The 141,663-nt window shown below is 46.0% G+C and overlaps 5 protein-coding genes and 1 long non-coding RNA gene across 24 annotated transcripts; 5 read left to right on the top strand and 1 right to left on the bottom strand.

Annotated features, from left to right (window-relative positions):
• The first annotated feature begins 23,810 nt into the window (after positions 1-23,810).
• On the top strand, positions 23,811-67,823 carry BCORL1 (BCL6 corepressor like 1). 13 transcript variants are annotated; one of them, XM_081847859.1, is made up of 15 exons: positions 23,811-24,224; positions 31,240-31,291; positions 47,306-47,438; positions 49,782-49,872; positions 51,366-53,777; positions 55,083-55,221; positions 56,103-56,183; positions 56,623-57,033; positions 58,868-59,088; positions 59,927-60,133; positions 60,238-60,404; positions 61,571-61,716; positions 62,789-62,866; positions 64,621-64,774; positions 66,189-67,823. In XM_081847859.1, the coding sequence occupies exons 3-15, from the start codon at positions 47,353-47,355 to the stop codon at positions 66,469-66,471; spliced, it is 4,476 nt and encodes a 1,491-aa protein (XP_081703985.1). In that variant the 5' UTR covers positions 23,811-24,224; positions 31,240-31,291; positions 47,306-47,352; the 3' UTR covers positions 66,472-67,823. The 13 variants fall into 13 exon arrangements, with proteins under 13 accessions (XP_081703985.1, XP_081703978.1, XP_081703976.1 ...); XM_081847854.1 differs by lacking the exons at positions 23,811-24,224; positions 31,240-31,291 and adding exons at positions 36,971-37,027; positions 41,000-41,084; XM_081847855.1 differs by lacking the exons at positions 23,811-24,224; positions 31,240-31,291 and adding exons at positions 38,562-38,764; positions 41,000-41,064.
• A 5,659-nt stretch (positions 67,824-73,482) lies between these two features.
• Positions 73,483-97,773, bottom strand: AIFM1 (apoptosis inducing factor mitochondria associated 1). 6 transcript variants are annotated; one of them, XM_081848054.1, is made up of 17 exons: positions 97,597-97,773; positions 94,665-94,807; positions 90,376-90,469; positions 89,901-89,930; positions 88,935-89,059; positions 88,708-88,838; positions 87,015-87,105; positions 85,858-85,942; positions 85,649-85,725; positions 84,066-84,174; positions 81,818-81,925; positions 79,954-80,042; positions 79,141-79,281; positions 77,283-77,425; positions 75,646-75,770; positions 75,074-75,270; positions 73,483-73,759 (listed from the first exon to the last, which is right to left on the bottom strand). In XM_081848054.1, the coding sequence occupies exons 1-17, from the start codon at positions 97,667-97,669 to the stop codon at positions 73,688-73,690; spliced, it is 1,833 nt and encodes a 610-aa protein (XP_081704180.1). In that variant the 5' UTR covers positions 97,670-97,773; the 3' UTR covers positions 73,483-73,687. The 6 variants fall into 6 exon arrangements, with proteins under 6 accessions (XP_081704180.1, XP_081704181.1, XP_081704182.1 ...); XM_081848055.1 differs by lacking the exon at positions 94,665-94,807 and adding an exon at positions 91,689-91,816; XM_081848056.1 differs by lacking the exon at positions 89,901-89,930.
• Positions 97,774-97,870: 97 nt separating this feature from the next.
• On the top strand, positions 97,871-104,716 carry MARS2 (methionyl-tRNA synthetase 2, mitochondrial). The gene is made up of 3 exons (XM_081848067.1): positions 97,871-98,136; positions 98,902-99,236; positions 103,422-104,716. Exons 1-3 carry the CDS (start codon positions 97,890-97,892, stop codon positions 104,565-104,567), a joined length of 1,728 nt encoding a protein of 575 aa, XP_081704193.1. The 5' UTR covers positions 97,871-97,889; the 3' UTR covers positions 104,568-104,716.
• Positions 104,717-106,915: 2,199 nt separating this feature from the next.
• Positions 106,916-112,120, top strand: LOC309334066. The gene is made up of 2 exons (XR_014152826.1): positions 106,916-108,716; positions 111,923-112,120. It is a non-coding gene; the product is annotated as an uncharacterized lncRNA (long non-coding RNA).
• Positions 112,121-114,803: 2,683 nt separating this feature from the next.
• On the top strand, positions 114,804-123,317 carry RAB33A (RAB33A, member RAS oncogene family). Its single transcript, XM_081848199.1, has 2 exons — positions 114,804-115,358; positions 122,707-123,317. The coding sequence occupies exons 1-2, from the start codon at positions 115,164-115,166 to the stop codon at positions 123,160-123,162; spliced, it is 651 nt and encodes a 216-aa protein (XP_081704325.1). The 5' UTR covers positions 114,804-115,163; the 3' UTR covers positions 123,163-123,317.
• Positions 123,318-131,536: 8,219 nt separating this feature from the next.
• RBMX2 (RNA binding motif protein X-linked 2) lies at positions 131,537-137,822 on the top strand. Of its 2 annotated transcripts, none has more exons than XM_081848331.1 (6): positions 131,537-131,619; positions 132,164-132,279; positions 132,394-132,445; positions 134,390-134,519; positions 136,492-136,680; positions 137,257-137,822. In XM_081848331.1, the coding sequence occupies exons 1-6, from the start codon at positions 131,615-131,617 to the stop codon at positions 137,599-137,601; spliced, it is 837 nt and encodes a 278-aa protein (XP_081704457.1). In that variant the 5' UTR covers positions 131,537-131,614; the 3' UTR covers positions 137,602-137,822. The 2 variants fall into 2 exon arrangements, with proteins under 2 accessions (XP_081704457.1, XP_081704456.1); XM_081848330.1 differs by having other exon boundaries at positions 131,540-131,619; positions 136,492-136,669; positions 137,243-137,822.
• Positions 137,823-141,663: the final 3,841 nt, after the last annotated feature.

Raw genomic sequence — 141,663 nt, 5'->3', positions numbered from 1 at the left:
TCTCCATTGCCCCAACAATGGCAAACAAAAACAACCAAATGCAGCATAAAAGCAAAGTCTATGCTGGGAATCATTAGGAAAGGAGCCACCAATATCCATTTATTGATACAAATCTACAGTGTGATTGCACTTGGGATACTATGCAGAGTTCTGGTCACGGCACCTCAAGAAGGATATCACAGAGCTGGAAAAGTGCAAGCAAAATGATTAAGGAGCTAGAGCAAAGGCAAGGGGCAAATGGGATAAAAGGTATATAAAATTAAGCATGGGATGGAGATAGTGGACAGAAAGGAACTTGCCTCCCTCTTGTAATACTAGGGCCCACCCAATGAAGCTGAATGTTGGGAGATTCAGCACAGAGAACAAAGAAGGATTTCTTGACAGAGCACATACCAAGAAAGAAGGATTTCTTGACAGACTCACTTTTTCCCTCCTAAAAGGTAAGGGGAAATGTGTGTGCGTCTTATGGAGCGAATGCAGGCTGCGCAGCTATCCCAGAAGCCAGAACAGCAAGAGGGATTGCTGCTTTCACTGTGCAGCGATCCCTCTTGCTGTTATGGCTTCTGAGATTCAGAATATTTTTTTTCTTGTTTTCCTCCTCCAAAAACTAGGTGCGTCTTGTGGTCTGGTGCGTCTTATAGAGCGAAAAATACGGTAATTAATATAGGGCATTTGCTACCACAATATGCAGTAGTGGCCCAACTTGGACAGCTTTGGACATTTTCATGAAGGATAAGGCTAACAATGAGCACTACTAGTTAGGATGGCTGGATACTACCTCTAGGCTTGGCGATAGTATACATGTGATTACAGATTTCTGGAGACTGCAGGACGTGACAATGATTTAATGATACTATATCTGCAGTTTTATTCTCCTTTCCCAAATGATCTGTAGGGTTGAATTTGCCTTTTTCACAGCTGCTGAAAACTGGGTCGACATATTCGGCAAGCTATCTACTGCAACCTCAAAGACTTGCTCCTCCTGGTCAATCACCACCAGTTTCGTATCGACTAACATGGATAAGTCACAAAACCAAAATGTTTCAAAAGACGGCAGACTACCAAAGACCTTTTTTGAAATGACAGACAATATGGACTGGATTGACATTTGGAGAACTAAGAACCCCCTGGGAAGAGAGGGAACATTCTTCTCTGAAGCCCAGCTGACTTGGACAAGAATCGACCAAATATGGATAACTAGAGGTCTGGCACCCAAGGTAAGAAAAGTGGAAATCTGCCCAAAGACCTGCTCCGACCATAATGCGCTGAAGATGGATATGACACTTTTGCCAACCGGCTCCTTTAGATGGAAGATGAATGACAACTTGTTTAGAGATCAGGAGATTATTAAGAAGGCCCAAAAAACTTTGAAGGATTACTTTGAGATAAATATGAACACTACGGTGGAAAAAAAGAACTATCTGGGATGCAAGCAAAGCTGTGATGAGGGGGTTCTTGATACAACAGAACGCCATAAAGAAAAGGACACAAAATGAAAGGAAAGATAAGATCTTGCAGAAAATTAAAGAATTGGAGAAGAAATTAAGATCAAATCCGAAGTCACAGCCGATTCTGAGAGAAATTAAATTATACCAAGCACAATATTCCAAATTGATAAACCAGGAAATAGAATGGAAGATTAAATTAATGAAACAAAAAACTTTTGAATCGGCGAATAAATGTGGGAAACTGCTTGCTTGGCAGTTGAAGAAGAGACAGAAATTAAACACAGTTACAAATCTAGAAATTGAAGGAAGAAACATTCAGAACCCCATGGAAATTAGAAAGTGCTTCCAGAGATACTTCAAAAAATTATACACTCAAGGGCCGCAAGACGAGGCTGAGATTAAACAATTTTTGGAAAGAAATGGACTAACAAAGTTGTCACAAAAAAACAGATTAATCCTGAACAACAAAATAACACAACAAAAGATTGAACAAGCCATTCAGAACATGCAACTGGGCAAATCTCCAGGGCCAGATGGCCTGACTTCCAAGTATTACAAGACATTAAAAGACTATCTGATCCAACCAATGATGGAGGTCTGTAATGAAATTATGGAGGGGAAGAGGGCGCCGGAATCGTGGAAGGAAGCTTTTATCACATTGATACCAAAATCTGAAACTGAAAAGACACAACTTAAAAACTATCGTCCCATCTCCCTTCTGAATGTGGATTACAAAATATTTGCAGACATTTTGGCAAGTAGACTTAAAAGAGTTCTTAATGAAGTAATCCATAAAGACCAGGCAGGCTTTCTCCCAGGTAGACATATGTTTGCCAATACTAGGAACATTATTGACATTTTGGAACTTTTGCAAACAGATATAAATACAAAAGCAGTGTTAATTTTTATAGATGCGGAGAAGGCCTTTGATAATATTTCTTGGAAATTTATGAAGGGAAATTTAAAAGAAATGGGAGTGGGACGGGGGTTTGAGAATGGGATTGATGCAATATATTCAGAACAAAAGGCCAAATTGATAGTTAACAATGTGGTTACAGAAGAGTTCAAAATTGAAAAAGGAACACGACAAGGCTGCCCGATCTCCCCCCTGTTATTTATCTCGGTTCTGGAGGTGCTCTTGAACATGATCAGAGGGGACCGGCTGGTGGAAGGGATTCAGGTCGGAGCGAAACAATATAAACTTAAAGCTTTTGCAGATGACCTAGTTTTGACCCTGCAGGAGCCAGAATCTAGTACGAAAAGAGTATTACAACTGATTCAGGATTTTGGTCGGGTGGCGGGATTTAAATTAAATAAACAGAAAACCAAGGTGCTGGGAAAAAATTTGACAGATACAGAGTCAGAACGGTTTCAGAGAGAAACAGAACTAACTATGGTTAAAAAGGTAAAGTACCTAGGGGTAAACATAACAGCAAAAAATCTGAGTCTATTCAAGGATAATTATGAAAAATGTTGGTCTGAAATTAAGAGAGACTTGGATAGTTGGACAAAATTGAAGCTTTCTTTGTTAGGCCGAATTGCTGCTATTAAGATGAATGTATTGCCAAAAATGTTATTTTTGTTTCAAACACTACAGATTGTGGACAAAACGGAGTGCTTCCGGAAGTGGCAGAAAGATATATCTAAATTTGTCTGGCAGGGCAAAAAGCCCAGAATTAAGTTTAAGATATTAACAGATGCGAAAGAAAGAGGGGGCTTTGCCCTGCCAGACCTAAAGTTGTACTATGAAGCCGCAGCTTTCTGCTGGCTAAAAGACCGGCTACTTCTCGAAGACCCTGACGTACTGGAGCTGGAAGGTTTTAACAATGCTTTTGGTTGGCATGCATACTTATGGTATGACAAAGTTAAGATCAATAAGGCCTTTAAGAACCATATTGTCAGGAAAGCAGTGTTTAATGTTTGGACAAAATATAAAGACTTATTGGAAAATAAAACTCCAAGGTGGCTTTCACCTCTGGAGGCTAAGGCCCGAAAAAGACCCAATATGGAGGCCAAATGGCCAAAATATTGGGAAATATTAGAAAAAGATGGAGACAATTGGAAATTGCAGAGTTTGGAGAAAATGAAGGATAAGGTGCGAGACTGGTTACATTATGCTCAGATTAAAGAAATTTTTAAAAATGACAAAAAGTTAGGGTTCCAGGTGGAGAAATCGAAGCTAGAAACAGAATTGTTAGAACCAAAGACCAAGGTACTATCTAGAATGTATAACTTGCTGTTAAAATGGAACACACAAGACGAAATGGTTAAATCGGCTATGATAAAATGGGCACAGGACATTGGGCATAACATTATGTTTGAGGACTGGGAAAGGTTGTGGACCACTGGGCTGAACTTCACCGCATGTAATGCTCTGAAGGAAAATGTAATGAAAATGATATATAGATGGTACATGACCCCAGTTAAACTTGCCAAAATATACCATTCGTCTGATAATAAATGTTGGAAATGTAAAGAAAATGAAGGAACATTCTTTCACCTCTGGTGGACATGCCCTAAGGTGAAGGTCTTCTGGGAAATGATATATAATGAGCTGAAAAAGGTATTTAAGTATACCTTCACTAAGAAACCAGAGGCCTTCCTTCTGGGTATTGTCGGCCAGAAGGTGTTAAAGAAGGACCGAACATTCTTTATGTATGCAACAACGGCAGCAAGGATACTCATCGCAAAAAACTGGAAAACTCAAGATCTACCCACACTGGAAGAGTGGCAGATGCAACTGATGGACTATATGCAACTGGCCGAGATGACTGGCAGAATCCGTGACCTGGGAGAAGAGAAGATGGAGGAAGACTGGGAGAAATTCAAGAAGTATCTACAAAAACATTGTAATTTGGTTGAATGTTAAGAAGGATGCTAGATTATAAAAAATTGGCCACCACTAAATTAGATTTGAATTTGATGATAAGTGAGACTAAAGAAAATATAAAAAAATTTTGGAAGAAGTGCTAGATTATATTTGAATGAGTGGACATGAGATTGTAAACAAGTTGATAATTTGTTTGGAAAAAACTTTTAACGATGTAAATGGGAGCGGGAGACGCGAGGGAGTCCAAAGAAGTGATGAAATTATGTCTGTGATAGAAGTAAGATTGTTTATTATTTGTGCATTTATATTTAAAAACTTTAATAAATATTTATTAAAAAAAAAAATCACCACCAGTTTAGACCCCATGAGCATATTCATATGTGAAATTAAGATTATTTGTCCTGATTTGAAGCACTTTACACTTGTTTACCCTGAACTACATTAGCCATTTCTGTGGGTTAACCAGCCTCATATAACCAACCTGTTTAATTGCATGAAGGGGTTAATACCATACTGCAAGATATCCTGCCCAGCTTAGCTCACCTTGGGAGGAACGAGGTCAGGCATAAGCAAACTCGGCCCTCCAGATCTTTTGAGACTACAACTCCCATCATCCCTAGCTAACAGGACTGGTGGTTAGGGATGATGGGAGTTGTAGTCCCAAAACATCTGGAAGGCCAAGTCTGCCTATGACATAGCTGTCAAATTTTCCCTTTTCTTGCGAGGAATCCTATTCAGAATAAGGGAATTTCCCTTTAAAAAAGGGAAACGTTGACAGCTATGGCCTATGCCTTAACTAGGTAGACAACCATTGTTCCCATTGAGTCTACCAGAGAAGCTCAATGTGTGAGGAAGTCTGAGCTCGCTGCTGAAGCTCAGATCACATGGCTATTACAAGCCTCTGTTGAGCTCCTATACCAATAATTTAGGGACTTTCACTGCTTTGCAACTAAACTTTTACTGCCTGTGTAACCTTTTCTGAATGCAATACGGTAAAGCACATGAACCTGACCTTTGGAGAGTGTGTAAGTAAACCATTTTTAGCTTACAAAATGAGTAGTCCTTTTCTATGCTAGGGGAAGTGGAAAGCTTTGGAAGGAACTTGGAAGGGCTTATTTTAAAGGTCTAACAGCCCATATCTCCATGCTTTACTTTGGTGCATTTTTTGTGATTTTAAATCTCTGCTGGGGTTCTCTCATCAAAGAGTACTTGCCTCCAACTTAGATCTTGGTATCCAAGGAATTATGCTTTCTATATACCTATTTTTTAACTTGAACCAACAATTTTAACTGTAAGTTTGCTCAATTTGGAGATACATTTTAGGAGATCTTCACAATCCCTTATTAATGACCCTGAACAGCTCCGTATCATAAGCAAACTTGGCTACCTCACTGTTCATCCCTAACTCTATATCATTTATTAACAAGTTAAAAAGCACAGGTCCTCTCCAGAAAACCAAAGACTAGTCCCAAAGGTTTCTACTAACTTGTGGACCACTTAATAAGAATGTGTTTCACAGATGTATACGGTTAAAAGTTGAGGTGCATGTATGAGAGTACTGCTTTTCATAATGTATTTGGGTGGAGTTTCCAGGGATGTTGTCTTTGTCCATGGAGTTTTCTTGGCAGGGATACTGGAGTGGCTTGCTGGTTCTTGCTCCAGGTGGATCATGTTTGGTCAAAACTCTCCACTATGACCTGTCCATCTTGGGTGGCCCTACACGGCATAGCTCATAGCTTCACTGAGTTATTCAAGCCCCTTCGCCACGGCAATGCCAAAGAAGTGATGCTTTTGAATGATGGTGCAGGAGGAGACTCTTGAGAGTCCCATGGACTGCAAGAAGATCAAACCTATCCATTCTTAAGGAAATCAGCCCTGAGTGCTCACTGGAAGGACAGATCCTGAAGCTGAGGCTCCAATTCTTTGGCCACCTCATGAGAAGAGAAGACTCTCTGGAAAAGACCCTGATGTTGGGAAAGATGGAGGGCACAAGGAGAAGAGGACGACAGAGGACGAGATGGTTGGACAGTGTTCTCGAAGCTACGAGCATGAGTTTGACCAAACTGCGGGAGGCAGTGGAAGACAGGAGTGCCTGGTGTGCTCTGGTCCATGGGGTCATGAAGAGTCGGACACGACTAAACAAATAAACAACAACATCCAGGGAAGTAAAAAGTAAAATAAAATAAGCACAGGTCCCTGTATAAATCCTTGGTGGGCTCCATTTTCTACATCCTGCCATCATCATCATTTGCTCCTATGCTCTACTTTCTGTTACTTAACCAGTTCCTGATCAATACCTCACCTCTCATTCCATGATTGTTAAGTTTACTCAGTTTTTTGTAAGGTACTTCCCTGAAAGCTTTTTAGAAGTCCAGCACACTGCATCAACCACATCACCTCTATCAGTATGCTTGCTGACACTCTCTGTAGGTTATGAGACAGGACTTCCCCTAGCAGCAGGCATGCTTGTTCTGCTTCAACAAGGTTCCTTCTTCCATACACAGTGGTATTTTATCTTTAACAACACAAATACATCAGCAAAATACATTAACTAACCTATAATTTCCAGAACTCCTCCTGGATCCCTTTTTCAAAAAATGGTATTACATTGGCTACTTTCTGGTCCTCAGATATGAAAGCTGACATTAGGGATAAGTCACATATTCTTTTTGAAAGACCAGTAATTTCACCTTTGAGTTCTTTGAGAACTCTCAGGTGGATACCATCTGGACCTGGCGATTTGTTGGTTTTTATTTTGCCTATTAGGTGTAAAACCTATTACCTACCACCACTGTTTGCCTCAGTTCCTCAAACTGTCTTTCTGCAAAAGTTACTTCAGGCAGAAAGGTTTGTCTTATATCTTCTTCTCAGAAGACAGATGCAAGAAGACAAGATTCAGCTTCTCTGCAATAAGTTCCAGGACACCCCAAATGACATGCATATTGTCTCCTACAAGGGCTGTTAAATTTAGAAACCTTTATTACAGCAGAACATGAGCTTTTAATAACTAACACAGGCTTTCAGACAGAAGTTTATGTTTTATTTTGATGCTGACTTAAATTTCAGTGAGTTATGCAGGCGTGCAGTTGCGGCATTCTGGAAAGCGTAAGGAAGGTGATCATGTTTAAAAAGGACCGAGGTTTTGAACCAAACATCTGGATTGATCTGCTTAGAAGAGTGAAGAAGTTGTGGCTCTCCAAGTGTTGCTGAACTCCCAGTTCCCACCCCACCCCCAGCAAGCATGGCCCATGGCCAGGAATGATGCAGGATGCAATCTAGCAACATGAAGGGTCACATCCCAGGTCTAGTATCTAATGACATGTACACATTAGCAGCTTAAAATACAGGAAGGTAATTTCCCACACACATACACACACTGTGTTTCAAGCTGCGTTTTATGTTGCTGTACACACCATTACCTGCTCCCCCCCCCCAACACACATATAACCTGATTTGTTATCCCAAACCTCCAAAGTCCTATTCAATGAAGCTGTCAACTGCACATGCACTGCCATTTGTGCATGTATAATGGCTTTTTGAAATGTATCAAATAGCAATATTTCTCAAGAAGATACAGGATGCAGATGGATTGTGGCAAACATCATGTGCGCTTGGTTTCAGAAACCAGTGGTGGGAGCCAGAGTAAACGGCAATGTGTACATAGCCTAAGAGTGCTGCTGCAACTCAAGCCTGTGCGGATGACGCTGTTTCTCAATTGGAAACCCACCTCTTCTCAAACCTCCTGATTTGGAAGGAGGTGGAACCGTGGTTACGAAATGGAGAGAGGGAAATGCATTTTGCAAACACTCAGAAGTAGGATTTCCCTCCCTCATTTCTTCTTCTATTTCTACTGTGGCCAAGCCTTAAAAAAATATTATAGGGCTGCATTTCCTCCCCAGTTCAGCTCAAGACCAGGTCAAGCACAGATTATGAGCCCCTCTCCACCGGGGACAGATAATTGCAGCAGGCACAAAATGAATGTTAAATGAACTAGCGGGCTCAGGGTTCACACCTTCCCCCACACAATTGGACTGACAGCTATCATATGCAAATATTTTTAATTGAGAGAACTATAACACCGGGAGGGATCTCCAAGGTTTAGTCCAGCCACCTGCTAGGGGCAAGATCTGCAATGCAAAGTATTAGCAATTGAACTGGGGCCTTCTGCATGCAAAGCATATACCTGCCAGTGAGCTACGACTTTTCCCAAATGGCAAGTGAAGTGTTTGCACACCTATGTGTGAAACTGCCCTTTCCCAATGTTTGGAGGCATTATACCTCTGAACACCAGGTGCTGGGATCTGTAAGCATGGAAGACTGCTGTGGAGCACAGTTCCTTCTGGCTGGTTTCCCATTAGGCATCTTGTTGGCCACTGTGAGAACAGGGTGCTGGACCAAAATGGGCCTTTCATGTACTTCCCATGTGATCCAATTCACACCAAATGCACCATATTTTATACAAAGAAGTATGTTCCAGGTAGGTAAGAGAGAACATGTGAAGCAGCTCCCCTCAGCTCCCCCAGTCTTAAATTGCCTGGTTTCTAGAATGAGAGGTCTCAGAACTTGCTATTGGAGACAAATAACCAGAGCTGAGCCTTGGTAAAAAATAATAATAAAAGCCCTGAACCTCTGTGTTTATTTAGCATCATGTGATGAACTGGAATGTGGCTTTGGATGTAAAGAACCGAGTGCCCTGCATGAAGGTGGGTTGGTGTTTAATGCCACGTGTAAGGACTCAATTCCACATCTAGTGGAGGTGGCCAGATTGGAACTAGCACAACGTTGGGGATTACACTCTTACTTCACCCTGAAAGGCTGCTGGAACATGACCTGGAATCTAGTTGTTATAGAGAAAGTAACAAAATTAAATAGGCAAGTTATATGGCGCTGTGAGTTAAACCACAAAGCCCAGGACTTGCCGATCAGAAGGTCAGCGGTTCGAATCCCCACAATGGGGTGAGCTCCCATTGCTCGGTCCCTGTTCCTGCCAAGCTAGCAGTTCAAAAGCACGTCAAAGTGCAAGTAGATAAATAGGTACCGCTCCGGCAGGAAGGTAAACGGCATTTCTTTGCGCTGCCCTGGTTCGCCAGAAGCAGCTTAGTCATGCTGGCCACAACCCAGAAGCTGTACGCCAGCTCCCTTGGCCAGTAAAGCAAGAGGAGCGCCACAACCCCAGAGTCAGTCACGACTGGACCTAACGGTCAGGGGTCCCTTTACCTTTAGCTAAACACTATTTATTAACCACCTGGCATCCATTTACTGAACATGTAATCTAACAGCAGGGTGTTTCTCAAGCCTGTGACACACATCATCCTTTAAGTCAGGGGTCCTCAAACTATGATCCGTGGGCCAGATCCAGCCCGCCAGGGTCCTGAACTTGGCCCACCTGGGGTCAGGGAGATAAAGATGAGTTGTCATGTCTTTGGAAGAGGAGGCAGTTAGGGAGGGAGGGGATTGCGGAGGAGAGAGGCGTGTTGCGCACCTCAGACCCCATGCGCCCTGTCTCCCACTCATGGCCTCCTCACCTGCCTGCAAGTATGCTGCCTGGGCAGCCCGGGCCTCTCCCTGCCCGCCCACCTGCCTCCCCGCCCCAGAGGACGGTGGTGCATAGTCGGCGGCCGCTCCTGCCTGCCTGCCTGGGACATTGCCTAGGACTTGCCGATCAGAAGGTCAGCAGTTCAAATCCCCGTAATGGGGTGAGCTCCTGTCGCTCAGTCCCTGTTCCTGTCAACCCAGCAGTTCAAAAGCATGTCAAAGTGCCAGCAGATAAATAGGTACCGCTCCGGCGGGAAGGTAAATAGCGTTTCCGTGTGCTGCTGTGGTTTGCCAGAAGCGGCTTAGTCATGCTGGCCACATGACCTGGAAGCTGTACGCCGGCTCCCTTGGCCAATAAAGCGAGATGAGCGCCACAACCCCAGAGTTGGTCACGACTGGGTCTAATGGTCAGGGGTCCTTTTACCTTTTTATGACTATATATATATATATATATATATATATATATATATGAAAAGATATGCAAAAACTAACTTAGTTAGGATTGCAGCCAACCAAATTTCACTTGAGCAGAGACCCATTAAACTTAATAGGCATAAGTTAGTCTGTTCATAAACATGAATTTACTCTTCCTAACCAGTTTTTACTGATGCTTTCCCTGTAATTTGTAAGTTGTGTTGTTGTAAATTTGTAAACTGTCCTGCTGTGTTTTTATAAAAAACACAGCTTATAACTTTATTTATAAATGTCCATTCAAGGAGTATGACTATTGCTGCCAATAACCCATCAAAAGTTTTTTTTCCAAAATTAAAACCAATCAAACAAATGCATAAAAGTGGAGAGAGAGAGAGAGAGAGAGAGAGAGAGCAAAGAATTTGAAGCTTTTAAAGAACATATATAAAAGATACCTAAAGGATATGTATAAGATCTGCCTGATTTGTGTCATTTAAAAAATACAAAATCAGAATCACATTCTAAATAGCTTATTCAAGCCAGACAATCAGCGCACAGCAAATAGCTGGGACATTTTCTTGCACTTTTTACGTCACCTGCAAGGAGAGATATTCTACCTGATGCACATCACTGGCCTGCTGTCCATCATTATTGCAATACAACAGTGGATATTCCGGGCAGGCGAAAGGCAGAGAGTGAGTGGGAAATGAGATTCTCTGCTCTTGCATTCACTGGAAAGTACCGTGGCATCCTTAGCGGAGGGTGAAACTGCACTTGTAGGCAGAGGCTTCATGAATTAAGTCTGTGCTTGTCAGACTGCAGGTGGGCGTATTGCATCCACTTCTGGTCAACACATTTTAAGGATGGGAGCATTTGTCAACAGGAAGGCAGCTAGGATGGTGAGGTGGTCTGGAAGCCAAGCCCTATAAGGAATGGTTGAAAGAGGTATGTCATGTGGAAAATGGAGGAGGATTTGGTTTCAATTGCAGCAGAGGATGGGACTAGAAACAATGGGTGGAAACTCATAGGGATTCATAGAATCATAGTGCTGGAAGAGACCACGAGGGTCATCTAATCCAAAGCCCTGCAATGCAGGAATACTGCCTACAGCTGCCTTGTTGGCTCAAACCAACAAACGTCTGGCCAAAAGCCAGATGCACTGACCCTTCGCACCAAAGACTCCTTTAGAAAGCCTACAGCACCCAGTATTCCAAAGCAGTCTCCCATCCAAGTACTAACCAGGCCTGACGCTGCTTAGCTTCTTGCACATTTTAGTTCAACATCAGCATGGCACTGAGAGTTGCATTCCCTTCTGGGTAACCCTCCAAGGACCACATGACAGTGGTGGGTGGGACCATAGGAAAAAGCAGGCAGAGCACGCATACAAAATTTTGCCTTTCTGCAGTAGTCCTTCATCCAGGCACATATATTATCAGGGTTCAAAGACACATTCCAGCCCTTGCAAAACTACCTAAGGTATAAAATGGAGTGCACTAATGGGTGTCACTGGAGAGAGTGTGTGGCCTTGGGAGAGTCCCAAGGGCCAGAAAGACCAGGAACAGACACATCTGGCCCATGGGCCTGAGCTTCCCCATCCCTGCATTAGGAGGCTGTGGAACAACTTGCCTTGGAAGGCGATGGGGCCCCTTGGTGAAGGCTGGGTGGCCATTTGTCAGGAATGTTACTATGCTAGAGTTCAGGTGTTATTGGACCCAACTTCCATCACACCAAGTCAACAGAGTCAACGATCAGGGGTGAAGGGGAGCTGGAGTCCATCCACATCTGGAGGGCGAAACCAGTAGCCAACACCACCTCCTACAGACAATTCCACAAATTATATGTGTGAAGGCACAGCAACCAATGTGCAATGGGCATACATGCGTGAATCAGAAGTGTTCCCCAAATGCTCCAATGGTATTGGTTCCCCATCTCCCCTTTCCATGAACCACTTGAAAATCGCTGAGAAGTCTTGATGGGGTTTTTTTTCTGCCTGTTGTCACAATTGTAATGTGCTGTGCTAACATGCTGCATGGTTTACGATTGTGTTTTTATTGTTTCGTGTGTGTGTTTTTGCTTTTTTGCATTATGATCTGCATTCCATAGAATTCAAATTCAAAAAGAAAAAAAATACAATATAAGAAATAAAAAAGCCACAAAGATGCAATTAGAAATCAATATGAGCATTTAATATGGAAATGCCACGGACCACCTGAATGCAGCTTGTGGACCAATGGTGGTCCTTAGACCACAGTTTAGGAACCCCTCCTCTAATGTGCACACAACCTATTTAGAATGGTATATTTTCCTGGTAGGTGTAGGACCCCAGACCATTCTCTCTCTTTTTTTTTACAATTTTATTCTCTTTATAATTACATTTACATCCCACCTTTCCTCCGTTTACCCTCACAACAACCCTGTGAAGTAGGCTTAGGTTGAAAGACGGATGGTACCTAGTGAGCTTCACGGCTGAGTGGAGAAGCTGAGCTTTGGTCTCCTAGGTCCTATTCTGTTCCTCTAACCATCATACATGCTGCACGGGAGAACACCAGCGATAGGGATCGTTGTTTTACCGCGCATTTAAATGTTTCTGCCTTCTTCTTTTAAATGTACTCCAGCGCCCTGCCCCTGGCAAGCACTGATCAGATAAATAAATAACCAAGTGAGAAGCACGGCCACGCGGTTCTTAGCGTCACGTGTGGAAAGAAAAGCCTCCGCTTTCTCTGGTCTGGCGTGCTACACAATGATTCCGAGGGGCGCAGAGAGGAATGCAGATTCTGGCGGAGAAAAAGAAAAGTGAAATAAACACGCAGCTTTTGCAAGCAGACCCGGAGGATGGAGTAGTTAGTTGCGGAACCTCCCTCCTTCCCTGCGACCGCTCGATCTGCTAATGCCAGCCCCTCGCTGTGTGTTTCTCCGGATCCGACACACTCACAAGGCCCGCCGCCTCCCCACCTTGCAGGGCGGGTGGTGCCGGGGGAGGGTTCACTTGCGGCAAAGGCGAGCGGAGCGGCCGCAGCAGAGCCTGCCTGGCCTACTTTGCAGAAGCAAAGCGCGCGTCCCCTACCAGCTTCGCGGAGCAGATTGGAGGCGGCGGCGGCGGCGGCGTTTAGAGGGAGAAAGCAGCCACAGCCAAAAAAAAAATTGCAAGGAAAAGAAAGGGAGTCGCTTCCCGTTCTTTGGTTTGCCGCCCTCCCTCGCTGCGTGCTCACCCGGATACCCTCCACCCTCTTCCCCGACTACACGTCGGGCAGATTCGCAACCAAGACGGCCTTTACTCAAGGGGAGAAACGCGTGTGCCGGAGCCGCTCCGGAGTCCGGTTTCCACCAGGGTCAGAAGCGGCCGTTTAGAAAAACACAAACAAACGCCGCGCTCATGCCCTTAGGCGGCGGGCTCCTCCTCGCCGTTTCCTGGAGAGAAATGCAAGCCAAATCAGCCCCCAATCCTTCCCTCTAGGCCATGCACAGCCGCTTCACACATTACACACGTGTCGTTTACCTGGAAAGGAAAGCGCTTCCTTGCAGACAGTAGCGTGCGAGCAACTCGCATGTATAAATCGTCAGTGATTTGGTGCCGTCGAGGATAAGTTTTTTTGTTTTTTTTTTGGTAGGATGCCCCCTTCGTCACCCCTGTTCGTCCAGCCTCTCTGAATGTCTGGAGTGGGGACGCAGTAATGTTCGAGCCGCGGCTTCTTTCACAGTTAGGACCCACAAGAAAAATGAATGCGTTCCCTAGCCACGGAACTAGGTACTGTACACCTATCTCTATTTTCTGTGTCCCCACTTTATGTCATAACGCCGCGCACGTCTGTAAAGCTCTTGCCGGAGCATAGTTAAAGGCGACTTTGCCCGCTGTGGTAACGAATGTTTGGCGGGGTGGGGGCGGTTGACAGTCACGAGTGCAATTTGCTGTAGTCGCGTATCTCTCGTTTGGCTGAGGCTTCCATTGCAGGTATGCCAATTGCACGTGTGTGCTGTCATACCATGTGACGTTCGACACGTGGGTAGCCGTCCCTTTCCCACAACCTGTTTCCCACAACCTACTTTCTGCGTTGGAAATGCAAAACATGGGAAAGGAGCCTTGGGCTTCTCAGGGGTCAGTAGCCTTCAGCCTTCTCAGACCCAGGAGCCACTTCTAACTCAAACATTTCTTAATCTTTTTTTGGTTTAGGCAAATCACTAGTTCATTAGGTAATTTCAGCCTTGCCTAAAAATGCCACCTCCAGACTTGGAAGCCATGAAAGTGAGGGTTGCTCCCATGAGAGCCCTTTTGTTGGTGTTGGTAGAGAAAGAGGATAGGAGTAGGAATTGAGTAGCAAGAGAGAGAATAGTTACAGATAGGTAGCCGTGTTGGTCTGCCATACTCAAAACAAAATAAAAAAATTCCTTCCAGTAGCACCTTAAAGACCAACTAAGTTAGTTCTTGGTATGAGCTTTCGTGTGCATGCACACTTCTTCAGATACACTGTGTATCTGAAGAAGTGTGCATGCACACGAAAGCTCATACCAAGAACTAACTTAGTTGGTCTTTAAGGTGCTACTGGAAGGAATTTTTTTATTTTGTTTTGAAGAGAGAGAACACTTTGCTTATAGGAGGTGTTCTGCTGTTCCACATTTCTCAAGGAAGAGTCCAGGACTCCTGGCTTTACAAAAACGCTTGCTCCTTCCTACTTCACCCGGAACTGAGGTTGGGCCACCAAAGCTGATTCAAGGTTTAAGTAAAAAAGTGTGATAAAATGATGGCTGCTCTGCAAGGTTGCTCAACCTTTTCTGACCACCCGAGTCTATGCAGCAGCTTGAAACCACAGACAGTGCCACTGAAATTCAGCAGGATGGGTCAGGAAATATGGCAAGAAGGAAGGAAAAACAGGTTGTGTGGAGGAGGCTTGGCCAGGGCAGCCAGACAGGTGGAGACAGAACAAAGCAGGGAAGAACCATTTCTGGCTTTGTCATAGGAAGCTGTCTTATACCAGATGAGCCCATTGGTGCATCAGCACCGCCTGGCAGTGGCTGTCAGGTGGAGGACATTCCCAGCCCTACTTGCAGATGCTGGTGATTGAACCTGTGGCCTTCTGCATGCATAGCAGATGCTCTACCGCTGAGCTACAGCCCTTCCCCAACATTCTGTGGTGCCACCATGTGCTCCCATCCATACCAATGAGGCTTGCACAGGAGAAGTTCCCTTAGTGAATTGTGGCCTCTTACCTTCTCTTTGACTTCTTTGCTGTATGCTAGGGAAGCTTTTTGTGACCCTTGGTCCTGGATTCCTGAAATGCAGCCTCCGAAAAAAGGGGGGTTGTGTGTGTGTTTTATGGCCACATTACCGCACGGGGAGGATGTTCTGCTTGTTACGGCTGGTTATAGCTGAAGGTGGTGGTGGTGGGGAGCTGTTTGCAACATATTTGGAGGGTACTCCAGATTTAGCTGCAAGAAAATCCTTGTTGCTGTAAAACTCTGGACCAGGAAACTTTGAATTATTGGAGAGTTTGACGTTCCTGCTGGAGTAGTTTAGCAAGATCCGTTTTCTCTTTTACGAAAGCCATCCTGTGTGTGCTTTGGAACAAAGCAGCAATCTGGCAAGTTGAGGGAACTGTGTTAAAAAAAGGGGGGGGGGTTGTCTCCTTCATTCCTAAGGTCCCCACCCTCTTGTGCCACAGCCCCTGTGTCTGAAGTCTGAAAATTCCTAAGAACTTAAAATGTGCTTACTGTTATAACAGTAAATAATAAGATTGCTTACACCAGTGACTTCCCATCTATTTCTTAACAGACTGCTTGAAAATAGCTGAGGGTCTTGGACCACTTCAGGGAGTTTTCTGCCTGTAGTAGCTGTGCTAAATGCTGTATAGTTTTAAACAATACTTTTATTGCTTCTTTTGTTTCTTATCTTGTATTCCATTGTAGTACAATTTGCATTCCATAGATTTCAAACTACAATACAATAAGATAAAAAAAAATTAAAGCAGTTATAGTACAGTTAAAAACCAATATGTATATTTAATATAGACATGCCACAGCCACCTGATTGAAGCTAGCAGACCACTGGCAGTCCAGAGACCACAGTTTGGGAACTCCTGATTCGTATCAACTGGGGAAGTTTACTCATGGCACCACACTCTATATAATCCAGTGTTTCCCAAACTTGGGGCTCCAGCTGTTTTTGGACTACAACTCCCATCATCCCTAGCTGGTAGGACCAGTGGTCAGGGATTATGGGAATTGTAGTTGAAAGCAGCTGGAGACCCAAGCTAGGGAAACACTGATATAATATTACAGGCAGTAACCCCAAAGCACACACTTTTTGCTCCTCCTCTGCACTGTGGAAAGCCCTTCCTTCTGCCATATGCTCCCTCTGCCAAAGTGATTTATCAGTCAGTCCCCCTTCCCAGGGAACTCTGGGAATTGCAGCTCTGTGAGGGGAAAAGAGGTCTCCCTATCTATTTTTAGCACCCTTAACAAAATACAGTACAGTTCTATGATTCTTTGGGGAAAATCACAAGTGTTTACAGTGGTGTGATACTGCATTAAATGCATCTTCTTCTTCTTCTTCGGCGATCACTCGTAGCCGAGTAAGATTGTCTTCCATAAACACGGTTTTAACAATGAGTCCTTAAGTGATTGTGGAGGCCAATTCTGGATCCACATGTCCTTCCACAGTGGGGACATTGGTTTCTGGGTGGGAGTTGATCACGGTGTGGATTTGCCAAGCGTGCCTTCCTCTTAGCACATTTCTCCCTTGCGTCCTGAGTTCGAGTGTCTTCAAAGCCCATGACACCTTTGGTAAAGGCTGTTCTCCAACTGGAGCGCTCGCAGGACAGTGTTTCCCAGTTGTTGGTGTTTATACTACATTTTTAAAGATTTGCCTTGAGACAGTCTTTAAACCTCTTTTGTTGACCACCAGCATTATGCTTTCCATTATTAGGTTCGGAATAGAGTAGTTGCTTTGGAAGATGATAACCAGGCATCCACACATGACCAGTCCAATGAAGTTGATGTTGAAGAATCTGCATAGTGCAGATGTGGCCATTCTTGCACAGGGATAGGGAGCCTATGGCTGTCCAGATGTTGTCTGAATGCAGCTACAGCTCTGATCACCCCTGACCAATGGCCATGCTGGCTAGGACTGATGGGAGTTGAAATCCAGCAGCATTAAACATCTGGAGGATCACAGGTGCCCCATACCTGCTCTAACCACCATACCCCATGGGTTCTAATACAGGAAGCATAAGAAACTGCATTATCAAGCTCAGTAGCTCAGTCCACACTGACTGGCAGCAGCTGTCAAGGGTCTCAGTCAAAGGTGTTTCTCACCCAGACTATTTAGAACTGAAAATGCCACAGGTTCTCCCAAAATTTTGATATCACCAACCCCAGCATGTCTGAGTTTAAATCTGATCTAATCAGACAATTTATGTTATCTTTGGCAGTTTATATGGAATGTACCACCAAGTCATCAATTTTGTATAATTCTCTACAACTGAAATTTTGACAGTGGAGGAGTCAACAGAGGGAAGGCAGAAATGGGAGATGCAAAGAGAAGAAATAATGAATATATGCAAACATAGGATGTACTGTTCTTACATGTTACCTGGGAGATCCATGTGACTGGCTGCTTCCAGACTATTGCTACTTTATGAGTAGAATTCAGTTGTGCATGGTCAGATTCAGGTTGCATAATTAAAGTGGATTTTGTACCCTTGTACAATCAATCCACTTTTTTTAAAGGATTTTTTTTTTCCAGTAAGGAAAGTGATGTGAAAATGCACTGAGAAGTTTGAGATTATAACTGCTTGACCCAACTTCATGGTGCAAACAACTAAGCCACCATAGGGCTGGTGAGCAGCAACTTTTTCTGGTATTTTGAATTACTATAACATTATTAGTTTACAAAGTTTTGATTAATTTGTTGCTATTGTTTGCTTTATTTATAAGCTGCTTCGTTTGATCACAGTGTTAGTCGTTGTTTTTTAACGCTATCGTTAACTATTGTGAGCTGCTTTGAGCTCAACATTTGTTGTTGGAAAAGTGGGATACAAATATTAAGCCAAGTAAAATCAAATAAAAAACAGCATGAATGTTCAACTCTAGTCTTCTAATATATTGATCTACTTGTAAAGGAAGTTATGCAGAGCCCAGTTGGGATCAGGCCCATATTGGGGGAGCACAAGATTAAGCAGCTGGCATGTGTGTGTTGGGAGGATGCAATTCCATTCCATACCCTGCACCAATTACCCTTCCCCAATGCAAATTGCACCTGCAATAATTTGTTGCCCACCTCTTGCTCTGTCTTTTATGTTTCCTGCAATACAGCTAATATCATGTGGCAGGGGCTAGGATTTGAATTTTAGTATTGGTATAGGGAGGGCAGTCCTGATCAAATCACCTCCCATTCTACCCATGATGCTTTTAGGAAATCTAAACAGAAATCTCCTGCTTTACATGCAGTCTGAGGCTTTCTGGCAGAGTGGTTTGTTTCACTACTGTACCGAGTAATCACACACCTGGGATGGGAGACAAAAGTGTAGGCTTTGTTTTGTTCCATTTGGCAGGGGCGAAACTTGACTTCATCTCATACAGGTGTAAGACCCAGTTTGACACCTCCCATCGTGCATTTGTGTGGGTGCACACGCGCACGCACACACACACACACACACAAACACAAACACAGAGGCTGAGAGCCTCACTGACACTCCTCTGGAAGCTTAACCCGGGGCAAAAAAACTGGCTAGACCCCTGTAGCCATGGCCCTGCATTTGGTGAAAGTGCTGCAGCTCACCTGTGTGCAAGAAGTCCCTGGTTCTATCCCCAGAATCTCCAGGTAGATCTGGGGCAGACTCCTGTCTGAAACCCTGGAGAACCACAACTAAGAGAGTGCTGAGCTACATCAGCCAATGGTCTGACGCAAGGCAGCTTCCAATGTTCCATCTGCACTACTCAGATCTCATTTGTAGTATTGTGTTCAGGTCTGTGGGTCACACTATTAAGATGGTGATGTAGTGATGGCCACCAGTATACTGTATATATAACTAAATATATCTCAGTAGGATTAGACCGTAGTGCTGATAACACCAAGGTTGCAGGTTAAATCCCCTTATGCAACAGCTGCATATTCACAGTACAGTAGTAGGGGGTTCAACTAAATCAGTGTTTTTCAAACTTGAGTCTCCAGTTGTGGTTGGACTACAACTCCCAGCATCCCTGCCCACTGGGATGATGGGAGTTGTAGTCCAACCACAGCTGGAGACCCAAGTTTGCTAAACACTGGACTACATGATCCTCAGGGTCCCTTCCAACTATGATCCTGATTCTAATTTGGATAGAAGAAGAGTAGAAGAGTTTGGATTTGATATCCCACTTTATCACTACCCGAAGGAGTCTCAAAGCGGCTAACATTCTCCTTTCCCTTCCTCCCCCACAATAAACACTCTGTGAGGTAGGTGGGGCTGAGAGACTTCAAAGACTAGCCCAAGGTCACCCAGCAGCTGCATGTGGAGGAGCGGAGACGCAAACCCGGTTCACCAGATTACGAGACTACCACTCTTAACCACTACACCACACTGGCTCCCCAGGTCAAGAATTAGGCAAATTCATGGAGGATGGGGTTGTCACTAGCCACTGTGGCTTGGCTCTGCCTCCACAATTGGAGGCAGCAATGCTTCTGAATATGCCACTTGCTGGGAACTTCAGGAAGGGAGAGTGCTATTACACTCAGGTCCTTCTGACAGCCTTTCCACTTTAGTTTCTGGTTAGCCACGGTAAAAATAGGATGCCTGATTAGCTGGGGATATTGGTCTGCTCCAGCAGAGCTGCTGTTATGTACTTCTGAAAGCATTTTCATTTGTATTGATCAAGTGACTAGCAACAAGGTTATTAACCCAGGTGCTCAATGAGGTAAGTGGGCAAGCTTGAGACCTGCTGTGTTACCAAATGGTTCGCTTGCTCTAGAGATGAGAGGTCTGGTATGCCTCTGAATATGCATTGCTGGGAATCACAAGTGGTGGGGACAGGGGACAATTGCACTCAGGTCCTGCCAATCCAGCAGGGCTCTTCTTCCATTCTTATAAACAGATTGGAATAGGTTAAGAGGGAAGCAATGTAGATGGTCAACAGTATGGAAAGCAAGTTATTTCAGAAAAGATGAACAGAGTTTGGTATGATTAGCCTAGAGAAGAGAAGACTGGGAAGTCAGGGGGCAATGATTACCACAGCAACATGACAGCAGTCTTCAAGTATCAAGTTGTTGTTGTTTAGTCATTTAGTCGTGTCCGACTCTTCGTGACCCCATGGACCAGAGCATGCCAGGCACTCCTGTCTTCCACTGCCTCCCGCAGTTTGGTCAAACTCATGCTCGTAGCTTCGAGAACACTGTCCAACCATCTCGTCCTCTGTCGTCCTCTTCTCCTTGTGCCCTCCATCTTTCCCAACATCAGGGTCTTTTCCAGGGAGTCTTCTCTTATCAAGTATCTGAAGATAATTACTCTCTGCTGCCCAAGAGGGCAGGGCAAGAAATTGAATAGATTTAAGTAAGAGGAGGGTGAATTTTGGTTGAATATTAGGAGACGCTCCTTTATGGTCGGAGCAATTTGACATTGGAGCAGTTACTGGCAGGGTTTGGGTGGCACTAGAGGACTTCAAGGAGAGGCTAAGAGAGACTGGCCACCCAGACAGCTTTACGGCTTACTGGAAACTCGAACCCTGGCTTCTCAAGGTTCTTACCCAATAGTCTAATTCAGGGATGTGGAACCTATGGCTCTGCAGATATTGCTGGACTACAGCTGCTGTCATCCCTGACCATTGGATGTACTGGGAGTCCAGAAACATATGGAGGGCCACAATTCCCCCATCCTACTCTAACTATAGAAACATAGAATTGGAGAGCCAGTGTGGTGTAGTGCTTAAGAGTGGTGGACTCGTAATCTGGTGAACTGGGTTCGCGTCTCCACTCCTCCACATGCAGCTGCTGGGTGACCTTCTTTGAAGTCTCTCAGCCCCACTCATCTCAAAGAGTGTTTGTTGTGGAGGAGGAAGGGAAAGAAGAATGTTAGCTGCTTTTGAGACTCCTTAGGGTAGCGATAAAGTAAGATATCAAATCCAAACTCTTCTTCTTCTTCTTCTAGAGTTGGAAGGAACCCTGAGGCTCCTCTGGTTCAACCCCCCCCCCCCCGGCAATCCAGGAATCTCAACTAAAGCATCCATGTCAGGTGGCCATCCAAATTCTGCTTAAAAGCCTCCAAGGGAAAAGCGCCCACTATCTCTTGTGGGAGTCTGTTCCACTGCCAAACTGCTTTTACCGTCAGAAACTTCCTCCTGATGTTAAGTCAGAATCTCCTTTTTTTGTAACTTGAAGCCATTGGTTCAGGTCCTAACCTCTGGAGCAGGAGAAAACAAGGTTGCTCCATCCTCCAAGGGACACCACTTTAAATGTTGAGTCTCTTATAGTAGCAGTTTTAAGAATGTAAGAAGAGCCCTGTTGTATCAGACCAAGGCTCTTTTAGTCTAACAACCTGTTTCCAAGAGTAGCCAGCCATTTTTTTTCAAGGAAGGCTTTGTACCTATCCATTTGCCCCCAGGATCTCAGATATAGAGGTACACTGCAACTGCAATGGAGGCTCAGTTTTCAGTCATGCCTAACAACTATTAGCGATTATAGTTATAATATTGTGCTTTAAATTGCACTGGGAATCACTCTGGGGTAAGAGTTTGTGAAGGGAAGTGTGTGATTGTACTAAATAAATACACAAACCTTCCATGGATCCATCTATCAGAACTTGCCACTGTCTTATAACCCACCACACATGCTAATGCTGATACAGTAGAAAAAAATATTTCAGCATGGTACTGTTGGGTTTGTGGACCTTTTTCTCTCTCTCTCTCTCTCTCTCCCCCCCCCCCCGCATTCTTTTTCTCATGGCTGTCCTCTCAAGAGCCCTGTAAGGCAGGTCGCTTTCGTTCCCTTTTTGCAGAAGGGGGAGCAAAGGTCGAGAGATAAGTGACTTGCCTAAACAAAGACATGGGTCTGAGGTAGAGGTTGACACTCCCTTTCCTGACAGAGGCTTCTGTGCCTCTATAAAGCCAAAATCCAAAAGGCTGTGCTTCTCATGGCAGTAGTTCCAAGACACATAAAACACTCCTGGTTGAGTTTCCAGCTGTCATATTACTGCTGCAGCCTCTGTCAGGAAAGGAGTTGAAAGTACAGCAGCAAAAAGTCTCCCTTTTATTGTTTCCCAGCAATCTGGGCTGCTTTAAACTCTGATCAACGAGATGATAACTCACCTCCTCTGTGGGAATGAAAAATGCACCTTTGATATTGGCAAATGTATTAATAGGGGGAAGTAGTCATTAACAGAAACTCCAGTATGAAGGTGTGTGCTCTGCATTCCCATGGAGAAAGATGAGTTGTCATCTATAGAGACAGGCAGCCAGGAATTGAGCACAGGACTGTTTCTCCATCAATGCACATTTATGCTGAAGAAAAGCTTCCCCTGTGGAATATCCACCTGTTGTGTAGCTGCTGAAAGCGAAAGGGCCCTTGCCAGGAAGAAGAAGGAAGAAGTTGCCAGCTATGCCTATCTCAGTTCACTGGCAAATAAAAGGCAACTTTATATTCTGCTCTGAGAGCATCACCTGTTCTTGCGCGACCCCTGAGAAACACAGTTCTATTCCGTTAGGGAACTTCTCCAGGTAAATGTTGCTGCACACTCAGCTTACCAGGAAGGAAACAAGGGTCCCCTGGCAGGGGAGGGTCTGCTTGCCCTAGGGCAACCTTGGTCTGCTCTCATTGGCTGTGGCTGGAACCAGTCACCACGGCCAAGGGGGAGACCACCCTGGGCTCCTAAGAAGCAGAAGTTGCAAGAAGCTTGCGTCCCTCTCCCTGCACCGCCCCCCTCCCTGCCCTTCCCAAATAGCACTCAGCTCCAACTGACAGTTGCTCCAGGATTGCAGAGCGGAAGCACTTCTGGTCCCATTTATCAGTCAGGGGACTAAAGACCGCTGGGTTGGGTGGGTTTGAGGCTTGTGTATATAACTCTCTCTGTGTGTGCAATATTGCAGTCTATTGCAAGTTGTGCTGGGGACCATTGGGGTTTTGAAAGGCAAGGTAAAAACATATTAATTAAATAATAATAATTAACACATAAGGCAGAGGCCACCCACTTTCCCTTTAACTGTGCTCTGCGCTGACCAAATCGAATGCCGGCTCGGGTATGTTTGTCTGAATCCCTTAAAAAAGAAACAATTCTCTCTTTGCTCCCTTCGTGTAGACGTCCTACTGGACGAAGAACTCTGGACCGCTCGAAACCTCGCCACTGTTTTTGTGACATTTTGGCTGGGTCCTAATACAAGCACCGCCCTGCTGTGGATTTTAGGGTTCATCGGAGCGCGATTCGTATTCTTCTACTCCTCCCACCAAACCCCTCAAATTTTCAGATTCGTGCAATCTGAGAACTAGCCCCTGGCTAGGTACTCCCAATTCAATCACCATCCTTTTGTTCTCTTTGCCTCCCCAAGAAGCGATCGACACAAACAGAGCCTAACCCGGCCGTTCAAGAACTTTTGATAATTTAGGGGCTTGAGCGACCCGCGTAAGGAAAGGGGAGAGAGAGGCTCGTTGCGAATCCGAAAGCTTGCCGCACTTTAAGAGAAGCAGCCAGAACCGATCTCCACATTCCGAGACTCCCTTTTGCGCGTGCGGGCGTGTTGAAGCCCCGATCGGTTCACTCCCCGCTTCCTCCTCGCCATCCCTCCCTTTCACACGTTGCTTCGGCCCCGCAGACCCCTCCCTGGCCATCTTCCCCTAAACTCCCACAATCCTTTCTCCGAAAGCCAATCGCACGGTGGTTGCTTGCGTACATTCTGCCACAAACTCCGCCCTCTTCCCTCTTCACGCGACCAGCCTTTTTCGCGGAGGATGCGGTGGCGCCGAGGCGATCGTGCCCCACGGACGCGTTCCGAAGCCGCTGGAGGGCGAAGGTGGGAACACGTGTTTGTCTGCCATTGTGCCGCATGAGGTAATCCTTGCACACGACCCGGGAAGTAACACATTCCGCCGCTTAGCTTGCACGCACCGCACTCGGCTCTGTGTGTGTGTGTGTGTGTGTGTATGTTTGTATGCATGCATGCATGTATGTATGTATGTATGTATGTGTGTTTCTTCTTCTAATGTGGAAGATCGTGCAACTTTGCAGAAAAGTTTCTTGTTATTGGTCGGAATAAGACGCATAGGAATAAAATGTGGGGCGAGGAAAGGGAGCACTGGAATACCTGTGAATACAGGCTGGGTTTTCGAAGGGGTGTGCAATCTTACGTATGTACAGTGCAATCTCGTGTATGCCTAGCCGGAGGTTATCCCCACTGAATTTAATGGGATTTGCTCTCAGGAAAGAGTGCATATTTATATATATATGTAAAGGTGGCATTAAAAATGCAATTTATATATATATATATATATATATATATATAATTGCATTGCATTTTTAATGCCACCTTTTCTACGAGGAGCTCAAGCTGGCACACTTAATTCACTTGTGCCCCCCTTCCGTTTATCCTCACAAGAATCCTGTGAGGTAGATTAGGCTGAAAGAGAGATCCCACATGATCATGAAGCTCACTGGGTGACCTTGGGTCAGTCACTGCATCTCAGTTTAAGGTACCTCACAGGGTTGTTTGGGGGATTAACTGAGGAGGAGGAGAACCATTAACCATTAACCGCCTTGAGCTCCTTGGAGGAAGTGCTGGGATATAAGTTCGACAAATGCATAAATAAGTAGATGAGTTGCGATTTGAACCCTGGTCTCCCTGGTCCTAGTCTTGACATTATGACAACTGCCTTACACTGTCGTACTTACCTGTGCCCACTTACCTGAGAGCAAGTTTGCATGGAACTCAGTGGGGTTATGAGTAGACATGCATGGGATTGTTCTGTCACTTTATTTATTTTAACATTTATATTATGTCTTTCTATGACAAGTATGCTCAAGGTGGCTTGCAGAATTTGAGCATGTGTGTGTGTGTGTGTGTGTGTGTGTGTGATGAAGCGAGTGAAAACCCAATTGTTGTATTCAATATGCAGCGATAACAGCATCGTAAGAGACGCTAGGGGAGGGAGGGAAAATAAAACTGCCAATAACATAACACAGTTATACAAATCTATGGTGCAGCTGCACATACAGTGTTGAGTTCTGGTTGCTGCCACCTCAGTTGTAGAAACTGCAGAGAAAGGATCAGTAAAAAGCAAGTAAAACAGTCACGGGGCTGCAGCAATCCCACGTGAAGTAAAGTTTACAGTATTTTGGGCTTTTTAGAAAAAGGCAAGTTACAGGGGACATGACAGAGTTGAATTATGTATGGGGTGAAGAAAGTGGGTAGAGTAGATACTTTTCTCCCTCTCTCATATTGTTAGAACTTGGGACCATCCAGGGAAGCAGAACGTTGGAAGATTCAGGACACACAAAGTAATAGACTTCTTCATAAAGTGCATAGTGAAACACAATGGAATTTGCTGCCAAAGGATGTGGTAATTGCCACTAATGTGGCTTTAAGGTGTTTACACAAATTCATGGATAAGGTTTTCAGTGGCTAACTAGCCTCGATTCCTATATTCTGCCTCCACTGTAGGGGACAGTCGTACACGGACAAATAGCTGTTGCAGGAGAGCGAGCACAAGAGTGCTTGTGCGGTTCACTTCCTGCTTGCAGGCTTCCTGTAGTCATCATTCTGGATAGGATGGGCCTATCCAGAACACATTGCTATATATAAGCTGTAGTTAAAACAAATGAAAATAAAACCCTGCCAGAATAACATTTGGGAGCTTGTTCAAAAGCAGGCAAAAACAGAACCCTTGACAAGGTACTTTCCTGTTTCAGTGCCACAGCTGAAAAGGCCATGCTATGTTGTCCCTGCCAATTGCGCTGTTTCCTCAGAGGGGACAAAGAGGAGTACCTCAGAAACTGAACATAGACCTGAGAGAGGTCCAGAAGTTTCTCTTTGCTGCTCACCATGGACTGCTTCAGGTCTGAGGTGGCCCTGAGCAAAGTGTGGAACTTCTGTCACTAGGCCCTGGTGAGATTACTTGGTTGTGCCCGCAGCAAACTTTACTCAGAACACAGCCAGACAGTTGATTTTAGCCGCCATTTTGATTTGCTGCAGGATGCTACATTGTTGGCATGGGTTGAGCGATGGAAATGTGAGCTAAAGTCAGCTATGTGGTCTTTCTGTAATTCTCAAGTCAGTATGGATTGGTAAAATAGGAACTGGTCCATCTATCTATATCAATAAGTCTTCTCCAGGGTTTCAAACAGGAATCTCTCCCAACCCATGCTGGGGTTTGAACTCAGGACTGTTTGCATGCAAAGCAGATGCTCTGCCGCTGAGGCACAGCCCATTTCCCTGCAAATCAATATCTCCCTTATCTTAAGCTCTTTCCCAACATGATAACTGAAGCAAACAGTTGAAACTGGAAGTATACTTGGGGCTAGATTGAGGGGCATGTGTCACAGCTGACTGCCAAACCTGAAGGGGCAGGAGTGAGGGGATCAACACATAGTAGAAACAGCCCGTTGAAAAGCTGTTACCAGTGATGTTCCCAGCCAGCACTGCATTCATGTTGCTGTTGTCATTTTGGTCACATCCGCACCACACCATTAAAGCACTATGATACCATTTCAACCATCATGGCTTCCTCTAAATCATTCTGGGGACTGTAATTTGTTAAGAGTGCTGAGAGTTGTTTAAGGGGCCTCTGATTTCCCTCACAGAGCTACAATTTCCCTCCGATTTCCCTCACAGAGCTACAGTTCTCAGAGTTCCTTGGGAAGAGTGAATTTTAGTTCTTTGAGGGGAAGAGGGATCTCCTAATGCAGTGATGGCAAAACTCGGCCCTCCAGCTGTTTTGGAACTACAATTCCCATCATCCCTGACCACTGGTCCTCTTAGTTAAGGAAGATGGGAGTTGTAGTCCAAAAAACAGCTGGAGGGCCAAGTTTGGCCATCACTGTCCTAATGGCTCTCAGCATCCCTAACAAATGACAGCTCTTGGGATTCTTTGAGGGGAGGGAAGCCATGACTGTTACAGTGGTATAACAATGTTTTAAAGGTGTGCTGCTGATGTAGCCTTAGAATCACAGAGCTGGCCCGGACTTTCTGCAGTGGGGCTATGTACATAATATTCCTTCAGAGCAAAATAATTTCCTCAAAGAATTCTGGGCACTTTAGTTTGATAAGGATTCTGGGGAATTGTAGTTTACCCCTCACCAAGTTACAATCCCCAGCAATCCTTAAAAAACAAAAGTGTCTAGAATTTTATGAGGAATCCCCAGCAAAACTTAACAAATGATAGTGCCCAAAAGTCTTTGAGAAAGAGAATGTGTTTTGAATGTGCTTTAAAGGTATAGTGTAGACACAGCCTGAATCTCTTAAGGTGTCACTGCATGCACACCATACATTTAAACCACATGGATTTCCCCAAAGAATTATGGGCACTATCATTTGTTAAGTGTTGCTGGGGATTGTAGTTCCCTGAAAGGGTAAACTACAGTTGCCCATAAATCTTTGAGGGAAAGAATGTGCTTTGAATGTGTTTTAAAGCTATAGTGTGTACATAGCCCGGGGCAGTGGAGAACAAGCCCTTTTCTTCTTCTGTGCGACAGCCCTTTGAGTAGTTGAATCGTAGAACCATAGAACTGCAGAGTTGGAAGGGACCCCGAGGGTCATCTAGTCCAACCCCCTGCAATACAGCAATCTCAGCTAAAGCATCTATGGCAGATGGCCATCCAACCTCTGCTTTAAAAACCTCCAATGAAGGAGAGTCCACCACATCCTGAGGGAGACCATTCCACTGTCAAACAGCTCCTACTATCAGAAGTTCTTCCTGATGTTGAGTTGGAATCCCCTTTCTTGTAACTTGAAGCCACTGGTTCCAGTCTTACTCTCCAGAGCATGAGAAAACAAGCTTGTTCCCTCTTCCATGTGACAACCCTTGAGATATTTGGAGATGGCTGTCATATCTCCTCTCAGCCTCCTCTTTTCCAAGTTAAACATACACAGCTCCTTCAACCGCTCCTCATAAGACTTGGGTTCCAGATCATTGGTTGCCCTCCTCTGCACACGTTTCAGCTTGTCAACATCCTTCTTAAATTGTGGTGCCCACAACTGGACACGGTATTCCAGATGTGGTCTGACCAAGGCAGAACAGAGTGCTACTATTACTTCCCTTGATTTTGACACTGTACTTCTGTTGATGCAGCCTACAATAGCATTAGCTATTTTTGGTGCTGCAGCACAATGTTGACTCATGTTAAACTTGTGGTGCACTAAGACCCCAAGATCCTTTTCACATGTACTGCTAGTAAACCAGGTGTACCCCATCTTATATTTGTGCATCTGGTTTTTCCTGCCTAAGTGCAGAATTTCACATTTGCCCCTGTTTAAATTCATAATGTTAGGTTTGGCCCAGTTCTCCAATCCGTTAAGGTCATTTTGAATTCTGATTCTGTCTTCTGTGGCATTAGCTAACCCTCCCAGTTTGGGATCGTCTGCAAATTTGATGAGCATCCCCTCAATTTCTTTATCCAAGTTGTTTATAAATATGTTAAACAACAGTGGGCCCAAGACAGAACCCTGTGGTACCCCACTTGTCACTTTTTTCCACAATGACAAGGCACCATTAATGAATACTACAGTGGTACCTCAGGTTACATATGCTTCAGGTTACATATGCTTCAGGTTACAGACTCTGCTAACCCAGAAATAGTACCTTGGGTTAAGAGCTTTGCTTCAGGATGAGAACAGAAATCGTGCTCTGGCGGCGCAGTGGCAGCAGGAGGCCCCATTAGCTAAAGTGGTGTTTCAGGTTAAGAACAGTTTCAGGTTAAGAACGGACCTCTGGAACGAATTAAGTACTTAACCTGAGGTACCACTGTATTTGGGTTTGGTCAGTCAATCAGCTACAAATCCACCTAACAGTTACCTTGTTCAACCTAGCTTCATCACAAGAATATCATGGGGAACTTAGTCAAAAGCCTTACTGAAGTCAATATACACTATGTCCACAGCATTCTCCTTATCCACCAAGCTTGTAATTCCATCAAAAAGAGAGATAGAGAGAGATTCGTCTTGCATGACTTATTTTTGAGAAACCCATGCTGGGTCTTAGTAATCACAGCATATCACGTCCCTCCTCAGTCTGCTTTGCATACAGAAGGTCCCAGATTCGATTTCTGGCATCTCCAGGTAGGTCTGAGAGAAACCCTTCCCTGGAGCCTTGCAGAGCTGCTGCCAATCAGTGTGAACGATTCAAACATCAATGTAATGAAGTGATTGAAATGCAATAAAAACGAAGATATTTGGAAACTGAGCAAATGGAGAAGGAGTGCTGAAAACTAGGGCTTTTGGCCTGGGGTGCAAAAGATTCACTTTTGAATTGTGTAGGAAGGAAGAATGATGTGCCATCAAGAGGATCCCACTTCAGGAGGCATGACTGACACAGTATTATGGATAGATCAGCGGTTCTCAAAAAGGGATGTGGGTGGCGCTGTGGGTTAAACCACAGAGCCTAGGACTTATTGATCAGAGGGTCAGCAGTTCGAATCCCCGCGACGGGGTGAGCTCCCGTTGTTCAGTCCCTGCTCCTGCCAACCTAGCAGTTCAAAAGCACGTCAAAGTGCAAGGAGATAAATAGGTACCGCTCCGGCGGGAAGGTAAACGGCGTTTCCGTGCGCTGCTCTGGTTCACCAGAAGCGGCTTAGTCATGCTGGCCACATGACCCGGAAGCTGTACACCGGCTCCCTCGGCCAATAAAGCTAGATGAGCGCCACAACCCCAGAGTCAGCCACGACTGGACCTAACGGTCAGGGGTCCCTTTACCCTTTACCTTTACAGCAGTTCTCAACCTATGAGTCCCCAGATGTTGTTGGACTACAACTCCCATCATCCCTGAGCTCTGGCCTTGCTAGCTAGGGGTGATGGGAATTGTAGTCCAACAACATCTGGGGACTCACAGGTTGAAAAAGGCTGGGATAGATGCAGTGGAGAGGTCTGCTGCAAGCAGCTGGTATCCTGTTACTCCAGCAGAGCCCAGCAGTACTGCCATGTGCCCTAGTCTGTGTTTATGGGTAGCTGCATCCATGAGCCCCTTCATTTTAAATTTCCCATAATGCCCTGGAATGATACTCTGGAAGTGGTGTTGCCGCTATTACCAGGTAAGCTGTGAGGGAGAGCGAGATAGTGGGAAACTTAATGGGGGGGGGGAGAGAGAGAGTCTTTGCTAAGAGATCAGGTTGACTCTGGCCCTGGCAATGGGGATCTTCTTTGCAGGTCATTCTGCATCATTAGAGCAGATTAAATGCTTCAGTTGCATCCAGCCAGAGATGGGCAGAATTCTCCCCCACATTGGATGCTGACTGGAAGGAAGCAAGACCAGACCACCAAATTGTGCAGATTTTGGATTTCAAAAACCATCACTGGATGTATAAAAGCTTTTCAGTTAGGGCACTGCCAAGAAGCACCCCACTTAAACAGCTCCTTTAGGAAACAAGTTGACCATAAGAACATAAAAAGAGCCCCACTGGTTCAGGTCAAAAGCCTATCTAGTCCAGCATCCTGTTCTCTCAGTGGCCAGCCAGATCCCTGCAGGAGACATGCAAGCAGGACCTGAACACAGCACTGCTTTCCCCTCCTGCAGTTTGCAGCAACTGGCATTCAGAAGCACACAGCCACTGACAGTGGAGGTAGCACACTCCTGCACTGAAAGGCATTTGATCAGGGAGCTCATCAAAGCAATTGGAAACGGTTCTGGTTTTTGTTCTGACTTCTGTCAATATGATATTGCAAGCTATTTTAAAATGTGTGCTATTAGTGGTTCAGTCTTGTGCTGCTTTATTGGACTGTTTATGTCTTTGAAGATGGTTTTTCACCACCTGGAGAGTTCTATTAAGAATGGAAAGACAGGAAAGAGATGTGCTAGTAATGAAATGGTGTTTGATAATTTATCCAGTTTTCAGAGGTTAATTTTTGCATTGTGTCACTCAGGGCTTCTTTCCCCAGCCGGAACTCACTGGAACTCAGTTCTGGCACATCTCAGGTGAGCATCACTGCTGTTCTAAGAGAATTAGGGAGGCATTCATGGTGAGTTCCAACACCTCTTTTTCTGGAAAAATAGCACTGATGTTACTAGGTTTGAATAATATGCATATGTTTATGATGCTTATATTCCATTGATGCTTATATTCCATTCTTCTTCTGAGGGATTGGGGCAGTGTACATGGTTTCCTCCCCACTTCTTTATATTCGTAACAACCCTGTGAGGTAGGTTATTCAGAGAGAGAGAGAGAGAGAGAGAGAGAGAGAGAGAGCGCAAAAGACAGACAGAAACAAGGCCAATATTACCTAGGGAGCTTCCTGACAAAGTTGAGATTTTAAACCCATTCCTAGCAGAACGCTTTAAACTAACTTTCCCCAGTCTGGTGGTCTCCAGATGTTTACCTCTGCAACATAATATAACTTAACTTAACTTGCCTCAAGACTTAAAAGTCAGAATTGCTTGTCCAGATCTAAAGAAATCCACTTGCCTGAGAAGTATTCTCCTCCCTTAAATTCTTGTTGCATGAACCCCTTTTCATCTTCCCTAATGAAAGCACATTCTCTGGAAAGGTTCCTATCCATCTCAGAACAAAACCCAAGGCCACTGCAGTTAATTCAGCTGATTAAAGCATCACCAATAGCTTGAAAAGATATCGGGCAAAAATAGACGAGCAGTTTTGGCTTTGCTTTAAAATTCAAACGGCTTAAATGTTGGGCTTTGGGAAAGAATGGAAGCATTATAGGGCCTGTTCCTTAATGTACCGTTCTCATTTTTCCCTGTTGAGTGGGGAAAACAGTAAAAAAAAACCTGCTAGAACTTTGGAGGCCCTCAGTAGGTCTCCCTTAAGCGATGGCTGGGGGGCGGGGGGTGGGAAGGCAGGCATGAAAGCAGAAGAAATTCGCCAGAGTCCTCTGGGGCACGCTGTCAGTTTGCGCAGCGGACTACTTCTCCCCTCCCCCAGCATACAACTGGCCTCTGGCCTTCCAAACACGCACACTCCCCCAACCCAGTTTTCTGGGCATTGCAGAAAACTCTGGGTGTGGGTGTGCGTGCAGGGGGGAGATTTGAGACAGAAGAACCGTAACTGAACATCCTGTGCAGTCTAGCTATGTATTCTCTCCCCTCCCCATCTCAAGAGGTGCCTTGTCATCCTCTTCTCCTCTTCCTCTTCCTCAAATAAAAGTTAAAAATGCCTGCAACAGAATGCAAGGCACATGGAAACACAACAAGATGACTAAAGGAATAAAGAAACCCACTGATTGCAATCCTTAATATATGTCATGCTTGTGGGACAATTACTTCAAAAAAGAAAGAAAAGAAAATGAGAATGGATATTTGATACATATGTTATATTTGATGATATAGACATCATATAGTCATCCGCACTTGATTGGCAGTTAATCAGAAGCTTGAAGGCTTTCCATATAGTAAATAAAACTGAAAGCCACACTGAATTATTATTAAAAATGGGGATTCCTTGCTTCCTATGTTAAGCTGAATTAAATTTGTTCCTAAACCTAATGTCCCAAATCTTATTAATCAACAACTGTTGAGAGGGTTGTGTTGGAGACTTCCAGCTACATGCTGTACACAACTTTGTCATGGCATACACATAGTCTAAGAAGGTCTTTATGCAGGAATCCTGGGACATTAGGTTCAAATTGATGAGGAAGCATTGCTTTGGGAGCGATCTGTAGTCTAAGATTGTGACATTTCTGGCAATAAATGTTCCAAAACTCTCATACCCATCAAAGGAGAAAGAAACAATCTGAGCACACCTCTTCTAGCAAGACTGATTATAATTTGGACGTAGTAAATGAAGCCTTCTCCTTTTTTTCTCTTCAGCAGAGAGCCTACTTTCTTGGGTTTGGACCCATATGCTCAGATGATTGTTCATGTTGAGTGGAACTCAGGAAGCTGCCTTAGATGGAGTCAGAACATTGGTCAGTGTAACTCAGTATTGTCTACACTGACTGACAATTGCTCTCAAGGAATTCAGGCAGGAGTCTTTCCCAACCCTACATAGAGATGCTGTGGATTGAACCTGGGACCTTCTACATGCAAGGCAGATGACCTGCTACTGAGCATCATATAAAAGCTTGAAATCCCGGCTTCAGTCAGCAAGTTCATTCTCCTAAACTTAGGGTTTTTTATGTCTTGATGATGCACAGTGCCGCAGGGAAGTACTTTGTGCATGCTCAAAGGCACCCTTGAATTTCTGTGTAGTCCAGGCTAACCTTGGCTGAACAATTCTGCTAAGGCTGTCATCGAGACCTATGATCTGACGTATCAGAAGAGGTTTGCATGCCACCAATTTAGCACTGGTGGATTACTGGTGTACGCACCCCACTGGTGGGTTTCTGCATTTTGGATTTCTCTGTTACCCTGCTGTTATTTCAGAATAAATCATCCCAGAGTCAAAGCAGCACCACACGACTACTCCCTCCAGGGAGTATGGGCACAATACATTAATTACTACTGCCCTTCCCCTCTGGAAAACTAAGGTCAATTTCAGAACCAAAATGCTTTTTTTGTGCTGCCTGAGGTGGAGCAGTCAACAACATTATAGTTAATGGTTGTCGCTTGTCTTCACATACCCCACTCCACTTCCCTGCTCCCAGTTGTGAATAATATTCCCACGTTATGAATGATCCGTGTCACCATTAAGAAAAAGAGGTCAGAATAGGCCAGTATATATGTGGACTGTCCCTGGATAAAGTGGCTTTTCTTCTTTAATTTCTCAAAATTCTTAACCTAGCTCAAGGTTGTCCTCTGAACTAGCTAGATGTTTAACTGAGAATCATAGCCATTTGAAAAGTAAGTCTTGCCCCAAATAGCAACTAGACATTCCATTTTGGTGACCTGTAACCTTGGTTTTAGGAGCCATTTTGCACCTGGCTTATATATCGTGAGTTTCTAACACTGCCTCCACTTAAATCACTGAAGTCTGTACTGCAGCCTTCACAAACCTGGCGTTCTTCAGAGGTTTTGTGCTACAAAATCTCAGCTGCGCTGGCTGCTGTTGATAGCAGTTGCAGTCTATGATGTCTGGAGAACATCCAGTTAGCAAAATTTTGCATGGCCTTTCTTTGTCACCACTGTAACAGCATAGGAGAAGTTTTGTTCTTTCTCCTTCTATTCTTTCCCTTCAGTCTCTATCAGGATCTCACCGCTCTTGTATTGTTCTCATTCAAGCCATCAGTTCAGCTGCCTAAGGATTTATCAGTCATCTGGTGTTTGCAAATATGTGTGCCTGCCTGCCTGGTCAACTCCCATAGATGAAGGTCTGATTCATACTTGCATGCTTCTTCACTTGATTACTGCACCACAAGACGTGCAGTTTGCATGTGTGAATGGTAGGCAGAACACCAAAGATAGAACTTTCAAGAGGAAACCTAGCTTAGCGGTAGAGTATCAGCTTTGAATGCAGAAGGTCGTAAGTTGAATCCCTGACATCTCCAGGACCTAACATAGCATCCCTAGTGAAGGCTGTGCCCCTACAGTCACTTTCCACCGCAAATATTGTGTTTGAGGTAATATGAGATGATGCCAATGTTCTGTTGGTGTTATAAGAGCTCTTTTCACCCATTCAGACATGCATGCTATCATTTGATGTTAAGCCATCCAGTGGAAAAATCAAGCCATTTACATGTACGTACAAGAACCATCTCAAAGCTGCTCTCCAGCCGGGGTGTGATTTCCCCCAGCAAGGTCAGACTAAAAAAGGTGGTGGTGGAACCTTTGAAGATGTTGGGACTCCAACTCCCATCAGCCTCAGCCATCATGACCAATAGCCAAGGATGCTGGGGGGTGTAGTCGAGTAACAGGTGTAAAGGGCATGGTCTCCTTTCCCAGACCCATCTGGTCTCTGCTAACATTCACCTACAGAAAATGCTCACATGACCCACATCTTCTCCTTCTCTGGTGTTGATCTCATTTTGCCCTGACCCCACCCCCTGCAGAGGGTTCTCATTGGCCCCTATACTGGCTGGGGTACCATTAACTCTTACCTTGCTTTCAATTTGTGGGAAATGTATGTGACTGTTCTTTCGCTGCTTTATGCCAGGGGAACAGCAAGCATGTTCTGAACTGCAGGAACCTTAGAGAAACGTTTTTTGGGGGAGCACAGTGGAAACACTGAGAGTCTGTGAGTGCTACTCCATAGTTAGTGCAAATCATGGTTTGGTCAGCACTAAGCCCAAACCACTATGCTTTACTAGCTGTAAAACCAGTATTTAAAGTGACGTAGATCAGCAGAGCAGGTATACTTCAGCTATGCCCATTACATCTAGAAAGAAAGGAGTTATTTTATTAGGCTAGAAAGAAAGAAGTTATTTTATTAGGCCCATTATCCATGTTAGGGAAATCCACCACTGAGCAGTTAAAGGGCAATATGTTCCTTGAGGGTAAATTGTTCCTCTCCCCAATTTCTAAGCAGGTTCATCCTATTCTGGTCTACATCTTACACAAAATCACCTGGATGTCTTCTTAATATGCAAGAAACTTCACCTGGAGCTTGGTGTTGCTTTGGTTGCTGAATTACAGGTTTAGCTGTATATTTGTTAAATTTCTTCCCCTCACTTCTGAAACATACCACTTTTGAATTCACAGGTACACTGGTGGAAGCGTTTGAGGCGTTGTATCTGAGCAACTTTGTCCAATAGTGACACCCAGGAGGTCATCTTCATGGACCCGTCACATCCTGTGTAATTTTGGCCACTGGCAGAAACATAAAATACAGGTGGCCTTTCAGCAGGTATTTAGTAAGGAAGATGAGGCAGAAGCACAGAGATATTGTACTGCTAGAAGAACAACACGTTGTGCACATAAACCAGGGAAGTCATACAAGAAGTAAACTTCCCCTGAGCACAGGAGGTAATGGAAATTTAATTTTAGCCCCCAATCCACAATGCTCTCTAGATTGGGGCACATACAGTTTAAGGTAGTGTAGTGGAATTGCCTCTTACGACTTTATGCTCTGAGCACCTGGTCAGGAATCTTAAATGGGCCTTCCTAGAGAAGTTTGAGTAAAAGCAAGAAACAAGAGGGGGGGGAGGTAGGAGCAGAAATAATAAATGGAGAGAGGGAGCTATCCTGATGGGAAGTCAATCCTCTTCAAGGCACTTATTTGTCTCCAGGAGTAGTAAGGGTTGTTGATTGGGGTTTGTTGGGTGGGTTTTGCCTGATCACAGTTCCCTCCATCTCTGTAAAAAGTTTTTTGCAAAATGCAAAGCTGCAAAATGCAATGCAATACAATACATTCCTTCTGATTTTAGGATCCTTTAGAAGAATTCCCGCTTAAAGAATTCTTGGGGGCTGTTCAGGAAGCTTACTCGAGAGTAAGTCCCCACTAGCTTACTTCCCTGTCGCACAGTTTTAATAGCCCCAGATTGCATAGTTGCTGCTTGCTGGCGGTGGGGGGTGGGCTTCCCTGTGCCGGCCAACCAGGTTGTGGTAGAAAGAACTCCTAGCCCTGAGGCGGAATACAAAAAGCAGGAAGAACGGCTAGGGCAGACGATGTAAGGCGCTGGGTCCATACAGAGGGGAGTCGGTTTAAAGCTCGGGAAAGCGGAGGTGTGGCAAAGAGATCGAGTCGCTCGGACGGCACACTGGTAAGGAGAGGTGTGTGTGCACACGCGGGTGTAAAGACGTGCGGGGCTGCCAGAAAAAAGGTGGGGGAGAAACTAGAGGGGAAACGGGATCAACGCCACTCGTCCTAGATGGACTGCGATCCTGGTAAGGGAGGGCGCTGGGCTAGGGTAGGGGGCAAGACGGCGCGGGTGGGAAGGCACTGGGGTGCGAGAGGAGGGTCCCGGCCGAGCAGAGGGGGAGGGCCTTGGGCAGTGGCGAAGACGACGGGCCCAGGGGAAGGGAAGCCGGGCTCGATCGTCGCCGAGACGGCCCACAGGGGGGCCGGACTGAGCAGGGCGGCGCGGCGTGGGCTTTCTGCTTGTGCTGCCGACGCGAGGTGGGACTCGCGCGGGCCTGGCCGGCGATCGCGGCCTTCGAAGCTCGAGCAACTTCTAGGGCAGGCGCTGCGAGCCCGGACAGACGGGCGGTGAAGGAGAGCGTGGCCGCCAAGCAGGCAGGCGACGGACGCTGCCGGCCGGCTGGGGGTCAAAGCCAGCAACCGATCCTCCGGCCGAGCTGGGGCGCCTCCCTCCGGCCGCATCCCCGAGAGGAGCCGAGCAGGCGACGGAAGGAGGTAGGCAGGCCAGCCGCTCCCCGGGGCGCGCCGGTGCTGATCACGGCTTGCGCCGCCCAGGGAGCGAGCGAGCGAGCGAGTGGGAGACAGAGAGACTCGGACGCCGCGTTGCGCTGCGACCCCGAGGGGGCGCCCACCCAGCGCAGGTGCGGAGCCTGGAACGCGCGCAGTATCAGCTCGGGCTGATCCAGGTACCCCCGGCACGGGCACCCTGCTTCTTCCCATCCGCGTGCTGCAGCCCTCCCGAGTCGCTTGCGGGCTGTCTCCGTCGGTGCAGCCACCGGACAGCACCGCTCCGGTCTTCGCCTCTCTTTCCCCGCTGCGCAGAGAGGCGCGCTCGCCAATCTAGGCACCGCGGAGCCCTCGGCTGATCCGCCGCTTGACCCTCTTGGGCTCCGTGCGCACTCGGGGCTTCCACTTCCCCCTCCCTTAACGCCACGCGGGTTCCTTGCGCCCCCTTTATCTTTTCAGGCCCCCGCTTGATTACCCAAAATTGTAGATCTCTCCCCAGAAAACACCTAACTCCCCCCCCCACCGCAATGTTTGATGTACCCCGACCCCTCCTCTTTTCTCTCTCCAGTCCCGTGACCTCATCGGTGTGGACAGCTAACAGTGCATATTTTTGGGATGGGTGCCCAGTACCACCCGAGGACTTGGTTTTGTGCGTGTGAATGGGTAACCCCGGGGGGGTGGAAAGAGGGGAGGCGAGCAAGAGCCTAGGCGCAGCAGCAGCTGCCGCCTCCTCCCCTTCGCCCCTTCTTATCTCTCCCTCCCCTCGGGTGGAGGACGGTCCCCGCCCTCGCCCCCCGCCCTCGCCCAGCCTCTCCCCCTCCCCGGGCAGGGCGCGAGGCCCCTCCCCCTCTCAACCCCCCCAACACTCCACCCCCCCTTCTTTCCCTCTCCGGACTCGGCTGGCTCGGAGCAAACCGCCCCTCCCGCACGGGCAGGGCTCGCCGCGGTGCAGCCTGGGAGGCGTAGTCCGCAGGGCAGGGCCCGGCTCGGGGTGGGCGTGGGGGCGGCCGGACGACCGTACTACACTTCCCGGCAGGCCCCGCAGCAAGCAGCAGTCGGCGGCGGCTCGCTCTCGTCCTCACACTCGGGCTGCCGCTGCCAGTGCCGCCACCGCCGCTGTTCCTTGCGCTGCGCTGCTGATCGGTGGAGCCGCGCTGGCCGGCCCTTGTGCTCCTCCGGCTCCGCTTGGCTGGATTCCCTCGGGAATCGGGATCGAATGTCCCTTGTACCCCGGCGGGGGCCCGCCTTGGGAGCAGGTGCGTGTGGACGGTCCCCGGCGGTTCCCTTTCCCGGGCCCGCTTCTCTTCTCCCCCCCCCCCTCCCCGCCGCCTCCGTCGCCATCGGGGAGGGAAGGGGGGGCGGCGTGTGAGTGAGGTTTCCATGGAAACGGGGAGCGGGCCTTGGACCGCGGCCCTTTTCTCTCCCTTCCTGACCCCCCCTCCCGTCCTCCCTTCGCGGTAAGGTCCCGTCCAGGACAGGATGGTGACAGCAGGGCCGCTTCTGCTCCGGCCCCGACGGCGAGGGAGGAAGCGACCGTCGCTTCAGGCTAGCAGGCAGATTATTTCACTTTCTGTTCTCAGCAAGGGGTGCTTGGGCTTACCCCCACTACTTCGACCACCGCCACCCTCCTCTTCCTCACTCTCTCTTTCCATTTCTCCTCTGCTTCCATCGACGGAGCGGACAGAGGGGGTCGACACCCTTTTCGCCCTGGCGAATTCGGTGGCGGATACGGTGGTCTGCGCGAGTCTCTGCGCATCCCGAGCGTGCGGTGAGCTTTCGGCATGGGGAGCCTGAGCTGCACCACCCCGTCTAAATTCTGGGCTTAATTTTTTGAGCGAGGAGGGGGAATAATTCAGCGGCCACCCACTCCGGGCGCACGTTGCGGGGCGATCCGCCGATAGAAGAGACCTGATAATGGCATACACACTTCTGAATGGCAGAGACTCAAGCTTGGTTGGTCCCTCCCGTCTGCTTCCTTCCAGGCGTCTTGGGTTGCTGTTTTCCGCCGCCGCCGCCTCCCTCTTTCTTTCCCCTACCCCGCTCCCTCCCTCCAACAAGAGACAAGGGCGATGCCCGTGACGGTCCCGAAGGGACGGGCAGCCTAGATCGTGGTGCGCTGGGGAAAAGGAGAGGAGGAACGCGGCGCGGCGGCGAGCTAAACTCGGAAGGAGTAACCAAATGTTAGACGGTCGGGAGGCAGAGATGGGCTGCTGAAGGCAGAACGGAGGCGACCCGTTCTCCCGGAGGTTGATTTCTCTGAGTCTCGGTAGAGAGTGTGTCCGCAGGAAGGGAAGAGAGCATAAGCTTGTTTTCAGAAAGAGGGGGACAACTTTTGCCCTATTTGGAAGAGTGGGAAGTATTGGTTGGCATCTTTGCAGTGTAACTGGCCAGCCCGTTTGGAATGGGCCTGCCCTTTAAAATCCAATGTCTCGGTGGGAGGGTAGCTTGAAAATGCTTGCAAAGCACAAGAGATGTCCGTGTGTCTGTGTTGGCGAGGAGGATAGAGTTAGGGCTTTGCATGCTATCCCAGTTTGCCTTGCCTTGCCTTGTCCAGGTAACACATAAGCAACACCCCCCCCCATCCAATTTGTTGTAATCAGGGCTCTGCCTCCAGGTTGGCCCCACAAATGGCAGCCCCCGGAGCTAGTCGTTGTGCATGTTTACTGTCGTGTAGTTCTCAGCCTGCCAAGAAAATCGGAGCCTGGCAGTGGCAGCGGGGAAGAGTGAAGGGATGGGACGTTTTTTGAAGCTGAAATGGGGATGGAGGGTGGTTTGCGGGGTGGGGGTGGGAAGATGTGCTGCAGGCATCGCGTCATCGGCTGGACAATGTGTGTGTGCTTGGGGTCTGGAGGAGGCTTTTCCCAGTCTTGGTAGCCTGACTTGTGTTTTTTAGAAACGTGATGTTAATCTGCAGCTGCGACAGGTTTCCACGGTGAGGCTTCCCTTGCCAGGCTGCAGTGAGCAAGCGAGTGATGGTTCGTTCTCTCTGTGCCATTGCACAGTGTGAGTAAGAGAGAGGCTTTACCTGGAGACGGTTGGAAAGTTTGCAAGTGCCTGGCTTCGGTGGAGATGCATTATTGTCTTTGCATGCTTAGGAGTGCATTGTCCTGGCCGCGCACGCTTAAGAAAAGGGAATGAGCAGGTGTGCAGGCAAAGATTGCTTTGGTAGTTATTCTGTATACATACTCGCAAGCAGAGTGTGAGGGAGAGGAGCTGGTTTTAAATGGGGACTTCCACTCTGATCCTGCGCTCCAAATGCATGCCTTCTATTGAAGCCAGTTGGAAGTGGTTGCTGACACTACTGTGATAAGGCCTTCCACTGGGTATAGTGGTGGTTTGTTTCTAAAAGTAGTACCATACTTCAAGCCACTGTAGGCCTAGAAACTTTGTTCCTTCAACCTGGATGTGTAGAATGGGAGCTGTGTTCTCTCTCACTTCATAAGAAAGAGGCACTCTGTACACTCTCAGAAGTCTTGTGTGCTTAATTGCAGGTTGCCAGTGCGGACTCCTTGCTTCGCTTAAGTTCTCAACGTCAAGATTTCCAGGTCGTTATAAGGTACAGCAAAAGTAAATAGAGTAACTTTATCTTTTCCATATTGCTAAAGGTTTGGCAACTTTTGCAAGCTGAATTTATTTCCTACATAATGGTTGCTGTTTTTCATGGGGTGGGGGCTGGAAAGTATGTTTAAAAAGAAAAATGTCATATATGGAATTTGATTCAGGAGCATACTTGTTTATGTACTATGTGTCCGTCAAAGACTAATTTAAATACATTGCAGGTTGGGAATAAACCTCTTTCTTCATCTGGAGGGCTGACCTGAAAACACAAGAGCTATAAGAAATGTTGTTAATCCGTCTGGCCTTTAACTGTTGACGGAGCTCATTTCCTTTTGGCCTTTGTCTCTGCAAGCACCAGCAGAGATGTCAATTTTGACTTTTTGTGGTAGCCACTGAAGCTCTCAAAGCTGTACAAGCCCTTGGCTTTATAACATACAGTATATATGTATGTTGTAAATTTTACCCTGATTCTTAGTAAATATGTTTCAACATCATCTAAAGCTTTATTCAGACATTGGTTTTTCCTCTGTGGCAGAGGTTGGAAGCCTGCGGCCCACCAGAACATACTGGACTACAACTCCCATCATCCCTGACCATTGCCCGTGTTGGCTGGGGCTGATGGGAGCTAGAGTTCAACAACTTCTGGCGAGCCATAGGTTCTCCAGTTTCTGCTCTGTAGTCTTTTGGGATGGAGGAGGAATTCAATCAGTCCATTTTTTCGTTTTTTGTTTTGCAGTGTATTGACCCAGTTCAACAGTCCTAAACTTGTCTGTGGATTGGAACACAAGTCCTCATTAGAGAATGCTCTTAACTGGATTTTGCAATGAAGTTTTAGTGCGCAAAAAGAGCACAGACAAGTGTTGTTGATGGTTAAAGCACATGTAAAATGTATCTTTTGTGGAAAATACATTGGAAAGCATTGAAAAATACATATTTTGGGGCAGTGCATATAATTTAAGTACAAGTTTTTCACTATCTTTAAAAAAGAATTGCACAAAATAGGACAGAACAGACCTATGATTGGGTGCCAGTGGAAAGGAAAGGGACAGACTTGGGCAGATCTGTCCATTACTAATGGTCATTTTTCTGAGGCAAGTTTAATATAAGGGCTTTGAGACTGAATTTAGGAAATCTCCAGTTCAAATTCTGTTCTTTCGTGAACGAAGTTCTGTCCCTTAGGAAAACTGCTGTTTGCTTTTCTACCCATCCTGGATCATAAAATTGACCTAACTTACAGGATTGTTGTATGAGTTATTGAAATAATGTATCTTAAGTGCTTTGAGCCTCTTAAAGCACAAACCTGAATTATTATTAGTGTTCCTATCCTGTCCATTGCCACCTATGGCAACCAGCGATTTGAGCTTTCTGGATCATTCAGTGTAAAATTCAAACGGCCCACTTGGAAGTGAAGGGAGAGACATTAAAAAAAAAAAAAGGCTAGAATATCTCCAAGGGACAGCAGGAAAGCTGACTCTTGTCTTTTGTTGTGTCAAATGGAAGCCAAATGTTGTCCAAAACCAGAGCTGGTGTTGATAATCTGTGAATGGTGTGTTATGGCTAGAAAAGCTTGTGTTGTCATTGTCCAGATAAAATAGTGTTTGATCATTTGGAGTATGGTGTAGGAGGAGAAGAAACAAGGGAAACAATAAATTTAGCTATTTTCTAAAGTAAGATAAGTTAAGGCAACATGCGGTTTGAAACTTTACTGCTGGAGTTTTTGTGTCCTGCTTTTGGGGGATTTTATTTTGCAAAAATCAACCCTCCTTTTACAAATGCATAAACTGTAAAACAATTTCTCTGGACACTTCTTTTTGTCCGTCTCCTTTAGATTTTCATCCTTTTTGGTATTTTATTCCTTCTTTCTTTTCCATCTGTCCCTAGGACAGAGTTTCAGGGCATCTTAGGCAAGAACACACAGGTTTTTTTCCTTGTCCCAATTTTGCCCTTTCCTCTGTGCTAGGACTAAGCTAATCACTTCTATTGAAGAGACCTCCTTGCTGTTCCAGCCAGTAGCATTGTGAGGCCCCTTCACCTGTTTGGCACCCTTCAGAGTATGTCTGGACCCTTCAGCAGAAAATTCAGACCATGATATCCAGGATGAAATACATGTTCTGCAGAAAACAGATCTGGGCAGGAACAGATCTATGCAAAGTTAGGGATATCAGACATCATTTCTACTGAGGACAAAGCAAAAAGCAATGGGTTTGAATCCAGACTTTGGAAAATACATAAAATTTCCAGGCACCAGCATTTATATAACATTGGTGTCCTGTGCACCCTATTTTGTATAATTATGTGCTGGAATCCAACTTCTGCCATTTCCCTAGCTTTGTAGTGAACTTCCATGACAGATGTAGACTAAAAATGATTTAAGGAGTTTGGAGAGCAGTTATGCAATGGAGTTAACTTCCTGTCTTTCCTGGATGTCATCTAAGAGATCTTGTCTCCTAGGGTAGGAGGTAATTTATTGTTACCATCAATCATGTTTGTATCCTGCTCTTGCTAGGAAGAGTTATGGGCAATATGCATGAGGGTTATCATAGTTTATTCTCACAACAGCCCTGCAAGGTAGCACAGGCTGAGGATGAGTGACTAAGCCAAGGTCCTGCAGTGAGCTTCATGACTTAACATGGACTCAGACATGGGTTTTCCAGGTCCAGGTTGACACTTGTACCAACTACATTTGACTGAGATTACACTGAGATTGTATTAGATGACCCACTGAGTTCCATCTGGGGTTGGAATTCCTTTTCACATGTTTATTTTGAAGACCCAGAAATGTGCTGCTGTGGCTCATCTCTTGCACAGGATCAGGGCATTTTCCCTTGAGGAACTGCTTCTTTTCTGAAAGGGTATTGCAGTCACCATCACCCCCATCCCTCCTGAAAAACACTGATGGAACCATATTGTTGTTGGGAAATTTTAAATTCTTTGCTCAGCTGGGTAAGGGATTGCTATTTAGAGTGCTGTCTGGAATGTGGTTGTGTGAGTGCAATGGCTGGCGCTCATGACTTCACTGATGAGGTACGTTGTGGAAATTGTTTAGTTCAGTTGTGTACTTTCAGACTTTTTTTATTGTTTATAGCTACTTTTGCTATGTTTGTAATTATGTAATATTTTTCATGTTGTAAGCTGCCTTGAGTATGGTTTTAACTATGGAAAGCCTAGTGGTCCTTAATTCTAATGCCACAGCCTGTAAGAGGCCCCCTGAAATTGACCAGGTTGAAGAGGACAAAAATCTGGAGAAGTCCTTTTGTTTGTTTGAGCAATTCTCCTCCCACCTGTGCAGATGGATGACCAAGGTGTTCCTCCAGACTATCTTGAGACTAGTTTCTCTTGGTTCCAGCACAAGCTCCCTCTTGCATCTTTCCTGACCATTAGGAAGGGGTGTGTGAGCACAGTTGCACCTCTCTGCAGCAAGGCGGACCTCACCTCCCATCCATTAGGTTTTGACTAGCTATTACTCTATTGCCGTTGCACCAGGACTTTGGAACATAGGAAGCTGCCTTATACAGTAAAAGGAAGCATGGCAGCCCCCTGTTTATGCAATTCTCTCCTGAGTATCGTCGGATCATCCACCACTTTGGTCACATCCAGGCAAAATTTAAAACTCACTAATCTGTCCTGGCGTTTGGGGTAGGGTGGGGACCAAAGGGTGTTGGGTCTATATGGTGCTGTTTATTGTAGTGATAGGCAGTTGTGTGATATAGTTATTTTCATGTTATGTTGTTAGTCATCCTGTGCTGCTCTTTGGGATGAAGGGCAGGTTACAAGAACTATTGATGAATGAGTAGCAGGCCATTTCCTGACTGGTAGCAGCTCTCCAGGATTTGGGGCTGGGCTCTTTCCAAGCCCTACCTGGGGATGCCAGAGATTGGACCTGGGAGCTTTCACGTGCAAAGCATGGTGCTCCTCTGCTGATCCACAGCCCCTCCCTGACTTGCAGGACTAACCCCTGCAAAAGCTTAAATGGCATATGCAGTTGTGCTTTGAATTGGTTCTATGGGTAAGCTACCAAAATCCCTTCTATGCTTCCAGCAGCCCTCAGCATCCTGGACCAAGTGTAGCACTCCCAGGCGATGATCTTTCCTGTATTGAATAACTTTGGAATGAAACAGGAAAACAGCAAGCATTTCTGCATGGGTTCCGAATTGGATTCATCTCTGGCAATTGGAACAGGCTTCTGAAAAAGGCAGCTGAGGCAGGGGAATGGAGAAAACAGGCAAAGTGGGAGGCAGCTTTCCCCTTTCTCATGAGAGCTATATTCAAAACTCCATTGCTAAGGTGTTTACTAAATTTGGAAGACCCTACAGATTGCAGCATCCTCTTCACAGTTAGCCTCAGCTGTGCCGAAAGCAGGGCAACTTCTGAGTAAACATTTGTAGGCTCGAGCTGCTTTCCTGGTGCCTCTGTTTTGTTGTAATGGTTCACTGTAGATGGGCAGAGAGGGAGCTTTGGGTCATGCTAATTTGCCAGGCTACACAAGATGACATTATAGGACCCCAAGAGGTGTACATGGCTAGCTTCCTGCTGAGGGAGTGGCATACTGAGGATTGGGAAAGAAGGTGCTTGCTGCTTCTCAAGGCTCCTGACTCCAAGAAGGGGTGCTTGCCATCAGGGTGGCTTCTCAGTGGGCTTGGTCGAGGGCACTTCTGCAAATTCCTTTGTGGAATTCTCTCTGCACTTGGCACCTCTCTACGTGCTGCCTGCCCAGAAGGGAACTCCTCGTAGTTCCTTGGGAACTTGCGCTTGTACTGCCTAGTTTGGAGTGTGTGTTTCTATGCCCCCCCCCCTCTTTCTCTCTCTTTTTCCCCCCTCTACCCAATTTTCAATCCCTGGGTTTTTTTCTCCTGGTTGCGAGGGATTCCTGCTCTCCCCTTTTCTCTGTTCCCTGGGAATGGTTCTGCCTGGCTCACGTCCCACATCCTCCCTGGGAACAACAAAAAAAGAATGCACTCAACAATGTCCGTTTCTGTTGCTGCATCCTTCAAGGGGCCTTCGTGCCTCTGCTGTTGACCCCCATCCTTCCTTGCGCTTTCGGCAAACGCACGGCTGCCCGTGTAGCCTTGGCCTCTGCTTTTGGCATCTTTCGTCCGTGGAGATCCTGTCCCATCTGTGCTCTCTGCTTCTCCCCCAGCGCCGCCTCCCATTTTGTATGGTACTTTGCTTTCTTCTCGCCCTCTGAATTTGCACGTTAAGTCCCCCACACATCTGCAAGCTCTTTGATAACTATATAAAGCACTGATACGGTCGGTACATGAAACAACATGGGCAAAGGAGTTCACACTTGCTTCCCTCATCTCTCTCTCTCTCCCCCCCCCCCTTTATTTCATATACTGCATTCATCCTCCATCTTTCCTCCAAGGAGATCTTGGTGGCATAGATGATGCTCCTTCCTACCCAATTTTTGTCCTCACAACAACCCTGTAAAGTAGGTTAGGTTAATACATGACGATGGGCCCAAGGTTCATGGGTAATTGGGATTTGGACTTGGGACTCCTTCGTCTCAAGCTCTAACCACTACACCACACAGCTTCCTAGTGACTTTGAATTTCCCCTTGGTGTTGTGTTTTGTTCTAACTTCTCCTCATTGTGAGAAGTTACAGTACTCCCCTCTTTGGGTTTCCCACAATCCCTGTATGGTCTTCCCACTCTGGCCCCAGTCTGGAAATTCAACAGCTCATGTCTTGCATAGCTATACTGAGAATTGCTTTGCTAATTAATTGCCTGGCAGTGCTTCAGTGCGGAGAGGAAATGACTCTTTATCTGAACAGAACTCCGCTCAAGGAATTTCAAGCTGACATGTGTGCCTTTGCCTTGTGCACTTCTTCTCCTGCAGTGCTCCATGCTTCCTCCAGCCATAGACATCCACAAAGGAGACAACCCTGCACCCCATGAACCATAACTCCCAGATTCCCCACTTTTCATTTTAAACAAGCTAAGTTTCAAGCCTGAGATACCAGGCAAAAAAGTACAAGAACTAATTATTCTCATTTTGTGCGGCAGAGAGGTTAGCTTGCTTTCCCCTTTTTGGTGTTTTAACTCCACCTTCCCAAAAAAAATTCTGCAGATGCCCTTGCCTACAGCCTAACTTTGTGTATGGCAGCACCCCACCTTAGCCAAGGGTCAGTGTGATTGCCCCCCGCTCTTCATCTGTCTGAGCTGCCCCTTGGAAGCTGAAAACAGCAACTGTCAAATCTGGCCCTAATGCTTTGTGTTTCGTTGGTTTTTTTCAATAGGCAGAGCCTGTGACAGGATTGAGACTGGCTGGCACTGAGCGGCTGTCATGATCTCTGCAGCGCCTCTCTACAGCGGGGTGCACAACTGGACTGGCGCTGAACGGATTCGCATGTGTGGCCTCAGCGAAGAGAGGTGAGGTGCGTGTGGCCTCCACAGGCCGGGAGGGAAGAGGTTGGGCAGCTGGTGTGTGTGAGGTGGTCGGGTTCCTTGTTAGAGGATGCTGGGAAAAGGGGTGTCCTCCAGTTTGCAGAAATGCAGTTCAGCTGACTTAATTTGTAGGGTGTGATTTAGGCAAAGAGACTCTGGAGTGGGGCTGGGGAACCTGTGGCCCTCCAGACTTTGCTGGGCTACAACTCCCCCCATTCCTGATTGTGGCCTGGGGGCTTATGGGAATTGCAGTCCAGCAACATCTGCAGGGACACAAGTTCCAACAAGCTCCCTGCACCAGACTTCAGCCTTCAACTGTTGCACCAGGTACCCACTACTTATCTACAGTGGGTCAAAACAGTAGCTCTGCAACCATACAAATATATGATAAGAAAAATAATAAATGGGTCAGCATATGTATGATTGAGCTAAAGGAAGTTCCTGGGTCTGAAAAAGCTGGAAGACTACTGCTTTAAAGTAGCTATCTTGGTACGCACCAGATGTGCTGACTGCGGCTCAGATCAGCACCAGCCAGCACATTTTACGATCTCTGTTAATTATTTTAACTCTCTCTTTTTTGCTGGATGTGTGTGGCTTTGTTGTTTAATAATAATGAAGGTTTTATCCTTTCCTCCAAGTAACTTGTGGTTCTTCTCTCCCCCCGTTGCTTATTCTCACAACAACCCTGTGAGGTAGGCTACTTTGAAAGAGAGTGATCAGCCCAAAGTCACCCAGGGAGCCTCATGGCTGAGCAGAGGTTTTAACCTGGGTCTCTCTTCTTTCCTAGTCTGCTCTAACCACTGCATCACATGGTATCGAGCTTTTTTGTCATTAAGTGGTACATTGAATAATAATAATAATAATAATAATAATAATAATAATATGTTCTTGTTATCATTATCATCATTAGTTTAAAGTATGAATTTGGCCAAGTAGTACTCAATATTGCGAGATCTATATTAGGATGGTAGTTTTTAAGCTAAAATCAGAAACTTTCAATGCATCAGGTTTGAATGGAGAAGCTTTGCTGAATCCTTTGAATTTGTGCAAGTTGTATGAAATTTCACCTGTAGCCGTATGCATCACCAGCAGAGGCAAAGGGGGACAAATCACTCCTACATGATCACAGTCACCTCTCTGAGTCTCTCGTATGCAGTGGTGCTGTCAGGGTAGGGTTTGGAGATGCATGTTCAGAGCCCCACTCCTTAGCAAAAGGAGCAGGAGGGGTCCCAAATGCAGCAGGACTGGCTTTCCACATTTTTGAAGTGATGTAATGCACATAATAACTAGCAAAAGTTCCCCGCTGCCCCCAGCAAGACAGTGTTTCATGATGTGTATATACCATAAATCTGAAGCTCATTTGAAGCATATGCTTTCTCCCAAAGGATCCTGGGAACTGTAGGTCGTTTTTAGTTGCCAAGAATTGCAGCTTTGTGAGGAGTAGACTACAGCTCCCAGGATTCTTAGAAGAAAGTCACTTGCTTTAAATTTATAGCGTGTATGCAGCCTGAAATTACCTGACAGCACCACCACTAACCACATGTTTTCGAAGAGATAGTGCTGCTCTACCTCTCCCAAAAATGTTGGGGTGGAAGGGAAAGCAAGATTACTTTCTAAAAACGTGGCCAGGCTCCACTCAGAACTCTTTAAGTAGAGAAGGGGATTGAGGTCAGGCCAAGTGGATAATGTGGGGTATTTGATGCTGGTTTTCTCCATGGTTGAGATATGAGAGAATTTGTGGAAAGTCTGGGAAGCTTGAGGTGAGGGATCTCAGGGGGGAAGGTGGATGGAAGGGGGATCCCTTGGCCTCTTCTCCCCCCCCCCACTAACTTTGGCCACAATCTCACCTGCTACTTCACAAGTTTACTTCCATCATCCTCGGTGATAAAGTTTGGGAAGCTGCAGCCCTGGACCCAAAACAGCATAGATTTGGGGGTGGGTGCCACACGAATCGAGGTGAACAGGTAGAAAAAGGTCTTGGAAGGGAGCTGTTGTCTGTCCCTTGTTATGGCTTTGTTAGTGTTCTTCAACCTTGGCTTCCCTGAAATTGCAGGACTACAGCTCCCATCATCCCTGTCTCTTGGCTAAACTGGTTTTGCATGATGGGAGTTTTAGTCCAGCAACACCTAGAGACCAAGATTGAAGCATTCAGTGATTCTGAATTTCTCTTAAGTTATACAGGCCTACTGCTGAAGGTTGGGAAGCCAATCTTGCCTTGCTTGCACATCCTTTAGGACAAGCATGAGCTGTGTATGACTCATGAACTGCATCTGTCTGACGAAGCCCCCTGCTTCAGCTTCACAATTCTTTCCCTTCTTCCTGCAACAGGAGAGCCCCACTTTCTGATGAAGAAACCAACACCAGCAACTCCCAGCATCTGGGCTCCCCTGACTTCTGCACTGGCAGCAGCTTTTCCAAGGTAAGGGCAGCTTAGTGGCTGTACCTAGGGGAGGAAGCTTTGGCTCTTGTCGAGATACAGAGGGCCTAAGTGGCTAATTATCTGGCCAGCTCAAATGCAATGGGCTGCCACAGGGTGGACTGACGGCCATGGACTTGGGTGACTTTTTTATATAAAGGGTGTTGGCACATTCATGAAGGAGGAGGAGAGATTTGTTGATGGCTGTTTACCCCCTGACCAAGAGGTAGAGCAGCTGCTTTGCATGTGTATAGACCCAGACTCAATCCACATCAACTCCAGAGGATCAGGTTGCAGGTTCTAGGAAGGACTCTTGCCTGAGACCCTGAGAAACTGCTGCCAGTCAAAGAAGACAGTACTGGGCTAGATGGGCCAGTCATCTGAACCTGGTACAAAAAGGATATTGCTGCTTCTTAAGCCAGGATAGCTAAATGGAACCTCCATGTGCTGAGACAGTCTGTCCCCGAGCACCAGATATTGGGAACAAATAGGGACCTTTGATCTGATGAAGCAGGAAAGGGATTCTTATGTTGCTTTCTTCGAACAAATGTTGCATAGTGGCTATTAAAACAAACAAACCAGAATATGAACTGGACAGTTCTCAGTTCAACTTTTGCCTTTGCCATGAAATTGCTAAGTGGTGGTAATAATAATAATAATAATAATAATAATAATAATAATAATAATAATAGTTATACCCTGCACATCTTACTGGATTTTCCCAGCCACTCTGGACGGCTTACAGCATATATCAGAACATACTAAAACATCAAAATTAAAAACATCCCTAAGCAGGGCTGCCTCCAGATGTCTTCTAAAAGTCAAATAGTTGTTTATTTCCTTGACATCTGCTGGGAGAGCGTTCCACAGGGTGGGCCCGACTACAGAGAAGGCTCTTTGCCTGGTTCCCTGTAACTTCGCTTCTTGCAGTGAGGGAACCACCAGAAGACCCTTGGAGGAGGACCTCAGTGTCTGGGCTGAATGATGGAGGTGGAGACGCTCCTTCAGGTATACTGGACCAAGGCCGTTTAGGGCTTTAAAGCCAACACCAATACTTTGAATTGTGCTCAGATATGGACTGGGAGCCAATGAAGATCCTTTAGGACTGGTGTTATATGGTCCTGGCAGCTACTCACAATCACCAGTCTAGCTGCTGCATTCTGGACTAGTTGTAGTTTCTGAATCACCTTCAAAGGTAGCCCCAATGTAGAGCGCATTGCAGTAGTCCAAGCGGGAGATAACCAGGGCACACACTACTTTTGTGAGACAGTCTGAAGGGAGATAGGGTCTCACCCGGCGTACCAGCTGGAGGTGTGGGTCACCCTTGTTGATTCCAGGTAGCCTTAGACGAGTCACTCTGCCTTGGTTCCCTACCAAGACAATAAAACTGATTTCTAACCTGTTTTAGGATTCCTGATATAATTTGCATGTGAAACACCAGCAACGTGCTTATACAGTAATGTTATTGACGCAGTTGCCTTCCCTCGTTGCTGCAGGTGGAGCTCACGGCAGTTTCGAGTAGCGGCGGCAGTGCCCAAGGGTTTGAGGCAGAGGGCATCGTGGAGGAGGAACTCGGACCTACACTTAAGGAGCAGCCCTGTGAGCCAGACTGTGCTGAGAAGGCCTTGAAGGGCGGCGATGCCAACCCAGGCAAAGTTAGGGAGGGCGGACTCACAAGCCCAGAGAGCAGCGGCAGCCCGGACTGTGCACGGCCGTCTGCTAAGGAGGCGGCAGAGGTCTCCCCTGCTTGCCCAAAGGCTCTGGAGAGCGAGCATTCAGCAAAGGAGAAGAGCACCCCAGCTGCTGGCACAACCCTGACAGCTACCACCACAGCTGCCGCCGCCACGGCCACCAACAGCTGCAGCACTTTGACCTCTGCCCCAGCCACCTTCACCTTGAAAAGCGTCTGTTTCTCCACTTCTCAGGCCCCTGCTATGCAAAAAATGGCCCTCTCCTTCCCACCTGGAGCAGTCCTCGCCCCCAGCCAGCCCCTGGTTTACCTCCCACCTCTTCCGAGCCCGCTCGGGGTCCCGTCGGCCCTTGCCCTGCCTGTCATACCCTCCTTCCCACAAGACCCCTGCCTGCCTAGTCTTCTCGCCCCCTCTGAGCTGCGCTCTTACCCGTATGCCTTCTCCGTGGCCAGGGCTTTGGCTGCAGATCCCAAAGTGGCGCCTGTGGAGACAAGCCAGCTGAACTGCCCTGCCCCGTCAGGGGAGAGCAGCACCCTTGCGGTCACTGGACCCTCCTCTGCTGTCGATGGCTCGGACCTCTCGCCCAGCACGCCTGCCTCGGCGGCAGCAGGTGCCAGCACTGTCCCGCTGTCAATCACCGCCAGCGTGCTCGCCAGGGCCCCGGCAGTCCCGGAACAGCTGCCCTCGGGTGTCCTGGCCTCCATCTCCCCGCTGAAATCCCCCCCACAGCTGGAGCGTGAGATGGTCTCCCCGGAATGCAGCGAGATGCCCCTTGACCTTTCCGCCAAGTCAAACCGCCAGAAGCTGCCTCCTCCGAGCCAGCGCAAGACGCCCCCGATGCCTGTGTTGACCCCGGTGCACACCAGTGGCAAAGCACTGCTCACCACAGTCTTCTCAAAACCTCAGCGGGTGGCTCAGGCCATTGGCGGCCCAGGCACCGCTTCACCCTTTGTCATCTTCCCGGAGTTCCTCCGCAATGGGGAGCAGGGCTCCTGGGTGAAGAACTCGACTGCTCTCATCAGCACCATCCCAGGCACCTACGTTGGGGTGGCCAACCCAGTCCCAGCTTCCGTGCTGCTGGGCAAGGATTCTGGCTCCGGCCTTGGCAGGGACTCCCGCCATCTCGCCAAGCAGGAGCTCATTTCCATTGTTGACCAGGGAGAGCCTCGCAGTGGTGGGCTGCCTCCTGGGAAGAAGAGTGGTGGAGAGGAGCCGCCTGACCCCGCAAGGCAGCTCCTTCGTGGCCGGGGTGTCCCAGGGACCCAGTTGCACCCTTCAAAGGAGCTGGCCATTTGGAGCCCCAGCCAGGGAAGCGTTTACCCTCGGTGCTCAGTCAACGGGAAGCCTGCCAGCCCCCAGCTGCTGCCCGTGGGGTGGTCGCCTTATCATCAGGGCCCTCTGCTTTCCATCGGCATCTCGGCAGCCGGGCAGCTGTGCCCGAGTCAAGTTGCCCCCTGCAAGCCAGCTGGCGCAGGCGAGCTGGCCACGTTCCCTGGTGTGCAGCTGATAGAGTCCTCCGCTGTGGTCCAGAAGCCCCCCGAAGCCCCCTCTCAGGGCAAGGGTTGTAAGGCAGCCTTGCCAAACACAGCCAGCCCTTTGTGCATCTCACCAGCTCTTCAGACCAGCCTCCCAGACGCAAGGGGCTCCGAGGGTCTCATCCCAAAATACGACTCCGACAGACTCGAGGCTGACTTAGCAGCAGAGGCCACCCCGCAGCCCAAAGCTCCCCCAGAGGGCTGCAGCCGCAAGCGCCCCGGGGATGCCAAGCCTAAAAACCAGGTCTTGACTGCCTACCTATCTCACGGCCTTTCCTTAGCTAGCCAGCCAAGCGTGCGGACGACGTCTGAGACGCCTCTCCCAGGGAGCAAGCGCAAGGACCGGAAGTGCAGCAACGCATCTCGGGATCAGCCGGCGGCAGAAGTCCCTCTCCGCAGCGTGCACCAGGTTGATCTCAGCCGCGTGAAGAAGGAACAGGTGGAGCCAGAGGTGCTGATCACCTCCACCACTTGTCTGCATGCTGGGGCTGCCTCAAGAAGCCCTCCGAAAGCCAAGCTCAAGGGGGTGGCCCACATCAAGGTTGAGGAGGGCTTCCCCTGCAAGTCCAAGCGGCAGCATGATGGGCCAGAGCGCCTGACCCACAAGAAGCAGAAGTGCAGGGGCAGTGAGGAATCTCAGGCCCCCTGCAAATCGGACAGCCAGAACCTGCACACCCGCAAGGTGAGTGACTTGCCCTGATGTGAAAACAGGGCTCACACCCAGTGTTTCCTGGAGCAGCATCTGAGGGGTGGCAAGGGTGAGATTGGGCTGAGGGTTAGGGAGTCCTCAGGGAGGACTAATCTCTTGCTGAGGACAAGGAAAAAGATGAACTAGGAAAGTTGAACTTGAAAGATGTTGGAAGTCCTGCAGAGCTGCTTCCAATACTACAGGAAGAAGAGAATCTTGCCTGGACAGCAGACAGAACCAGTAATTTCATGTGATAACACTGTGCATCTTAAATTATTTTGTGACTCTCCCTCGTAAGAGGTGCTTGCTTGATGCACGAGAGCACTATTAGGATCAGTGTCCATTGTTAACACAAACGTCCTGGTTGGTTATTTTTTATTCAGTTTCTTATTTTCGCTGTATCTTAGCTAACAGACAGAACGGATCCAGGGAAAATAATTACATGACAAAATGCCTCTGATGTTACATTTTAAAATGTAGTTTGTCCTCTAAAAAACTGTAGCCAGGTTGAATCTCTGTGTAACACACTAGTTGGAGGTGAGGCTGATGTGTGAATCCCAGATGTGGTCTTGAAAGCGTTTCTAGTTTTGTCTGGTGGTTCCAGCCTTATCAGAATGCCTTGGGCTTTTTCCTGGGTTTGACTTTATTTGCGTCAGAGGTTTCTTCGTGCAGCTAGATGGAGCATGTGACGTCAGAAGAGGCTCAGAGGCACTTGGCTGTGTCATATGGCTTAGGGCAAGTCTGTTTTAATTGCCCCAAGTGCATGTTCTGTTGCCAGCAGCTGCTTGATTGAGACGCAGCCATTAAGAAGCCACGGCCTGGCTGCTGATTCCTTTCAGAGTTCAGTTCAAAGTGGCCCGTGCTTATCATTTTAAAGCTCTTGCATGGCTTGGAACCCAGATTATCTCTTAGACTGTCTTCCTCCCTACCACTGTGACTGAAGTTCACTTCTGTAGCCTTTCTGAGGTGACCTGCCCTTCAAAGGCTAAGTGAATGGCAATAAGGGCAGTGAGAGACCTTTTCAGGTATTCCTACACACACACACACACACACACACACACACACACACACTTCCCCCAGGTGGCACCTGATTTGATGTCATTTCATCACCAGCTAAGACCTTTTCCATTTTCCCAGGTTTTAATTTTATTTATTTATTTTTTTACCTACTAAGCAGATTGGGGACATGGGAGCGCTGGAGGTGTGGGGTACAAATGTGGGGAAAAAATAACGTGGAACAAACCTGGCAAAGACCTCTCACTTCCTCTCACCGCCAGTGTGTCTCTTCTGTGTCCACAGTGGCGGAAGTACCACAGCTCCCACGAGGTCAGCAAGCAAGAGAGCCGGTCGGGCTCCACGAAGGAGCATGGCAGCCCCCGCGCCAAGCGCAAGCGCCGGAAGGCGTCTCCAGGGCATCATGGGCACAGCTGCGAAGAAGGTACAGGAGCCAGGTCTGGGCTCTGGCAATTACCTTTCCTAAAAGTGTCCAACATCCATGGAAGACTCTCCTACGCTGGGTCTCTCTCTGCTGGGCACGGCCCATCTTTGCCTATCTCTTGAGAGAGGGATCGAAATGGGAGTGAGCCCCCCCTTAAAGGGCAGAGCAGCTACCTGCAGTGTGAGGGGTTTCTGTCCATCCTCACTGGGGTATATGAGGCCCGTTCTCTGAATTTCTGGCTTGTTTCCTTAAAATACAGTAGCGTGCCTAGCATTTTCCTTTCTTGTGAGGAAGCAAAATATGTGTAAGCAAAGGTTTAACAAACATCAAGCCTATTAGACAATTTGGATGCAGGTTTTTATTTTGTTTTATTGCAATTTCCTCTACCTCAGTTTTTGTTTGTGCAACCACGGCAGGACCACGTGCCTGTTGAGCTGGGCATGGGGGTACAAGCTGATGATAATGCAAATCAGAACACAACTGTCCTTTGGGTTTTGCACCTGGGGGGGGGTACTAAAATACGTTTTAAATGTGTATTTTATGTGGGCGGGAAGGGCGGGATAGAAATGAAAAATTTAAAGTATATTTTCCAATTAATGTGGAAGTGGGACAGAGCAGACTGAACGACTGAACCCATGCACAGTTTGATCTGTTGTTCCCTAATCTCGAGTTGTGTGTCTGAAAACCCCCTTTTGGGTTTGTGGGCTCACTTTCCCAGCTTCACACCTGCTTGTGGCTAAGATCTCCTCTGGGGATGGGGGCAGGACAGAGGATGCACAGCTTCCCTGGACCAATAGTTGTATTTTTCCAGATGGCAGTTTAGTTTTCAGAGCTCTCTTCTTTTTCCTTTTCTTTCTCCCCAACCAAACAATCCTCCTCAGCTTTCGTTGAGAAGAAATCAAAGAACAGTTTCCGGGACTTCATTCCTGTGGTGCTGAGCAGCCGGACACGCAGCCAGACAGGTGAGTGGCTGATTCATTCGACCTGGGGGAGGGGAACCTGGCTTTTTTTCAGGGGGTTGTGGTCTGTCTGAAACATATGCTTGTGTGTTGTGTGAAATCTTCTTAGCTTAGCTGCCTCGGTCCCCCAGTCCCTAAACAACCATGCAGAAAGAGACAAGCAATATCTGTACTTTGGGTCAATTTAATTTTGAAACCAAGTGTGCAGGTTTTTGAGTTGCACTGGTCTCTTCCTCAGAGTGAATTTTGAAGGAAAATCAGCATCTGGATTTGCTAATTGTTTTGTTGTTGTTACTTGTGAAATGAATTATATATTAGGGGATTCCGAGAGGGAAAATAGGGGCACGAAAGAGGGAGCTGTTGCTAAAGCTGAGATCCCGAGGTGTAGTGCTTAATTCTGATTGAAGAGCGAGGGGGTCCTTTCCTTTCCTTCTTCCTGTAGGAAGCATGGGAGGCTCTTCTGTTAACATGTTGGAGGAGTGTGGCCAGGAGATTCTACCGCTGGTGGAAGAGGAAGAAGAGAATGTCGAGGGAGAGGATGAGCTTGCCCTGAGGCATCGCAGGCTGAGAAAATCCCACCGCCTCTCCCCCCACTCCGGCTGCAAAGACGGAGAGCGGTCGCGGTCAGAGAAGAGCAGTTTCCACTCGCGCAAGAGTCAGGGGATGCCGTGGCAAGTGGACGCCACTCGGCAGCTGTGGAGCCGTAAGGAGGCAGAGGAGGAGAGCGGCCACATCAAGAGGAAGAAGAGGAGGAGGCAGAAAAGCTGGAAGTACCAGACTGGAGAGTACTTGATAGAGCGGGAGAAAGAGGAGCACACGAGCTGTTGCCATAAGCGGCGGAAAATGAAAGCAGGTAGCGAAGGGGAGCCACCGGGAACGGGCACAGGGCATGGCTGCAGGGCAGGGATCCTCAAGGCGGCAGCCCTTGGTGCAACTTCTGCACTGTCAGGCTAGTGTTACTTGGCCCTGTGGCAGCTTCGCATTTAACAATTCACTTAGTCGCCATGGGCAACCAGGAATCCCATGCAGGCGAGTGAGTAGGCTCGCAAAGGAGGCATGGACCTTTCTGCCTCTCCTCTGCCAACCTGCTTGGCAGAATGCAATTCTTAAAGAAAGCGTAGCCCATGTTTCTTGCTGGCCGTGGGGCAGGCTGGTAAATAAAAAACACAAATTCGTGGGCTGAGCCAGTCCATGCCAATACCTGTGAGTGAGAGGGTTGTAAGGGGCAGAGAGGGAAACATCGTTCATCCTGTGTGCCCCCGCTGCTCACAGTGGTTACCAGCACTCTCAGTTTGCCCACCATGTTTCTGTGCATGTGCAGTAGTAATAGCCCATGGAAACAGTGTGAACTTGGGACTGGCGGTCTCCCTTCCTCGGGTCTTCTGAGGTTTTGCCAAGCATTGACCATGCATTTTGAACCATGTGCTGCAGTCTAAAGTTTGTCATCCTGCACTAAGTGCTGCACAAACTGCGCACAGCTCTGCCTGTGCCTGAAACACCCCTGGTGGATACCCATCCAACTTCACTTCCCTAGAGGTTGTCAAAATAGACCTCACCAGCGTCTTAGCCTGCTTATTTGTTGCTGAACGGCTGTTAAGTCTGTGGAGTGCCCTTTGAACAACTTATGCTGCAGCCGTCTCCTCCCTAGAATTTAAAAGGCAGTGCTTTACCAGAGAGGAAATAACAAGCAATTGTCCCTCTCCTTTCTGGCATCTTTTTTTAAGAAACAAAAACAAAAACAAAACCCTTTTAGGCCATTGGAAAGAAGAGGGACAATTGCTCTTGCAGGCTTGCCAAATTAATCCTGCTGTCGGCTGCAGGAAGGCGTCCCTCTTCAGCCTGAGTGAGGACAAGTCTTCCGTAGTGGCACGGAGCAAGGCACAACTGTCCAGTTTGTCAGCTGCGGTAGCCACCAGGGGGCGGCTGCTTTGGCTTTGGCTTTGCTAGCAGGGGTGGGAAAAGCTGCGGAGTGCTTTGCGAAGAGCTTAAAGGCCTGGAAGCCTTAAGGGAGGACAGGGCCGCATGTATTGTGGGAAAACTCATTAAGCAGGAGGAAACTACGTAGAACTTCAAGCACAGCTTCCCTTTGGGGCGATTGTGGACGTCTGCAGTGTATCTAACGGCGTGTGCTGCCAATGGTGGGTCCGTCCACCAGTCTCTCTTCGTCCTCGTTTGTATGCTAATTCTTTGCTTCTGGTCAAAGGTGTCAGTTTCCCAGAATCCTTTGCTTTTGCAGTTCTCTGGCCCACTGAACCATCTTCCTTTCAAGTTGTTAGCAAAGGATCATGTACGTCGGTGGCATAATAATAAATGCAATAAAGCTACGGAACTCGCTGCCACGGTAATGTGGCAGCGGCTCAGAATAGAAGGGGGCTAGGGAAATAGGTGTGGAAGTTGTGACGTTAGTTCCATTTCAGTTGGCTAAAATGGAGCAGTTGCTTAGCAGCACTCCATAGACTGAGGATACTGGACAGCTACTCTGACGTACCCACGGCTGGCTGATGGTATGCAAGGGGAGCAACCAAGAAGCTTGCTCTGAAACCTCTGCCATTCCTTTCTTTTTCTACTCCCCACTTCTGTTTGCATGTTTGGGAGCTGATTCTGAGCCCTCCCGGAAGGGCTTCACAGGGATGTGTGCATTTGAGCCTCCTTTGTTCTGTTTAATCCTCCTCTGGCTTGCCTTGCAGACTTCAGGTACCGAAAGCACAAGGATGCTGTGCCGAGCAAAGGCTCAGACCTGTGTTTGAGGAGCAGGCTTTCTCCAACCCTCCAAGGACGCCTGGACTTCCACAACGGATTCCTCTTGGATCACCCCGACTCGGCTCCCATCCAGGATGTGCTAGAGAAACCTTCCGGGAAACGCAAATGCAAAACCAAACACCTCTCAGGCATCTGTGAAGAGGGGAAGGTACAGTATTGCTTAGGAGGTGCTGGAGTTGATTTCAGGATAGGGTTAGACGGGTGCTGCACCCAGGGCTCTGTGGGAGTCTGAGCTACAAAACCAGGCTCAATTGCCAGTTAAAAGGTTTAGCTAGCAGTTGCTGGGAAATAACTTATCTCGGTTGCCTGGGGAAGTTGCCACTTGGTATTGCATACCAAGGATGTGCAACCCATAACCCTCCTGGCTGGGGTGGGAGGGAGCTGAAGTGCCACAGGCAGCGCACCCCTGTTGTCAGCAGTATTAATTTAAGCATAACAAAGAGTCTCATCCTGGTGTACAGCTGCTCCCTCACTTCATAGGATCTGCCAGCATTTTTCATTTTATTTTAAAGGGCTCTCAATATGATCAGAGCAGAAGCCAGGTGTGTATGTGTTCAGAACCCAGATTGGCAATCTGATCTGCCCTCCTGTGCACAATGCAAAGGCAGAATGGATTACTGGGAGCCGAATCCAGCGTTTGGGAGTCTCAGTTTTCTTTTCTTTTTTTAAGATTTAACAAAATGTGAGTGGTGCCTGTGAGATCCCAGTAAACTGGGCTAGTGTGGTGTTGGAGAGTGTGACTTAACACTGCTGAGATTTCCAGACTTCCATATTGCATATCATTTTCTGCCCTTCTCCACAGCTAGTAGAAGCAGAATTGAGTGTGCATACAAAAGTAAACATGTTATTGATGTAAACTGTGACCTTGTGGAATGCAAGCTTTTTTTGGTTTTTTTAGAGGTTCAGAATTCTTCTTCGCTTAGTCCTGTTCTGACACTACTCTTCTTCCTCCCCAATCGTTCTCTCTGTTCCATTTTTTTTTAAAGGCCAAGGCACGCCTGAGCCAGTCCAAGACACGCTCTCCAAAGAAAGCTCGGGAACCCTGCTTGTTGAACAAGTCCCGGCAGCACAAATCAGAAAGAGCCCCCGAGTCCCCCGCAGCCCCGCTGGTGCCCCCTGAAGCTCGCCGACTGATTGTGAACAAGAATGCCGGGGAGACACTGCTGCAGAGAGCAGCCCGGCTTGGCTACAAGGTGGGTTCCAGTTCTTGCAGGGGGCGGGCAGGGCTGGTAGATAAACAGCAGGAGACAAGTGCTGCCATTGTTTACTAATCTTGGGTTGGGGGTTCTTTCGCCAGGATGTGGTGATGTACTGCCTGCAGAAGGAAAACAACGATGTCAACCACAGGGACAACGCAGGCTACACAGCCCTGCACGAGGCCTGCGCTCGCGGCTGGGTGGACATCCTGCAGCTCTTGCTGGAGCATGGTGCAAACGTGAACTGCAGTGCACAGGATGGCACCAGGCAAGTCCACTGCTGCTGAGGAGCCACAGTTGCCAGGGGCATGGCCAGGGGCTAAGAGGTCTGCTGACTCTGGGCCTCATTTGGCCCGTTTTAGCTTCTGGATCTGTAACATTGACGAGTTAAGCCAGTGAAAGCTGCTGTGATGCCGTACTTAAGAGTGTCAGATTTAGGGCAGAGGGGAGCCAGGTTCCATTGCCAACTCTGCCACTCTCTGGGCAATCTTGGACCAGCCATACCCTTTTTCATGAGGGCAAAGAGATGGGGGAGACCACGTAAACTTCCTTGAGATCCTTGGGAGGAAAGGGAGAAGGCTCAGCAAGAATCCCTCCGCGGTCTTGAAAGCAGTCCAGTCCAGGCCGCACTCCATGATAAAGACGCAATGGATGGACTGTCTAATGCAGTGTTTCCCAACCTTGGGCCTCCAGCTGTTTTTGGACTACAACTCCCATCAACCTTAGCTAGCAAGACCAGTGGTCAGGGATGATGGGAATTGTAGTCCGAAAACAGATGGAGGCCCAAGGTTGGGAAACACTGGTCTAATGCACTCACCTACCCTGAGGTACATCGGTTCTTCAATGTCCCGAGCCCAAAGTGGCGGTGCCTGGATCTTTTATTGAGTAATTCCGGGGACTAAATTGTTGTCCCGCGTACTTGAAAGGCATGGGCTTTGCCATTGAGCTGTGGCTCCTTCATGTCTGGTACTTCTTTAAATCCTTGCAGCTCGGGATAATTATTTATTAATAATATGGTCGTTGCTCAGTTACCAAGGACAGGGCCAGCAGTGGACATTTCTCCATATTCATTTCTCCCTATTTATGTAGCAGAGCACAGGACCCTTTCACCTGCCTCAGCATATTGTTTACGCTGGCTGGCTGAGGCTGTCTGGTTTTTTCAGACGTGTCTCTCCCAGCCCTACCAGAAGCTCCTAGGGATTGAACCTGGAACCTCTTGTAGGCAAGCAGATGCTGAGCTTGCCGCCCGTCATTAACAGAGAGTACACAACACTTCACAAAGGCAAACGGGAGGGGTAGGGTCCCTTGCAGGTTCCTTAGGGGTTCCCTGATGGCTGGCCTATGGGGAAGGCCAGGGAGGAATGGGTGATCCCTGCACAGCTCCAGCCTTTTGACTCTGTGAAATCCGATTTAAAACTCTTTGTCTCTTGGCAGGCCTGTCCATGACGCTGCAGCAAATGACAACTTGGAGATCATGTGGCTCCTGCTGTCTTACGGTGCTGACCCAACCCTGGCTACATATTCGGGGCAGACTGCCCTGAAGCTGGCCAGCAGCGGAAACATGAAAAATTTCCTTAATGGTAGGTTTCCTTTTGTCAAAGGTAAGGCAGCAATTTTAGAACCCTGCACACAAACACACACCCCGGTCATTGGATACTAGATATGATGTGTGCGTTTCTGCAGTCGAAAATGCACATGGGTTTTGCATGGAAAGTGCCTGATTTGCACTAAAGGACATCATTCTGCAGGATATATGCATGTTTCTTTGGGTTGATTCTGGTGCATAGTTTTCCCTCTAAGGAGGGCTTTGGACGGATTCATGTTGGAGGGCTCTACCTTGAAAACTTTAGACTAGAATCCTACATGAATATTGCTAGAAGGTACTCGTGAGCAAAAGACGGAGATTTTTGCTCCATTAAAGGCTTGCAAAGTTCAGTGTGGATTTGTCATAACATCACAATCTTTCGTGGTAAATCCACATTGAATTATGCCTTTAATCCAGGGTTTCCCAAACTTTCGTCTCCAGTTGTTTTTTTGGACTACAATTCCCATTATCCCTGACCACTGCTCCTACTAGCTTGGGGTGATGGGAGTTGTAGTCCAACAACAGCTGGAGGCACAAGTTTGGGAAACCCTGCTTTAATCAGTTTTTATGGCAAGGATTGTGGAACCTTCATCCTGCAGGCCAATTTTGGGTCCAGTTTGGCCCATGAGGCCATTTCCCCTAAACTGTGCCCTCTCTGGTCAGTCACCTGACATCACTTTGATGGGTGGGTGAAATCAGCTGATGGGCTGTGCCTGCCTGTTCCCCACATGGAGCTGGTATGCTCAGCCAAAGCATCAGTATTTTAAGTGGCCTCCCATCACCTGATGAGAGAGAGTTCAGTTCTGCTCCTTGCTGCTTCCTGGTGACATTTTCCTTCCACAAGTTAACTTAAACAGGTGAGCAAGATTGCCTACTTAATGGTCACCCGATGGCAGATGGGTTGCTTCTGCCTACCTGTAAAAGTTCAGACACAAGGATGGGGAGAGATAAAATATCTGGCACACCAGGTCAAAAAGTCCGCCACCTTACTCTTTGGGAACCTTGCCTAAGCACCCGAAAACACATTGATGTCTCAGCTTCCTTTATTCCATTTTATCTTCTTGCAGATTACCTCTTGGATCTACAGGGTCGAGCTGAAGGGGACCCACATACAGCCTGGGATTTTTACAGCAGCACTATAGTAGGTGAGTAGACCCCACCTACCTCTTTTCCCTGCTCCCTGGAACAACAAGTAGTGGAGCTGGTCGGCTTCCCTCCATCCTTAGAGGCAGGATGTTTGGCGCAAGGGATTGAAATGCAGGGCATTTTTTTATTTGTTTCCCAAGCACTCTGTCTTTTGGTCTGAAAGCACTTGCTCCTGAGTGGAGGAGAAAGATCTTCAAAGATGTGTTTGAACCATTTTCTTCAAAAGGTGGGTGATTTTGCCCAGTTACTGCCCTTTGAAGAAACCGGTTTGGTTGCCCCTGTGGAAGAGCCTTCAAGCTCAAGACGTGTTGGTCTCACAAGCGCACCTTGGGATGTTTCCTCCATTCTTTGTTCCTTTGCTGGTGCCTTCCCTTCTTCAGCCTAGGCAGGGATAGAGAACCTGTGGCCTTCCAGGTGCTGCTTGACTTCCTCTTCCGTCATCCCTAACCATTTGCTTGGACTGATGGGAGTTGGGAGTCCAGCAACATCTGGAGGGCCACAGGTTTCCTGTCCTTGCCGTAGTGGCAGCTCTGGGCAAGCAGTAGGCAGCAAGAGATGGGTGACTTTTGGGGTACCTTGTGTCAGAATTCCAGCCATTCTCTGTGGGAGAAAATAACCTGCTGCTCCTGTGCCTGAGGAAGTTGGCCTCTCCCATCCTGAGAGTGGAGAGAGTGGGGAAATGAGAGGCAGTACAGTGGTACCTCGGGTTACATATGCTTCAGGTTACATACGCTTCAGGTTACACACTACGCTAACCCAGAAATAGTGCTTCAAGTTAAGAACTTTGCTTCAGGATAAGAACAGAAATCGGGCTCCGGCGGCATGGTAGCAGCAAGAGGCCCCATTAGCCAAAGTGGTGCCTCAGGTTAAGAACAGTTTCAGGTTAAGAACGGACCTCCGGAACGAATTAAGTACTTAACCTGAAGTACTGCTGTATGTATCTAGGACTGTTTGTATTCTCTGTTTAAATGTGGGGAAGAGGAACCCAGCATTTTTGCATCCGTGCAGTCCAGAAGAGTTGAATTTTGTGCCTGCTGAAAGTAGCCTCCGCTCACCTGGTGCCTTCTAGATGTTGCATGATCCCAGCTCCCATCAACCCCAGCCAGCACTGCTGACAGTCATGAGTAATGGGAGTTGTAGTCTAAAAACAACTGGAGGGCACCACATTGGAGAAGGTAGCTCTAAAGGACAAGGATTGAGCACTGTGCATAAGTTCCCTTATTATGCACAACTTATTCCACTGTTTGGGTTTTGTTTTGTTTTGGCTGTCATTTATTCTACCTTTGCTGATCCTGGGAGGGGCTGATGGGCTATGCACCCCAACCACTGGAAATCTTACATTCTGACTTCTGAAACATCAGGAGACCCAGCTTACTTGCACTGCCAGATGTTTCTCTGCACCTAAAAAGGCTAGATGCATGGGGTTTTTCAAAACAGGAGCTGTCATTCTTGCAGAGCTACATTCCTCACCCAGCCTGAGCCTTCTGCACTCCTGCAGCATTGCAGCGTAACACAGCCCCATAGTGGTCTCTAAATTTCTATTGGCTTCTGCCAGCTGTTCCTCCAGGCATCTCCATGCTAGGCTTCTTTTGCAGCCCGTGGTTGGGTTGCTATGGCGATGGCTGTCCAGCAAGTGAACTGGGCACAGGGAAGGCTAGGGAGCAAGGTTGTGCGTGCAGAGTTCTTTGAGCACGTGGCGCTTCCCCTCGCTCACCTCCCTCTCCCTCTCCATTTCCCGTACCCCTTGTTTCAGAGGGGAAAGATAAAGTCGGCTGTGACCTTCTGCTCAACCCTCCCGGGAGCTCTGATCAGGAGGAAGATGAGCAGGACTCGGACCACCTCATGTTTGAGTTCTCCGACAAGCCGCTGCTCCCCTGCTACAACCTGGAAGTGTCTGTCTCCCGGGGGTGAGTAATGGCGGCATCTCCTTGTTGGGAGAGCTTGGGGAGCTTTTGAGAACGGGCCAAATTGTACCACCCCACTACTCCCTGGGAGAAAGAGGAGCCCTGGAGTCCGAAGGCCAGTGTCATTGGAAGGTGGTGAGCAGGAGGGACGGAAGGACTGGTCTGTTGCAGACAACAGCTTTTGAGAGCCTTGGAGAAAGGATGAGCGAGACGTGCATTTGCTTGCAAGTCAACTTGCCCTTTCCTTCTCCAGCTCACACAGGCACAGCAAGGTTTTGCCAGCTGCTCTAGGAGGGGAGGGGCATTCAGAGAGCCTGCTGTGACAAATGAGAGACTGGCAAACCATGACAAAATAACAGGCTTGGTGGTGGTGGTGGTGGTGGGGTACGTGATGCCTATTCTGCATATTAAGCGTGGAAGTGGTGGGAGCTCCATGGTTCCAAAAGGACAGGGGTGGGGGCAAGTAGGGTCGTGGCCAAGATCCTGCATCTGCAAAAGCACCATTCCAAACTGCTGGTGCTGCAGTCGTTACAATGCTGTGACCCAGATAAAGGATGCAAAGGAAGCAGATCTCAGAATGTCTTGTGCTTTTGCATCATTGGTTCTGATTTTTATTAGGCAGAAGCTGGGGGAGAGGTGGGGGAGGGCCGCACAGCACAGAGACAAGCTACCCAGAAGTCCCACTACCTGACCCAAGTCCTGCCTCCCCCCTCCTCTGCCCAGCCAACTGCTGAGATGTCAGTAGGGACAGACTGCAGTGTATTCAAGCATAATGGGCACCCATGAGGGTTAGAAGCATGATCTTCAAAAACAAAGCACTACCATCCTTTTCACTTACTTGCACCAGGCAGTTGTGGCCCTGGGTGATGTGAGGTGAGGTGGGTGCTAACGGCTGGGGAGAGAGGTTGCGTGGAGTTGCAGCGCGAGCACTTTTAAAATAAAAACACTCGAACAGTGTTTCCCAAACTTGGATCTCCAGCTGTTTTCAGACCACAACTCACATCATCCCTAGCCAGCAGGACCAGTGGTCAGGGATGATGGGAATCATAGCCCCAAAATAGCTGCCTACCCACGTTTGGGGAAACACGGCACTAGAAGATAGGGCAGTTGCTCTGAGTACATTAGGGATGGGGAACATGTGGCCCTTCTAGATGTGATTGAGCTCCAACTCCTGTTGGCCCCAGCCAGTTTGGCCAGTGGGAAGGATAATGGCAGTTGCGATCCAGCACCATATGGGGGAAAAGGGCTTCCGTCAAGATGGGATGGTGTCGCTTATGGGTAGGTTTCAACCCTTGCATTTCAGCTTTTAGAACATTGACTGTGGGGGTGGGAGGGTGAGGGTGAAATGGAGAACAGGGGAGGGATGGGCACAGAGAGCATGTCCCTACTGACCACCGCACTTCTCCCCTTTGCCCAGGCCCTGCAACTGGTTCCTCTTCTCGGACGTGCTGAAGCGGCTGAAGCTCTCATCCCGCATCTTTCAGGCCCGCTTCCCACACTTCGAGGTGACCACCCTGCCCAAGGTGGAGTTCCAGCGCCAGGTGTCGCTGAGCCAGGTGCTGGCCCCGGAAGAAATCCAGGCACACATGGCGCCCCCCTTGGCCCTGGGCGCTGCAGAGACGGTGGAGCTGGTGCGCCACGAGCCGGAGCTGGCTCGGCTGCTGGGCTCGGAGGTGATGTTGGAGGCCTGGAGCAGCTGACGGGGGGCTGGGCATTCCCCTCTGTCGGCGTCGGACTGCACTGCGAGGCAATAATCTGGACCAAGGAGAGAAGGTGGCCTTCTCGCGGGCAGGGCTTCTGTCTGCCTGGTCCTCCCTGACAAACTGCAACGGGTGCTCACCGCCTGCCCTCCTACCTTCCCACCCACCCCGGGGGTAGGAAGCTGCCGTCGCCTGTGCCCTGGACTCTGCACTCGTTCACCTGCTGCAGGGCCTCGGTGGTTCGGAAGCCTCTCCATGGAACTGCATCTCTTTCCCCACCCCCAAGCTCTACCAGAGTATTTATTTAAATTAGTATTTAATTTGTGGTGTTCTTTTTCTTTTTTTGTTCTTGCTAAGTCTGTATCACTGTGATTCGGGGGAGGGGGGTGAGTGGAGAGACAGGGGACAACTTCCTGCAGCCACCATGGCCTCTGGGATTCCCCTGAGGGACTAAGCTGGGGGTTCCTTTCTCCTCTCCTCCACGAAATAGCGAGAGGGAGGCTATTGTTTCTTCTCTCCTCTCTGTTTTAGAGACACCCAGCTACAGTAGGAGCCAAAATTCAGCCTCCACAATAAAATATTTGAGGGGCCGGGGCCCCCCAGAGTTGAGGAGCATAACCATTCAGATGGTGTGCAGTCATCAGGTCTTGTGAGCAGCTAAGCAAGGCGACACCCCCCCCCCCAGTACTTTATTCAAGCTAGCACCCCTGGTTGGGTGCATTTCCCTCCCTGCCCTTTTTATCATATTATTTAGTTTCTGATGTCCAGCCAGCCACTTTTCGAAACAGAATTATTATACAGCCAAAGGCACCTGGTGGTCTCAGCTATTTTATTTGCCCCCCACTCCCTCTTTATAATTTCATCCTTGTTCAATCAGTTCTGTGGGCAAGGCAGTACGGTCTTCAATGGGGTGGGGGCAGCAGAGAGAGAGAGAGAGAGGGGATCATTTGGAGGGTAGGGGGTGGGGGGGTGGTACAGTTTTATTGTACAGGTGCTAACAAGGACTGGACAATCTCTTATTATTTTGGCTCTTCCCCTGCTCTGGGGAGGTTGTTTTGGGTGGTGACATTTTTGTTCTTTTGTGTTGTGTTTTTCCCCCCTTCCCACTCGGGGAGCTGCATTTCCTTGCACAGCCCCAAAATCAGTTTTGCAAGCAGGCTGCCTCTACTGGCCCCCTTCCTTGGAAAAAGCAAACAGCGTTCCCTTCTCTCCGCCCCCATCTCTCTTTTCCACCAAGGCTTTGGGCCTTTGGGGCGTGTGCTGCAGCTGCTGCTTTTTCTTCTTCTTCTGATTTGTTTTAAGCAACGCTTTGGTGTCAAAAACACTTATGTACAGAAAAACCTGCATCAGGGCCTCAGTCTCCTGCCTCGTCTTTTGGGTCTGGCCTCTCTTACTTCTGAAGCCTGGTGGGCAGGGCGGGGGTGGGGGGGAAGCAGCCCCATCACAGAAGCACTTCTTCTCCGAGGGGAAAATAAGTGTTATCTATATGCCATAATGGCAGCCTCTTCCACCCATTTTTGGCAGTGAGCTGTGCAGACCAAAGAAGGCTGTTAACAACTTCCACTTGAAGAGAGTGCTGGGCTCTTAGTCCCAGTACGGGCCAGTAAACCAAGATCAGCAAGGAAGGGAGATGGATTTTGGCACCGATACTGTTGTCCATCACCTAAACTGTTGAACACGAAGGCGTCCTGCAGGACAGTTTTAATTTGAGAGCCTGCATTGTGTTTCTCAAAGGTGCATCATTTAAGCGACTTGCATTTTCCTGACTGGAATTCCCGTCCACTCACCCCTCAGCTAAAGCTACTGTGATTCCAGTTGTGTAAAACGGGGTGTGAGGAAGTTGAAAGGGTCAGCCTTCACATACACTTTCTCTCCCAGCTCTATCGGAACCCAATGTTCTAATTTCCTTAAAGGAGGCAAGTGCTCTGTTCACACAGCTGGTTTTTTAGGACTTAGCCCCCTTTGCCGCCTCTTTAAACCAGGAGTGGGGAACATGTGGCCCTCCAGAAGTTGGGGAAACTCGGAACACCCCAGCCAGCATGGGCAATGGCCAAGGACTCTTGAGAGTCACAGGTTCCCTATACTCACTTTAAACAGTACCAGAGTATAATTATCCGTTGCAGAAAAGTCTTAAAGCACTTTGCTGGGTTATCCCTCATACCATTCAGCTAAGGTGGGATTTGCTGCAGCAGCACCCTGTGTTTGCAAAAGTCTTCCCCGTGAGTGCTGCACAAAGGGAAGGACTAGCTGCGGGGGGGGGGGGGGGGGGCGGGGGTGGTCTGTTCAACGTGGAAGGTTTTGCCCAGGGACAGGAAACCTAGAATCATAGAATCATAGAGTTGGAAGAGACCACAAGGGCCATCGAGTCCAACCCCCTGCCAAGCAGGAAACACCATCAGAGCACTCCTGACATATGGTTGTCAAGCCTCTGCTTAAAGACCTCCAAAGAAGGAGACTCCACCACACTCCTTGGCAGCAAATTCCACTGTCCAACAGCTCTTACTGTCAGGAAGTTCTTCCTAATGTTTAGGTGCAATCTTCTTTCTTGTAGTTTGGAGCCATTGCTCCGTGTCCGCTTCTCTGGAGCAGCAGAAAACAACCTTTCTCCCTCCTCTATGTGACATCCTTTTATATATTTGAACATGGCTATCATATCACCCCTTAACCTGTGGCCCTTTGGTTGCTGTGGGTGGACTTCAACTCCAAGCACTTTCAGCCAACTTACCCAATGGTCAGGGATGATGGGAGTTTAAGTCTCAGCAGCAGCTAAGGTGGCCACAGGTGTTTCCTATCTCCGATCAGCTCCATCATAACTTAGCTGTACACAAGGTTTCTGTTATTCCTGAGAGGAGGATTGGTTTGAAAAATCTGTTCTCCCTAGCTGGGATTATCTCCCACTTTGTCTTCAGCAGTAACTCAGCAGTTAGGTTGGCTTTCTAGTGAGGAGTGTTATGTGGCACTGTCGCCTCATTTCCCAGAGTCTGCTGGCACGGGCAAAGAACTGAGGGTGGGAAGTCAAGGCATTCTTCTTTGATGCAGGTATTGGGCAGAAGGCAATGCCTGGAGGAGAGAAGATGCTGCTCCAAACTGAACTGGGATGCACACACACTCCTTGTTGGGCACAGCTGTAGCTCCCAGGGGACAAATCTTGCCGTTTAATCTAGAAAAGCATCTATTGGCTATTCACTGGAACAAGGAGGCATGGTCCCTACTCTGTAAGGCAGGGATAGGAAACTTGTAACCTGGCCATACTGCCCAGGGCTGATAGCCGGGAGTCCAACATTTGGCCAGTCACAGGTCCCCCATTTCTGTTGGAAGAAGGGATATGCATGCCAGATGAAAAACTACCCAGTAACCTAATCATGGATGTGAGTCTCATTTAAATTTCTCCCTCCTAACTGCTTGGGATCCAAGCTGGGGCCTAGCATGAAGCTGTAGCTAATTATTATTATATGGTAGACTAGAATCCCCCAATTGTTTCCCATACAGAGCAGCTGACTGGATTGGGTGGCTGCAAGGGTTGAGAGGGAATTCAAGGACATCATGTGCCACCAGCAATGTGGAAGGAGGACACAAAAGATAAACCACTCCCCATGCCCCGTATCAGCCAATGAACTGGTGTGTGACAGGCTCAAAGAGGGCATGGCTTGTCCTCAGTGGTCAGTCTTCAGTATATGACAGCAAACTATATATCTAGAGCCGGCTAAAAACAGGCCCTTGGGCAGCTGCAGTAGTTCGCCTGAGCTCATGAAAATCCTTCACATCGTGTGGAACATTTCAAAACAAGGGTGTTGAACAGCAGGAGCTTAAGTGTAATCTTAAGAACTGAAATGTGAAATTGCTGATTGGCTACCAAAAGTATGCAACACCCTAAGATCAGCCTCTGTGCTTGAGGTCCTAAAGGTAACACCAATTTTTTTTTAAAGGTAATTGGGAGCTGCCATGAAATTACAGGCCAGTTAGCTTAACATCTCTACTGGAAAAGCTATTGCAGAGTATTATTAGAGGTAGAATTACCAAGTGTACAAAAGAGAGAGCCTTGCTGAAAAATAACTAGCACAGTGTGTACGTTTTGCCTCCCATACCAGTTATTTTAAGAGCGTCAATAAGTATATCTGCAGAGGTGCTGTGGTACTGTATTTTCAAAACGTTTTCATACAGTTCCTCACCAAAGACTAATGAGTAAGCTTAGCAGTGATGAAATAAAGAGGATAAGGTCTTATGGATCAGCAGCTGGTCAACAATCGGCAAGCAAAGGGTAAGAATAAATGGGCTGTTTTCACAATGGAAGGCTGTAAGTAGGGGCCCCCTAGGATCAGTACTGGGACTTGAGCTTTGAACTATTATACTAATAACCTGGAGTTAGGGATAAACAGAAAGATGGCCAAGTTTACAAATGGCACCAAATTGATCAGGGTGGCAAGAACACAAAGGATGTTTCCAAACTGGGTGAATGGGCATTCAAATGGCAAATGCTATTCAATGTAAATAAGTGCAAAGTGATGTCCATTGAGGCAAAAAATCCTGGCTTCAACTACGCTTAAAGGGGCCTGAACTAGTGATAGACTGACCAGGAAAAAGGTATTGGAGACATTCAATGGAAGCATCATCCAGTGTGCCACTGCTGTGGAAGTGAATACCATCTTATGGACCATTAAGAAAGGGATTGAAAACAACTGTCAGTATTGCAACACTACTATACAAATCTGTGGCAATACTGCACTTTGAATACTCTGTCCAGATCTGGTCACTGTCCCAATGTAAGAAATACATTGTAGAACTGGAAAAAGGTTCAGAAAAAGGCAAGCAAAACGATCATGGGACAGGAACAAATCCCCTCTAACGAAAGGATACATTTGTAATGCTGGAAAAAAATGTGTGTGTAGGAATGTGCATACAATTTTATGCAGGATGTGAAGAAAGCAGGTAGGCATTTTCTCTCTTCTGATACTAGAACTGGGTCATCCAATGAAACTTAGAAGATTCAACATACAAATGTATGTGTGCACCACATACTGAAACCATGAGATGTACTACCACACAATGCAGGCATGACTATGAATCTGGGTAGCTTTAAAAAGGATTCAGATTGAGGATAAGACTTTGAATAGCTACAAGTACTCATTACTGTACTACTGCCAGTATTGGGGGCAATATGTGTCCAAATAACACTTGCTAGGAATCAAAAGTTGGGGAAAGCATGGGCTTCCCAAGGCCACCATGAGAATGCTAGAGGAGATGGTCTTTGGGGCATCTTACCATTTAAGGCAGACATGGCCAAACATGGCCCTCCAGCTGTTTTGGGACTACAACTCCCATCATCCCTGACCATTGGTCCTGTTAGGTATGGCTGATTTAAGGCAACTGCGTCATTTAAGTCTCCACTGTAATAGCCTAGGGCAGAGGAGTCCTCTTTCCCTGATTGCTTCATCCCATCCAGGTGCAATTCTAGCTGGATCAGGGTGTAAAGCAGATCAGGATCTATGGTAATTCACTGGGTGTCTTGCTGTAGAACAGAAAGGCTCTCTCATACCCAATTGCTTTAACAATAGCAATGGCATCCTCCCCTCCAAAAAAATTAGGCAGCTGAAATGAAGAAAGCTTGGAGGAAAACCAGGAGTGTATTTTGGAATGAAAAGGACTCTGAAGCCTGGGCCCCTGTCATTCTTCAACTCCAGGCCTCTAAATCAAGGGTGGCTAGGTTAATGCTCTCCAGCTACTGCTGAACTGCAACTTCCATCAGCAGCACCAGTGGCCCAGGATGATTCACCACATTTGGGAGCACATATTAGCCACTTGTGCTCTAAATCAGTTTCTGAGAGAGACAGAGGAAAGGATAGGAAAGGAAGAACTGCAGCTTCCACACTTAGCTCTACCATAAATCACGAGAGAGAAATCCATAGCTCTCTGGCTGTTGTTCCCTGACCACTAACTGCTATCTGTGGCCTGATGGGTATGAAGTCCAGCAACTGGTTCCCCAGCCCTGCCATCCATCAAACCCACTAGTAGACACTTCCTTCTGCACAGTATCACCTGCACATTTGAGTCAGGAATCAGCTGAAATCCAAAGTGGCAGGAAGTCAGTCATAAACACCAGGTATTGTTTCCCCAATATAATATATCCTCTTTAAATGGTGTTTATTAAGTTAACAGGTTACACCTGCCTGCTTCGGCACCAAAGTTCTCCAGATTACTTCATCCTGTTTTACAGTGCTAGAAGATAGATTCAACATCAATTTACTTGGCAGTTTATCTGGCAAGGGAAGCTTTTGTTGCATGCCAGCAGCAGCAAAACCAAACCTGCTCCTTGTATTTGGGGGGTGGGGTGTCAAGAAAAGGAACATGAAAACCCTCAGCCTGAAAATAACTCCTTTTGTCTCTGCCCAAGAAGCTCCCCTTCAGCTTTTGAGAAGAGAAGGTGTTACTCTCTTGCTGTTACGAAGGCAAAGGGATTTCCCTGAGTCTCTCCAGTGTTCATTCTCTCAAGCCTCCCCTACAGCCAGAGGGGCAGAGGGGAAGCAAACATGGGCAGAAAGCCAGGAGGAGGATGGTTGAAGCCAGGGATGAGGAACCAGCAGCTCTTTAGATGTTACCAACTCTGATCATCTCTTACCATTGGCCATGCTGGCTGAGGCTGATGGGAGTTGGAATCCAACATCATATGCAGGACCAGAAGTTTCCCATACTGTTGCAGCTGGGCTCTGAAGCTCCTGATTTTCACTCCTACCCAGCACAGTTGTTTCCCCTCAAAGGCTGATGTCAGAAAGGAGTGGCTTGTTTTACACCGTGACTGCCCAACCTTAACCTTCACATGACCATTGCTCAGTGCTTTTTCCCCAGGGGGTACTCAAGGGTATGCAGTACCAGCACCTCATTTTTTGTTGTTTAAAAATTGTGGCACTTATTGTAACAACTTCATGGTGAGTACCAACACCTATTTCTCTAGAAAGAAAGAAAAGCATTGCCAGTGTCCAATCAGCAGCAGACAGGTTACCAGGAAACAGGCCACGATTGCTATTTAGAATCCGGTTTAATTCATGGTGCAAAGAGAGCCCAAGTCTTGGGCCATTACAAACATTCACAAATATTCACACACACTCTGGTGGGCAGGACAGGGAGGGGGCACACAAGCAGACAAGCCCATTCAGCCTGGTGCCTAGGCCTTCATCTCTCGAGTTTCCAAATGCACTCCAGACCAAGGATTTGGGCGAGACACTCATTCCTCATGAATGTTGAAGAGCTTGGCAACTTCATTGAGGTCAGCGTGCTCTTCCCCATCCTTGATAATCTGCAAGAGAAATAAAGCAGTTTCTGCCTTGTGTTCCTTTACCTGCTATGAGCCTACACTGTTCAGCTGAAGCTCCTGAACTGCCACTTACTCCACTCTGCTATCAAACACCATGGGGTGCCCTTTTTGAAAAGCCCCCCGCCCCCGGGCCAATCTCAGCACTGTTACTATTTCAGAAAACAGATTAGATGCAATGCAACATACTTAATCTGCAAAACCTGGGATAAGATAGAACTAATGGCCCGGCCTAGGCCAGATGTAGACTGCTGTTTCTCAGGTTTGTTTCCTGGCATCTCCTGATAGAGGGAGGGGGCGGGGCTAGGAAATACCCTTGTCCAAGGTCTTAGAAAACAGCTCCCAGTCAGGGCAAATAGTACTGATTTATATGGGGGACAAGATGACAAGACCCTAAATGAAATCCAGCTACTCGTGTAATCTTGAGGACTCATATCCTGCCTTCTCTATTCCTTAGCTGTTGTGCAAGGCAGGCAAGAAAACCAGCCCTGTACTTCTCTTCCATTAGGCTATCAGGAGCATCACCTCCAAGCAATTCACAATACATTTATGGCTGTAAAGTTTGCTTTATGCTAGCTAGATCCTATTTGCAAGGTCTTCTTCTTGTTGTTTTTGCCACACGGAAAAAAGTGTGAGCTGGAGAAGCACTGGTGTGCTGCAGTTACTCTAAATAGTCACAGAGACCAAGCACAAGGGTATCACACCAGATATATGGGTGAACACATGGAGAATGACACATTCCCTAGAAGCACTGTTTGTATCTTCACTAGCATCACCCTACTGGATCACTGACATCTCATTCACGGAGAGTTGCCCATCTCCTATTCACAACAGTCTGATTACAGCTTCAGAGTTTGGCAGACAAGTCAGTTCTAGTTCTGTTGACCCTTTTTAAAAAATAAAAAATAAAAAATAAATCCTTTCTGAAGACCACTGATGCTAACTGCCAAACACAGCATCTCGAGGCAATGAGTGCCACAGGGTGCATCAACGGAACTATTACTTCTTCTGGACTATCAAAAGGCTGCAAGTGGCTTCTACAGGAAGTGCTTCTTTTTGCCCATGATATGATTCTTTTAAGTTATGTATCTTCTACCTTTTCAGCCCCAGGGCCTACTTTTAACCCAAACATGCATTTCTTAATCTTTCCCCGTATGTCTGCACAATGGCAACACTCCTGAAGCCCACTAGTGGGTTCCGACCCACCAGTTGAAGACCAGTGGGCTAAGTAACGGCAGCCACGTGGATGTCGACAGCACACCCCATGAATAAACCCACCCCCAGACTCATGCTGCTTACCTTTCGAGCAATTGGCATCCGGTTAAAAATGTTCCACAGCACAATTCCCACCACCACTTTATCCCTGAGGTAGAAAATGACGCCTTTCCCGTAGTCCTCTCCCTGCTGTGGGGCCTGCAGGCTGGAAGGCGAAGCGGCCGAGACCTTGAGCTCTGGTGCTTCTAATTCCGTTTCACTCTCGGAGCGGATTCCAGTTCCTAGAATAAACTTGGTCTTAGCCTTGTGCACAGCCTGTTGTGCTCTCCTCTCCTGCCTGCCTTGCATGCCAGGGTCCCCCAACCTGTAGCCCTCTATATGAAATGATGGACTACAACTCCCATCAGCCCATGTCAGCATGGCTAATGGCAAGGGATGATGGGAACTTTAGTCCAATAAAAGGAAGGCCACAGATTGCCCACCTCTGGGATAATCTTTAGTAGGCTGCGTTTCACTCCAAGGGAGAAATCAAAAGCTACCCCTATGAGAAGAAACAAACACTTCCTCCAACCCAAGATGACTCTTTTATGAATCAACCAGTGGAAAAACTGAAGCTAAGCCCCCAAGCATAGCATAGTTAAGGAGCGAAGTCTCACCTGATTCCTCTGTGGCTGATCTTGGGGTGTCCTTTGCTGTTGCTTTAGCAAACACTCCCACAGTGGGCAAGCTGCCGTCCACAAGACCAATAGCTTCATAGCCAACATCTGGGCCCAGATCACTCCTAAAGAACCAAACAAAGACAGTAAGGGCTAGCTCAGAAATCCAAGGCAGGTTGTGACTGGCATTCTCAAAGCACAAAGAAAGTGACTGAACACAGAGAGGCTCTGCAATATCTTGAATCTCTTTATTATAGCCCAGGAAGGTTGGCATGTCTTTAAAAAAAAACCCAACTGCATCCATGTTTTCATAATGTGGGCAGAAAGCAATCAATGTTTTGGAACATAACTCTTAGATTACAAGAAAAACAAAATGCTGTCACAGGTATTATATAGAGTGGCATGCCATTGGTTGTTTTTAGATGCATTTGTTCTACTCATGTGAACATGTTTTAGCCATATGTGTTTTATCCGTGTTTGTTTTCATTTTTGTGAGCTGCCTTGATTCCCAGTTCTATGGTAGGTAGATGACACACAGACAGACAGACAGACAGACAGACAGACAGACAGAAAACTCATGGGAAGTAAGGGGCAGGGATAAAAGTACCATCCACTGAAAACCCATCAGATATCCAAAGCTGCCTCATCCAGGTCAACTGCTGTCCACCAAGCCTAGAACTGTCCACTGTAACTGGTAGCGGCTGTCCAGAATCTACTGTAACAGATTTTCCCTATCAACTGCTACCTGAGATCCTTTAACGGTTAATGCTGGATTGAACCTGGAGCACTCTGCTCAACCATTTTAATGCCCTAAGAATTAGAACTTTCCTCTTTATTTTAAATAAAAGCTGAAGCATCAAGGACACTGACCACCGCACCAAATCCTAGTTTGGCAGAATATGTACAGCTTTTTGTTATAGCAGCGCCTTCTAACGTGGTGCTCTCCAGATGCCGTTGGATTCCAACACCATCAGCTGCAGCCAGCAGGGCCAATAGTTAAGGATGGTGGAAACTGTAGCCCAACAACAACAGAGACACACCATGTTGGCTACTCCTGCATGTAGCAGAGGTAGGAGCCTTGGGGGAGATGTCTGGAATTCTGAGATGAGGAAAGGAATATTCCATTTCATATTGCAAGAGGGGAGGAATAATAATAATGATGATGATGATGATGATGATGATGATGATGATGTATCCAAGAATTAAGGGAAAGCATATCAGGAAGAAATGTTAGAACTCTCCTTGCTTTCTACTTGTGGGTTGTTGGGTGCAGGTTTTTTGTTTTTGTTTGTTTGTTTTGTATAGTAAGGGAGCATTCAAAAATCAACCTCAATCTATAGCCTAACCATCTTATCCCCACCTTATTCTACTGCCTGGCAGGGGAGATACCTTGATCCTACCAAGGATCTCAGGCACCAACACAGGGTGAAGATACCTCTGCCAGAGACCCCAGAGAGCCACTTTCTATCAAGAGCAGACAATACTGGGCCAAATGAACCAACAGAGTGAAGTTAATATGAAAGGCAGATTCTACAACTTTGCTACACCAAGTTGATGCAAATGCAGCACATTGAAAAGGTCCAGGAAGATCAGCTCAACCTGAGCAAAATCAGACAGAACAAGAGAATCCACATTACCAGAACATGGACTGGTGCCAATATGGCTTTGCTGCTCCCGTCATGTTCTCTCCTGCCAGCCTTCCGCTCACCACAGCGTGATCATGGTGCTCCACACGCCGCCTGCCTAGCTTGATGTCATAGAAGCAAGCAGCATCCCCTGCCTGGGAAAGGTGCAAAGGGTGAGGACTGGGCAGAGAAAGGTCAAATTAATGAGAGATTTATCAGGTCCTTCAAAGCACCACCGTGGCTTCAATCTGGGCATTGTTGGTCTCCAGCTGGGAAAGGTGGCCTGAAACTCTTTTTAAGAATGCTTGCAGCGTTGGTGGAGATGGAAAAAGAGGAAATGGGCTTTTGGAAAGTGATTAAAACTAGAGCAGAATGAAGCTGTCCCATATTCAGCACTGAATATGCTGCTAGTCACAGTCAGGAACCCTTAACTATTTTCTTTTGGGGAGTAGGAAATTTGTGTCACGATGACCAGAAGCTTAACTTTCTTCGCTTTAAATGGGAACAGTTTCTCAGTATCCCATGCACATTACTAGATTCCATGCCAACAAGCATGTCATTCTCCTTTAACCCCTACTCCTCAAAAGCAACATGCTTGGATGTTTCTTCCAACTGTCATCATCCAGAGGGAGAGAAAACAGCATTTGGGCACTCCTCCATTGTGATTAGATAAAAACAGAGCTTGGTCTCCCCCACTTCCTCCAGCAACCAATTTCCATTGCTGAGACCATTCAAGGGAGAAACAGCTGTAGCCACCTCTCCATTGTACTTAGACCCAGGTCTATGATCTGCTGAATTACTGTCCGGCATACAGGTGTGAAGAGTTTTGGAGGAAAATTAAGACAGTCTAGAAACAGACTTCTCCAACCTCCAGATAGTTGGGACTCCATCTCCCATCGGCCCCAGCCAGCAAGGATGACAGGAGTTGTAGTACAAGAACATCTGGAAGCCTCCAGGTTAGGAAACACTGGTTGAAACCATATCCAAAACAGACTGCTGTTCAACTTCCAAAACCTTCCCACCCTTAGAACAAAGTTCTGAGGCACTGGACCATCCAAGGAGAGAAGCAGAGACAGGGCAGGGGAACCACTGATGAACAGACACAGTGAAATAGATCACAGGGTGATGGGTTAATAATTGGGGTGTGGGGGTGGAGAGGGCTAAACTGGAAGCATTGCAAGTGGATCATTCTGCAAGTCATTTGTAAGCATAATGTTCATGATGTGTACGTAAAGCTAGTTCTCTTTTGTAAACCACATTGGGAGAGCTTTGCCCTGGAAAGCTGCATGTATGTAAGCACTTTAAATAATAATTGATGCTCTTATTATACAGGCGTCTATCCACCCCCCTTAAGAGTGATTGATTTGTGCGTGGTACTGGGAAATAATCAAACAGTTCAATTCAAACTTGGAAATGGTGAGAGAGAGCTGGAGGGTCCTCATGGCTCTCTGACAAAAGTCACTGAAGAGTTCAGTGAGGGTGGAGGAAGCCCCAAAAAGACCAGAGGCACAGCAGGGATTTGTATTGGCTGCTCAGCCTCCTTGCCTAATAGCCAACGTGCGAGGTAGCTCAGGAGCAGCACTGCTTTCCCGCGCATCCTCCAGCTATCCCCAGAGCTTCAATTCCAGTTATGGATACTTTTGGATACAGTATTTTTTTGTATGGATTGAAGAGAGAGTGGCAGAGGTGTTTAAAGGGTGTTTAGGGGTGCTTCCCATTTTATGCAATTTTACTTAGGCACACAGGGCCCCAGAACATAACCACTGCATTAAGTGGGGAGTTGCCTGTACTAAATCTTTATATTCAGTAAACTCTCCAGCAGCTCAGGCCCATTCAGACGCTCTCTCCATACATACACAAACACACTTACCACCCAGATATTGGAGCGGGCCTGGAGCTCTGCATTGACCCTAAAGCCCCCAAAGTCTGAGTCCACCTCCAGGCCAGCTGACTTGGCCAGTTCAACATTGGGCTCCAGGCCCACAGCTGCCACAATGTGATCGGTCTCCACCTGAAAAAACAGAAAAAGCAGACCGTTTTTTAATTCCTCTGAAACTACCTGTGTACTATGTGGCTGCCAACACTTAGAAGTCTTAGCCCCAAAGTGCTTACAGTCCAAAATTTGACAGAGAGGAGAAAGCAGAAGAAAAGGAGTGAAACAGGAGTCAGCTTAACTGGGGTGGAGAGGGGAAAGACTATGCATTTACTTCAGTTACACCGACTTAAGTTGGTTTCAGTAGGGAGCAGGAACCAAGTGTTGGGTTATATTATGACCACAATTAACTCCTTTTGTGCGCAGACAGACACACATAAACATAAGAAGAAGCAGGACCTGATCACAATAGCACTCTCCCCTCCTGTGGTTTCCAGTAACATTATTCACAAGTGTTATACAGTGGTACCTCGGGTTACATACGCTTCAGGTTACAGACTCCGCTAACCCATAAATAGTACCTCGAGTTAAGAACTTTGCTTCAGGATGAGAAGAGAAATCGCGGCGCGGCGGCAGCAGGAGGCCCCATTGGCTAAAGTGGTGCTTCAGGTTAAGAGCAGTTTCAGGTTAAGAATGGACCTCCGGAATGAATTAAGTACTTAACCCGAGGAACCACTGCACTGGCTCTGACAGTGGAGGCAGAACATGGCAAAGGCAGGTGATCCATCCTGTCACTTGCCCAGTACTCACTTTCCTTCCATCCTTCAGTCTTATTTGCAGCCGGTTTCCAACAACAGATACAGACTTGACAATGGCATTGGGCATCACATTCACTCCCTCTGCAAGTAAAGCACAGAAAACAACTACTGCCTGATGGCAGGAGGCAGAGAGATACAGTGGAGAAAGACAGCATTACTAGGGCTCCCAGATGTCTGCATTTTTCTGGACATTAATGGGATTTCAAAGGTGGAATTGACGTATGGGGGGAATTTCCAAAACGTGGTGCTTCGTCCTGGAACTCAGGCAGGTCAACAACTTTTGGGATCTTCTTTAAAAAATCAGGGGTGTCCTGATTTTTACTTTTTGAAATATGGCAACCCTAGCAATGCCTGAAGGTTGCACACTGCCTTGCTGCCAGACAGAGCAGAGCCAGGCAGAGAAAAGACACAGCAGCAGGGTTGGTCAAGACCTGGACAGCATCCAGCTCACCCCAGGGCAGCAAAAGGAACAGTGCTGGTGACGCAACACCTTCAATTTAAAGCCAGTGATCAATTTGCTTCCCCCATGCTCATTGCAATTGCTAGCACTGCACTCTTGCCTGCCACCTTTTCTTTCAATACCGGAAGTGTGCGCATGGACACTAACTTTATGAGCAAGCGCCTCTACATGCCTTAACTTCCTGTTCTTCCCCACTCCATTTGGGCTTTCATATCTATTAGGCTCATCAGCCTGCAGGCAGGGACTGTGGCATTTTAATAAATCTGTGCAAACTTTGGGAGCTTCATAACCTAAGCATGCAGGGATGGAACAGGAGTGTCACCAACCATTACAATGCAGCAGAGAGAGAGAGAAGGTGGGGGATTAGAGTAATATAATTGTAGAGTTGGAAGAGACCACGAGGGTCATCAACTTCAACCTCCTGCAATGCAGGAATCTTTTGCCCAACGTGGAGCTCGAGCGCACGAACCTGAGATTATGAGTCTCACGCTCTGCCAACTGAGCTATCCCAGCTTTTGCTTAAGGGGGAACATTAATAGCTAAGGCAGAAAGAGACGTGGCAGGGCAATTACAGAGGCATGGCAGGCTGGGATGCAGTTTACAAAAAGGGATCTTGCCTATTGGTTATAGCTGACAGCAGGGAGATCAAAGGAGGGGTTGCAATGCAGGGTGCACAGAAGTGGGGAAGCGTTTTAAGTCAAGGGCCACATTTTCTCCAGGGTGGGGTGGGGGGAGTTACATACCAGCAGACACTCGCTTTAATTCTGTTTCTGCCAGTCCCCCCCTTCCCCCTCAAAAAAAATCTTTTTCTTTCTCATGGCCCAACACACAAACAGAACTGGCTCACCAGGAGAGGAACACAGCACTCGCTCCTCATTCCTGCAAGTTGCTGGGAGAGATGAGGTGAAACTGCAGCTGGGTGAGAATCTGCTGCAAGCCGGATTCAGCCTGCACAACAGCAGTTCCCCACTCCCGAGCTGCAGAAAGGAGCCTACACCTGGCTGTCCAAAGAGCGAAAACACAGAGTAGCAATTGCACAGGGAGTCAGAATGCAGATGCTAGGTGGCTGCTTTGGATGTAAGTGGCAGGGCAGATATGCTTTAAGCAGCTAGGAAAATGTGCCATGGCCATACTGCAGGCATGAGATAAGAATGTTGAGGTGGCAAGCCTCAGCTCTGCCTCCTGGGATCAAACTGCAGAGCTGCCTCATTGCACAAGGACTGTGGAACAGAAAGATGGCTTGGAGACAATTCTCATGCAAGTCTTCCTGCTGAGAGGCTGTTGCAGCCTCAAAATCAGACCATGCCAGTCTACAGCCCAGGTTGACATGTGTCTGGGTGCTTAAGGATAGCCTCTCAACAGCTCCAACACAAAGGCAGAAAAGGATGGGCCTTACCTCGCCTGACTTTGTTGGTAGTCCAGTGGCTCAAGTACTCAGGAAGAACTTTGCCCATGTTGCCATTCTCTGGGAACATCTGGATCACTTCTAGGCCCCTTGACTGTGCTGCAAAGGGAATTGGAGAGTGGGAGCTACAATTTGTTTTAGGGCATAATTCAAAGTGCTGGTTTAAGCCCTAAGGCCTAGGAGCAGAGTACATGAAAGATTGTATTTCTCCCATTTAAACCTGTCCGTGATTTAAGAGGCCCTTCAGGTGTCCCCACTTTCACAGAGTAAGCAGGAAGAGACCTGGAAAAAGAGTCTTTTCTGAGCTAGCACCCAGTGCAGGAAATACCCTTCACAGACATGCCCATAAAATTAAAAGTTGGAATGTGTGTGAGAAGGGTTGAGCAAGTGAAGGCTATGTTTGCAAGGGAACCACAAGAGAAAGATGAAATTGCATGCACACAGGACTATAGCTGTAACTAGGCGGAGGAAAGGGATGCGGGTGGTGCTGTGGGTTAAACCACAGAGCCTAGGACTTGCCGATCAGAAGGTTAGCAGTTTGAATCCCCATGATGGGGTGAGCTCCCGTTGCTCGGTCCCTGCTCATGCCAACCTAGCAGTTCAAAAGCACGTCAAAAGTGCAAGTAGATAAATAGGTACCGCTCTGGCGGGAAGGTAAACGGAGTTTCCATGAGCTGCTCTGGTTCGCCAGAAGCGGCTTAGTCATGCTGGCCACATGATCCGGAAGTTGTACACCGGCTCCCTCGGCCAATAAAGCGAGATGAGCGCCGCAACCCCAGAGTCGGCCACGACTGGACCTAATGGTCAGGGGTCCCTTTAGCTTTACCTTTACCGAGGAGGAAAAGGTAAGAAAGTTGTTATGGCTTGCAATTAAGCCAGTAGAAGCTAATTGGCCGAAGTACTGCCATATATGGACATAACAAAAAAGCTTGTGCTTTTTTCAAATTTGGGGTGTCACCCTTCAACTACTTGCTGGTTCAGGTTGTGTTGCGCTGGCCTTGCAACACCTAAATAAAAATCCTGTTTGACTGACAATTGGTGTCTGGGTTCTATTGGCTGTCCAGGCTGAACCTACAGGCTATTGGGTATGGAATCCAAAATTCCCCCAACAGCACCATCAGTGTTAGCTTTTGACATCAAGTCAATAGAATTCACTGATTGTTTGGGGGATAATATCATTTTACAATTTTCTCAATTTGCAGGAAGACTGCAGGTGTTTGCTTCCATTGCTTTATCTCCTGCTTTTATTTTCAGTGCTGATGCTTTGATACTGTTGTTTCTTGATGCTGCGTGCATGCACGAATGAGTGACAGATTTATTGTAAGATACCTTGGGAGCAAAAGACCAAGAGGTGCCATATGAATATTTAAACACTTGTGCATGCGTGTGCACACACAAGACTGAGGCTGGGAACAAGATTAGTCACAGCAAAAGCTAGTAAATGCATGTACTCCTGCTTTATTTTACACCCAGCAGACTTCTGCACACTCAAAAGTGAGAAACTCCTCAAGGCTGGTGTCTGTCTGCTTGGCTTCCTGGGAAATTGGTACACATCACCACTTAGGCAGGGCTGTTGTGCTCCAAGCTCCCAGAATCACCCATGAAAGAGAGTAGAACTTCAGTATCCTGAGAACAGCCACTTTTAATGCATTAACAACATTCTAGTCCTCATCACTGCAGAAGAGAATCGGGGGGGGGGGGAGGGGAGTGGCTGGGCAACCTCTGGTGCAGTTTCAGAACCTGGGAAGATATAAGCTGGACCTCCAGTCATCAGCGGTGAGGATGGAGGGCTAAGAAGCCAGTCATTTTTTTAAAAGGACAACAGACTTAGCACATCTAGTCTACAATTAACCTTACTAGTTCTCAAGAGAGTGTGTCTCTCAACAACAACTCCAAGAAGTAAATCAAAAGGCAAAAATTTGAACATGGGAGGAACATGTGAGATTTTACATGCTGCCAAGCTGACCTAATTGCAGTGAAAACAATCCAGACCTGACTGATTAATTCCGAGCAAGGCAACTCACTGCGTTTATTCCACTATTCTCATTTCTAAGTCCTTGCATTGTGGCAGAGCGCTTTAAAATTCTTGCCTTGTTCATCACCACAGCAGCAGGTTTGAACAAGGAGTAAGAGTGGTGTAGCCAAATAAGCTTGATGATCCAGTGGCTATTTATACCCTGGTATCACACTCTCAACTCCTGCTCTTTGCAGACTCTCACTAATCAGAGGTCACGCTTACCTCTTCTCCCCAAAGCACAGGCTAACTCACTACCCAGGAAACCACCGCCAATAATGGTGACTGACTTGACTTCTCTGGAAATTTTCTCCAGTGAACGGAAATCTTCAACCTGCAAGGAGACAGGGGAGCATTTCAGTGGTTCTCTTTAGTCAGTGTTAGTAATGGTGTCCCTGTTCAGTACATTAATCAGAAAAGTTCTTAGTTTATAGTTTCTCACTGAGACCAGTGAGCTACAAGGCGAGCAGAGGACCTAGGAGCCCATTCTCTTTTGGTATTGCTTGAGGTCTACAGGTAACACAAGACAGGGATGTGGGCTTTCCATAACCAACAGGTGAGAATCTGCAGTTCACCCAAATTGTGACTGAGTAGTGCAAAAATGACAAATCCCCCCATTTTTTTCAGTTGAATATCCACACTCCATTTTTTCCTTCTAAAGAAGCCTTCTAAAAGCAACATAGCAAAACAGATACAATATCAACACAATAAAGCAAAATAAGAGAAGACATTATCAAACAATGAAAGTCAATGCAAACTAAGCTAGCAGTTTGAAGGAAAGCCAAGCTTTTGTTGTTTGTTACTAGTTGATTAGGGACGCGGGTGGCACTGTGGGTTAAACCACTGAGCCTAGGGCTTGCCAATCAGTAGGTTGGCGGTTCAAATCCCCGCGACGGGGTAAGCTCCCATTGCTCGGTCCCAGCTCCTACCCACCTAGCAGTTTGAAAGCACATCAAAGTGCAAGTAGATAAATAGGTACCACTCCGGCGGGAAGGTAAACAGCATTTCCGTGTGCTGCTCTGGTTCACCAGAAGCAGCTTAGTCATGCTGGCCACATGACCTGGTAGCTGTCTACGGACAAACGCCGGCTCCCTCGCCTATAGAGCGAGATGAGCGTGCAACCCAAGAGACGTCCACAACTGGACCTAATGGTCAGGGGTACCTTTACCTTACTAGTTGATTTGGTAACTATGAAAACTCTTGGTTATGGACAAGATTTCAATCCAAATTAAATGGGGCACAGAACCTGTTCTTTGCGGATGACAGTCTAGAAAAATATTTTTCATTTGCTGCACATTTTAACATTTTAAAAATGTTCTTAACATGTTTAAAAGTTTGTTATTGTTTCCAATGTTTTTAATACTTTTATTTTAAATCAACTGCACTGTTCCAACTACTTTGTTGTCTGTCACCCTGGGCTCCTTTGTGAGGAAAGCAGGATAGAAATTAAACTCTCTCTCTCCCTCTCTCTCTCTCTACACACTCACACACTCAGGAAAAACAACACATGAAAGACACTTGCATCTAATGTTATAAATTTGGGGTGGCAGGGAGGTGGGGAAGAAGACAAGGAAAAAATGAGAAATTGCTCTGGGATTTTCTGATATCTTTCATATCTTGAGATGTTCAAGAAACACTATGCTTGTCTGCTTTGCATTTTCTTTTTTTAATATGCTTTTTAGGGGGGAATCAATAAGCTTTCAGTTCAATACAATTTCTTAAAAACAAGTCAATTAATAAGCATAAATTCATCATGGCAACTGATGGATGAATTGTTGGTCAAAATATAGCTCCCCTCTTCAGATTACCTTCCGGAAAAGGGTGAGCCTCTGCTGCACCTCTTTGCCTGCCCTCTCAATCACAGGAAGATTCCTTGGAGAACCACCTGAGGACACAAACGAAATACCAAAATCACATCTAGGCAGAATATCAGAGCCCTCTGGCATCTTGGCTAATACACCCCATGTCCACCCACTGTAGACTGAAAGAGAAAAAGAGGCAGCCTCCACATCCTAACCTGTGGCAATTAAGCACTTGTCGTAGGAGATCTCTGAACCGTTGTCAAGTTTCACTATGTTGCCTCTGATGTCCATGTGGACCACCTGCAAGTCAAACACAAGCTCATGTTTCGCACAGAAATGAGTGAGCACACAGAACCTGAGCAGCATTCCCTAATGCAGCCTTTCTCAACCTTGGGTCCCCAGATGTTGTTGGGACTACAACTCCCATTATCCATGACCACCAGTCCTGCCAGCTAGGGATGATGGGAGTTGCAGTCCAACAATGTCTAGGGATCTAAGGCTGGAAAGAGCTGCCCTAACAAGTAACCTTTGCTTGCCAGTGGTGTGTGGGGCCAGAGGCAAAGTGGGCAGAGAAATGGTTCTAACTCTTACTTCTGTACAGATGGCTTCATTCAGCCATGTAAAAGCCAAAGATTCCCATTCCCTCTATCTCTACATTCAGGCAAACAGGGTGCATCACTGCAGTTCAAGGATGAATTCCAGCCAGGAAAACACACACAAGGAGAATAAAGAGAAGGGCTGGTATGAGTCATCGCCTAATGTGTGGGGCTAAGCAGAGAGGCTTGGAGGGCCAACATTGCCCCTGAGACCTGAGGTTCCTCCTCCTGCCTACATCATCTTGAGAGGACCTCCTATGGGCTCCCGTGGCTTGGGTGACAAGAAGAGAAATGGAGGCAACCACTGCTATGGAACAAACTATCCATTGCCTGGTGCCAACTCTTATCTTCTGGCACCAGGCAAGCCCTTTTTAATTTTTGTGAGCCTTTTAACATTTCTCCTCCCTAGGAACATAGGAAACAACCTTAGTACAAGTCAGGCTACTGAACTATCTAAATACACGTTGTCTGTGCACTGACTGGCAGAAAAAGCTCTCTACCATTTCCAACAGAGGTCTTTCCCAGCCTGACTTGGAGACTGAACCTGTGACCTTCCACAGCCAACACATGCACTCCGCCAATGAGCTACGACCCTTCTGCCAGCCCCCTGCTAAAATTGGGTGTCATGCTGTTTTATATACAGCGGCATCTCTTTCAGTTTTGACACTGATTGGGTTTATTATTGATTCTGCTTTGGTTTCAAGAAACAAAGGAGAGGATATAAATCCCTTCAGATATGGTACTGATGAAACAGATGTAATCAATGCTACACCAACCTTCCTTCCAGTGAGGACGGCCACTCCACCATTCTCTAAGTGAGGCAGGTCACGTGCAGATACATAGAATGAAGGTGGCTGGAAGTATATACTGCAGTGGGGTGATAAATAAGATGGAAGAAAGTGATGCTCCACTCTAAGTAGCCATTATCTTCAGACTTGCTTCCTCCCATGTATACCTCCACATACTCGAACCCAGTAGTGGCCAATGTGGTCCCCTCCAGTTGCTGTTAGATGACATCTCCCATCATCCCTGACCACTGGCCCTGGGGCTGGTGGGTTTTGGTAGTCCAACAATGCCTGGAAGACCCTACACTGCCTATTCCTGTTTTAATATCTCCAGAGGTGACCCTGCTTCAAAGTGCTTGCACTACTCTCCTCAAGTTAGGCAGCTGAAGATTAGGACTTCTGGGTAGTGATACCCTCTGGGTGGAATTCACTGCCCCATGAGGCCAGTGAAAGTCAATCCTTGATGAATATTTAAAAGCAGGTAAAATCTTAGTTAGGAACAACACTTGCTGCTTAAGACTGGCTGCTGCTGTTATTTTATTGTTGCAGGTTATTATTATACAGGGTGCCCATTTTTATTGTGCTTTACTGTTGGATTATTATATCATTCAATGGATCATAAGCTGCCTCGAGAGCCCTTAGCTTTTGGTCAACAAAATTGGACAAAAATACTAAACTGTACATTAAACTTAAAACTCAAAAGCAATTCTTGGGAAAGATACCAGGATCCTTCATGCCAGGGATGGGTTGACCTCATACTTTTTTTAAAACACAGAATCTTCATGGTCCCCCAGCATGTTTTAAAGGTACAAAGCAAGCAATTCACAATCTCTCAATACTTAAGCCGTAACTGATCTGTGTTGAGCAATCCTGAGTACAGTGGTGCCCCGCAAGACGACCGCCTCGCAAGACGGAAAACCCGCTAGACGAAAGGGTTTTCCGTTTTGGAGGCGCTTCGCTAAACGAATTTCTCTATGGGGTTGCTTCGCAAGACGAAAAAATCTTGCAAGTTCCCGCGGGGTTTTTCGCTCCCCCCCCCCTTTCCTAAGCCGCTAAGCCGCTTATCAGCTGTTCCGCTGATAAGCCGCCTCTCAGCTGATCGCTAAAAGCCGCTAGACCGCTAATAGCGCTAATCCGCTAAGCCGTCAATGGGCTTGCTTCGCAAGACGAAAAAACCGCTAGACGAAGAGAATCGCGGAACGGATTAATTTCGTCTTGCGAGGCACCACTGTATACACTCTTGCTCAAGGACATACAATGAGCCATGCTGGACCAAGAGCCAAGAGGTCCATCACTGTTTGCAAGGATCCCGGCAACAAGCACGTCTAGGAGCCAACGCCCCAACCTGCAGATAACAACCCAACTTTTTTGCTCCAAATTTATTCAGTTGGGAAAGAGCTGCAGCACTTGAGGGAGGAGGTACCTCAGAAACAGCTAGCAAATCCATACAGAGAGCAGGGAACAAAGATTTCAACCAGCAAAGTAAAGAGCTCTGACCAGACTTCTAGGGACCTATTCTGCACCACTCATCTCATTGCCAAGCAGGAACATGAGGCACCTATTTGGGTAACAGCAAATACTTTCCAGGGCATTGCTTTGGATTCCAAGTCTCAAACGCTCACATTGATTATCATTTTGGCACATTTTGGGGGAATATGTAGTGAGGGAGGAACAAGAAACCCACCTCCTCTGTTTACCATTCCATTGCTTGAACCGCAGCGTTTCTGGGACATCTGGGTCATCTGAAAACCACAGTTCTTTGGAAAGTGGGGGCCGCATGTATGGAAGTTCAGGGTCTTCAGACACAATCAATACCTTGGACATGAGGCAGTGGAAATATTTACCTTGAGAACCTCAACAAGTACAAGAAAATTTGATGTCACAGCCAAACTCTGTGCTTCTGTCACTTACCTTGGCCCCAGGATCTCGAGCCCGGATGGATCTGGCTGCAGCAAAAGCAGCAGTGCCTCCACCAATTAGTAGGAAAGGAGCATGGGATGGAACTTCTGAGCGAGCGGCTGCTTCTGTTTCTTGGGCTGCAAGCAACAGATAACCAAGTGGACAGTGAAGGCAACCACAAAGGTACACCCGAACAGAAAAAGGTCTCTCGTCCAAAAGAAACAGAAAGGGAAAAGAGCTAAGTCTTATCTCTCTGCCTGAGAATAATTTTAATACCAAAGAAACAATATTAGTGTGTAATATAGTGACTTCATGTATTCAACATGCATCTGATATTTTCATTGTTGCAATCCTCAGAACACCCCTATGAAGTAGCTTGATAATGCCACCCACAGTTTGGAAATGAGGGGCTGAAGCTGAGAGGACAGTAGCTTACCTAAAACCACCTATCGGCACAAACAACTGTCAGGTGTGATGTGAATTGTAGCAACACCTGGAGGGGTACAGGTGCTCTGCTCCTGTTGTAAGCCTTACTACAACTTAGCAAACCCTCCAAAACAATGGTGGTTACTCCAAAGAGACAAACAGGGTCAGCCTAAAGCTTAAATCCAGGTTAAATTCCTTGACATCACCATGTAGGGACAGGAAACCCTGGAGGGCAGGAGATAATATTAAGCTAGACAGATCACTGCTCTGACTCTGTAGAAAGCAGCTTCCTGTATTCACAGTAGCATCAAAACCACACCAGGATCACAAGCCCAAGCACAGGGGCAAAATACAGAATTTTCCCAGGGGACCCCAAAAACGTCTCTTCCTTCCCTATAATCCAAAACAGAAGAGCGGACAGCCGCTCCATCATAGCCTCCACTGCAGCATTTATTTTTGAACCAGCACACATTGTAAAAATAACACTATTCAAAGATACTTTGGTGGTGGTGGAAGGATACAAAGTCTGTCTGTCTTGAAGCCCTCTCTCACCTGCTGTGCTCTGGGAGGCAGCATCTGCTTCTGGAAAGAGAGGAGATGCAATTTGGAAGGCTGCCCTGTGCAGGTAAGCAGAATGCAACTTCACATCACACGCAGATCAGGCCAACATGCTAATTTGATGGCAATTTCTGCTACAGCTAACAGGATAGGATCGTATTTGCTCAGAATCTTACTGCTAAAGGCCTGTTTCCCTCTGTTGACAGCTCCGTTTCCTTACATGATGGTAAAACCTTTTTAAACAGCGAACCTCATTTGAACTCTCTTCTTTGCAGATCCCAGCTTGCAAACCAACATTTTATAGCAGGGACCTGCTTTGACTCCTATCAGCCCCAGCCAGTATGGACAGCTGTCAGGAGTGATGAGAGCTTGAGCTCAACAACATCTGGAGGTGTTACACAAACATCTGGAGGTGTTACACATCCCTCTTCTAAAGGTTGAGGCAATCCTGATAAAGCTAGATACATACCTGACAGGGGTTTTGCATCCTGCTCGGGGCGCTGATCCATTGTTGCAATGCGCTCATTATACCGCTTTTGATCTTCTCTTAATGTCTTGTACGCCTAGACAACCAAACAGGTGACAATTTTGACATACATTTTGGTTTATCTTTGCATTTATCTTTGCATTTGATTGGCTTTTGTCCACCCGGCACACTCAGGAAAAGTGGCTTCATTCCAAGGAAGTAAAACAAAAAAAGGGAAGCATCTGCCTCCCCAGGGGAGGGCAGTGGGAAGACATTTTATACAAAGATTGTGGGCTTAAAATGCAATGGGTAATTTGAGAGTCCCCTTTTGCAGATGGGAGAGAATTTCTGCAACTCCAAGTGAAGGTTGCTACAGAGGACTGGCCAGGCTTAGATTCAGCAAACATATAAAGGTGCAGACAACTGGAAAACCTGATCCATGGATCAGCAGCTACTGGGCTCAGAGGCCAAATACAAATGTTGCTCTCTTAAGGCACCATCAATGCAGGGGCAAGACAGCTGTGGGATGGGGGAAGCAGTGGCTGTGGTCTTGAGAGGCTAGATAAGCCTCAGCAGGCTAGTTGTACTCAAATGTTGCCTCTAGTGAAAGTCGCTGCCGACTGGAGTTATATTGCTGAGAAATAAGTTGGTTCAAAGTGTGCCTGTGGACTATTTCTTCCCCTCTCAACAAAAAGTAAATAAATAAAACCATGTATACTTCCCCAAAGGGGGTCTGAAAAAGTAACAGGATACCCCAACTCCATGCAAAAAGTGAATTAAAGCATCTATTAGCAAGAAGCAAAAATCACACAAATATGAGGGAGAAGACGTGGGGGAGAAAGGAAAGTTAGCAAATGCCAAAAATGAAAAAGAGTGCAAGGTTCTTCTTAAACAGGTACAAAATTATGTAAGATAAAAGAATAATGATGGGGAGACAGAGAGAGATAGAGAGAGAATCAACATCAATCAACAAAGAAGCTGAGCCTTCAAAGACAGCAGGAGCAAAGACAAGCATGTGATTTATCACAACCAGAAGCATGAACTCCAAAGTCAGCCTTCCCCAACCTGGCACTCTCTAGATGTTTATTTGGACTCCCACTAGGCCAAGCCAACATGGCTGAAGGTCAGTACTGATGGGAGTTGTAGTGCAACAACAACTAGAGAGCACCAGGTTGGAGAAGGCTGCAGTAAAGCTCGATTTTATAGAAAGATTAGGTTGTGAATATTTAAGACTGCCAGCATGAAATGGCAAGCTTCAGTTATGTCATGCACCACCCACCAGCCCCGGCAACCAAACTCAATGGAAAGCAGCTTACATAAGCGCCTGCCCCCGTAACTGCTCCTCCTACAATTAAGAAGTACATTAGGTTGCTGCTGCCCTTGCCAGGAGCACCTGGAGACGTTAGCGATCTAGAAGGGGGTCTGAGATGCAGGCACTGCAAAACTGTAAAAGGAGACAGGGAGGAAAGAGAAGAGGGAAAGGAAGCAGAGAGCTCTGAGTATGAAATTAGGACACTGGATTATACAGATATTGGGGTGAGCAAGGCCTGTGTCAAAACCAGTATGCTAAAAGACAGAAGGTGTTCATTTATAGTAAAGAAAAAGACTCTTTTCATCCCTAATTCATTGTAGATTTAGCTTTGACCATGAAAAGAAGCAGCCTTGTTCAAGAACAGCCACTGCCTTCCCCTCCTGCAGCTGAGGCATGTGAGAAGATGAGGTCTGCACATAACATCTGCTATTTCATGAAATTATTCTGCAGAAGAGAATGCTAAAGCAGGTGTTTGTCTTACTCCCAGATGCCACAATTCTTTCCCATTACCACCAGCAGTTGCAAAGGTTCTGCTGCTTCTTTGGATTGGGTCCTAAACATTTTGACATGATGATGACGATGTACGAAGTGGCAACATTGCACAAGAGGTTCACACTATTCCGAAGGTCCTTTCCTATCATTCAAAATAAATGAGAGGCACACTCTGAATCTCCATTTAGTTGCTTTCTGAGATTATTCACATCTCTCTGTTCAAGGAACCCAGCATAATGTCTTAAGGTGGCAGGTAACTGTACATTTGCACAATGCACTAGATTTACCCATGTCTCCACCAAAACAGGTTTCAAACTGCCCACCCCATACCCTATACTGTTTTTTTAGAAGAGGAAGCACATGTAAAGAGTAGAGTGTGTGCTTTGCATACACAAGTCTCAAGTTCAATTGCTGGCATCTACACTTTAAAAAAAGTATCGGGAAGTAGGTCATGGGAGATATCTTAGCCCCAAATCCTGGAAAATTGTCACCATTCAGTTGCCAAAACAATGGGCAGCTTAATGGCCTCTTTTCATTTACAACATCAGTTATTAGCTCCTTTGAAGAGTGTTTTAGGCTGTCCCCAGCAGTTTCTCTTTAGAAAATGATTTTGGTGTGTTCCACGTGCAGATCCTCTGAATGGTTTGGGAAGCATCTGGTGCTGCGTAGGTGTTCAAGCTAAGAAGGGTTAGACTTGGCCAGTCCACTGGGATCAGAGACCACTGGGAACCTCAGGTTAAAAGTAGCTAGTATAATAAATATTACTTAGAACAATATCTTTACATATTGTTTTGTTGTTTAGAAAACCTAATGCTTTAATTGTAAGCTATGCTTTATATAGGCAAAGTCCAACACAAAAGCTTTCCTAGTAAAAGGGTTTCAACAAAGAGACAATGGATGACTGGTAATAGCCAGGCTAGTAATAGAGTGTGACTTGGTAATGGCCCTGGACAGATCAACTACTTGTCTGACCTGGTAAATATTTCTTACACCCATTCTCCCTAGTCCCACAGTTCCTGGCAGCTACTCCCAAATCAGCACAACTCCAAAATAGCTGGTCAGTAGTGGCACCAGTGGCTGATGCAGGATTTCACCGGGGTTGGGGGCAAGAAGAAGAGACACTGAATAATAGCAGCTTTTCTATTTTAAAAGGGTCTCCAGTGGGCCATGGAAAGCTTGCTGAGATAGAACAGCATCAAAGCAAGACAAATGGGACAAGAACTAAGAACATGTTGCACAAACGCAATCAAAGCATCCTGCAGATTCCAACTGCTTAAAGACTCAGGGGTTCAATTCTCAAAGAACAGACAAACCAATTGTTCTGCTATCAGGTTCACACATCAGGCTCATGTACCCATTCTTTCTCCAAAGTTTTCCAGTGATGGCCTGGAATCTTAGTTTGAAATGGATTTCCAAATCTGTTTTGGAGGCAAACCATAGTTTGATCGAGTTGAACATAACAGCCACCCATTGGTATACTCAAACTAGGAAGGGAATCAGAGTGTGCAAGGAGTGCAACAAGTCTGAGGTCTGATCCTGGTGACCAAACCATAATTTAAGAATGAAGCCAATATTCCTTTTTTTGCCCTCGGTTAAGTCCTGCTATTTAAGAATCTGATTTTAAATAATAATTCATAACTGATCTTCTTTTGAAAAAAGGGTATCGTGGGAGGAAAATCCTTAAACCAAATTTGCATATACCCAATCTCCAGGAATACCAGAACACCAAATCTACAAGTTTCCTTGGAGACTAAAACAATGGCTTTATCTTCTGCTAATGTCATAAGCTATGGCATTTACAGCATTATAATGTGTCTGGAAAGCAGCAATAAACAGAACTCTCAGGCTAAACAAGTGTATCAGCCTGTGTTTAGGGACAAGCTCAGTGTATGATGCAATAATTGCTAAAAAAAACCCTCTCCTTTACAAAAAATATCAGAACTCTTCCAACCAGTAAGAATAAACATAGAATTTCAATCTAGTTTCTGTACAAACTCAATAAAGTGGTACCTTGGTTCCCAAACGGCTTGGCTCCCAAACGCTGCAAACCCACAAGTGTTCCAGTTTGCGAATGTTTTCTGGAAGCTGAACATCTGTTTCAGCTGTTGGCATTGTTTCTGGGGCCAATCAGCCCCAGATTAGAAGCCGAGCCTTGGTTTGCAAACGTTTTAGAAGTCGAACGGACTTCTAGAATGGATTAAGTTCAAGAACCAAGGTACCACTGTATAGCAGACAAAGTAGCCATTTGTTTGTGGATATATAGTGTTTGCCCTTCTCGTGAGATAACTGAAACAATGAGAGAAAAGGTTAACTTTTGATCCAGGCTTAACTTTGCTCCTGTGAGATTTTGCTGACGGAGAAGAGAAGCACAGAAACAGAGATGAGAAGCAGGAAGAGCAGAAACCAAAGGAGAGCTTAGAAGAGAAATGACCACCGTGTAGAAGGAGACATCTTGCTCTTTTCTTGACCATCAGGCCTTTCTACTTACATAGGCCCCTGCTCCTAAGGCGGATAAGCCCACAAGAAAGGCAAAGACAGTATTTTCGCCTTTGCCTCCCGGAACACCAGAACTAGTCATTTGTCTGCTCAGCTGAACTTCTAAGGGAACTTTCCATCGCTGAAAGAAGTTGCCTGGAAACACAATTTGTTAGGAGGGAGAATAGTCAACAGTGTACCTTAATACACCAGCTAAGTTATAAATTGACAGTTGAGCAATCTACTTGTTTCACAGCCAGTGCTACATTGGTACTAAAATTATTTCACTGAGACATCCCAAAAGATAAAAATTGAGTTGTTTACCCTCTAATGCAAAGCACAAAGGTGGGCCTCGGATTTAAAATAAGGGGCTCAAGGTGGCTCACAACAAGGTTCCTCCCCTCCCCCCATCTCTATATTCACAATCACCTTGCAATCACCTTGTAAGTTAAGAGACAAGAGCCACATAATAGATACCGTATTCTGGCTTACCGTGGTTTATTGTGAATATGAAATAGGCTGGTACACATGCTGTCCCATCACTCCCACTTTAGTCTTCTCTGGGGCAAACAGGATAAGCAAACCACAAAACCTTGGTTCCCTGTTATGTCTGAACCAAGAATCATGGTTTGTAGCTCCCTAAGAGGCCATGATCTCCAAGCCATCCCTTCAGGTTGGCTAGCAATCATGGCTTGTTAGGAAGCACCTGTACTTCCTGCTATTGCTATTAGACAGGCACCATCCTGCTATTGCTATTAGGCAGGCTAAACTCCCTGCTATTGCTATTAGGCAGGCACCATCACTATAATCTTTTAGATGCTTGCTGAAAACTTTTTGTTTCAATCTTATACCTATCATATGCAATCCTATACATGTATATTAGCCACACTCAGTGATACTTCCTCCCAGGCAAGTGTGCAACGGTTCATGGTCAAATTCAGTTGGCAACTGGGTTCAGCAGAATACACTCAAAGGTACCAATAGTAATCTACATCATTGGCAACTCTAAGGCCACAACTTAGAACCATAGCAAGCTTTGAGGCCACAGCCAAGAAATAAGTTTAACACTGACTAAAAGCATTGATTGACAACTTGGCATTCCATTCCTGTCCACAGACAAGTGGACTGATTTCCAAAAACAAGAGTAACTGTTCATAAGCACCCATTAACTTCTCCCTGTTACTAAGTCCCCTAGCATTAGAAACCTGCAATAATTTTTACTTACCTGCTTTGTACTCATAAGGGACATTGCTCTTGTGAGTGAAAAACAGACTGGTTTGTTTGTTTAAAGGAGGCTTAAAAGTGCAGCAAACATGTGAAGGAGTGGCAGAAAGCACTCTGTCCCTCCTTCATCAGCTTGCTAACTTGCCTATGTGGAATTCCTGATCCAATACAAGTCTGCTTCAGCTGTGATTTGACACCTTCAATGACATGGTAAAGGTTAAGTAAATGGGAGTCTGTTTTCCCCATCATGCCTACTACAATTTAGTCACATGAGTCTTGCAGCCCAAGTCTATGCAGAGCTAAGGTATTCCTAAGCTCACTGAAATCATTGACTTTAAGCACCATTAATGTGTACAGAATCAGACTTGTCAGAGATGCAGAGAGCTAAGCTTTAAATATTCCAGCATCCCCACTCACTTCTTTCTTCATTACTATAACCGCATTTTACTTGAAAACAGAAGAAGCTACAACTAACACACATTCCATTCCTCAAAAAAGATCAACAGGGAAGTTGCACCAAAATGATTTGAGACTTTATTTCCAAGCAAACACTTTTATAATTGACCAGGGAGAAATATAGGCTTACGTTCTTGATTTCAGAAATGAGATCATTTTAGGAATTCAACAGCCAATTAGTTAGATGTATGAACTAATTAGTTAGATGTATGAACATGTATGTATGAAGAGCTGGGCTCTTCTTGAAATTTTTCATTTGATTAACCAACACCAGGAGGGTTTGTTGACTCCAGGCACTGTACTTTGATATTTGCCCATTTAGGTTTACCAAATTCTCTTCTCTGGCCTCTTAATACCATCCTAACTTCAATCCTAACCAATTTGAAAATAAATAAATAAATAAATGTTCTCCAAAAATGTAGGCTATTAACATATGGGTGCCAACAAAGGCTTTTTAGGACGTAAGCAAAGGATGAAACAACAGTAATAATTGGTTGCAAGACCAATAACTCTACCTTTTAGGATAGAAAAGTGAGTTCCATTCACTTGGAAAGATCTGGAATTGTTGTTGGCATCCATCTATCTCAAGAGACAATGGAGTGTCCCTCTGGGAGTGAAATGGGTAGCTACATATCTGTACTTTACACATGTTTATTACTTAATTAATAAGCCCCACTGAAATCAGCAGGGATAACTTCCAGGTAGACCTGCTTGGGAATATTACGTTGGTCCTCGTTTTTTTTTTTCCTTTAAGAGCTTTGGGGGAGACTTGGCATGCACATCAACCTTTGCAGAAGTATAGCGTCATAACGACCCATAAACTTCCTTGGAATAAAGCGTCAGCTTCGCATTGCCTTTGTGCATTATGCGGTACCTCGGGGGTTTTCTTTGTTTTTGGTTAGCTGGCAACTCCATCCTAAATAGCTCTCCTTGGCCCACCCCCACCCCGAGAATCAAAGCAGGTGGAACTGATTTCCTTATGTGGGCATCTGGAACGAATGAAGCAATTTCGTAACTAGAAGTTGTGAACATGTTACCTACGTTCAGAATTAGCGGGGGGGGGGTGCGCGTGTGTTTAATGTACCCTAAAAACAAAGACACGTCATCTTTGGCAATCGCACTGCAGCAAAGGAAGCACTGAACCCATTTCCCCGAAGGGGAGACTGAGGGACTTCTGGAAAGACCTTCTGGAGATTCGCACCCCACCCCACCCCCGCCTGCCCTGCCTTCCCCTTTCAGGCCACGCCGGCGAAACCCCCGCTCACCTGTCCCCGCACGGCCCCGTGACCTTGGGCCCAGCGCCCGCACTAGCCTGGTAGCCACGCGGCAGCGGAACATGATGGCGGCGGCAACGGGCACCGACCCGATTCAGGTCCGATCCCGGTCTCCACTGCTACTGACAGAAAGACGCCCGCGGAACGCCGGTCTCCCTGCGCACGCGCGTTCCCTGTCAGCGCGCGCTGCCGCTCTAGGAACAGGGGCTCTGTGACTCTACGGCCAGGGGGAGGAGCGCCTGGGGAGGGGCGTGGCCTCCTTGTCCTCCCGGCGTGCGGCAGTCATGCTGCTGCTGCTGCTCCGCTCCCTCGCCGCGCGCCGCCTGCTCCACGCTGCTCTCCTCCCCGGGCAGGGCTCGCGGAGAGGCTGCCACGCCTCGGACCGGAGCGGCCGGCCGCTGCTGCTCACCACGCCCATCTTCTACGTGAACGGCCCGCCGCACATCGGGCACCTGTACTCTGCGCTGCTAGCTGATGCGCTGCACCGGCACCGGGAGCTGCAGGGCCGCGGAAGAGGGCGCTTTACCACGGGTCAGTGAGAGGACTGGCAGAGGGGGTTGTGTGAATGGGTGGTGGGTTTTCTTCTCGTGTCAAAGGCTGCTAGATGCTGCTGATCGGTGGAGGCTTTTCCTTGAGCGTTCTTTAAAGCGGCTGTTGTTGTTGTTGTTGTCGTCGTGTTCGTCTCCCTTGTGCGGAGAAGACAGTCCCTCAAACTCACAATCTTTTCTGCGGGGAGATGGGAGTTTCAATGAAGCACGTGTACATGCAAGTGTGCGGAACCAGCCAACTCGCGAGGGAAGGTGAGGCAGTCGCTTTGTGGGCAGGATCCACAGGGGCAGCAGATCCGGCTTCCCAGACAGTAATGCATCACCTGCTGCTGCAGTGGCAGCAACAGCTGTGACACACTCCTTACCCACCCACCTAGCTGCCAGATACTCTTGGGCTGCAGCTCTCATTAGTCTCAGCCAGAATTGCCAGCAGTGATGATAGATGGATGCTGTAGTCCAACAACATATTTTTTGGGGGGGTCTTTTTCCTTTAATATAACCAGTTTTCTCCATTTTTCCAGCCCTAAGAACATCAGATCAGCTGGATCACATTAGAAGTCTGTCTAGTCTAGTGCAGCCTTCCAACCTTGGCTACCCAGATGTTGGTTAGCTGCAGTTCCCATCTCCTTGATCATTGGTCAGGCTGCCTGGGGATGATGAGAGTTGTAGCCCAACAACATCTGGAGGCCCACAGATACCAGGTCTGTTGGATTCTTAATTCTTTGCACTCTCCTATTTCTCTGCACAGGAACTGATGAACATGGTCTGAAGATCCAGATGACAGCAGCAGCTGCAGGCAGTTCCCCTGAACTGTTCTGTGACTGTATGTCAGCTAAGTTTCAGGAACTCTTCAACCAGGCGGGCATCTCTTATACAGACTTCATCCGTACCACAGAACCTCGGCACAAACGGGCTGTAGAGCACTTCTGGGCTTCTCTGCAGGACCAGGGCTGGCTCTACCAGGCCCACTATGAAGGCTGGTACTGTACTGCTGAAGAAACCTTCTTGGCTGCTTCCCAGGTCACTGAGCGTCCTGATGCTCATGGCAACAGGCACATGGTCTCGCTTGAGAGTGGCCACCAGGTAATGAAAAGCCCCTCTGTATGAGTTCCCCTCTGTGTCTTTTCAGTTCTGATAGGTAAGCCCTGTTTTGTAGGGTTTCATTACTCGGGGAAGTATCTTTTGGGATTTGCAGCAGAGTCTGCTTTAGGATGGCCCCTATGATCTCATGCAACACATCTCAACAAGCATTTGGGGCAAATAGGAAGCACACGGATGCAGTTATATTTTAGAAAAACTTTTCATCTTACCTCTGCCTTGGCTGTAAGCAAGAAAGGCTTCAGTGATACTTCTGAAATTTAATTATTTATTCACCATAAATATTCCCAGGTTGAGTCACATAAGAATAAAACAAATACTATTAAAAAAATTAAAGGAAGATTGAGAGCAGTGGATTAGCAACTGTAAACAATTAAATTGTTTCAGTTTTCAGAGTTAGAAGCTGGTGGGTGGGTGTTAAAGAAATATATTTCCATGGTGCTGAAAAGTTAGCAAAGTAAGTATCAGGTGGCCCTCCTTTAGTAGAGCATTTCAGAGACACATGGTATGTCACAAAGTGAGAAGACCCTGGCTACATTCACACCATACATTTAAACACCTGCTTTTCCCCTACAATCCTGAGAACTGTCATTTATTAAGGGTGCTGGGAACTGTAGCTCTGTGAGGGATAAACTACAGTTCTGAGGATTCTTATTTGGGGAACAGGTGTGATTTAAATGTGCTTGAAATGTATGTTGGGTACACAGCCCCTCTCTCCATACCTCACCCCCCTCACTTTGATGTTTGAGGAAGGCCTCTGATGAGCACATTGGCAGACTGATGTGAAATCTCAAGTCCATAGTCATTGCTTTGATTCCCCCCCCCCAACCTTTGATTATTATATTTGAAGACCTACCTCTTTTTATCCTGCTAAGAAATCCTCCTCTGCCCCTTCCTTTTCATGCAGTAGCAAGAACACAGTCACATTGACTTTACTGCATGGCTGATTCCCAAATGACTGCAGACACCACGAGGTTATGTAGTGTCACCAAGCAATGCTGCATCTTGCAAAATCGCTCCAGAAGTGCTTCTGTCCAGCCATTCAATTGCAAGCACACAAACCTTCTGTGGGAGTGAGGGAGGCTGAATGATGAGAAGAGGTTGCTATATGAGTCATGGCTTAGAAATTTGGCTCCTTTTTCTATAATGTGTCTCTGGCATAGGAAGGGGCATTGGGAAAATGCAAATGTCTCTGGCAACATTGGTACACACAATCTCATGCTTTTTTTACAGGTGGAATTATAGCAGAAATGACTGGGCAATTAAGTCACGTATGAGGCCAAATAAGGGACGCGGGTGGTGCTGTGGGTTAAACCACAGAGCCTAGGACTTGCCGATCAGAAGGTTGGCGGTTCGAATCCCCGTGATGGGGTGAGCTCCCGTTGCTCGGCTCCTGCTCCTGCCAACCTAGCAGTTCGAAAGCACATCAAAGTGCAAGTAGATAAATAGGTACTGCTCCAGCGGGAAGGTAAACGGCGTTTTCGTGCACTGCTCTGGTTCGCCAGAAGCAGCTTAGTCATACTGGCCACATGACCCGGAAGCTGTACACCGGCTCCCTCAGCCAATAAAGCAAGATGAGCGCTGCAACCCCAGAGTTGGTCATGACTGGACCTAATGGTCAGGGGTCCCTTTACCTTTACCTTTATGAGGCCAAATATGTGTGCTTCACAATCGTGCTGCACAAGCATAGAAATTTGATAATTGGTGGAAAATTCAGCATCCTGGGAATTTCCTGGGGATTTGAAAAGCAAGTTTCTAGTCCTTCAGTTTGCAAAGTTAATATGTAATACCTGTCACAATCTCAGAAGTGAGCAAGTGGGGCTGAGCAAGATTTCCAGTAAGAAGCCCTTAACAGTTGTGTTTCTGTATTCTATGAGAAGCAAAGAAAAATCAGTCCTGTACATTAATAGTGAAAGTTCTCTGACTCTGAATCTTAATTTTGCTGAAATATCAAAACTGCATAAGAAGGAACTAGCAGCAGGCTCAGAGGAACCTTGTAGAAACACAAAAACCTTAAGGGAATAAAAGCTATAAAGGTGACGGATGGGAACTAAGTGAGGATTGAGCAAATTTAGTAGGCACAGAATGATGATGGAGTTTTGTGTGGGAGGAGGAATGGAACCTGGAAAGATAGAAAGAATGTGTGGCCGGGACCTTGAACACTCCAAGCAAGACACTGAGCACTGCAAGATTTTGTTGCAGGTTCGACTTGTTGGTGTAACATAAGCAGACACATTAGGGTTGCTTAATTTGCACAATTTATGCAGGTTATAGGATTTGGTTTCTCTTGGCACCAAACAATGCAGCATATGCACAGCCTTGGATTATGCAGAAACAACAATCTGGCCTTTAATTCTGGGTGGACATTTTCTGCATGTTATGAGGGATTTGATTTATTTCTATACATTGTTTAATACTTAATCCATTTTGGAGGGCATAGCTGGTGTTTGTGTGAATGAGCCTGCTTTATTATAGAAAGGCATGGTATAAATGCTGGGGGGGGATGAATAAGGGTTCCTGGTTATTGACTGAAGCAGGGCAGTCCAACTTTTCATACTAAGTGGGCTGCAAGAGTACTTCAACACAGAACCAGCAAACTGCATGCCGTGTTGTCACGGGGACTGGAAAGCCAAAATGTGATGCCCCCCTCATGCAGCCAGATAAATGAGGTACTGGTTTTTGGCAAGGAGGTATGAGACTTAAGCAGCACCACCCAGTGGCGTAGCGTGGGTTGTCAGCACCCGGGGCAAGGCAAGTAATTTGCGCCCCCTAACCCGTGGATTTGCGCCCCCTAACCCGTGGATTTGCGCCCCCCTAACCCTACCCCTAACCCTAACCCCCAGATGTTGCGCCCGGTGCGGCCGGGCCCCCCCCTGCACCCCCCACGCTACGCCACTGGCACCACCTCCTTCCTGAAGCTGGAGAAGCAGGAACAAGGTTTTGGAAAGGAGGTAGGAGGACCCTCCTGCCTCCATCTCAAAGCCTAGTGCCTTGCTTACATGGTTGGGGAGAGTCAAACGTTGCTGAGGGCCACCTAAAAGGCCTCAAGGGTGACATGTAGCCATTGGGCCATGTGTTGAACCGTCCTGGTATGAAGGAATACCGTGTAGCAATTTTTCTGGAGCCTAGCAAGTCTGAGGACTCATGTGTGCTATACTTTCAGTAAAATGTCCTGGGAACTGTAGTTTTGTAAGGGTGCTGAGAGTTTTTAGGAGACCCGCCCCCCATTACCTTTGCAGAGCCACAGTTACCAACACCCTTAACAAACTACAGCTCTCAGAATTCTTTGGGGGAAGCCAAAGCCAGGATATTGCTTTAAATATATAGTGTTCATGGGGTTTGAGAGTGGTCAGTGCCTGGATGGGAGGCTGCCTAGGAGCTCTATATATGCTGCCTTAAACTCTATGAAATAAAGGGGGAATATAAATGTTTGGTTGGTTTTTCAAATTAGAATTTTACAGTCACGTGTCCAACTTACAACATAAAAACAAGATTCCAAGGAATCTCCTGGACTTCCCTCCTCCGCTTTGTGGGTCCTATTGTTAATCATTTCCTCCTGCATTATTTATGATAATCCAGAATCTTTTTTTTACCTCTCCATTGTGTCCAAAATTCACCATTAAAATACAAGTGATATTCCAATCCTACTAACGATTTTAACTGTTTACAATGGTTTTTAAAATAAGTTATAATCTTTCCCCATTCCTTATTAAAATTTCGGTCTTCCTGATTTCTGATTCTTCTGGTTGTTTTGGCCATTTGAGCATAATCCATCAACTTGATCTGCCATTCTTCTCTGGTAGGGACTTTATCTTCTTTCCATCTCTGGACAAATAACATCCGCACAGCCATGGTCGCATACTTAAATAGTCTTATCTGCTCCCTTGGGATTTCAGCATGGGGGGGAATATAAATGTAATGCAGATGTGGGGGAACTTCTGGCCTTGCAGATGTTGTTGGACTCTAATTCCCATCAGCCCCAACCAGCATAGTTTGGGGTGATGGGAGTTGTACTTATGAACTATAAAGGGCAATGGGAGTAATAGTCCAGCAATATCTGGGAGGCCAAATGTTCCATCATAGATGCAATGAATATAAATAAATGAATAACTATTTGTAGGGGAGACAGCAAAAAAAAAAGGTTGTGACCAGTTTCTCTCTTCTTCTCAGGTGCACTGGACCAAAGAGGAGAACTTCATGTTCAAACTGTCCGAATTCCGGGAACCTTTGCTGAGATGGCTCCAGGAAAGCAAGGCAGCCATAACCCCTGAGCCTTTCCACCAGCAGGTGCTCCATTGGCTGGAGCAGGACTTGCCTGACCTCTCTGTGTCGCGTGACCGAAAGCGGCTGCAGTGGGGCATCCCTGTCCCCCACGACTCGACGCAGACCATTTACGTCTGGGTCGATGCCCTGGTGAACTACCTAACCGTTGTGGGTTATCCTGACACACACCACACCTGGTGGCCCGGTGCAACCCACATTGTGGGCAAAGATATCCTCAAGTTCCATGCCATCTACTGGCCTGCCCTGCTCATGGCAGTGGGGCTGGAGCCTCCAGAGAAAATCCTGGTGCACTCCCACTGGACAGTTCAAGGGCAGAAGATGTCAAAAACTCTGGGCAATGTGGTAGACCCTCAGGCCTGTTTCCAGCGGTACTCAGTGGATGGCTTTCGGTACTTCCTGCTGAGACAGGGTGTCCCTGAGCGAGACTGCGACTACTATGATGAGAAGGCTGTCAACTTGGTCAATTCAGAGTTGGCTGATGCTTTGGGGGGTCTTCTTAACCGGTGCACGGCCCCCAGCCTCAACCCCAGCGGAAGCTACCCAGGCTTTTCAGAGGCATGCTTCCCTCGGGTCATGGATGCTCATAATAGGAGAGGCAAAGCCATGGCTGAGGACTACAAACTGGTGTCATCAGTGAAAGACCTGCCTGCTCATGTGAGCGACTGCTTCGAACGCTTTCAGATCTACAAAGCTTTAGAATCGATCCTGGACTGCGTGAGGCAGACAAATGGCTTCCTTCAGAGGCACACACCTTGGAAACTACGTCGTGAAGATCCTGAGGAGCAGCAGTGGCAAGACACCATCCTGCACGTCACTCTGGAATGCCTTCGGATTTATGGGAGCCTCCTGCAACCAATGATCCCAAACACCGCTGATAAAATCCTCACCAGGCTGGGTGTTAGTCCCACGGAAAGGTCTCTAAGCAACTTGAACTTTCTTCCTCGCTACTATGGCGAAAGGTCTCCCTTTGAAGGCAGGAGGCTTGGGCCAGATGCTGGGCTCCTATTTCCAAAGCTGGAGAAATCCAAATGAACCCAATTTCCAAAGCTGGAAAAATCAACAGATGCTGCAGAAGATCACCCACAAGTAGTCTCTTTTTATGCTTTCAGAAGGAGAAAAAAGATGGCAACTTGTGCCTTGTGGTTACATTTTAGTAAATGGTTGGTGGCATGGTGTAGGTATTTACTCTCTTAAGTTCATTCACATTAGTGCCTAGTAACAAGGTTCATTCATTGAAAGGGAGAGCTAGCTTGGCTCTGGTGCATATTACTCTGATGGCCCCACTGAGGATAATAATTCCTTTTAAGGCACATCTCTATCAATCCCCACACACAGAAGAGTTAGGATAGCACTCACTTCTCATTGACCAGTCTGGGGATGTGGTGTGGTGTGTTGGTGATGGCTGACTCTCCTACAACAACAAGAGGCTATATCCAGTGTTTTCTGCCCATTGGCACAAGAGTTTGGCACTGGCAGATGGGTGAGTTTGAATGTAGTGCAGTAAGGAATCCAATGCAATCAATTGCACTGGTGGACACTTGCTCAGTCAATTGAGGAACAGCCTGGGAACACAGAATGAAAAACATCTGGAGGACACCAGAATGGGAATAATAATTTAGTAATAATAAATTATTTGTACCCCGCCCAACTGGCTGGGTTTCCCCAGCCACTCTGGGCGGCTTCCACAAAGACCAAAAATACACTAAGATGTCACACATTAAAATCTTCCCTGAACAGGGCTGCCTTAAGATGTCTTCTGAATGTCAGGTAGTTGTTTAGCTCTTTGACATCTGATGGGAGGGCGTTCCACAGGGCGGGCACCACTACCGAGAAGGCCCTCTGCCTGGTTCCCTGTAGCTTTGCTTCTCGCAATGAGGGAACCGCCAGAAAGCCCTCGGCGCTGGACCTCAGCGTCCGGGCAGAAGGATGGGGGTGGAGACACTCCTTCAGGTATACTGGGCCGAGGCCATTTAGGGCTTTAAAGGTCAACACCAATACTTTGAATTGTGCTCAGAAACGTATTGGGAGCCAATGTAGGTCTTTCAAGACCGGTGTTATGCGGTCTCAGTGGCCGCCCCCAGTCACCAGTCTAGCTGCCGCATTCTGGATTAGTTGTAGTTTCCAGGTCACCTTCAAAGGTAGTCCCACGTAGAGCGCATTGCAGTAGTCCAAGCAGGAGATAACTAGAGCATGCACCACTCTGGTGAGACAGTCCGCGGGCAGGTAGGGTCTCAGCCTGTGTACCAGGTGGAGCTGGTAGACAGCTGCCCTGGACACTGAATTGAACTGCACCTCCATGGACAGCTGTGAGTCCAAAATGACTCCCAGGCTGTGCACCTGGTCCTTCAGGGGCAGTTACCCCATTCAGGACCAGGGAGACCTCCACACCAGCCCTCCCCCTGTCCCCCAAAAACAGTGCTTCTGTCTTGTCAGGATTCAACCTCAATCCATTAGCCACCATCCATCCTCCAACCGCGTCCAGGCACTCACACAGGACCTTCACCGCCTTCACTGGTTCTGATTTGAAAGAGAGGTAGAGCTGGGTATCATCTGCATATTGATGGACACCCATTCCAAACCCCCTGATGATCTCTCCCAGCGGCTTCATATAGATGTTAAAAAGCATGGGGGAGAGGACGGAACCCTGAGGCACCCCACAAGTGAGGGCCCAGGGGTCTGAACACTCATCCCCCCCCCACCACTTTCTGAACACGGCCCAGGAGGAAGGAGCAGAACCACTGTATGACAGTGCCCCCAGTGCCAGTGCCCCCAGGAAATAATACTGCTCTAAACCTTTCCAATGTTTCACTGTTGCCATTGCTGAGAAATGGCTACATGGAAAAGGAATGGTGCATATTTAATATTTGGTAGACAAAACCCTTTGTGCACAAACTCTAATCATTGTGACGCTGCTGTAAGGCAGGCTAGTATCTGTGTTGATTACCCCCTGGTTGCAGCTCAAAGATTCATGACTTCTGAATTATGGGTTCAGTTGTACCTGAATCAGTGGAACTCACAGCTGCAAGATGGTGGTACAGCTTAGATGGCTTTAAAAAAAGAACAATACATTTGTAACATCATAATATACAACCATACTATCATACAATCATATGCAGTTGTAATATACACAATCATACAATCATATCACACAGTCACCATCACAATATCAAATCACACAATCCTATTGTACAATCATACACTATCCTCTCATACAATCATAACAATCATATCAGACAACCTTATCTTACTACATGAACATTAATAAATTGATGCTGTGGAGATGCATCTGAAAGAATCACAGCATATAATAGGTAAAATTCATCCTGCACTTGCAAATAAAACTATTCCCAGGGCTGTTCACCTGATTGGAAGGAATTTTTGCTGAACATCATCCGGGTGTCAACAAAGTAGAAGTGGCAGAGTATGGCTTTGCCCACACACTGGTTGAAGAGGACAGTCACAAATGGTGAGCTGGGGTTCTTATTGTCCCAGATGGGGTCCAGCCTGTGGGGTCCAGCTGCCACTTGGCGATCAGTCATGGCTTGAAGAGCCGCTCCACCCTTTCAGAAACCTCCATGCCTTTGGAAAACACGTTGCCAAAGTCTGTTCTCCAGTGCAGGAAAAATTCCCAGTATGACACAGAATATTGTTTGTATTCCAGAGGCTGGGGGGACAGGGAAGCATGGGTTTGATGTCTGTGAATGCTGGCATATTAATGTGACATGTTCAGGGATGTGAAGCTCGAGGACAGGGACGTGCAAACTATGGCCCTCCAGATTTTCTGGGGCTCCCAGCTCCCATTAGCCCCAGCCAGCATAGCTGATACTCAAGGATGTTGGAAGTTGGAGTCAGGCAACATCTGGAAAGCCACATCTTTCCCACCCTTGCAATGTCCCACAATACAGATGCAGGCAGAACATAGATGAAGTTCTTGAGTGATTTGCAGGATATCAGCAATGGTTTGGGATGCCCAGTGGTTTAGCAATTGCAACAATAAACAGCCCCGCCATTAAGTTGCTGAAACAAATTTTGGAGGAAAACCAAGGACTGGAGTCAAGGTTTTCATTCTGGTAGTGAAAACAAATTGCTACCTGAGCAGGCGGTGCTTTTCTTTATTCTAAATGCATGTCCAGGAGCACCACCCAAGCCAGCATTCAATACATGGTTCCTATGGGTGGATTTCGGGGTCCTATTAACAACAGGATCTCATAAACTTGAAGTCTGCCTACCCCTGCTCATGTACGTTGGTCTTTAAATTTGGGGTGGGGAAACTAGTCCTCTAGATATTTCTGGGCTCCAACTCTCATCAGTCCCAGTCAGCAGGCCATAGATCAGAGACATTGGAAAGAGCCATAGCTCAGTAGCAGAGAATCTGCTTTGCATCCCTGACAACTCTAGATAGGGCTGGGGGATAGTCTTGCCTGAAATCCTGGACAGCTACTGTCAGGCAGTATAGACAATACTGAGCTAGATGACCCCATGGTAAAGCAGCTTCCTATGTTCCTATCATAATGGATATTAACTGATTCACAAATGTTAATTTGAATAAAGTAATAGTTCTGCTTTTAGATCAGGAATTGCCTTCCAGATGTGGGGCTCCAGTTCCCATCAACCACAGACAGAACAGCTAATGCAGAGATTATGTAACTGCAGTCTAATAACTTGCTTTGTTGCTAAGAAGGTATCTAGCACCTGCAACTTTTGTAACCGTGTGTGTGTAAAAGGTAAAGGTCAAGGACCCCTGGGTGGTAAAGTCCAGGCAAAGGAGACTATAGGGTGCAGCGCTCATCTTGCTTTCAGTCCAAGGGAGCCGGCGTTTGTCCACAGACAGCTTTCCGGGTCATGTGGCCAGCATGACTAAACCACTTCTGGTGCAGTGGGACACCGTGATGGAAACCAGAGAAACGCTGTTTACCTTCCCGCCACAGCAGTACCTATTTATCTACGTGCACTGGTGTGCTTTCGAACTGCTAGGTTGGCAGGAGCTGGGAAAAACCAACAGGAGCTCACCCTGTTGCGGGGATTCAAACCACCGACCTTGTGATCGGCAAGCCCAAGAGGCTCAGTAGTTTAGACCACAGCGCCACCCGCTCACCACCTTTTTATTATATATATATACACACATGCAAAATTAATTGAGAGTATCCTTTTATAATTAATCAAATACCCCAGTAATGAGAGGTTGTTGTTGTTGTTGTTTAGTCGTTTAGTCGTGTCCGACTCTTCGTGACCCCATGGACCAGAGCACGCCAGGCTCTTCTGTCTTCCACCGCCTCCCGCAGTTTGGTCAAACTCATGCTGGTAGCTTCGAGAACACTATCCAACCATCTCGTCCTCTGTCATCCCCTTCTCCTTGTGCCCTCCATCTTTCCCAACATCAGGGTCTTTTCCAGGGAGTCTTCTCTTCTCATGAGGTGGCCAAAGTATTGGAGCCTCAGCTTCACGATCTGTCCTTCCAGTGAGCACTCAGGGCTGATTTCCTTAAGAATGGATAGGTTTGATCTTCTTGCAGTCCATGGGACTCTCAAGAGTCTCCTCCAGCATCATAATTCAAAAGCATCAATTCTTCGGCGATCAGCCTTCTTTATGGTCCAGCTTTCACTTCCATACATCACTACTGGGAAGACCATAGCTTTTACTATACGGACCTTTGGTGGCAAGGTGATGTCTCTACTTTTTAAGATGCTGTCTAGGTTTGTCATTGCTTTTCTCCCAAGAAGCAGGCGTCTTTTAATTTTGCGGCTGCTGTCACCATCTGCAGTGATCAAGGAGCCCAAGAAAGTAAAATCTCTCACTGCCTCCATTTCTTCCCCTTCTATTTGGCAGGAGGTGATGGGCCCAGTGGCTATGATCTTCCTTTTTTTGATGTTGAGCTTCAGACCATATTTTGCACTCTCCTCTTTCACCCTCATTAAAAGGTTCTTTAATTCCTCCTCACTTTCTGCCATCAAGGTTGTGTCATCTGCATATCTGAGGTTGTTGATATTTCTTCCGGCAATCTTAATTCCGGCTTGGGATTCATCCAGCCCAGCCTTTCGCATGATGAATTCTGCATATAAGTTAAATAAGCAGGAAGACAATATACAGCCTTGTCATACTCCTTTCCCAGTTTTGAACCAATCAGTTGTTCCATATCCAGTTCTAACTGTTGCTTCTTGTCCCACATAGAGATTTCTCAGGAGACAAATGAGGTGATCAGGCACTCCCATTTCTTTAAGAACTTGCCATAGTTTGCTGTGGTCGACACAGTCAAAGGCTTTTGCATAGTCAATGAAGCAGAAGTAGATGTCTTTCTGGAACTCTCTAGCTTTCTCCATAATCCAGCACATGTTTGCAATTTGGTCTCTGGTTCCTCTGCCTCTTCTAAATCCAGCTTGCACTTCTGGGAGTTCTCGGTCCACATACTGCTTGAGCCTTCCTTGTAGAATTTTAAGCATAACCTTGCTAGCGTGTGAAATGAGTGCAATTGTGCGGTAGTTGGAGCATTCTTTGGCACTGCCCTTCTTTGGGATTGGGATGTAGACTGATCTTCTCCAATCCTCTGGCCACTGCTGAGTTTTCCAGACTTGCTGGCATATTGAGTGTAGCACTTTAACAGCAGCATCTTTTAAATTTTTAAATAGTTCAGCTGGAATACCATCACTTCCACTGGCCTTGTTATTTGCATTGCTTTCTAAGGCCCATTTGACTTCACTCTCTAGGATGTCTGGCTCAAGGTCAGCAACCACACTACCTGGGGTGTACGAGCCATCCATATCCTTCTGGTATAATTCCTCTGTGTATTCTTGCCACCTCTTCTTGATGTCTTCTGCTTCTGTTAGGTCCTTACTACTTTTGTCCTTTATTATGGTAATCTTTGTACGAAATGTTCCTTTCATATCTCCAATTTTCTTGAACAGATCTCTGGTTCTTCCCCTTCTGTTGTTTTCCTCTATTTGCATTGCTCGTTTAAGAAGGCCTTCTTGTCTCTCCTTGCTATTTTTTGGAAATATGCATTCAATTTCCTGTATCTTTCACTATTTCTCTCGCATTTTGCTTGCCTTCTCACCCCCGCTATTTGTAAGGCCTCGTTGGACAGCCACTTTGCTTTCTTGCATTTCCTTTTCATTGGGATGGTTTTCGTTGCTGCCTCCTGTATAATGTTACGGGCCTCCATCCATAGATCTTCAGGCACTCTGTCCAGCAAATCTAAATCCTTAAACCTGTTCCTCACTTCCACTGTGTATTCATAAGGGATTTAATTTAGATTGTATCTTACCGGCCCAGTGGTTTTTCCTACTTTCTTCAGTTTAAGCTTGAATTTTGCTATAAGAAGCTGATGATCTGAGCCACAGTCAGCTCCAGGTCTTGTTTTTGCTGACTGTCTAGAGCTTCTCCATCTTTGGCTGCAGAGAATATAATCTATCTGATTTTGATGCTGCCCATCTGGTGATGTCCATGTGTAGAGTCGTCTCTTGTGTTGTTGGAAAAGCGTGTTTGTGATGACCATCTTGTTCTCTTGACAGAACTCTATTAGCTTTTCCCCTTCTTCGTTTTGATCTCCAAGGCCAAACTTGCCAGTTGTTCCTTTTATCTCTTGATTCCCTACTTTAGCATTCCAATCCCCTATAATGAGAAGAACATCCTTCTTTGGTGTCACTTCTATAAGGTGTTGTAAGTCTTCATAGAATTGGTCAATTTCAGTTTCTTCAGCACCAGTAGTTGGTGCGTAAACTTGGATTACTGTGATGTTAAAAGGTCTGCCTTGGATTCGTTTCGAGATCATTCTATCATTTTTGAGACTGCATCCCAGTACAGCTTTCGCCACTCTTTTGTTGACTATGAGGGCCACTCCATTTCTTTTATGGGTTTCTTGCCCACAGTAGTAGATATGATGGTCATCTGAACTGAATTCACCCATTCCCGTCCATTTTAGTTCACTGATGCCCAGGATGTCAATATTTATTCTTGCCATCTCATTTTTGACCACATCCAACTTGCCCAGGTTCATGGTTCTTACATTCCAGGTTCCTATGCAATATTTTTCTTTACAGCATTGGACTTTCCTTTCACTTCCAGGCATATCCGCAATTGAGCGTCCTTTCAGCTTTGGCTCAGCCGCTTCATCAGCTCTGAATTTACTTGTACTTGTCCTCCGCTCTTCCTCAGTAGCATGTTGGACGCCTTCCGACCTGAGGGGCTCATCTTCCAGCGTCATAACTTTTATATGCCTGTTGTCTTTGTCCATGGAGTTTTCTTGATACTGGAGTGGCTTGCCGGTTCCTCCTCCAGGTGGATCACATTTGGTCAAAACTCTCCACTATGACCTGTTCATCTTGGGTGCCCTGCTTAGCATAGTTCATAGCTTCTCTGAGTTATTCAAGCCCCTTCACCACGGGGAATGAGAGGTTAGTGTTCTGCTAAAGCATGGAGTATTGTAAATGTGTGTATATGTATGTGCGCCATTGCTACTGAAACACACCTGACTGTATATATGCCATTGGATGAAGTTAGTTTTCAATTCTTCCACATGCTTTAGCCCTAATACCTGCTTTAAAGGCCAGACCTGGGGAATGTGAGTGAATAAGAGTCTGCTACGAGTAGAACTTTCTGCTTGTGTCTATCTCTATTTTCCTAGCAGCAAGTCATACAGATGTCAGGGTTTATTACCTGTCTATCCAGCCTTTCCAATAAGGAGCTTAAGGCAGTGTCCATGGACTCCTTTATCACCAACCCCTCATTTATACCCTCGCAACAACCCTACTTAAGAGAGAGATTGACTGGCCTAGGCAGAGGTGTACCTAGGGGGACTGGCCAAGTTAGCCCCCACCCCAGCAGGTAGCACACACACTCCACAAAAATCACACAGTTGCTTGGCACTCCTGGGTTACCAGGCAGTCTTGGTTGGGAGAGTCCCTGCTCTTCTACCTGCTCACAACCATCTCGTAAGGTGATGGGCAAGGATCATAGATCTGGGCAGTGTGTGGCCCCTTCAGGGAGTGGGGTGGGGGAACAAAGAAGGAACTGAGTGCACAATTTGGGGGGATCTCAAACCTGTGGTGTGAAACTACCTGGTTGTCTGCTTCCTTTCCATTGTGCTCAAGGGAAGGGCAGGGAAGCGCACAGGAAAATGAAACAAAAAGGATGACTGGAGGGGGCCCTTAGTTCTGAGCATGGAGTTGCAGTGCAAGCTATTTACTAAATGGGTACAGTTGCTGAATCCCCAGGAACAGGGCATCAGCCTGCAGACTGAAGAAGATAAGAAAGATATAAAAATTGCATAAAGCACTTTGTAAACAAAAGGGAAGGCTGATAGAAATGACAAACAAATAACAGCCATAATCATGTGCCAATACTGTATCATTTCTGTATCCCAGGTGGTGGTCAACACTTTTTAGGATCCAAAGGCACATTTGCAATCCTGAGCAACGTATTGTGGGCACCACGTATAATGTGAGTGCTGATCTAAGGCTTGGCAGAATTCTAAGATCGCTTCAGCAAGAAACAACTGAGCCTAAACTTTGTATAGTAGCAGCAGCAGCAGCTTCATTCTAACTGTCATCCTCACCAGCATTGTAAGATGCTGCTTTGCTGAAGCAGGTGCCAACCACTTCAGCAATTCTGCCACAAGCAGGAGAGCTTCTGGTTTCACTTGGTCTTCTGCTCTGGAATTCTCCAAGGATGACAACAGAGTCACAGCTGAAAAACTTCATGCACCCTTTAACATGCCAGGAGAACAAAAACCCTGTTTACCATCAAGTATCATTTGTGGAAGGCGTCTCCTTCTGGGGATTTTCCTCTATCTTTGAGGTTGACCTTATTCAGAATTGAGAACCACTTGCCCATAGTCTTATTATTTATTCTGATTATTTTATGAATACTGCACAATTAATTATATTCATCTGCCCCAGCTGCAACAAAACATGTCTCTCCTGCATCAGTCTCTACAGCCATAGCACTGCAACCTTTTGACTTCACACCCAAAGGTGCACTCCTCCATTGTTGCCCAAGACAGACGCGAACAAGTTATATTCCATTCAGTTAGTCACTACTTCTAGACCAGATTAAAACAGCAAACCTAAAATTATATACCAAACCCAACAGAATTCACATTGGATTCACTTATGGGTAAGCATGTTTAAAGATGACAACTCTGCAGCACAATCTTATCCACGCTAACAGTAAAAACCTAACCAAATCTTAGAAGTAAATTTCAGTGGAATTTAAAGGTAAAGGGACCCCTGACCATTAGGTCCAGTTGTGACCGACTCTGGGGTTGCGGCACTCATCTCGCTTTATTGGCCGAGGGAGCCGGCATACAGCTTCCAGGTCATGTGGCCAGCATGACTAAGCCACTTCTGGCGAACCAGAGCAGCGCACGGAAATGCCGTTTACCTTCCCGCTGGAGTGGTACCTATTTATCTACTTGTACTCCGACGTGCTTTTGAACTGCTAGGTTGGCAGGAGCAGGGACAGAGCAACGGGAGCTCACCCTGTCGCGGGGATTCAAACTGCCAACCTTCTGATCAGCAAGTCCTAGGCTCTGTGGTTTAACCCACAGCGCCACCCGCGACCCATAAGCCACCCACGTCCCATCAGTGGAATTTAGTCCCAGGTAAATGGGGTTAAGATTACAGCCTAACCTGAGAGCATATGCCATTGAATCTTCTGTGTTGGATCAAGGTTCTTTTTTTGAGGGGTGGGCATATGCAGCTCCCTGCCAAGGGCACAAGGGACCCTAGGTAGGCCACTGGCCAGGGCTAGTCAATGTGGAGCCCTCCAGATGTTGTTGGGATGCAGATTCCCATCAGCCCCAGCAAGCATGGACCAAAGTCAGGGATGATGGGAGCTGAAGTCCAAGAAGCATCATTTTCTGCTGGACTCTTCCAAGGTCAAGTTAGATTCATGAGTGAAGATTTTAGCCTGGATCTTCCCAGTCCTATCCCGACATTCTCAGCAATACAGCCCTCACCGACATTGGAGCGCGTTGTTTAAGCAGCATGTGTTCGTTCCATCACTGTAAACATGAGAGGCCTCCGTACGTGTCTTCTATTATAATTGTTTTTACATTCCTTTGAGCAGCAGAACGTGGGTCACCAAGCACCCCCGTCTCAGATGTTAGCAAGCGCTAAGGAAATGAGCACATTTCCATGCGCAGCAGGGGATGAACAGTTAGGAGCTGAGAGAGCCGGCAAGCAAGTGGGGGCCACCCAGGCTTATTGGTTTCCCTCGTCCTGCCTTCTAGTTGGCTAAGCGCAACGCAAGGCGCCGGTGGGGTGCTGCTAAGGCTCCGCCTTTGGGGCTGTGCCCTGGAAGCCGGCTGGGTGTCGGCAGCCAATGGAAACGCGGAGCGATGGGCGGCTCCTGGCCGGTGACTCGAGGGTGCTCCCGCAGCTGCGACTCATTGCTTAAATGCGGCTGGCTGGACCGTCAGCTTGGAGTCTTGTAGGCAGGGAGCTGTGTTTCGCCCCGGTCGCCATGCCGGCCGTACTGAGCCAACCCTGAGCTTTTCCGTCGAGTCCTGCCTTCGTTGGGTTTGCTTATTTGTTCCTTTTGCGCGGCGCGTTCCTCCCGCTCTCGCGCTACGGAAAAGCCGAGCCTTATCCTCGCCTAGCCTGCTAGCCAGCGCCTACGGCGTGTCCTTCCAGAATGGAGCTGGAAGCCTCGATGGAGCAGTCCGTTCAGACGCGCATCTTCAAGATCATCGTCATTGGCGACTCCAACGTGGGCAAGACCTGCCTGACTGTGCGCTTCTGCGGGGGAGCCTTCCCGGCAAACACCGAAGCCACCATCGGCGTGGACTTCAGGGAGAAGGCGGTGGAGATTGAGGGAGAGCACATCAAGGTACAGCACGAAGAAAGGCAGGGAGGGAAGAGGGAGAGAGCGGGGGAGCCGGGCCTGGTGCACACAGCCTTTTCTGGGAGCCGGGTCCTCCTTCCAGGTGGCTTCGTCTGTTGTTATCGGGGTGTTTTTTTAAGCAACCATAATTGAGGATGCTGCTTCTGAAAGCTCCGCTCGTCTTCTATTGCTGCCATGTCTGAAAGGATGTAGGGCGCCCCATGGAGGTGAGGAGAGCTGGGGAGCAAAAAATCGATGGACTCCCGGAGAAGCAGGCTATAGAACCCTGTTTGGTCTTGGGAGAGTAACGGGAAACCAGTATAAGACAGGCTTGGGGAGGAGGAGCAACAGTAGGCAATCTACCCTGAACTGCAAGCTTCTTAAGGCACAGTGTGTAAGATGTATATATTTTGTCTATTCCAAATCCTGGTGCTGTTCTCCTCACCACCATCTTAATATGCTCACAAAAACCCTATTGGGTGGGAAATTATGAGGGAGGGAGAGACACCAAAACGAGGACTGGCCCAGTAAACTTAATGGCTAGGTAAGGATTTGAAGGGCCGTAAATCTGTGGTAGAGCTCCTGCTTTGCATGCAGAAGGTCTCAGGTTCAATCCTTGATAAAGCTGGAAGAAAGAACCCTGCCTGCAACCCTGGATAGGCTCTGCTATTCAGTATAGACAGACCAATGGCTGACTGTGTTGCATGTATATTCTCCCTAACTACTTACATCATTCTGGCTCCAGGTTCTTCTGAAGGTTGGGGTATTAATTTCACAGTGACTAATTTCTAAAATTACAAGTGTTTTAGGGCTCCACAGTGTCTGGAAGTCAAGTGTGGTGGAAGCATTCCCCGTCCCTCACCCCCAACTTGGCAACTCCCGATTGCTAAAGCTGGTTGTGATGCCCTATAGTGGCAAGAGAAAAAGAGGGCCAGGGCATAGTGCTCACTGCATTTACATCACTTCATTACTCAACTACTTGATGACTTGCATCTGTGAACTGACACCCTCCTCCCCTGTTATGCCTGATATGAAAGTTCTGGCTTCAGTGCTGGAATCTGTGATGGCCTTTTCCTACAGGCAGTTCACTACCATGTCCATAATCAATTGGCATGCATGAATGAACCAGCCTCCATAACTGTACTGTGCTCAGATGCTCTGTTCTTTATGGCTACTTCACATGTTTCACTAAGCAAACACCTCCTTCCCAGTAGAATGGACAAGGTGTGGGGGAGATACACCGGTAGAAGGGGGAGGTATGAGCAGGGCCAAGATTTCAGTGCATTCTCACAGTCACATCACAGCCCAGAAACTGTACTCAGACCCTGGTGCTTCTGTTATGCAGACTTCTGTTGAGGTCTCTGTGTGATTGCACAAGGACTACCTATACTGTGGGATTCTGGTGCTGTTATTAACTCTGGATGTTTTAGTTTTGGATCACTTTTGCACACCTGGAATTAAGGACTGGATATATGTGTCCTGGTTCAGTCATCTCTGCTACATCCTTGTAATGTTAGGCCAATCGAGAGCACACATTGACATTGGGGATGGGGGAAGAAAGATATAAAATCCAGAATATTTAGATATCATAAAATTGGTATCTGCAGAAGTGTTCAGATTGCTCAGTTACAGTAAATTCCAGGGCAAAGTATACGTTACATACTAATGCCATACTCAGTTTAAGAAGGATATTGACAAGCTGGAATGTATGCAGAGGGTAACCAAGAGGATCAAGGGTTTGGAAACCAAGCCTTATGAGGAATGGTTGTAGGAGTTTGGTATGTTTAGGGTTCCTTCCAACTCTACAATTATATGCTTCTATGAGTCATAGACCTTTAAAGAGCAAAAATTCATATAGGAGATTGCCTATACTAACCTTTCTCTTTTTTTCTCTTTTTTTCCAGTAATTTTTTTATTATTTTCCTTATTCATACTTTAACAATACAATACAGTAAATCATATAATTACTTTAGCTCTGCCAGGCTCACAACTTCCCATCCCCTGAAGGGATACTTCAGCGAGTATCCCTTATTTTCTTATATTGCATATTCTATTTATTTAATATTATATCTGCCATACATTGTAAGAACTATTTCAATCCTGCCAGTGTTTTTAAAGTTTTACAATTGTCTTTTATATACATCATAAATTTACTCCAACTTTCTTGAAACCTCTGGTCATCCTGGTCCCAAATTCTTCCCATCAGTTTGGCTAACTCTGCATAACTCATCATTTTCGTCTGCCACTCCACAATGGTAGGGACTTCTTACACTTTCCAGTTTGGGGCAAGCATATTTCTTGCTGCAGCTGTGGCGTACATAAAGAATCTTTGGTCTACTTTATTAATTTATTTCACCATCAAACCCAACAAAAAGGCTTCTGGTTTTTTGGGAAAAGTGTACTTAAATATTTTCTTAAGTTCATTATAAATTAGCTCCCAAAAGTTCTTAACTTTATCACAAGTCCACCACATATGATAGAAATCTCCATCCACCTCTTTGCACCTCCAACACTTTTTATCCTTCATCCTGTACATTTTTGCCAGCTTTACCGCTATTAAATGCCACCTATAGATCATTTTCATTAGGTTTTCTTTTAAAGCCGTACATGCCGTAAATTTCATATTTACCTTCCACAACTCATACCATGCATCCAATTCAATATTATGCCCAAAATCTATAGCCCATTTTATCATTGCTTCTTTCATTTCCTCATCTTTTGTAAACCATTCTAATAACAAATCATACATTTTGGATAATGTTTTACCTCTGCCTTCTATTAAGTCTATTTGAAATCTTGATTTTTTGTCTTCAAACCCAGCTTTCTTTGTGTCATCCTTCAGTATATCATTAAGCTGATGGTATTGCAGCCAACCTGTAAGCATACCTTCTCTTTGATCATATGGCTTAAGTTTTATCCCTTGTTCCATTTTTCTAGTAATTTTTCTAGTACCGGTAATTTCTTCTTTCCCTCCATGTTAACTTTCTTGATGGTCAACACTTATATTGGCGATATCCACCATTGGGTTTTCCTTTCCAATTTTTTTTTTTTTTTCTTTCCCACACCTCATAGATTGACCTTCTTATCATATGATTTAAAAAACCTTTATGGACCTTTATTTTATCATAACACAGGTACGAGTGCTACCCGTACCTGTTATCATGCCCTTCTAAATCCAAAAGTTCTGTGTTTTCCAGTGTTATCCATTCTTTTAGCCATACGAGACAGGACGCTTCATAATAGAGATTCATGTCTGGTAGGGCAAATCTGCCTCTTTCTTTTTTATCTATCAAAATTTTCATTTTAATCCTTGGCTTCTTTCCCTGCCAGACAAATCTCGACAGTATTTTTTGCCACTCTCTACATTGTCCTGTCCCCTTAATCACTGGAATTGTTTGGAACAAGAATAACATTCTAGGTAAAACATTCATCTTAATCACCAATACTCTGCCCAGGAAAGAGAGTTTCAGCCTATCCCAAATTTCTAGATCTTTCTTAAACTCTCTCCATGTAGTTTCATAATCATCTTTATACCAATTTATATTTTTTGTTGTCAACCATATTCTGAGGTATTTCACTTTCTTAGTCACCATGATTCCTGTCTCCTATTGCAATTCCTCTGTTTCTTCTTTGTTCATGTTTTTAACTAACATTATTGGTCCTTTCTCAAAGGTATTGAAGCCATATATCTAGAACAAAAAGCCAAACTTATTATAAATAATAATTTGTCGGACACTTTTGAAATTTCCAAGGGGACCAGACAGGGGTGTCCCCTGTCACCTTTGGTGTTTATTACAGCTTTGGAAGTTCTAAATAAGAATTTGAGAGAAACATCAGAAATTAGAGGGGTTAGGGTGGGAGTAAAAGAGTTTAAAATAAAAGTGTTTGCTGTCAATCTAGTTATAACATTAGAAGATCCAAAGAAAAGTGTACAAGAAGCCCTGCAGAAAATAGAGGAATTTGGCAAAGTGCCGGTGTTTAAACTTAATATACTAACCTTTCTCAACTTGATGCTCTCTATGGGGTTTGGATTACAATTAACATCATCCCTTACCACTGGTCATGCTGGCTGGGACTGATGAGAGTTATAGTCCAAAAATCTGGAGGACACCAGGCTGGGAAAGGCTGGTCTACATGGACAACCAATAGGGTTTTGACATGGATCTTTCCCAACCCTACCTGAAGATGCCAGGGCTTGGACTTGGACCTTTTGCATGGAAAACATATACTCCATAACTGAGCTACAGCCCCTTCCGAAAGAGCAGGTGCTCATGGGATTCAACCCCACCTCAAACTCTACAGAGCAATTTCATAAGCATTCAGCCATAGCATCTGACCTGTCCACCACTCTCATGTCCACCTTTCTCCTTTTTCTATCCACAGTTCCCAAGCGCAGTTCAGAACAGTAGGGAATTTTGTTCAGGAGAGGGAGTTAGTGTAGTTGCAGTTATCTTTACCTAAGGTTAGGGACGCGGGTGGCGCTGTGGGCCTAGGACTTGCCGATCAGAGGGTCGGCGGTTCGAATCCCCGCGACGGGGTGAGCTCCCGTTGTTCAGTCACTGCTCCCGCCAACCTAGCAGTTCAAAAACACGAAGTGCAAGTAGATATATAGGTACCAATCCGGCGGGAAGGTAAATGGCGTTTCTGTGCGCTGCTCTGGTTCGCCAGAAGTGGCTTAGTCATGCTGGCCACATGACCCGGAAGCTGTACACCGGCTCCCTTGGCCAGTAAAGCAAGATGAACGGCAACCCCAGAGTCGTCCGCGACTGGACCTAATGGTCAGGGGTCCCTTTAGCTTTACTTTTCCTAAGGTTAACAAGCTGCTGCAGTCAACATTATTTCCTGTCCTGCTCAACTGTCAAAGGTAAAAGAGCTCTGTCTTCCCTTGCATCTGATAGCTCATTCTCTTTGTTTCTCCTTTTTAAAGAAAACTGCAGATACCCCAGTGGTCAGGATGCCATGCAGTTGTGGGTTCTGACCTGGAGTGCCCAAATAGATGTAATGTTTAAAAACGTCTTTCGTTCTTTTTAATGCTTTAAAAAAAGGGAGGTTGACAGTGGAGAGCTGGCAGGAAACATTTTGCTTGACCCTTTCCTCACTGCAATTTCTTAACTGCAAACCTCTCCCCCCACAGCAGCTTTTTCCTGCCATGCAGGGTTGTAAACGCACATGTTACCCTCTGTATGGCAAGCTTGCATCCTCTCCCAACCACATGAACATGTTCTCTAAAAATAACCCCATATAATGTGAGTGTGTGGGTACATGCAGTCAAAATGACCGTTGCTCTCATTCCCCATAGCTAAGGGATGGTTTGGCGTAATGTTAAGTCTGAACTCTGAGGCTTGGGGTTTGTCTCACTCCAAACAAACCATGAACTGTAGCCAAGGTTTGCTTTTGGATTACTGTTCATGCCTTATCTGCAGGAGGCAAACCATAATGCTAAGCCAGAGCATGCCTTACTTCAGGTACTAGCATGGGAGCAGGATGACCCTGGGAGGAAGTGAAGCAGCCACTATTCTTTTTTACTGTGAGAATCCACACACTAGTGCATTCATGCTTAGCTGTGGTTTTGGCTTAGTGCTGCAGGCAAACTGCACCAGGCTGTAGAAAAAGTCACTTCAAATATAAAGCCATTACAGCAGACCAAGATCTGCATGCAAACCTTTCTCCTGGAAGAGCCTGCCTGCCCCAGGTTACAGAGAAGATGCAGTGTGTGGGTTTTTTTAATTAAAAAAACAACAAAAAGCAAGGAATCATTCAAGAGTGGAACCAGCCCACATGGTCTTAAGCCAGGCATGTGCAAAGTCCGTTTCAGGGGCCTAATCCAGCCCGGCGGTCAATTTAATTTGGTCGGCCCTCATGCATGTTCACTTCATCAAATCTGGCCCTCTTTGAAAAAAAGTATGGGCACCCCTGTCTTAAGCAGTGCAGTGTATTCCTATTGCCTCATGAATGCAGACCTAGTTTCCTTGAAGCTCCTCTGCCTCCAGGCCCTCAGAAAACCTGAGGACAAGGATTGGCCATTTGGCCTTGTTTTGCTTCAAGACCAGATTACAAAGGCTAACATGTGGAAGAGATTGCTGGTTGTGGGAAAAGATTAGGTGAAGGGAGGTCAATTCATGTTTACTCAACTAAGAAAGGTGTGGGCTAGGAAGTAGGCCCATGTCTTCTTGTTAATCTCTCCTTGTCTCAGCTGGGGAGAAGGCTGACCCTACCTATGAAATGGGTCATATTAGGGGATAATAACTCTATAATTGTAGAAAAAACTTTAATTGACTTTGATTTTATTGAATTCATAATATTTTAGGCTTCTATATTTGATTTTTATTTAATATACCCCTTCAGCATATTTTTCTTGTGAAGCAGTTTATAAATCCGCATATATTTTAAACTAGATCACAACCAATACACACTTTTACCACTTTAAAAGTTAGAGCTTCTCCCAAAAAATCCTGAGAACAGTAGTTTACCCCTACAGAGCACTGCAGGCAAACTACATTTCCCAGCATTCATTAGGGGAAAACCATGTGCTTTAAATGGTGTGGATATGACCTTAGATAATGTGGTGGCCTAAGTGTGTCAGACTAGGGTCCAGCTTCAAATCGTGAATCAGCCACAAAGCTCAGAAGATGAATTGGGAGAAATCTCAGCCATACCAGGGGGTTATATAAAATAAAAGAGGGAGGAAAAACCATGTGGGACATTCTGGGCTTCCTGAAGAAAAAGCTGGATATAAATGGAGGCTGAACATTTTCTGTCAGCTGTTAAAAGATTCTAGCATTTCCTTCAGAGCTCATTTGCCCTGGTTCCTGTCTTGGGTGCATACATGCGCATGCGCGCGCGCGCACACACACACACACACACACACACACAGTGGCTGGGTCTGTGAGCTTCCTTGTTTAGTTTTCCCACAGTGCCTCTGGCATTGCTTGGTTCCATGCCATTATACAAAATAAAAAGACAACAGTACAGCACGGGCATTGTGGGAATTTGTTTCAGTGGCAACTTGTAGCTGCCTGCTGCCTCAGATGGGTGAGCCCAGAGCCTGCCAAAAGCACTTTACTGAGGGCCTTCATATGAGCATAGATAGCTGCCCTATAGCTAGTCAGACCATTTGTCCTTCCAGATCAATATTATCAACAAAGATTGGGAGCAACTCTTGAGGATTTAGGCAGGGGACATTCCAAGCTCCACCTGTAATTGAACCAAGGATTGTATACAGGCAAAGCAGGTTGCTCATACCTTGAGCTATGGATCTTCCTTCACATTGACCCTTAATGCTGTAGCTGATCCTGCATGAATGTACTCTCTACCTGGCTTGCAGACTCTTCAGAAATTCTGCTCTGTTCCACAGGTGCAGGTCTGGGACACAGCAGGCCAGGAAAGGTTCCGGAAGAGCATGGTGGAGCACTACTACCGCAATGTGCATGCTGTTGTCTTCGTCTATGATGTCACCAAGATGGCTTCCTTCATCAATCTTAAGACCTGGATTGAGGAGTGCAATGGCCATGCAGTCCCTGCCCTTGTCCCTAAAGTGCTTGTGGGAAACAAGTGTGACTTACGGGACCAGATCCAGGTGCCATCCAGCATGGCCCTGAAGTTTGCTGATGCACATAATATGCTTTTGTTTGAAACCTCAGCCAAGGACCCCAAAGAAAGTCAGAATGTGGAATCTATTTTCATGTGTCTGGCTTGCCGGCTGAAGGCCCAGAAGTCTCTACTTTATCGGGATATGGAGAGGCAGCAGGGGAAGGCACCTAGAATGACGCTTAATGCAGATGGGAGCAGCAAAAACCCTTGTCCCTGCTGAACTGTTGAGGTTGCAATTCCTGACCATTTAATGGGTATGTGTGTGACTGTGAGTGAGAAGGGCAGATTTTTGTCCCTCGATGAACTGAAACAAGACCCGCTTGTCTCAATCTAAGTTAAATGTTAAGTTAATAATAAAATTTGTATGGCATTCAACTTGTTTGGTTGTAGCTTTGTTTCTGCTGGTTTGTGATCTGAACAAGCCCTTGTGATAAACACCTTCACTGAAGATGGGTGCTGGGTAACGTGACTGGTTTTATTGGTATGTTAACAGGAAAAGCAACAACCCTGTTATTAACTCAGGAGAGAAGTATAGACTTAGCTGTTTCTGGTAGTATTTTTGATTACACTGCCAAGCAAGGTGGTGTACTTTTGCAAAGACTGCACAATATTCACTCATTTCCCATGCATAGGTTCAAAGGATGAAGAGACACTTTGGTAACAAAACTGAATGTTTATTTAGTTACAAACTCTATGAGAGTGTAAAGCATGATGGTGATGCTAAGGGAGACCCTAAACTTGGTTCAAGACACAAACTCTTTACACCTTGGGATAGGTCCACCACATATGATAAAATGTTCCTTCCTTTTCTTTACATTTCCAACATAAATTGTCACAATTATAATATATCTTTGCTAATTTTACAGGAATCAAATACAATCTATACATCATCCTATTAAAACTGAACTACTGTCTTGCAAAACAATGCATGTCTAAAAAGTGTGCCACCACCAACATGAAAAGTTTGGAAAGCTCTGCCACATATAATCCCGGTCTACATTCTTGAGTACCTACCTGAGAGTTAAAACTGTAAGCCTACACTTAAAACTTCCCCTCTCTTTCTCCTGACTGGCTGTTGGTTTCACCAGCTGTCACTGGTTTCTGAGTCACCAGGAGGCAGTCCCAGGTCTTGACTGTCACAGCCTTGTCTATGAATGGTGGCAGTAAATGTTCTGGTCTCCTCTCTTCCTGACTAGATTAACCAGGATGCTCAGTACTGAACAGAGCAGTGCTCACTGACTTGAGTTGGAGCTGATCTCTGAGCTGACCCATCACCCATCAAAGATTGGCTGAAAGGTTGAATCCTAGTGCTCATTGATGTGTCACTTCCAATACTGTCAGTTTGCTTTAAAAGGCCTGGTTCCTAAACTATACTACCAGGGGATGGAGGAGCTGCTATGACACAATGATGCCCAAACCCAGCTACATTAAATGTCATAGTTTCTCCATTGATGTGCTTGAGCAATCATCTCTTCTATCCTTGGGGACATTTAAAAATAGCCACTTCAGTCTACCTAGTTGTCTGTTATTTTCTCCACTTACACAGCTAGTTAGCTATTAGGGGGCTGGCATTTTATAGGGCAGGGCGGGAGGAAGGAATAAGAACATAGGACTTTGCCTTAAGCTGAGTTGAATGAATTGGTCCGTCAAGCTCTAGAGTTTTGGACAGGGTACCCTACAAACCGTACCTGGTGATGCCAGGGGTTGAACCTGAGACTGTCTGTATGCATGGCACATGCTCTAGCACTAAGCATCTTCCTCAATGCAGCATGGGCAAGTGTTTCCCCTTGCACATTTTTTTTTTAACTATCTGCAAAACTCCTGGTTAGCCTAACTCCAGTGGTCTCTCTCTTTTGTACAAGGATTGTGTTGTTTTGGCTCCAACTCTGTAAGCATGAAAGGACTTGAATTGGCATTAGTATATCATAAAATCATAGGATTGTAGAGTTGAAAAGGACCATAAGGATCATCTAGTTTAACCCCCTACAATGCAGGAACCTTTACCCAAAATGGGGCTCAAACCCACAACCCTCAGATTAAAAGGTCTCACACTCTACTGACTGAGCTATCCCAGCAAATCCATCCAAACCTGCAACAAAATCTGCAAGAGAATGTTGCATTATGAACTGCTCCTGCTCAGGATACTCCATTCCATTCCCCCTCCTTCCTTATTTTCCACCCCACTGCCTCCAGCTGTCAATTAGCATTCTGTGGCATCTGATCATGCTCAGAGTCCTCAATGGTTTTCCCCTTTAGGGGCTTTTTTCACAAAGATAAAATAAAATGTTTTGTACTTTGTAAATCTTGGAGTTACCCTGATCCTGCTGATGCCTCCCTATCACACATGGGAAGTACTATTTTGGTTACATATGCAATGACACTCACCACCTGCACATTAAAAATAGAGGGGATTGTGATGGTTTCTTCATGGAGATGGGGAATCCCATTTAAATTTCTCTGATCAGGCATAAAACTAGCCTAGGTCATCTCTGAGGAGTGTATTATTAATGTGGTTCTTCTCAGACCTGTCCGGCTCTTTGTGGGAGGAGAAACACCATCATGGGAAGGAACCACATAATTGATGGGGTCCGCATGGATCTTGTGAAACATTTACTGATACATCAGCTTTTGTGGATTAGAGCAGAGATGGGGAACAAGCTGCTCTCTATATGGGGATGGGGTATATAGCTCCGTGGTAGAGCATCTACTTTGCATGCAGAAGATCTCAGGTTTAATGTTGACATCTCCAGGTTGAACTAGGAATGCCCCTGTCTGACACATGGAGAGGTGCTGCAAGCTACAGTAGACTATGTGTAGCAAGCCTTTGGCCAGATGTTACTGAACTACAGCAACCATCAGTCTCAACAAGCATGGTCATTAGTTAGGGAATGATGGGAATTATAGTTCAGCAACACCTGGAAGGACAAAGGTTCCCCATACCTGCTGTAGACAAAATTGAGCTAGCTGGACCAGTGGTCTGTCTCAGTATAAGGCAGCTTCTTGTGTTCGACTCTCAACTCCCATCAGTACCTGCCAGCATAGCCAATGGTGAGGAATAATGGGGTGCCAGACAAAGCTTTATGGGAAGGCTGTACCATAACCAGGATGCCACTCCCTGGTGTACTCCCTGGTGCAGCCTTTCCCAACCTTGGGTCCGCAGATGTTGTTGGACCACAGTTCCCAACATTTCTGCCCATCGAGCCATGCTTTCTGGCATAACAGGAGCTTTAGTCCAGCAATATACGGAGACCCAAAGTTGGGAAAGGTTACACTAGTAGTTCCCCGCTTACTTCATTTGATGGGGTCACTCAGTACAGGACCTCTGAAGGAGATCATAATGTTTAGGTAGGTACATATGAGGGAAGGCAGATATTCAGGTAAGCTGGTCCCAATACTCTTGAGCTTTAAATATTAAAAACGTCTTAAATTGGGCTCGGATATTAAATGGGAGCCAGCGAGGCTGACAAAGCTCAGGTATTGTATGGTCAAATATCTGCAATTCTGGACCAAATGGGACCCACCAAGCTCTGTCTGCCCTCAGGTAGCCCCAACCTGCCTGCCTGCCTATTTTAAACCAGTCAGAAGAGTGGAATTGCTTGTCAACTTCCTCCTCCACAGTCAACATGTTGGCTGGAAGGAGAATGGGGACAAAACAATAAAAGGTTGGCTCTGCCTATTATTGGCTCTGTATCTGCTATTCATTTTGCCTCAGTCTCCTGCTAGCCTTCCATCCTACCAGTCCCAATGGACACCAACCTTCCCTGTTGGTAACCAAATGGACCTGCCCTGATACAAACACTGGGAGGGTGTGGGAGAGGTTGTCCTGGGAAAAGGCATCTCAGGGGCATCTTTCATCCCCTGCAGCTTTGGTTCCTGATACCACACTGCAATAGGCCAGAGGTCAAATAAGCCCAGTGTGGTAGTTGTTTATAAAGGAGAGGTAAACGTTTAGAAATTGATCAACACTTATCAGGCACTGGTGATGTCATTGCCTGCTGAAAAGTAATTAGCTGGCTCTTTATGAGGCTGGTCGCTGTTGCTCACACCTCTTTGCTTCCTTCCTACTCACACCAGCTAGAAATGCCAAAGGAGCTCTTTAAGCCAGCAGGACAGTATTGTTTTTTTTACAAACATTTGTACAGTGCTTAGATCGTTAATAAGATGCCGAACTATAAAAACACAGTTTGATGGTGTAATAAATTGCAGGACAAGTTCTTCAATGCTCCCATTCCAATCTGCTTAAAGTCTTCAACTTTTTCAGACCCAGGACCAACCCAACATGCCTTTGACGACCCACTTCTTATTCTAATTACTATAGTATACCATAATTGGAGCGGGGGGCAGGTAGTGCTGCTGTCATTACCCACACCACCTTAGATCAGGCTATGACCCAGTAGCTGAGTTGAAGACCAGTGAATTAAATGATACTTACAGTAACTCACAAAAGCTACTAGCCTACAATTACTAGCTGGATGCAACATGTAGCTGGCCCTCCAAGTGTCCCTATTTTCCAGGCACAGTCCCAGATTAACATAAGCCATCGTGGTTTCTGATTTTACTCTGAAATGTCCCGCTTTTCTTTAGAAAGTCTCTATTTTCATCGAATAAATGTTGGTGCATATGATAGAATGTCCCTATTTCCATCAGAAAAATGCTGAAGAGTATGGAGTTATGTGACCCCAAGCCAAGGAGATAAGTAACTATTGATATAGAAACTAGGAGTGGTTGGCTTTTTTTGCCCAACTCTGCAAGGGACTGAGTCCCCTAAGCACGGAAACTTATGTCCCCACTGTGGAAAGATGTGTGGATCCAGAATTGACCTCCACAGTCGCTTACAAACACACTGTTAAGTCAGTGTTCATGGAAGACAATCTTACTCACCAAAGAAGAATAAGGTGATCAGCCAGAGATGAATGGATGGAGGCAGGATAGTGAAAGTAAGGCAGATCTTAATTTTTCTGTTGCAACAGAGTTCCCTCCCCTCCTTGCAAGAGGTAATAGAGACCCAGAACAAAGTGTGCAGGAACCTTTATTATTATTATTTTTATATATAATTTTTATTAATTTTCCAATAAAAACAAATTTATAACATTATTAAACATCAAAAACTCATCACACATCTTTTTTTCTTTTAGACTTCCATCAACATGTCTGATAATTTTCCGTAATTATCACAAATCTTCACATTTCTTAATTTATATTGCACTATATATATCTTATCTTACCATGTTGTTTAAACAATATTTCTACCAAATCTTCTTACAGAGCTTCTTGAAAACTTACAAACATTATATCATTATCACAAATATTTTTAATATATTCTGTAAATTTACTCCAGTCCTCAGTGAATCTTTGGTCTCGTCGGTTGCGAATCCTCCCTGTCAATCTGTCCAGTTCCGCGTAATCCATTAATTTCGATCTCCATTCTTCAATCGTAGGCATTTCTTCTTGTTTCCATTTCTGGGCCAAAAGAGTTCTGGCTGCTGTTACTGCATACAGAAATACTTTCTGATCGTTCCTTTTTATTTCACCACCTAGTATTCCTAATAGAAATGCTTCTGGTTTTTTAACAAATGTATATTTCAGTATTTTCTTTATCTCATTATATATCATTTCCCAGAAGCACTTCATTTTTTTACATTCCCACCACATATGATAAAATGTCCCTTCTTTCTCCTTACATTTCCAACATTTATTACTCACCTTATACATCTTATTTAATTTAACTGGTGTTATATACCACTGATATATCATTTTCATAACATTTTCTTTAATTGTGGTACATGCCGTAAATCTCATCCCTTCCTTCCACAATTTTATCCAATCATCAAATTGAATGTTATATCCAAAGTCTTTGGCCCATTGAATCATAACTGATTTAACCTCTTCATCCTTCAAATGCCATTCCAATAATAATTTATACATCATAGATAAATTTTTAACTTCATTATTCAATACTTCTCGTTGAAACCTAGATTCTTTTTCAAAATAGCCTCTTTCTGCGACCTCTTTTCTAAACATTTCATTAATCTGAAAGTAATGCAGCCAATCGTTTACATATTATTTCACTTCTTCATATGGTTTCATTTTCCACTTACTTCCCTCTTTCTCAATTAAACTCCCATATGTTATCCACCTCCCAGTCATATTGATCTTTTTAACACTCATCACCTCTAATGGTGATAACCAGTGTGGTATTTTTGATTCAAGTAGGTTTTTGTACCTACCCCATACTTCAATCAGAGATCCTCTAATAATATGATTTTCGAAACCTTTATGCACTCGTTTTTTTCATACCATAAATATGCGTGCCAACCGAATCTATTATCATAACCTTCCATATCTAACAAATCTGTATTTTCTAATTTCATCCATTCTTTCAACCAACATATGCACGATGCTTCATGATATAATCTCATATCTGGCAGGGTGAAGCCTCCCCTCTCTTTAAAATCTGTTAACAACTTAAATTTTATTCTCGGCTTTTTGCCCTGCCAGATATATCTTGAAATCACTTTTTGCCACTCTTTAAATATTGCAACTCCTTTAATTATTGGAATTGCTTGGAACAAAAACAGCATTTTCGGTAACACACTCATCTTTATCGTTGCAATTCTTCCCCAAAATGATAATTTCATTCTACCCCACACCTCTAAGTCTCGTTTAACTTTATTCCATACTGGTACATAATTATTTTGAAACAAGTCAATATTTCTGGGAGTCAATACAATCCCTAAATATTTCACTTTCTTTACCACCTCAGTCTCAGTCTGTTGCTGTATTCTTTCACTAGTTTCTTAGTCTATGTTTCTCACCAATATTTTGGTTTTTTTCTTATTCAGTTTAAAACCTGCCACCTGCCCAAATTATTCTGTCTCTTTAAAAAAAGAAGAAAAAAAAGAAATAGCGTGCAGGAACCTTTAAAGGCTTTTGAAATTGCCAACCCCTTAGCCCAAGACCACCCTTAAATAAGGTTACCAGACGTCCCCGTTTCCCAGGACAGTCCTCGGATTTACAAATCAGTCCCCATACAAAATCCATTGAAGTTGAAAAGTATCCCGGGATCCATTGGAAAAAAATCTGGTAACTTTACCCTAATTTCAGAAGGGAGGGGCTGAATTGCAGGCAGTTTTGTTAATGGGATTTGCAAGTGAAAATACAACTGGAAAGCTTTCCCCATTTCCTCCTATTGCAGAGGAAGATTTGAGGTCACTTTGGGAGAGTCAAAATGGCTTCAGGATTGCTCTCCTGTACTATTTCAAACATGTGGTTTATATACTTAGGTGTGTGTGGTTACCTTGCGCATTTATGACCACTTATTCTATATTTGATACCTTAGAATTCTGATAAAGCTATACAACCTTTAGAAGACATCTGAAGGCAGCATTGTATAGGAATGTTTTTTTAAAAAAATGTTTAATGTATTACAGTATTGTATTTTTATATATGTTGAAAGCCACCCAGAGTGGCTGGTGCAACCCAGTCAGAAGGTGGGGTATAAATAATAAAATTATTCTTATTATTCTTATTATGGAATAGGACGTCCCTATTTTAATGGGAGAAATGTTGGAGGGTATGCATGTAGTTGAATTGATTGGAAACTATTATCACTATGCTATTATTACTGTTACTATTACTAATTTCTTATCCACCCTCCTGCCACATACGGTCCTGTGACGGGTTATAAGAAATTAACAGTACAGTACTGTATTAAGACAGTTTCCAGCTGGACGAGTATGTGTCCATTTTTGTATTGTTTTTAAACTCTTTTGTTTTGTTTGTGCTGTAGTAACTGTTTCTACTTGTTTCTTTATACTTTATACATTGCCTTGGAACGTATGTGGAAGGCAACTAATAACAAAACCCATAGCTGTCAACGTTTTCCTTTTTTTTTTTTTTAAGGAAAATCCCCTTATTCCGAATAGGATTCCTCCCAAGAAAAGGGAAAAGTTGACAGCTATGACATAACCTACCCTGATTCTCCACTGTTTTTTAAACTCTATGCAAAGCAGACGCTCTTTTCCAGGGCCTTTCCCTGAGGGGCCGCCTCACTCACTAGGAAAGATGCCCCTTGTACAATTTACACACGAGGAGCACTGCCACCAGTGTCCGCCGCCACCCACATTTTTAAACACCTTGGTTTGAACACGTGGGAATTCAAACCTTCTGCATCTTAAAAAGGGTTTATGAAATTTAAAAGCATTAAAACATTTTTATTGCATTGACATTTAGTTTGGATATATGCATATTATTTATTAATCAAAACGCAGACAACTGGAATCGAAGCCCCGCGCTCCAGAGTAATCCGATCCCCCCAATGGAACCTCCCATTACGAAGGACAGAAGAATTTTCACCACAGGGATGTGAAAGGCTAGAGCGACACCGCTTGGCACCACCAACGCCAATGGGCGGGTTTTCAAATTTCTGAACGGCGATGTCAAGAATGCGTTCTACACTGTTTCTGTCTCTATGGTTCCATTGCGTTATAGAGCCCCTAGAAGGCGGGTTGGGACAGCATGGCCGAGAGAGATGGAGCATTGGGATTGGTCATCTTGTCAGGAGGCGCGACCTATCAGGGACAGCAGGAGGCGGGACTACGCGTGCGCGGCCGGCCGAGCTTGTGCAAGGTGTTTTTTTTCCTGGTTGCGCGCAAGAGACGAGAAGAACCCCCATGAAGTAAGTGAGCGGGCGGGGTAGGGAGGTTTGGGTTTGGTATGGCGTGTGGAGGTTTGGGAGAGCGAGGGGGCTTCTTTTGAATCAGCGCTCGGCCTTATAGATCGTCTTTCCGAGAGCCGAGATCCAGCCTGAAACGTGTGACGCCCTGACACGGAAGAATAGCACGTCTGAATTTGCGCAAGATCTCTCGGGTCCTTAAATAATAGCTGTCAACGTTCCCTTTTTTAAAGGGAAATTCCCTTATTCCGAATAGGATTCCTCGCAAGAAAAGGAAAAAAGTTGACAGCTATGCCTTAAATATGCCTCAGTATAGTGGGGGGCTAGGACAAGATCGGCGACATGCAAGTCTCTTTATTCTGCCATGATCCTCGCCGGGTGATATTTGGCTAATTACCTCTCTCTTCCTCGCGGGGACGGTGTTTTTTAAGTTGCGGAAGGACCATGTACGCTGGCGCGAATTGCTGGGACACCCTGCAGGGTGGTGAGAATGCAGGTGAAGTCTGTCCTGAACTCACACGGCTTTTGTTTCTCTCTCTTTCTCTAGTCCACTAACCAAAGTGAAGCTTATCAACGAGCTGAATGAGCGCGAGGCACAGCTTGGTGTACAAGATAAGGTCTCCTGGCATGCTGAGTACAGCGACAGTGCCTGGGTGTTTGTGGGTGGGTGTCAAGCGCAGAAGCAGCCTCCGAGGCACAATCCCTGAAAGTATAGCAGTTTGTGCGACTTTTGCTGGGAACTGTACTTATTTCCTCCTCCCCTTTTTTTGCTTCTAGGTGGTCTTCCCTATGAGCTAACAGAAGGCGACATTATTTGTGTGTTTTCACAGTAAGTGAAAAATTGAGATCTAGTTTGTATTTTACATAAAAAACATAAATGAATTAAATACATAAACATATAATCCTTTTTTGTATTTAATTTTTTATTAGTTATCCAAATTTTAACAAATCAATCCAAATTGTTTAAACATTAAAAAAAAAAAATTAGGTTTCCTGCTCCTGTGCAAACATATGTCCAATTCCTCCAGTTGTTGCCTTCTTCATTCTTCTTATTTAATCATCTTCTCACCCTTCTATTCATTTTAATTCATTTACATAGCTAACCGCTCTTGTTGCCTTACAGTCAGCTCCTCTGTTATTTCCCAAACACATAAATGTCCGTGAGCAGCCTTTCAGGCACTCTTCTCAGGTCTGGTGTGAAGAGAGATTAACTGCCATCATTTATTGTCCATTCAACATTCCATTTCTTTGAGAACTCCTTTGAAGGCATCCCTTTTGACTTCCCTCCCCCACATTATGGATCTTAATGAAATGATTTCCCCCACTCTGTATCTCTATCGCAACTATTTTTATAAATCCTTTGTCAATCCATAGTTCAAATTTTTACTACAGATTTTCTGTCAATCCTACCAATGTATGTAATTGTTCACAATAGCTTTTCAAATAAATTATAAACTTTCCCCATTCTTTATTAAAGACTTCTTCCTGGTTTCTAATTTTTTCTGTAAGTTTTGACATCTCAGCATAGTTCATCAGTTTTGTCTGCCACTCTTCTTTGGTCGGTGTTGTACCATCTTTCCATTTCTGGGCTAAGAGAGTGTGCACAGCCGTGGTCGCATACATAGTTTTGTCTGGCCCATTGGGATCTCTGGTCCTATAATACCTAAAAGAAAAGCTTCTGGTTTCTTAGGAAAAGTTATTTTCAACATTTTTTTCAGTTCATTATATATCATTTCCCAGAGGTCTTTTAAAACATTTATGGTGCAGTCTACTCAGAAGTAAGCCCCATCAAATTCAATATGACTTATCCACACTTCCTTTTGTTCTGCTGCTTTCCCCTGGGGAAAGCCATTCTTTATAGTGCTTGATTATCACAATTCAGGTTTTCTTCAGATTGATGTTCGCTCCAATTTAGAATTAAAAGAGAGTGTTTACCCTGGGAAAGGAGCAGGGCAAGGGGAAAGCCACTCGGACCCATCCATAAAAAGCACAGGGCAAGCAGAAAACTACTTGGACCCGTGCTTTCTAGATATGGGACATGAAATTAATGGACAAGGCTGAGTTAGGTCCATTAATTAATAGTATTACAACCCACCCCAATTTCCATGAGTGGTGTGAGACTCCCAGGTGTGCTTTCCAGAGTCTGTGAGCCTGTTGAAGACAATGAGACACAGCAGAATCTGTGGTGTCATTGTGATATGTGTTTTATTTACACATATATAGAACTTGTGTCTAGATGGAGGGACTGCAGAGTGTTTGCATCACAAGATGGTCCTATTCCTCCCATTGCTGCAGCCTCAGATTCCAAGAGACCGCAAACATCATGTCTGACCCTCTCTGCAGCATTGTGCTTTGCCTCCCCACACACCCACACTCCAACTTGAAAAGGGACACCTTTGTCCTGTTTGCTTATCTCATCCATCACTGCAATTCTGCCCCTCCCTTCTGAAATTCTGGCTTCTTGTCTCTGTTAACTATCTCTCACTTCAGGGAGAGGCTTTCCCCCATTGTAAGTGGGGAAATAGCCTGGCTGGCTATTTATGCATTGCAAACAGAATGCCATACTAGATGGATCTTGATGTGACCCAGTGTGGCAGTTACATTCATGGATACAATTTTTGAAGCAGGGTTATACTCTTCTCACCTCTCTGCCTTGAGAAATTAAACCCTACCTCAGCACTTGTGTTTTCTTAATATTTCTTGGCTTGACTTGTATCCTTCCATGTTTTCAGTGTGAAGCCTAAGTTCTGTTGATCTCTGTTTTTCTTTCCAGGTATGGGGAAATTGTGAACATAAATCTAGTACGTGATAAAAAGACAGGGAAATCCAAAGGTTTCTGTTTCATTTGCTATGAAGATCAGCGAAGCACCATTCTTGCGGTTGATAATTTTAATGGAATAAAGGTTGGTTTGGCAATTGGAGACATAAAGTGTCTAGAATTCCTCTCTGTTGTACTTAGCTACTAGAGTCAGGCTGTGATAAGTCCTCACTCTGTGACGCTCTGGACCAGGATGAAATTATCATTCTGGGGAAGAATCTCCATGGTGAAGATGATGCTGCTACCCAGGTTGTTGTTCCTGTTCCAAACACTGCCCATTTTAAAAGGAACAAAGGACTTCAAAGAATGGCAAAAAGCGATTTCCAGATATGTCTGGGAGGGGAAGAAACCAAGAATTAAATTTAAGTTGTTAACAGACGTAACAGAAAGAGGGGGCTTCGCCTTACCAGACATGAGACTTTATTACGAAGCAGCATGTCTGTGTTGGTTAAAAGATTGGGTAAAGTTAGAGAACAAAGAGTTATTAGATTTGGAGGGGTACAACAACAGGTTTGGGTGGCACGCATATTTATGGAAGGATAAAAAGAGAGTGCATAGGGGATTTGGTAGCCACATTTTTAAAGGACCACTAATAGAGGTTTGGGACAGATATAAAAATATATTAGAACCAAGAACACCACACTGGTTGTCCCCACAGGAGATGATAGGTGTAAAGAAAGTTAACATGAAGGAAAAATGGGGGAAGTATGAAGATATGGTTGTTTATGAAGGAGGGAAGTGGAAAGTTAAACCATACGACCAGGTCAAAATGCTCACACAAGGTTGGCTGCACTACTTCCAGATAAATGAGATGTTTAAAACAGAGGTGAAGGAAAGAGGATACGTAGAAAAAGAATCAATATTCCAAAAAGAGATAATAAATAGTGATTACAAAAACCTTTCCAAAATGTATAAACTACTGCTGGAGTGGAATACGAAGGATGAGGAAGTGAAGTCAGTGATGGTACAATGGGCAAGGGATTTAAAGTATAACATCCAAATGGAAGATTGGGAAAAGCTGTGGAGAGTGAATATAAAGTTTACAGCCTGTACACTACTAAAAGAAAATGTAATGAAGATGCAATACAGGTGGTATATGACTCCTGTAAAATTAGCTAAGATGTATAAGATAGACAATAAGTGTTGGAAGTGTAAACTTATGGAGGGGACGTTTTATCACCAATGGTGGGAGTGCAAGAAAGTTAAAAGCTTCTGGGAGGACGTATATAATGAACTGAAAAAGATGCTAGGTTACACTTTTGTTAAAAAACCAGAAGCTTTTCTACTTTGTATTATGGGAAAGGACATCAGGAGAAAGGATTGTAAACTATTCCAGTACGCGGTCACAGCAGCCAGAATTGTGATAGCTCAGAGGTGGAAACAGGAAGAAATGCCAACAGTTGCAGAGTGGAGAGCAAAACTGACAGAGTATGCTGAGTTGGACAAATTGACAGGGAAATTAAGATACCTAAAAGATCAAAAGTTTATTGAAGATTGGGGGAAATTTGTGGGTTATCTGGAGAATAAATGTTTTGTAAATACAACGCTAGTGGGTTTTAAAGAGGCACTGTAAAGAATTAACAAGTATTGTTCAAATCGAAATAATGTATAAAGGGAGATATGTATGGCAATATGTAAGGATGGAATGTGTTTCAAAGACTCAAATTCGAAGGAATGTCAACGTCGCTGAAGGAAGTCAAAAATGAATGGAAAGTTCTGTATTTCGGATATATTGTATTTAGAATGAAATTAATAAAAAAAAATTTAAAATGCAAAAAAAAAAAAAAAAAAAGATAAGTCCTCACTCTGGAAGATGCATTGAGTCACCAGACTCTTCTAGGAAAGGTTTGCAGAAATTGAGCATTTTCAATAGCCCTCAAAAGGACTAGTCATAGTATTCTGTCAGGCATCTTAACGTTCTATGAGTTTAGTTCTTATTTTGCTCCAGGCTTATGTTTTGTGGTGCCACTTCTGCCTAAATCAAAAGAAGAGGAGAATAACAAGGTTGCCAGTTTAGATGTGTCTGTTCCATAATTGTAATGATTCTCTGTTCACAGATTAAAGGAAGGACAATTCGTGTGGACCATGTGGCTAACTATCGCCCACCGAAAGACTCTGAGGATATTGATGATGTAACAAAAGCTCTCCGAGAAAAAGGATGTGGTGCTAAAACACCTCCAAGTTCACCAGAGTCTTCAAAAGATAGTGAGGTGGTAGTAAAGAAACACAAAAAAGGTAACATCTATGTGTGTCTGAAAATTGTAAGTCTGCTTGAAACTCCTAAGTCTAGAAATATGAGCCAGCTTTTGGTTCCTAGAAATGACTAGTGCGCAAGTGACAAAGCATGGTGGAAAGTCCAAAGTTATGTCATCTTCCCTGCCTTTCTTGAGTTATAGTATGCATTTTACCTGACTAGTTGTGAAATATCTGCTAGGATTGTCTAGCCTTTGTTTAACGGGTGGTTTGAGCAGGTGAGGGTGAAGGAAGTGAAACAGATGGCTAGTCTTTATGTGTATTTCTCTTAAACTGTTGCCCTTGATCCTTACAATGTATAATGCAAGGTCAGCAGTAGGGCAGAACTGATACCAAGAATAAAAAGAGCGAACTGAATTTGGGAAAGATGGGTTTAAAAATGTTTCGTGTCTGATTGTCTTGGGATTGTTAGGGCATATGACACACTAGGAAGAAGAGTTTCCTGGAGAGATGAAATATTTGGGAATGGTTAGATGAAAGAGCAGAAATAATGAGGACCTTTAGTAGGGATGTGGCAAACCTTTTTGACCTCTGTGTCTTGCTGTTCGTCTAAAGAGAAAAGCAAGAAGAAGAAGAAAGAGAAGAGAGAGCACCGAAAATGCGCGAAAGAGGAACAGCTTGCAGACTCGCCTCCTTCTAAAACCAGGATCAAAGTGGAGAAGGAAGACCCAGGGTATGAATGGCATGCCAATGCAAGTCAGCAGACCTGGAGTAGCACATCTGGGCACAAACATGCAAGCAGGGCACAACATGAACAGGAGTCTAAGCATGAGCATGTGAGAGTGAGGTCCCGAGACAGAGCCACAGACAGGGACAGGCAAGAACAGAGAACAATCCACAGTGAGAAGCACAAGAAGGTAGATACTTCCAAAGAAAGGCCCCGAGCAATAGAAAGCAGAAGATCCCGGGAGTGATGGGAGAGAAGAAAAGCCCTGCAAGGAGGAGTCTTCAAGCCACCACAGACCCACCTGACCCTGTGACATGGCAGGGAGCCCTGAATCCTTGGTGCAGTGAATGTTGTGTGCTTTTGGCCTCTGTTTGTTTTTAAGTAACTTTTTATTGTTTTGGAAATAAAAATAATGAATTTTGCAAATAAACAGACCATGTCTTCACATGTCATTTGTATATATCACAATCTTGTACCTATTATTTCTCCACTAATCCCAATATCACATCACCCAGATTTTTATCAGCAAGGGAGAGTTAAACAATTTGAACACTGGGAATTCACATTGCAAGATTTCTATACCAATAATCAACCTATATTTGGTAACCAAATAAAATTCATCAAATCTAAAACACAAACTGGATTTATTTTAATCATATCCGTAGTTTTATTGTAAAAGAACATGTAAAAACACAAGCTCTGAGACCCTTAACACAATCTGAAAATTTATTAAGCATAAAGGATTAGTGTCTAAATTGTACTCTATATAACTTAGTGCAGGATTGCCCAACAGGTTGATCAGGATCGACTCGTAGATCACCTGACTGATTTCTGTCGATTGCAGCCCAGCTCCTCTCCGAGGCAGCCTGAGAGAGCACAGCATGCTCCTCTCAAAAGACGCACCTGCACAACAAAGGCAGGAGAAGCAGAAGCAAGGAGGCAGGAGGAGGCATACGCAGATGGAGAGGCATGCCATGAGAGAGAAGCTGGGTGCAGAAAGGATTCCTTTAGGTTCACACTGTGATAGGAATTTTATGGTCTTAGATATATGGTAATGTTCATAAGTGTACCAACCAAGCACGTACATGGATCAGCACAGGAAGACCAACCTGGAACCATTTTGATTCCTAAACTGATCAAATGTTTTCTCTGCAAGGTCAAAGTGGAAAACCCTCCCCATTCTCTTTTCCTTCACAAATCCTGTCTTAAGGGTATGTCTGTGTTTGAATAGGGTGTGAGCCTGTGACCTGGCCCAGGAACTAAGTATTTATCACTACAAAAGACTGGCCAGGCTCCCCAGGCAATCCAATCAAGTAACCTGCCAGACAGGAGATCGACAACAACAGGAGAAAACAATATTCAAATTTATGTTTTATACTGCCTTTTCTGTGATGTAGGTGTGATGTGTCCGAGGGGTGGTCTTAGGTTACACCCCTTCTGTGATGTATGTATGATGTGTCTGGGGGTGGTCTTGATCTACAAGGTGGCAATTTCAAAAGTCTTTATAAGGCCTCGCACAGCATTTTTCTGGGTCCTCCTCCTTTCCTGCATTTGAGGGGAGCACCCTGTTGCAACAGATCAATAAAGATCAAGCTTACTAGCTGCTTTGCTTCTCAATATTCTCTGGTTGGCCTCTGTTATTCTCTCCTACCAATAGGGAACCTATGTAAGGACTCTATATGGGCTCTTGGATACCCCATAAGGGAAAAAGGGCAAAATGTTGTTTACAACAACACACACACAGAGAGAGAGAGAAGCCCAGCACACTCTGACTGGCTTTTCAGAGAACTTTTGCCTCCCTTTCTCTTCCGCCCCCCCCTTAAACTCCCCCTTCTCATGTTAAGTTAGCCACCTCCTTCCACACACGCATGCACCCCGTGGTTACTTGAAAAATGGGCACTTTTCACATGCAGACCACAATTAAGTCATCAGATGGAGATTAGAAGCTAAGGTTGCGTTTACAAGCTGACTTCCTTGCTCGAAAGCAAAAGCCATCCAAATCCAAAGGGACAGGCGAAAGCGCCATCCATGCTGCTGTTAAAAGACCTGAAGGGAAGTGTTGATCTCGTTCCAGGGTTCTGAGTGTTAATATGCTCTTGAAAAACTCTTTATTAATTGGTTTCCTTTGAAACACTTGTAAACACCATGTAATGCAAAAAGTCACATTTCACATAATGACATGTGGCTGTGCTTTTGTCGTCTTCGATGACTGCCTACCTTGATGTAGTCCACTTTTCTTCAGCTGGTGGGTGTTCTGAGACCCAGATTTAGGGCACATTTCAAGCACACCAGCAAGAGCCAGAGCAGCGCCAGAGGGAGGAAATTGCTCTCCTCCCCCCAGGATACAGCCCTCCCCACTTGCCTCCTCAATTGCCGGACTCCTGTCCTTAATGCATACTATTTGTCTCAAATTAGACCTTAATATAAATGAGATTACCTGACGAAAGCAAGCTCACACTTCTCTTTTAATTTGTATAGATACTTAAGGTGCATATGTAAGACGTTTGTTTATAATTATATTTTGAGAATGATTCATGTTCTTATGTAGCTGCATTGTTCAATACTTTCTGGATTTCCCATGATCATATTATAAAGTAGCTGTGTTCTATGTTACAAATCAAGCACTGCTAGGAGTTGTGTCCCCCCCCAATGTACCGTATTTTTCGCTCTATAACACGCACCCGACCATAACACGCACGTAGTTTTTAGAGGAGGAAAACAAGAAAAAAAAAATTCTAAACGAAACAGTGGATGTATGATTTTTGTGGTTCATGCTGTGGCCACAGACATGTGATCTGACAGTGAGTTTGGAGTAGCCCAATGCAAAAATCCTGAGGATCCATGTGGATCCATGCTTTGTAACGACGTTTTTGCACCACTGCGGCCCCAGGCAACAGTGGGTGCGTGATTTTTTGGGTGCAAAATGTAGCCATGGATATGCTATGTGATCTGATGGTGAACTTGGGGTGACCCAGTGCAAAAATCCTGAGGATCCATGTGGATCCGTGCTTTGTAACCACGTTTTAAGTGGGGAAGGAAGGAAAAGCACTCAAGGGACAAGGAGCACGCGTGGGGTGTGTGGAGAAGGATGCTGCTAATAATGCAGAAGAGGGGTTTAAGGGGAGAAGAAGCACACGTGGGGTGGGTGGAGAAGGATGCTGCTAATAATGAACAAGAGGGGTATAAGGGGAGAAGGCTCCTCTCCTTTCCTACTTTGCTCCTTTAAAGCAAGCAGGCTCTGCTTTTCTCCCTCCTCCCCGCTCATCTGAAAGTTTTCCTGGCTATTGGTATCTGTAATGTTTTAGAAAAACTCCTGTTTTTTTGAAATTTTACTTTAAGTCCAGAAAAAGCCTCAAATTCCTCACTTAACACCCTATCAACACTAATGGGATCTGATGTACATGATGTACATAAAATAATACCATCTGCATAAAATCCCAGGATGTATTCCTTTCTGTTAATGGTTACCCCCTTTCCAGCTAAAATTGAGTGTAGACTTCTTGCTAAGTGTTCTAAGATTAATGCAAATAACAGAGGTGATAGCCGACAGACTTGTTTTGTTTTGTGGCCAAGAAGACATTTAGGTAAATCTATATTATTTATTCTAATAGTGGCAGACGACATAGCAGAAATTTCCCCTAATGGTAGGGTAAATTTAGGGCCAGGATTGTAAAAAAAATATAATCCAAATTAAGAAAAGAAATTGAATGGTAAGATTCTAGCTTTGAGGAGTATGGTTTGGAGATTCCTACGTGAAAACAATTGAGAATAGTAGTAATGGGTCCTTTTTGCAAAGATATTTTGCCAACAACGTCTGTTTAAAGTATGTACAGTGGTACCTCGGGTTAAGTACTTAATCCGTTCCGGAGGTCCGTTCTTAACCTGAAACTGTTCTTAACCTGAAGCACCACTTTAGCTAATGGGGCCTCCTGCTGCCGCCGTGCCACCGGAGCACAATTTCTGTTCTCATCCTGAAGCAAAGTTCTTAACCTGAAGCACTATTTCTGGATTAGCGGAGTCTGTAACCTGAAGCATATGTAACCTGAGGTACCACTGTATTTACATTTATACCTGTAGTCGTTTTTTGTAAATAATTATTAATTTTCTCTACCAATTCACACCTTCTATGTTTACTGTTCTTGTTCTGTTAATTAATTGGAACTCCAGCAAGTTTACCTAAGTTCCAGCTCTGGAACCTTCTTAAAACTATTAAATCATTAGGGAAATATAGCTTGAAGCATACAGTACTCTATTTGAACAGCAGAGAGTAAAGCAGCACCTCTGTGGGTACAGAGTACTGTATACCACA

This window comes from Podarcis erhardii (genome assembly GCF_964252035.2).
Source record: "Podarcis erhardii genome assembly, chromosome: Z".
Taxonomy (NCBI): domain Eukaryota; kingdom Metazoa; phylum Chordata; class Lepidosauria; order Squamata; family Lacertidae; genus Podarcis; species Podarcis erhardii.
The sequence above is the reverse complement of the archived record's forward strand: the minus strand, read 5'-3'. Positions and strand labels throughout refer to the sequence as shown.

What these genes read in the sequence shown, in the direction of transcription:
- BCORL1 (XM_081847852.1), top strand. Translation starts at nt 47,353, where the DNA reads ATGATCTCTGCAGCGCCTCTCTACAGCGGGGTGCACAACTGGACTGGC. An exon ending in AGTGCACAGGATGGCACCAG is followed by an intron (nt 60,405 to 61,570) that starts GCAAGTCCACTG and finishes GTCTCTTGGCAG; the next exon opens with GCCTGTCCATGACGCTGCAG. An exon ending in GAAGTGTCTGTCTCCCGGGG is followed by an intron (nt 64,775 to 66,188) that starts GTGAGTAATGGC and finishes CCCTTTGCCCAG; the next exon opens with GCCCTGCAACTGGTTCCTCT.
- AIFM1 (XM_081848054.1), bottom strand. Translation starts at nt 97,669, where the DNA reads ATGTTCCGCTGCCGCGTGGCTACCAGGCTAGTGCGGGCGCTGGGCCCA. An exon ending in TGGAATGGTAAACAGAGGAG is followed by an intron (nt 87,106 to 88,707) that starts GTGGGTTTCTTG and finishes ACCCCACTGCAG; the next exon opens with TATATACTTCCAGCCACCTT. An exon ending in GGATGCCAATTGCTCGAAAG is followed by an intron (nt 73,760 to 75,073) that starts GTAAGCAGCATG and finishes TTTCTCTTGCAG; the next exon opens with ATTATCAAGGATGGGGAAGA.
- MARS2 (XM_081848067.1), top strand. Translation starts at nt 97,890, where the DNA reads ATGCTGCTGCTGCTGCTCCGCTCCCTCGCCGCGCGCCGCCTGCTCCAC. An exon ending in AAGAGGGCGCTTTACCACGG is followed by an intron (nt 98,137 to 98,901) that starts GTCAGTGAGAGG and finishes TTCTCTGCACAG; the next exon opens with GAACTGATGAACATGGTCTG. An exon ending in CGCTTGAGAGTGGCCACCAG is followed by an intron (nt 99,237 to 103,421) that starts GTAATGAAAAGC and finishes TCTTCTTCTCAG; the next exon opens with GTGCACTGGACCAAAGAGGA.
- RAB33A (XM_081848199.1), top strand. Translation starts at nt 115,164, where the DNA reads ATGGAGCTGGAAGCCTCGATGGAGCAGTCCGTTCAGACGCGCATCTTC. An exon ending in TTGAGGGAGAGCACATCAAG is followed by an intron (nt 115,359 to 122,706) that starts GTACAGCACGAA and finishes TCTGTTCCACAG; the next exon opens with GTGCAGGTCTGGGACACAGC.
- RBMX2 (XM_081848330.1), top strand. An exon ending in ATTATTTGTGTGTTTTCACA is followed by an intron (nt 132,446 to 134,389) that starts GTAAGTGAAAAA and finishes TTTTCTTTCCAG; the next exon opens with GTATGGGGAAATTGTGAACA. An exon ending in AGTAAAGAAACACAAAAAAG is followed by an intron (nt 136,670 to 137,242) that starts GTAACATCTATG and finishes GTTCGTCTAAAG; the next exon opens with AGAAAAGCAAGAAGAAGAAG.